We start from the raw sequence: 144,179 nt of genomic DNA on the forward strand, positions 1-144,179 counted from the left end.
CCAAGATTTATGTACGAGGACGTTCACTGCAGCATCATTTGTAATAAGAAAAACTATAAACAAATCACGGTATAGCCATATGATAGAATACTGCCAACAACTGCAAGTCTGTGTGCCTGACGCCCAGCGAGGCCAAACGGAAACATCAGAGTTTGGAGCAGAGAAAGGTTTATTGCAGGGCCACGCAAGGAGATGGGGGGCGTGACCCCAAACTACCTGAAAGCTTGCAGCAAAGCATTTTAAAAGGTGAGGGAGGGGTGTGGCTGGTTGTTACAAACTTCTTGGTGCAGGAATCCTTTGTCCCCATAGGTCAGGTCACCATGTTCCTGTAAACCTCCAACAAGCCAAGTATTATTCTCTGTTCTGCAACATTTTATCTCTGTATGAGCAGAAAAGTGTAATACTCTTAACAGGTATAGCCCTTGGGACATTGGGATTGACATATATACACCTGTTGATACTACGTATAAAATAGGTAACTAATGAGAACCTTCTGTGTAGCACAGGGAGCTCTACTCAATGCTCTGTGGTGACCTAAATGAGAAGGAAGTCCAAAAAAGAGGGGATATATGTATCTACACATAAAGCTGATTGTAAAGCAACTATACGCCAATTAAAAAAAAAAGGGGGGGGGCTTCCCTGGTGGCGCAGTGGTTGAGAGTCCGCCTGCTGATGCAGGGGACATGGGTTCGTGCTCCGGTCCGGGAAGATCCCACATGCCGCGGAGCGGCTGGGCCAGTGAGCCACGGCCGCTGAGCCTGGGTGTCCGGAGCCTGTGCTCCGCCGTGGGAGGGGCCACAACAGTGAGAGGTCCGCGGACCGCAAAAAAAAAAAAAAAGTATAGCCTTGAGAATAGGCTGTCCTGTATATTTCAGGCTATGGGCAACATTCTTAACTGGAAGCAAAGGCAACAGAACACAAAGATTAAAGTAAAAGAAACAGATCTAACATGGAGTCAGATTTGTTCTTCCCAATTACAATACCATCCACCATTAAAAACCATGTTTTAGTAGAATATTTAACAACATGAGAAAATGGTCATGTTAAATAAATCAAAAGGAGACTACAAAAACAGGACCTCTATTTAAAAAAAAAAAAAGGAAAAGGAAAATCATACATGTTTGCAGACAAATAGGGAAATGTTGAAAGAAAATTCACCAAAATACTAACAGTGGTTTTCTCTGGGCACTGGGATTAGATGACCCTATTTTTTTTTTCTGCATTTTTTACATATTCTTCTACATTTTGTAGTTGGAGGGGGAAAAAAGGCTGTTAAAAAAATGTCAACCCTCCATTGTGTGAGGCCAATGGTAGGCAATGGAGGAAAATGCCATAAATTGTGAAAACCAGAAAATTTCATCAGAACCCTTCCCAAAGCCAGCGGCTGTGCCTTTGGCGGATGTAAATGACATAAACCAGAGGAAAAGCAGGACATGGGCGTCAAATGGAGCCGAGGCAAACTCCTTGCACCCAAAGGTGGCAGGGAAAGCAGCCCACCTCATTGAAAACCCCCAGCCATTATCTGTCCCTAGCTGAGACTGACCTAAAGGCTCCCTCTTGTCCATCTCTATCCTTTCCCCATCCCCTTCCTCAGATCACAAAGACAGTTTCTGGATTTGCCAAGGGCCTGAGAACTTATCCAATTCCACCCAGGCGTCCTAAGGCCTGCTCTGTACCAGGCCCTATGTGGGGCGCTGCAGTCAAGAGAAATCGGATCAAGACCTGTCTGACCTCCCTCCCAGGGGAGGAACCCTTCCTGCAGGTCACCCAGCCTCTTCTTGTCCACCTCCAAGGACTGGGAGCTCACTACAATCCATGCAGCTGGGGCCACGCCCATCAGTCTTAGAATAAAAATCCTCCATCCCAGCCCACCTTACTCCTCAAGGCCTTTCCTCTACCATCCCAAGTCCTGCCTTGTGTTCCATCCAAGGGTGGGGCTCACAGGCGACCAAACCCATTCCCCTCACCCCCTCGGTCATTAGGCATTCAAAAAGCCCTTTCATCATCTCGGGCACAGGCAGCGCTCCCGGCCTTGCCTAGCAGGCAGGTGAGGTGGTGTTTATAGCCCAGGAATAACTGGATGCTAATTCCCTTCTGTTGAAAAGCGACTGAAGTTTCAATTCCCTCCTCTATGAACTCTGAACTGGGGCTAGCTGCAGCTGGGAGGCTGTGACTGACGCGGAGCAAGGGGCTATGTGTACGTGTGCGCGTAGCTCAAATCCAGCCCACGTCCCCACCCCCACCAAAGTTATTCTTATAAAGAAAGGCCTCAGAAGTAGAAGCCATCAGCCCCCAACTCCCTCCCCAGTTCTGTCAATGAGCCTTCACATAACACCCCTACCCTCACTTTCAGGTGAGCAAACCTCTTCCTGTCAGGCGTGGTGTTCCTCATTAGAAGCAACCCCAGTCCTGTCTGTCCAGTCCCTGTCACACCTAGAGCAGGAGGAGCTGCCGATCCGTTATCCTAGAAACTTCAAGGACAAGTGTCATTTCTTCACATGAACAACTGGTCAAGGCCTCACCTCTGTGACACACCAGCAAGCCCTGGGTCCCACCCACTCCTCGCCCCTCACACAGCTACACCCTCCCCTCCCCTCCCCAACCCCCATTCTCAGACAATCCATTAAGAGACCTTCACCTCCCTGTTGTCCTCAGGCGAGACTTCAGTCTGTCGAGGGGTCCACTCTCTGGGAGGGGGAGGAGTGGGAGCCCACGTTTTGAGAAGCCGGGGTGTGGACACCACCTGGACTCCAGGCCCACCTCCACCACTAGGGTAGCTGTCAGACCAAGTCCCCCACCGTCCCTGAACTTGAGAAACAGGGACCCTGCGTCTTCCCACTGTTATAAAGATGTTGTCGAGAAGAGGATGGGATGTAAGCTGGTCCTCCTCGGAGGGGCTCCCCCAGGGCACCGACACAGGCCTCACCCCTTGCTGCCCGGCACCCTGCCAGGACTCTCCCCTTCACCTGGATGCTGGCCCTTGAGGAAGTTTTGAGTGGAAAAGAAGCTCCCTAACCAGCGTTTATATAACAACAACATAAGCATTTTATTTTTTCATTAAGCTTCTTAGTTTCTTAGTATCACAATGGAATGATGAGAAAACAAGAACAACAAAAAAAAACCCCATGGGTCTGCAAATCTCTGAGACTTCAAGGCAATTGAGGGGGAGGGGGAGGGAGGGAGAGGCTCGACAGAAGTGCCGAAGTAGTTCCAACATCATGCCTCTCCTCAGCCGGCTGGGCCGGGAGGGGTGGGGAGGTGGAATGGTGAGAAGGTGGCACTGTCACAGCTGTCCTTGGCATTTCTGCCTCGTGACTGATACACGCATGATCTGCACGGACCACCCCACAGGGTTTCCCGTTGCCTCGCTGGTACCTGGCCGCATGATCCCTGCCTGCTCCAAACCCCTGGACACCCCGGAGCCAGTTCTGCTGGGTGGGTGGCAGGAGAGGAGCGTGGAGGGGGGCGAGGGCAGGCGACGCCGTTCCGGGCGTGAGAAGCCGAGGAGTGGCCCAGGCCCGTCCGGGAGACACCCGTGGCAGCAGGCGGAGGTGGTGCAGGTGGCGGCGGCAGGAGTCCACGTCCCTTGGGCGGTGAGCAGGCCACACCTAGAGCTTCACGGTGCCAGGGGGCAGGCTGTCATTGCAGAGTCTGTAGTAACGCAGGTCGTTGACCAGCCTGTGCACACTCTGGGTGAACGAGGGCAGGTCCTGGAAGGCAGGGGCACAGCTGCAGCCCAGCCCCACCCAACACCCAAAATCACCCCCACCCCACCAGCCACTCCTGTCCCACAGGGCGTCCGGAGCTCTGAGAACATTTGACAAAACGCGAATCTTCACTCACTCAGTCTTGCCCCACGTGTCAGCGAAGGCACGGTGGGAGAAAAAGAACAACAGCTGATACTCCCCTAGTGCCCACCACGTGCCAGGCCCTGTCCCAAGCAATTCAGAGACAGAAGTTGTTTAATCCTCACTGCCAGCCTGCGGTGCAGGTTGTTAGTACCGTCATTTGAAGGATGAAGAAAGCGAAGCGCAGACAGATTAAGAAACCTGCCCCAGGTTACACAGTCAGGACGGGAGGGGATCCAGACTGGATTCGCTCCCGAGCACGGATACGGCTCCCCTCCACCACGGCCGGCCGAGCCACATCTGCAGAACCCTTCTCCACCCAGGCCCTGCCAATCAAGAGTCACAGTGGCCCATATGTCTCATGACACCTAGCTTGCTAGGCTGCAGAATACAAACAGAGAAGGCCCCTCACAGCAGGAAGCCCAAATTCAACCATGGACCACTACAGGACCAGCCGAGGTCTGCTTCTTCATCTTTGGATTGGGATTACTGAAGGCTGGATTGCAGGTCCACAGGCAAAGTAACATCAACGGTGCCTGTCCACACCCCCTAGGCCACCTGGCTAACCTCTCCTCCTCTTCAAACTTTAGCTCAAAGCCTGCCTCTTCCAAAAAGGCCACTCGGATACGTCCTATCTCCTGGCTCCAGTGGGCTAGGTCGCTGCCTCTGCTCCAAGCTCTCTGAGGCCCTTGGCTCACCCCGCCTGTGGACAGTGAGGGCAGGCTCTGGAGCCAGAAGCCCCAGCTCCAGATCCCGCTTCCTGGCTCCACCAATCCCAAGTTCTGTAACTGCCAACCAACTGCTGCCCTTTCTGAGCCTGGGCTCCTCTGTGAAGTGGGGTTAAACAACAGGACCTACACTTCAGAAGGCTGTCGGAAGGCTATAAAAAAGCCGAGGCAAATACGGTGCTTGGCTCAGTGTGGTCCACAGAGGGCGCTGTTGCCCATCTTCCCAGCAGGACTCCTTAAAGGCAGGGAGGCAGGAGCTCCTGGACACCTGGCACAGGGCTGGAGAAGCAGCCAGCTTCAAATACACAGTGGATGGATGAATGAATGAATGAAGGCGCTGATTCCTTTACTTATTTCATCCTCAAGAAGACAAACCAAGGGATATTTTTAAAATCAGTGGTGCCCAAATGCCAAATTCGAAAGTCTTGAATGGAACATGGCAGTATACTTCTCCATTTTTAATAAGCACCCCAGGTGCTCTGATGCATACCTATCAATAGCTTTGAAAACCACTGCTTTAAATCAAGAAGTTGACTGAGAATGACATCATTAGAAACTGATCATTAAATATTAGGATTTGGCCTCCAGGATAAGGATGACAAAACACCCAACTGGCTGAAGTGAACTTAACGAAGCTCAGGAGAAAACAAGATCAACGCCAGGGAGAGAAAGTTTCCAAGACAAGGGAAAACAGGAGCTGAGTCTAAGAAAGAACGACCCCGACACGTATCACAGACGAGACAAGCAAGGAAGACGAACAGTCTGCTCCAGCAAGAGCAACACGCAACCCTGGACGCAACCCTGGACGCTGAAGTGGAACGTGGATGGGCTGTTCTCGCACGGCGGTCAGGTCAACACCACCAAGAGGATGTGGGAGAAAGAGAAGGTGTCACTGCATCAAGTGTGAGTGGCTGAAAGACGAAAATTACTTATTCGATAGGAAAAGTTCCAGGAAGAGCCTCTTGGCGGGCGAACAGCCAAGACTTACAGCAGCTGAAACTGGAAGAAGGAGGACAGGTGAGGGCCCAGCAACGAGGCCTCAGGACAGGAGAGGCTGGGCACCATGGGACCCGGACACACTAGCAACGATGGCTTCACGTGCATCCACAGACCTCACCACCCCAGTTCCCACTCAAGGGGATGCCCAGGCGCAACAGCCCACCTGACCGTCTCTGGGTGGGCACTGGGAGGCTCCTCCCAGGGCCTGGCAGCAGGTCAGCCCCACTGAGCCTGGCATCTGGAAGAGCCCAGGGCACCACCGCTAAACCCTGATGCTTGGGCTCCCAGGCATCAATCTTCATGGCCTGTCTGCAAGTCCTGGCTGTACTGGCTCACAACCCAGAGGAAACAAGAGCTGGGCCCCAGTCAGAGGTGGGCTCGACAGGGTGCAAAGAAGCTGAGACAAATCAGGCGGACGGCTGGGGCCAGAACCGGGCCCAGTAGCTGAGACGAAGAATATATGTGCTGCAGAGGCCACCACTGGGGGACAGCGTGTGCTCCTCAATCCAGCCACGGCACCGAGTCATCCAGGAGCCACACGAGCTACAGTGGAGCCGCCGGGGGCACAAAGCACGCGCGAGGCAGCCTGCCCCCTCCTCTCGGAACAGGTGCCAGGCTTGAGAGCCCACGCCTGCCCTCCCTTTAGCCTGGCCTCTCTCTCCTCACCCGATCCATCTTGAAATTCCGCCCCAGCACATTTTTCTGGTTGGCATCCACACCATCACAGCTGGTCAGGAACTCTGGGAGGAAGGCCGCGAAAAAGCCATCGAAGTCCACAGAGGCCATGTTGTAAATGGCGATGCCAATCTCCTCCTGCAGGAGGTCGTGGGACTTGTGAACCAGGACCTGGAGCAGCACGTTCACAAACTGAAAGAGCATGGTGGTCCGGAAGATCTTCTGCAGACAGAAAGCAGGGTGAGCGAAGGACGGGCGGGCTCCCTGCCTACTTCCTGTTGTGCTCCGCAGCCACTGACCCGAGGAGGGTGGCCTCGGCCTGGGCCCATGACACCTCTGAGGAAGAAACCTTCATCTGAGAGCTGGGGCACTTACCTTGTGGTACAGCTTCTGCTTCGTGTTGAGAGTCTCCAAGTAAAAGAGGTTTTGTTTAAATAGGTGGATGTCAGGCTGGAGAAAGGACTGTCCAAAAGCCTAGGAAATAAGACCACCATTTTATAAGCAGCCTTTCAACACCCTCAGATCCAGTCCTTCTAGGGCACCTCCCTACGCCCAAAGAACTGACACTTGGCGGCAGTTCCCCATGCTGACGCAGGGCGGGGGCACCTACCGCCTCATTCTCCCGGCCTGTCTGGTCAGATCTTTGGAACGCTCCTGTGTAGTCTGAGCTCCCAAGTCCTCCCCACTGGGCCTCACTTATTTGGTCTCATCTTGCACCTTTTGTAATAAACCTCCACACCTTCACAGGATCTGTCTTTGAAGGAAGCAGCTAACACCTCTAGGCAAGCACCTCAGCCATCTTAGCAGATACCAGAGGCTGCCCTCCCCGCCTCAAGCCAACCACTCGCCCATAAACCACCCTCTCCTTGGCATCCCAGATCTTAAAAACCACAAATCCTTGAAGGCTCCTTCACACCTGGCTGCCTCTGCCTTGGGGTTAAGCAATAGCAAATTTTTAAACTGCTTTGCAGTTTCTGGGCTGTGGAAGTTTCCAGTTCACCCCCCCACCCCAAACACAAAGAGCCCTGCTCCCACAGAAAGTGACTGAGGAGGAGTGGGGGAGGCCAATGAAATGCAAACCCAGTGGTGGGCAGGATACTCCCCAGAATAAGCCGGTGATGGCCTCATCATTCCGTCCCTGGGCTCCTAAGCTATGAGAAGGGGGTCTTATAGCCACAGTGGTGTGTGCTCAGCCCCCAGAGCTCACTCTCTAGGGTTTAACAGTTGCACTTGATCAGAAAGGGAGACAATCACAGGGCAGTGCTTCTCCCAACACAGTACAAGCCAGAATTCTCTCTCAAAAATGCAGATCAACTAACACACTGCTGCAGGTAAGGAGGGCCCCCGGTGGTCCTGACGTGGGCAGCCTCCTCACACGTGGAGCAACTCTGCTATAAGGCAGAGGGAACTGAGACGTATCCAGCATCCTGGGTGCCAGGAACGCTGTGTACACTCTCATTTAACCCCACAACAAACCCACGAAATAGGCACTATTATCCCTACTTTACAGATGGAGAGACTGAGGCTCCAAGAAGTTAACTAACTTCATAAGTACTAAGAGGTAGAGCTGAGCTTCAGACCCAAGACCACGAGCCTTCAAAGTGCCACCGTGTGGCGCCTGCTGCAGTGGCCACGTTAGAGGCAGTGGGACCATATGCCACAGAAGCAAAGCAAGGGACAATCGGCCAGTGGACCCAGTTGGTGTCCAGAATGATGCCTGTCTGTTCCTGGATCACAAGGCAGCCTCACCAGCTCTGCCACGTTACCTGCATGATGGCACTGAACTGAGGCTCATTCTCCATCTGCTCCTCAGCAATCCCCCTCTGGACACTGGCCAGGACAGTGGACTTGAAGAAGTACCTCCAGTTGTGATGGAGCGTCCGGAAAAGGAGCTCAAACAGCTCAGCCTTCACATCAGGGGAGGGGCGCTGTGGAGACACACACAGACCCTCAAACCTTCAGGGAGCCACTCACAGCCTGGGCCCAGAGCAGCAAAGAGGCCTGAGAGATGCCTCCTAACAGCCAGCAGCGTGTTGGCTTTCCACCCTCACTCTCGTCCTGTCAAGCCCCCTGTGGGCCAGCAGTTCAAACGAGGAGTTCTTCGGCAGAGACATGGCCGCAGTTGAGACACAGAATGCCTGGGTCGGTGCCAAGGGGCCCTTTTTCTGATGGAAGCACTCAGCTTTTTAAGCTAAGAAAAAAAGGCTACTAAATGGAAAACAATTAGGAATATGGATTTCCGGCTGAGCAAGCAGCTGATCTGATCTGTCACATCTTCTTGGTGCTGTTCCTTTGCCAGTATAAAAAAAAAAGCTGTCCCAGCTAACCTGTTGGCCTTATGCAACCTCTGAGGATAAAGACAAATAAGAAGGCTTAAAAGAGGTTCTGCCCTCTATAGAAAAGGAGTTTAAAGAGCACTTAGAAACCACCGACAGCAGCATCAGAGGGCCTCCAGGTGGAAGCAGCACCTCGGGGGAGGCACTGTGTGGCGCTAGGTGCTCTCCCAGCCTGTCTCCTTTCTCACTGGCAAGAGGAGAGGCTGAGGCAGGCAGGCTCAGCAATAATTTTCACATTTATCCAAAAATCTCCAAGTCGCTGAAGAGCATGACAGGTCACATTATTCCACAGGTCTCAGCAGAATTAAAAATGATAAGGCCCAGATCTATTTAATTCAGCTTTGATTAAAGTTAAATCAAGACCGGGGGCACCAACTTCCACGGCAGGAATCCTCAGAGGGCGCAGGCGTCGTTTAATGATGCAAAGCAGCTGGACTTACTTAAGCCTTAGTCTGGGCAGTTAGGAAGGTTAGTCCTTATTTACGTAACTATTAGAGAAAACTTAAATATATATTTATTCTGAATTTTGTCATGCTGAGTGGCTGTTTCCTAAGAAGGACAAAGAGCTTTCTAATGATGAAAGCTTTGAATGGTTCTAAGAACTTGTTTTGTACCCTTGAGATCATGAAATTTCTTAATACGAAAGTGTTATGAAGTGTTATTACTACAACATTTGTTATGTTTGCTGGAGAAAACCATATATTCACCTGAAGTTCTAAATTCTTTGCCATGGGACACTGATCTTACTTACCAACCAACCTTGTGACAATTAACCTGTTATGCTTACACCAGATTAGCTCTAATTAACTCAACCAATATAAAAAAACCATATCAAGCTAATGGCATTCTTTCTCAGAAAAAAAAGTATTTTATAAGAAAAATAAAATAACTAACAAATTAACTTTAAAACACAACACATTTTCCTCAATATTTCATTCCGTCCCCCATCTCAGGCAGGAGGCAGCACAGTGGACCACCCCAGCCCCTCATACCTCGGCGATGATGGGATACACCTGCTCCATGCACAGCGAGATGATGCTGGGGAGGAAGGGCTTGAACACCTGGCCAGGCTCCTGGACCACCACCTGCAGGATCTTCAGGAACTTCTCAACTACCCGGCAGCCAGTACTGCCTTCGTGGAGGATGCTCTCGGCCAACTGTTCTCTGCAGACAGAGAAAGCACACAGTAGCCAAGAAAATGTTTCTCTGGGGAGCAGTATGAAAACCAACACTTGTGGCAAGTGAAGGAAAGGAGCAAAAAGTCCCACACTTTGTAGCCAGGTCGCACCACTTCTCATGTGGAGTCTGAAAACCTTGGACACAGCGGGTCTGTGGTTACCTGGTAAACATATTGAGGAAAGTCTGTATGATCTGCTCAGTGAAAGGCACGCCCATCTGTACTCTAAGGCCTCGAAACAGAGTGAGGAAGAAACTCAGCATCTCATCAGTCACATCTAAATAAAGGGACAAAGCAAATGATCAGAGGCATGTACACAGGGATAAACAGAAGCCCTTGGCTTGATGCACCTCCTTCTGCAATCTGCACTACCCTTTCTCTTTAAGGCTTCCTGCTGGAAGAAATTTCCCCAACACCATCACAGCCAATACGGAAAGTGGGAAATGATTATGGATGTGCTGAGAAAACAGCTCTGGTACAGAGAACTCTGCCTGATGGCTCACGATAGGAAACGAAGGTCATCTCGAAGCCGCCCTCACTGCCCGGCACCCAGCGCCATGCAGAATTCTCACTGCAGGTGGGTTTATTCTGTACTCGCTGATGCAACTACTGAACTGGGTCAGCCCCTGAGGGCTTCAGCCACTTCTCTATGACTGGTAATCTGCAGTTGGGTCCAGGGTCAAGTGGCTGAAAGTGGACAGTGAGGGTGTACTCAGATTGCATGGCCCTGGGCTATTAAATAGATTAACTGCAGAAAATACTGGTTCCATTTAGTGTGGCTCCACTTCCAGATCTAAACAATCATCTCGTACAGTACGTTCTGGCTTGAACTGCACACACTCAGGGGCAATCGGTGAACATCTGCTGCCTGAAAAGCCCTGGATGTTTCTCTCGTAAGACTGACAAGACCACTGTAAGTGGTCACGAGAGCCAGGCGAGTACATCCAGAGACCCAGAGAGAGCCTCTCTGAGTGACAGTGACAGTGTGCGGAGGTGAAGCATCTCAGCAAAATCCACCTTGCCATGTAAGTAAATAAGTGGAACTATCAGAAGAGTTCTCTGTCCCGCTGCAATGTCCCTCTTACTCCAATCCATTCATGTTCCCAAGTGACTCAGCGACACACGACATCACCGCCCTCCGCCTTCACCATCTAGGCCAACCCCACCGACTGACTTGGCCTGCCCTGCAGAGCTAAGCAGTTACTCTGGTCCTTGTCAGCACCACCCAGCAGTGAGGCCTGCGGCCAGCTCCTACCTGACTGATGGATAAAAGCTGGAAAGAGGGCCAGGGAGACCTGAACGGATTCCTGCAGGGACTGGTAGCAGATCTGTCGGGACTTGGTGGATTCCCCAGAGATATTCTCCACGATATCTTCTAAGACACTAAGTGTCTGGTGGATAATCACTTTGGCTGCAAACCAAGATTAAGTTGTCTGTTATGACTTGTCTGAGGATAAAGCAGGGTAAGAGGGAACACAGGGAAGGGGAAGAAACCTGCAAAGTTATTCAGAGGACAATCACACAGAAGTCTCTCTTGACTGAGTTATCAATCTCTCTTTGTATCTCTCTTTCTACATCCTTTTCTTCCTTTTTTTGTTCCCTTTTTACTGTCGGAACTCCAGTTGCCTGCCAGCCAGCCTGCTCAGTTTTTTGCCTCTATTCTGCCTCTATCCACCTGAAACATGTCCACAGAGAAGATGAAAGGTCCCTCAGGTTAGGTGCCTTGGACTTAATCAAGACTGTAAGATGGTGAATAGACCAATGGGAATGTTAAGTGTCACAAGGTAATCACCACAGGCAAGAATGGACACATGCAGATCAAACACCCTCCTTGAACTGCAGACATGGCTCCAGCCCGGTAATCCACACAAGCACCGGCCATGCACATCTACTGCTGCTGTGTTAAGGAATAAACTGCCTGATCAATCCTTGGTCTATTGGGCCTGAGGGCCTGAAAAACTACATATAATTATTGTTATTATGTTGCATTATATTATATTGTAATATATGTTGTATTATATGTTACTGACAATAAATACTTCTAACAATCCCCTGATGTAAGAGCTCACTGATGACTCCATACAGCACACAGGGGAAACAGAGGCAGTGGCTAGCAAACAGGCAGGATCTCAGAGGACAGAGCAAGGGCCTGGGTCAGAGGGGCCTGGATGTGAATTGCATGTGGTCAACACAGCTACACATGGGGGCAGGATCCTCATCGGTACACCAGGGTTGGCCAATAGCCCCCACCTTTGCAGGGTTGCTGTGAGGATTAGAGACAAGGTTCAGAATGATACTCGCAAAGCACCTGACATATCAGGAGATCCAGCACAGGGAAGTTGTCACCATTCCCCAGCACCTGTGGGGTTTCTCTTCCCACCGGCTGCCTCAAGAAGCCCCACAGGGCTCAGCCTGAGCTTGACAGACTCGACCCTGGCGGAGCTCCAGAGGAGGAACTGGAGCTGGGCTGAGAGCCAGCCTCCACCTGCTAGGGCTCTCCGGGTGGCGCTGACCCCCAGAGCCCACCAGCCTCTGTGAGGGCTGCAGCAGCTTCCAGGGAAGGGGACAGCAGAAAGAATCCAGGCTTTAGAGGTGCTTGGGACCAGGTTTGACTCCTGACTCTGCTTATCCTGAATCTCGGTTTCCTCATCTGAAAACGTGGAGAGATGACACCACCTCACTCATAGGACGGGGCATGAAAGAAGACAATGGCTCACAACAGGCCTGGTCCACTCAAGGCTAGTTACAGGGATGCTAGACACTGAGCTCCTGAAGAAGCCATTCACTCACAACACTACCAGCACACGGACGCTCACTAAGCCAGAAAACTGCACCTGGCAGACGCTTCCCCAAGAACACACAAAGCACAGGAAAGGCAAACAGAGTCAAGAGACCAAAATCTGACCTCTGATGTGAGCATATTTAAACAAGAACCAAGATTTATTCACAAAAATGTGCAAGTGGAAAACTAAAGGCACAATTAAATACGTAATAATAGGAAAATGGATTAAATATGCAAAAATAGGAAATATGTAAATTGGTACTTCCACAGAATAGGATGTTATAAAACCATTAAAAACACTGCTTTCAAGAAGAAAGGCTAATTAATAATAATTTTTTAAAAGGTGGGCGGGGGTGCTTCCTTGGTGGTGCAGTGGATAAGAATCCACCCGCCAATGCAGGGGACAGGGGTTCGATCCCTGGTCTGGGAAGATCCCACATGCCGCGGAGCAACTAAGCCTGTGCGCCACAACTACTGAGCCTGCGTGCTACAGTCCGCGAGCCACAACCACTGAGCCCGCAAGCCACAACTACTGAAGCCCACGCACCTAGAGTCCGTGTTCCACAACAAGAGAAGCCACTGCAATGAGACCTGCGCACCACAATGAAGAGTAGCCTCCGTTCGCCACAACTAAAGAAAGCCTGCGCTCAGCAACCAAGACCCAACACAGCCAAAAATAAATAAATAAACAAACTAATTAATTAATTAATTTTAAAAAAAAGAAGAAGAAAGGGGCAATGTGGTGAAGAGCAACGGATCTGGAGCCAGTCAGACCTAAATCACACTCCTGACACCACCACTTTCCCTGTGATCCAGAGCAACGTACACCTGCCAGGCCTGGGGTGGGGGATAGGGGGTACGGGATACCTTTATTGTGGAGAGATTGGCAGACACTCCCTGAAGCTGGTGCTCACACTGAGCATCGCCAATAATGGGATAAACAGAAGCAATGCAGTGGAAGTACACGTCACTACCTGGGTGGTATTCCTGCCAAAAACTACTGGAAACAACCAGACAGAATAAGATTATGGGACTTTCTACAAGAAAACAGGTCCGGACGCTTTAAAAATGTCAATGTCATGACAAACAAAAACTAGGAATATTTTTCTTTATTAAGAAACTAAAGAGATGTGACAATCAAACGTAACTCATGATCCTTGAAGGTATCCTTTTTTAAAAAGCAAAAAAGGACAGTTTGATAACAGCTCGGGAAAATTTAAATGTGGTCTATATTATTAAACAACATTATTATAACAATGTTCCACAGCTTGGCTGGCTGTGTTAATGGTGTTCTGGTTATATAAGAGAATATCTTGTTCTCAAAGATAAAGGTTAAGTACTCAGGGATAAAGTGTTGATGTCACCAACTTCCTTTAAATAGCTCAGTTAAAAAGAAAAAGTGTGTGTGAGCTTGGGGAGAACACAAATGTGGCAAAATATTAACAACTGGTGAATCCTGGTGAAAGATACCAGCTTCTCATTTACTTAATCTTTCTTTTTAAAAAATTTTTTTACTGAAATATAGTTGATTTACAATATTGTTTTAGTTGGAATGGGGGTTTAACTCTGTTTTACTACCATGTTATTTCCTTGGCTGCTTTGGGTCTTCGTTGCTGTACATGGGCTTTTTCTCTAGTTGCGGCAAGCGGGAGCTACTCTTTGTTACAATGCGTGAGCTCCTCATTGTGGTGGCTTCTCTTGTTGAGGAGCACGGGCTCTAGGCACGTGGGCTTCAGTAGTTGCAGCACGCAAGCTCAGTAGTTGTGGCTCGCGGGGTCTAGAGCACAGGCTCAGTAGTTGTGGCGCACGGGCTTAGTTGCTCTGCAGCATGTGGGATCTTCCCGGACCAGGGCTCGAACCCCTGTCCCCTGCGTTGGCAGAAGGATTCTTAACCACTGCGCCACCAAGGAAGTCCCTCGTTTACTTAATCTTTTAATTGCTCTGTAGGTTTGGAAAGTTTTCAAAGTATAAAGTTAGGATAGGAAAAACTTTCCAGCCTTCATTTCACCACTTGTAGAATGAGGATAATAAGACATAGCTCAAAGGGCTGTAGGGAAAGCTAGATGAAATAACGTATATAAAGTTCCCAGCCCAGTGCCTGGGACAGAGTACACACTCAACAAATGTTAACTATGTTTTTCATCACGTTTACTGTGGAAATCATTATGCTATTCAGCAAATATTTCCTCACATGGTGGCAATCGCACTTCCCACTTCCTCTGAAGTTAAGCCCTGGACCTATAACCATTCACTGTCCAATGAAATGGGAGTGGAAATGACAAGCATCACTTCTAGGCAAGAGCTTTAAGAACCACTGCACAATTCGCCATGTTCCTTTCCCAACGTAAGCAAAGACTACAACCGAGCCATCATCAGCCTGGGTCCCTGAGTGACTTGAACAAGAACAACCTCCCCAAACCACTGACGCAAGCTGGACATATAGTAAGAGCAAGAAAATAGATGTTTTCCCTGCATTTAAGCCCCTAAGCTTTGGGGGTTGTTTGGTACCACATAGCATAACCTAGCTTATGCTACCTGATATAAGTACATGCAAGATAAAGTGAGAAAAGACCATTAAGCTTTATAAAACATGATTCCACAATAGCTGTATGGAACCCCTAGGCAGGTTACTTGATCTTCACATACCTTAGTTTCCTCATGGATAAAATCAGGATAATTAACAGTACCTAACTCATAAAGCTGATACTAGAATTAGATGAATTACTCAATGTAAAACACTTAGAACGAGGATCAGACAAATACCAGACTTTGAAGGTTGATGTTGGCACAGCCAGAGATTTGATGAGGATGTAAGATCGCCAAGGCAAGAGCCTGGCACACAGGATGCCCTCACTAAGCCAGCCATTCTTATGCAGCTATATAACTATAAAATATTCTTACAAGTAGAAAAGGGAAGACAATGAGGAATTAAACCTTAGCTAGACCAGGAGTCAGGACAGGTCTGCAGGGGGGAGCTATCATGCCCCACCACGTATTATTGTCAGTTACTACAAATAGGAAGGTGTTGCCTACTTATCCCGCAGGAAGAAAATTATTCTCCCACCTGAAGACAGTCCAGCCAATCACAGACTGTAGCAGCCTAACCAGTGAGAAGTCTTTATAACTTTGGACTCCCAGGTTCCTCCAATGGACTCTGGTTATCACAGCCCCTAGCAACTCCCCCTTTTACCCTATAAAAGCAAGTGCCCCTTCCTAGTTCTTTGGATTTGCCTGTGGTCTGCCGTAGTCCTCATATCCTGAGAACTGCAATTCCTCTGGCTATTCCTGAATAAACTCACTTTTGCTGGTAAAATAATTGGCTATTACGGTATATTATTATTAAGGTTGACAACAATAAGACGGTTAAAAAGGTTACTTTCTAAAACACTAAAAATGGTGAGATTTAAGAGTTTCTTTTTCCATCTGTATACCATTCTAGTATTTTTGTACAATTAGTATATGTTAATATTTCTAATTATAAAAGTAATGCTTTTTTTAAAGAATGTTGAGTACATATGACTAACATTTCACAAAGCATTTTTGTTGACATCAGCAATGTTCTATTATTTTCTTTCTGTGAAAATAGACTGTATTTTCAAAATATTTCTTTAATATTTGTTATTTCAGGAAGATTTTTCAGAGAAAGCTGATGCCTTCTTCTTGAACTATTGAGTTCTCTTGATTCTTTTTTTCCCTCCTCCTTTAATATAAACAATCAAACTTGAAGATACCAAGCTCTTTCAAAGCCTCTTAAATATATTTGGAGAAAGGTTAGAAACGGTTTCAAAAGATAGTTTCATGTTTCCCAGTGTGTAGAAGTGAACTGCTTTGATTGCTTATACAAGTATCTGAAATGGATCAAGAATCACTGTAGGATGTTTACCCACGAAAAGCATCATCAAATAATGCCTTTGAATGGATGTTTTCCTTATTTTGGACATTTTAAATAAGAGACGGGGCAACCTGCATTCAGGACACAGGTTCACCTGACGTGTTCACTGCATCCCACAGGTGAGCAGGATTCTACCCCCGAGTCCGACTCTGCTGCTTAGCAGCTGCGTGACTGTGGACAGATGAATTCACCCACGAGCCCCAGATGCAAATCCCACCTGCCACAAAGGAAGAATGATGCCTGCCCTACCCACCTCCCCAGGCGGTCCCTGCCTAGGGGCCACTTACTGTCATCCAGGGGCATCTTCCTCTGCGGGGCGACAGCATTGGGCTTCAGGTTGTGATAATCCCGGGAGAGTGCAGAAATGAGGCTGGCATGGTTGATGGAGCGCACAGGCCACTGCTGCTCGTTCTCTGGGAGGTTTGGCCATGGAAGCAGCAGGATATTAGAGAGGGCTCGGCACACCAACACCTGAGCCTGGAAGAGACCCCAAGGCGTCCATCAGAAGTTTACGAGCAACGTGGGCAGCAGAGGGGCTGTGCCTGACACAACCTTCAGTACCTACCGCACACAGTGAGCTCAGGCCTCAGGCTACTTTCTTAAAACCTGGGCCTGGGACTTTGGTCCAACTCAGATAATCCACGGAGAATAGAGAAGCTGAGGCAAAAACACCAAATCTGGGTCTAGCACATCTCAGGGCCAGCCTCAACAATCACTCTTAGTGCTGACACTTCCCCTCTAAGTCAATACTTGAAGCATTACAGAGGGAGAAATCACAGACACTGAATCCAACCTGTCCCTCAGCTGCCGGCTTCTGACACCCTCCGAGAAGCTACTCAGAACAGTGCTCGTAAGAGTCTCTTACAGTCAATGTGCCCTTGGCGTCAAGTCAGAAGCAATGCATTCACATCCCAGGTGCTTTTAACTAACTGCTTTGACACCCCTATGATCCCACCCCCGTTTTGTTGTTTTTAAACTTCTAGCCTGAGCCTCCCGGAGGATTTTAGGAGAATATACTTGTCTGGAGTGTCTCAACCCTAAGGAAACAAACATTTAACAACAAAAGCAGACTGTTTTAAACCAGAAAGAATGCAAAGAGGACTCTCCCAACACCAGCCAAACTGCCGGCTCTCAAAGCAGCATCATCTCCAGGCCTCTTGGGAGGAACATTGTATGTGTGAATCAGCACACTGACTGTGTTAGGAAGGTCATGCCAGAGAGCACTGAGGCTGCATCGGTGCCATGCATATAAGAAATCCATCGATGTTGGCACAGCCTGTAAGCTCTAAGTGCAAAAAGAAAGGCTAGACTCTTCTTCCTCAGCTTCCCTGAGCCTGAGCCACACGGCTCTGGGGACCCCAGGGTAGCCCTGAGGCCTCACCTTATCAACCAGCCGCTGGGCAGAGGCATCGGTGATTCTGTTGAATACTTTCTGTACTGCGGGGATGCTGATCAGAAAGACTGGTCGCACAGTGGTGGCCAGTGAGACCAGTAAATGGCATGCAGATAGCAGCAATTTGTCTTGGACCTGGAGAGGGAAGAGGACATGATATGTCAGCTCACGACATCTCCTGTGAGACTGGTTATTAGAAGAACTTAGTGAGGCAGCCACGAGCTAAATATGGTTCTTGGATGCGAAAGTATACCACCCAGGCTCTGGCTCAAAGAACTTTTCCTATAATGACGCCCAGCAACAAGGCATCCCCTTCCTTGCCACGTCCATAGCTCCTGCCCTCAAGCCAGGACCACCCCCCGACGCCGCCCCCCCAGTTCCTCCCATTCTCAGTCACCGGCATCTTTGAGCTCAGTCACTTCTCAGCTCAAGAATCTACAGTGGCTCCCGTCAGCTCTTAAATCACATGGCAAACTCCTTGGCATATCATCCAAACAGCTGGGGACTGTTCATCTCGCTCTTCTTGCTCCAATCAAGCCAAGATCTCTCCACGCGCCCCCCCGCCCCCGCTTTCTGCACTCCATCAATCGCACCAGGCTCGCCTACTTCCTTCACCTCAACATGCCAATCAAAACCTTGGTTCACGTACCATTCTATCCCTTTCAAATTAGCAAAAGAGAAGACTCTTTGAAAACAGGACCTAATGCTAGTAAGACTGTGGTGAAAACAACACACCAAAGAGTCAGTGGCACGTAGAATAATTTAGGAAAAAAAATTACATAACTTCCTAGAACCACAAAATATCCCTAACTTTTAACCCTATAATCCCACTTATTCTAAGAAAACTACCTAAAAGGACAAAGCTACATTCATGAGTACACACATTTCAGAGTTATTCATTACAGAGTGACTTTTTATCAAGCGGAGGCAACGTAAAATACCAGCAATGGGTAGGTAAGTTTTGAAACAACCCCTCACAGGGTATCATAACTCATTTACAAACACAACAAAAATTTACAGAAAACAATACATTGTTCTGTTAATTGTGGTACAGGATGCCATGTATGATTAAAACTACCCCACCCCCCCAAAAAAAAGAAAGAAAAGAAAAAAAGTATATGCTTTAGATATATAAATTGGTGGTCTTCTTGGAGGACGACTTAGAATCTATCAAATTTTACATGGATATAACCTTCGACCCAGCAATTACACTTCTAGGAATCTACCCTACAAGGATATATACACAAGGATCTAATTTCCATCAACAGAAAAATCATTATACACCCCCACTACAGAAAAGCATTGGTCAATTTGAAAAACTGAACTTGCTTGACACGTCTCTGAGGCATACTGTTAAGCAAAAGAAGATATCTGAAGATATCTCTCCAACTATCTACAAACTTTTACGTATGCAGTATGTGAAAACAGGAAAAAGTCTGAAAGATATACAACCAACTGTTGACAATGCTTCCTTTGGAAAGGAAAATGCTTTGAAGATAGGGATTAAAGAGTACCATAATTTTTTAGTCTGTATATTTGAACAGTATTTTACTTTTTGACAATGAGCATGTATTCATGTGGGACTTAGAGAACCGAAAAAAGTTATATTTGAATTTACATGGACTACAACTAATAAGGAACATGAAATGATACATAGTTCTATCACAGCGGTAAGAATTGGGTCTAATGCTCTGTGGTATTTTAATGTTATAATAAACGGGTATATGAACAGAAGGACAGACGTGGAGTTAGAGAAAAGGTGCAGCCTTTGCTGTTTCAAGACCTTGGTGCTGATCAGGGGTGTCACTGCATCCATGGTGGTGGAAATGAGCGTAACAAACTGCTGCGTATTCTGCCGATGAGCCTCGCTGCAGTACTGTGCTAGCCAGTGAGAGTAAGCCTGCAGAGCAGCCAGGGACTGAGCGTGCCTGCGAAAGGAGAGAAGACGCGATTTTAAAGGTTATGGTCAAAATACATTATCACTAAACCTTTTTCCACAGGAGGGAAGAATTTCATCCATCACATTTACTATTCTAGGACATGCGTGGAAGTGTGGAAACCATTTACTTGCTCACGTAGTACCTAAAAGTTAAAACCCATCGTCTAAATATTGCCACCATTGCCTGGAACACAGAAGGCAGTTAGTAAATGTCTACCAGATCTCATTCAATCTTTCTGTGACACATGTGAGCTCAGCCGAGAGAATGGTAAATAATAAAAACAGAATCAAAGAACTTAAGTGATAATGTGTTGACTTGGGAACTAGTAAAAATTTTATATCCATAACTACAAATCAGGATGTAGAAAACTACCAGGAATTATAGCTTTATAAATAAGCATTGATATGAGTCTCTCAAGTTTAAGCTTCCATCATACCATACATGGTATTTGGCTAGAGGCTTGAAGTAGCAAAGACTATGTTTGGTTTCTGCCAATTTTGTACTGCACATACACACAACAAAATATACATCATAAAAGCTCACAATTCATCAGATAATAATCAATCTTTTTACAAGTGAGGCAGTTGTCTCAGAGCTTACAAAACACCAGACCTTCTAATAAACCTAAATGGGTTATTTCTCCCTTTTCTGAAAAAATTAGTAAGTAATCTTGGGGTGATAGTAAGACTCTAAATAAATATACCATTCCCCAACAAACACCCATTGAGGAACGCTGCCTAAATCATTCTTACACTGGTGGTTGCAAACTAGTGGTTTTTCTTTCTTTTTCTGTTCATTAGCTGTATTCTTCTGTAAAAAACAGCTTCCCCTCCCTGATCTTTTTCTTTCTTTTAAATCATATGGATGCTTTATACTCAATATGTTGTAACTCATTATCATCCTCATTCTTTCTTGAGGATCACAATGTCAAGTCTGACCAGGAAAAACCCTTTCATGCTAGCCCCCACATCCTTTTCATATGTTCCTAACCTTCCTCACTGACTCAACAAGATTCTCCAGGGTCAACCTGCCCCAGACTTGGAGCATTTCTCCAAGGAACTCTGGTTCCTTTTGATGGAGAATGCATTTTAGAAACCAAGAGCCTGAGTACTAGAGGTAGCATTGCTACTGGAGTGTCACTGCTTCTAGGACCTTTCAGTGGATGTAGCTAGGTTATAGGCAGACACTATTTAAAAATCAAACTCAGTATCAACAATCCCAGGGCAAACTGACCTCAAGTGCCTCTAGATATGATGCAAGAAGGACATGTCATCTCCTATGCCGTATTCTTGCTAAAACGTTTAACCTCAATCGAATACAGAGAAAAACAACTACACAAATCCAGATTAAGATTTTCTTAAAAAAAAAAAACAAAAATCAGTAGGATCTGGATCTCCAGAAAGTCAGTCTCTCTCTCCAGCCCACCCCTCCCAAACATACACAATTTGGGGAACTGGTCTAGGCTACAGGAGACACACATAATGTGTGATTCATTGGTTAGAACTCAGATCCAAAAAATGTATGTCTACAGATATATATGTAAAAAGGACATTCTTGGGACAATTAGGGAAATTTGCATACGGAATATATATACATATACATTTAAAAACAGGAGACATACTTACATACTTACTGACATTACTGTATCTATGAAAGTTTTTGAGTGTTGATAATGGTATTATGGTTACACAGGAGAATGTTCCTAGGAGATACATGCTGAAGGATATACGTGTGAAGTGATGTGTTGTCTGCAATTTATTTTCAAACAGTTCACACACAAAAACTGTACGTGTGTGCACTTGTGTACACAGAGAGAAGCACAAGGAAAAAAAACAGCAGGGCTTCCCTGATGGCGCAGTGGTTAAGAATCCGCCTGCCAATGCAGGGGACACGGGTTCGAACCCTGGTCCGGGAAGATCCCACAGGCCGCGGAACAACTAAGCCTGTGCGCCACAGCTACTGAGCCTGTGCTCTAGAGCCCGCGAGCCACAACTACTGAGCCCACGTGCCACAGCTACTGAGCCAATGCACCTAGAGATCGTGCTCCACAACAAGAGAAGCCACCACAATGAGAAGCCCGGCAGTGCAACGAAGAGTAGCTCGCCACAACTAGAGAAAGCCTGCATGCAGCAATGAAGACCCAATGCAGCCAAAACTAAATAAATAAATAAAATAAATTTATATTTAAAAAAAAAACAGCAAATGTGGCAAAATATTTATCATTGATGAATCTAGCTTGAGAGTATAGTATATGGGTGTTCATTCTATTTTCCCCTTTTCTATAGATTTGAACTTTTTCAAAATAAGTTAGGTAAGAAAAGGTACTAAGTACCTTAAAGTAAGAAAATATTGGGAATTTGATATTCATAGTGACAAAGCAGTTATTTTGTATTTTGTCTTTAGAATCCATTGATCAAAAAGTAAGTACCAAAAGTAAGGAGGAAGACATCAAAGTGCGTCTTGGGGTGGGAGGGGGCGGGTTCCTAAGAATTTCAATCAATCTATCAAACTTACAGAGCTCCTTAAAGGCTGAAGGGAGGAGCTCTAAAACTTCCTGAAATTGTGTTCAAGGCGTGTTTATGAGCAAATTAGCATTTTTCTTGGGAGAAGCTTTCTCTAAATTCTCAAAAAGGAAAGCAATATTTAAAAAAAAAAATTTTTTTTAAACAACCACAGTAAATAAGACTCTTTCTATTATTTATTTAATTTGAAGCTCAAGAATGCTCTAGAACAGGGGTCAGAGACTTTTTCTGCAAAAACCAGAGTATAAATATTTCAGGTTTTATAGGCCATCCACTCTTGTTCAGAACTATTCAACTCTGCCACTGTAGTGCAAAAGCAGCTCATAGATAATACGTAAATGAATGGGCATGGCTGTGTTCCAATATAACTATTTACATAAGCTGGCAGTGGGCTGGATTTGGCACAGGCCATAGCTTACCACCTCCTGCTCTAGTCTAGAGCAAGCCTTCTGGGCAGTGTAATCTCTGGGATATGGCCCCATCTCCAGTCCCCATTCCTCTATCCCTCCCATATGTCACTTTCCTAATGGCTTTTCACTGTCTGTAAAGTTTCTCAAAGTGTGGTCCCTGGATGCCCCGCTTTCAAAATCACTTGAGGTTCTTGTTTAGTATGTAAATACCCGACGCTTATGCCATCCTGCTACAATCAGAATCTCTGAGGGAATATGTTTCCCAAGCATTCTCCTGTACCCTGCAGCTTCAGTCACTGGTCTACAGGGTAAGAGTCATGGCATTCAAGGTGAAACACTTAGCCCTAACATGTCTATCCAGCCCCGCCTCCCGCCACACCAACTGCTCACCGCGTCCCTAACTGTGTGACTCTGGAACACTTCTGTGGCTTGGCTTGTGCTGTTCTTTCCTCCTGAAATGCCTACTCCATATACCTTCTGCTGCCAGCTCTCATCTGCCTGATGAATTCCATTCACTCCAACCACCCCGGCCCCGAGATATCATCAAACAATCTTTCTCTTTCTAGGTTTGGAGGTGGGAGTTTTTCATCTTTTCATGGCAGCCACTACAGTCCCTTTTTATCTGTAAAGTCATTTGGGGCCAGACAACAAAGCCCTTCTGAGAATACACGGAACATCTAACTATACTTACACATCAATGAGATCAGGCTTCAATACTGATGGCACGGCAGTCTCAATGTTGTACAATTTTATCTGAGATCCATACAAAGTAACTTTGACCAGCCTGTTGGCAAAGAAGAATGTAAGAAAAAGCATTCAGTTTATGGACTAAAATAGACAAAATGGACTAGGTACCAAGGTCTCGAGGACAGACTTTTTTTCAATCAAAAATAATCCAGACCAGGTCTTCAATTTTATCCCAAAGACATAATCTGAGATGTGCATAAAGATTTATATACTGAGATACCAACTAAAGCATTACTTACATTGAAAACAATATAACACAACACAGAGAACATAATGCAATGTAACAATATATACAATAAAAATGATGAGGATGGAAATTTTTATGCTATGTGTATTTTACCACAATAACAAAAATTAGGAAAAAAGTGTATGTTTCAGGCAGATAGGTATATGATAAAGAAAATACAGCAAAATGTTCACTGTATAATCTATGGGTATTTCCTACACAATTTTTTAACTTTCTGAAGAGTTGAAATGGGGTGGGGGGGAGGGAGGCCACAAAAGTTTCTAAAATAGATCAAGGTATTTTCAACTTCAAGCACAATTCTTTGAGAAGCGAGTTACTGAGCCCACTGGTTGCCCAAGGGCTCACTATGTATCAGTACAAACGAACACTGAATACAATAACTAACAGCCAGCTCTAGTGGGAAATGAGAAATGCATCTTTCACTAGAGACAGACATTCCTTTCTGAGTAAACATAAACAAACAAACCAAAAATACTAGAGACCTGGCTAGGTTCTCTCTGTGCTTACTCTGTAAGGAAACCTGGGAGCAGGTCTGAGGGGGATGCCAGGGAAGACGGTGCATGTTTCTCTCCCCCAATCCAACAGTGAGGAGGGTCTCAAACTTCACTGAGCATAAGAATCAACTGGGGAACTAATTACAAATGCAGTTCGCTGGTGCTACCCCACAGACTGACTCTGTAGCATTGAGGGGGCTCTGGAAATATGCATCTTTGAAAAGCAGCCAGGGGACTCTGATGCATGTAGACCATACTCTGAAAAATGCTCCTCTCTGATGGTGGGGAGAAAGCAGGACTTTGTTACAAAACCACAAGCTTGAGCCACAAGTTATTCAGGGCTGGGGAGCAGTCAGAAAGACGAATTTCCAGTCAGTCAAGGAAATAAGGGTGAAAGAGCCAAGGGTTCTCAATCTGAAGTCCTAGGAAGCGGGGTGTGGTGGTGGCAATAACTAGGCATCAAATCATTCACCATCAATAAGTAAGACGCCAATGCGCAGCCAGTATTTAATTCTTTAAGCTGCCCCACACTTTTCACATTCATACAGTAAGTGTACAGTTCAGTGGTATTAAATATATTCACAACGTGCTACCACCCCCACCATCCATCTCCACTACGCTTTCATCTTGTAAAACTGCACCTCAGTACCCATGAAATAAGAACTCTCCACACCCCTCCCACCCCGGCAACCAGCCTTCTATTTTCTGTCGCTATGATTCTGACTACTCTAAGTACCTCATATAAATGAAATCATACCGCATGTGACTTTACATTCTGTTTCTTCATTCAACGGCATTCTTTAACGTTGTTCTACACTAAAAATGAACATCTTTTAATATTTCTATGTTTAGCAATCTTAATATTAGGTTTTTTTTATGTAACCTGTAAGTGAAAACACTGCTAATCACAGTGGCTATTAAGATCACATAGCCATAACAAGGAGGCTTCTCTCACACTTTATTCTAAATGAAGACAAAACAGCAAAGTATCTTTACGTACTGAGCCTGAAAACCTAAGCAGTGCAGAAAGATGTATATATTAAGGACCTACAAAATAGCAATCCAGGATCTCTGAACAGTCATTTCACTATGAAGTTGAAATGACTGATGGATATAATATATTGCTTAAGTTTAAATTAAATACAGATTTCAGACAGAAGGACATGTTCTATCCCTACTAACCATCAGCGGAAACAGGCCTAGTGCAGGAAAAAGAACTTGAAGTAGAAGCTCTGTGGTTTGGAAAGAGCACAGTATTTGGACTCAGGAAACTGGTTAAAGTACCTGTGCTCCCACTCATGAACTGTGTGACCTGAGGTAAGGCACTCACCCTCTCTGGGCCAGAATTTACTCAGATAAAATGACAATACTTGTCCCTCAAAGTATAGAACGAAAGAAAATGTACAAAATTACTTTTGAAAATTTCCTACTACTGTATGCTGCTTTTATTATTATTAATCTGGTTTTTCAAGATTTATTTAAAATTCTTCGTTATCGCTGCTTTTAAGCTAAGAGTAACAGTTAAAGAAAAATCTGGCATGCAAGTAATTAGGCTTGAGCCCCAGCTACCCCTCATGTGTTACCAACGATACAGCTACTGGGTAAATGAAAGCACCAGGTGTCTCTCAACTTTTGGCTGGACCCACACCCACCCAGTTTTGATCGAATCAACTCACTGGTTACCTTGAAATGATCTGAAAACCTCCTGTCACTTTTATTTTAAGCATATGCCTTTTTAAATGTATGAGTTCATGAGAAGGGAGGGGGCAGACTAGGTAGTAGGAAATGGTCTTCAACAAATGCAGCCGTAAACCCTGTGGGGGACCCTCGAGGAAGAAGTAGTAAAAGGAGCTTGGTGGTGGGAAGGCTGGGATCCACCCCTCAGGTCAGGCTTGGAGGCTGCCCGGCTTCAAATCCTCAGGACCCTAAGAGGACTGGAAAAACCAGTCCCATTCTAAAAGGACCAGAAAAGGTCCCACCTCTGGCCTCTGGCTGCCTACTCAGATAGTGCCTACTGCCTACGTGTTTGTCCTTTTATTAATATGGCTTTCTTCATGTCTCTTTATAACCTCACCTGGTTTCTTCTGAGGTTACTCCTGTCTTTAAATATAAGATCGTCTATGAAATAACAGCTTATATTTACTGTTTGCTACATACTAGGCCCTGTGCTCAGTGCCTTACCTCATGTAATTCTCACAATAAACCTTCAGGATACTACGTCCACTCCGTTTTACAGATGAGGGACCTGAAGTTCAGAGAGGGTCAGTGACTGCTCCACACTCCCCTGTATGTGGCAGAGCCTCAATTCACCTGGTGCCAGAGCAGAGCTGCCTGGCAACAGCTGTTCCTCACACAAGCAGGCAAGCTGAGCTCCATGCTGTAACTGCCCACCCACCTCTCCACCACCGTGAGGGCGTCGCTGAAGCGCACGACGAACACGTCCCCGATGAAGTACTCGGCTAGGCGGCCCACAGCCTGCAGGAGGGAGCTCAGGTCTCGCAGGGAACAGTGCAGCCGCCGGCAGTCGTTCTCTGCTGTGATGTTCAACCTGTGTCCTGGAACATAACACTTCAGATGGTTTTTCAACAGGAAGAACATGCTTTAATTACCGCTACAGATATCTGCTCATCCAGGCAAGCTACATTCAGCAAAACCAATTTTTGAAACATAGCAACCCACAGGCTGCTTCCCAGTACCAAGCAGGGAAACTGGGCAGGCTCCACCTACAGCCAGACCCACATGCACCCCAAGGCCAGAGGGAGAAACAGAGACAACAGACAGCCCGGGCCGTGCTCACATGGACCGATCTGATCCATGACTGGATTCCTCTGGACCCTGTGAGGAATGACACCGCCAGTTTCACAGACAAGAAAACACACCCAGGGGGTGCCCAGTAACTTGCCTAACATGGGTCGTATTTCCAGGGCAGAGCTAGACTCCTAAGCTAAGTCTATGCGACTCTGCGGGCTTTCTGCAAATGGCCCTGGTGCAGAATGGAGTCTCCATGGGCTGACAGGGTTCAAAGAACACAGTGCACTCAGCACTCCACCCCAGGTTCGCAGGTAGCACCGTATGGACCAAAGGCGTAGGACTTGGGATTCAGAAGACACAGGTTCCCTGCCACGTGCAAGCTCTGTGCCTCAGAGAGCCCTCTAAGTCTCAGTTTCTTCATCTTTAAAATGGAAACAAGCACTACTATCTAATTCACTATAGTAAGGGCTGAATTAGAATGTGTAAAAACCCTATAAACTATAAAACATTATTCAGTGTTTGTAATTAATAATGAGTAACAAAGAGCTAGTGATTTTCTAAGGCCTGAAACTTTCCTTCAATATTTCTTCAAGTTGAGCAAGGAGGAAACAAAGATGAAGGACAACAGCATCCTCAATGCAGCCACATCCTTGCCCTTTGGACCCCTCTCCCCACACAGGTCTACAAAATATATTAATTATTGCCAAGCCAGAGAAAGCGCTCTCTGTCTGACCAAGTCCTCCTCCAGCATCCAGGAGGAGGGAGGGAGGGGCAGTAACAGTAAGATCACTGCCACAGGGCACCTGCAATCCATCCACTCCCTAAATACTTTTCAAACCTTCTCCTGCCACTGCCACTTCAGGATTTTACTCTGCTGGAGGCAGGAACCTCCCCCCTCCATGGCGCTCCACAGCATCTTCCTAGAACCCAGATCTAAGCACAAAGCTCCCAGCAGGCAAGGAGCCAAACCCTTCTGGGGCTCCCTCTGGCCAAAAGGGAAAATCCCAACCTCCCCAGCTTCAGCTGAGGTCTCTGTGACTTCACCTCCTCCTCCGATCCCACTCTATCACCTGGACCCACTGATGGCCCCCTGGTGCCTCGTCTCTGCACCTCTGCACAAGCTGGGGTCTCTGCCTGGAGTCCCCACATCACTCTCTGGTCACGCACACCTCACGGCCCTCATATAGCCTGCATGCTCACCTAAGCATCGCCTCTCCTGGAAAGCCTTCCCTCCCCACTCCCCCAACAGAGGGAACTCACTTCCCCTCCTACATCCCCCCAGGGCACTCCCTGCATGTAAGGAGATAAACTACTGATTTATAAGTCTGTCTCCTCACTGACTGTGAACTCCTTCATGGTGAGGGGCTCTGCCCAGCAGCCAGCATGGCACCTGGTACAGCATGAGTGACCACAGATGTACGACTGAATGTGACCCACAGAACAGAGAGCTAACTAGAGCAGGAGAGAGAGTCCTGGGGGCCTGAATTTTCTCATACTGCCCTTGGGGGCATTCACTTTACTATGTAAACGTGAATACGGATAAGCGACACTGGTGGAGAAGAAAAAGGAAGGTGACACCTAAGAGACTGGGGGTGAAGCAGCAAGTTCGATGCCTCAGCTCCTACACTGACTTCCAAGTGCTGAGGCCGGAAGAGAGCCTGTGACAGCCCCGAAGGAAGGACAGGAGCCTGGAAAAGGGGACACTGTGACCAGGGTGTTGTTACAGTGGGTCACACCCCAAGGAGCAGAAGTACAAAAGGAAGGGGCAACTCAAGGAGAGAGCCAGTGACAAAGCCAGCCCTGACCTGCCCAATCACCTGTCCGCTTGCAACACTCCCCGTGGAGAGCAGAGCCTCAGTGCAGAAACACGGAGTGGGCTTCTCAGCCTCAGGCAGCCCTGCCAAGGCCGCTGGGTGGGCATCTAAGGAGGGTGGGCCAGCTCCCCTAGTCAGAGCAGGAGGGTGAGCGTCCCACACCTCCAGCCAGAGGAGCCCACAGAACACACAGAACCAAGAAGCGGTTCTGGTCGTGCTTGGTCACATGAGAGGGAAAAATGCCTCTCTCCTCTCCTCTCCCAGTTAACAAAAGTGCCACAGTTACACACCTTCTGAATGTCAAGGATGTTCAGGGTTACTGCTATGTAACTGAAGCCCAGAGTAAACAAAAACCTGTTGTTCCACCTGTATGCAGACCAACCAAGGCTTAGGGCTCTGCGGGAAATAAACCCTTAAGAAAAACACACCCTGGAACTGGATGTGGTGGTGGTACAGGCTTCAAAAGAGATGAGGCCAGCTCTTCTTTCAGAGAGCAACGTGGACAGGTTTCGAATCCGCATCAGTGGCCCCTCACGCTCCCTGCACGTACCCATCCTCATCTTCCACCCCATCTCCCACCGAGCTCTACCCTGACGAGTCGGTTTCAGCTTATTCACTGTACTCAATACCCAGAACTAGGCACCCTTAGGTACAACCTCAGAACTAGGTTCTTAAATATTTTAAGCATGAAGGAAAACATTGTGTTTCTCTTTTAAAAACCAAACCAAAACACCACCCCAAATCATGTTTCCCTGGTAGATGGTCATGAGACAGCTTAAAAGCCATGGTGACCAGGCCTGCCCCTCTTCCCCTTTGGCCCCTGCATCCACGCATACATCTGAAGCATGGCCGTCCCCCAGCCTTGCCCCTCCAGCCTCTTCCTGGACACCTCAACTGAATACTAGAGAGCCCAATGCCTCTTGAGGGAGTCTTCCATCTTTGGACAGCCTGGTCAAAAACACAGGGGTCTCCCTATAATTGCTCCTTATTACCGCTGGTCCCGCCCTTTGAGGGGAGGAAAACAAGCCTAAGCCTGCTGACACATGACAGTCTTGAGGAGATACGGAGAGAGGGGTCACACTCTTGCCAGTCTCCTCTTGGCTGAAATACACCCCAGGGCCCCTTCCATTCTCTGTGTCACCCTCCCTCGAGAATCCTTGCCATCCTGATCACTCCCCTCTAAACCTACCCTAATTTGTCTGACAAAAAGCAGTACCTAAAATGAAAAACAGCTCGCAAATGCTATGTGTGTCTTAAACTATTAGTTTGAACCATATGAGATTGCTGATATTTGACCGTTTCTGACCTAACAAAACTGCAATTCCATATAATTCAACTTAAAACATATGTGCCATTCAAGGTTCACATTAATCAAAATGGCAGCTGGCTCTTCGCTGCTCCGTCTGCAAGGCAGTAAGTACCCTAAATCAGTCTCCAGCCCCTGCCCCCCAGCCTGGAGACCACACACTACCACCACCACCAAAAAATCATGCAGGGTACCACACCTCAACCTGAGGGGGCAGGCTAGAGTTCCCACTGTGAAAAGCTGTTCAGATCAACCCACATTTTCTTCTTTTTGGCTAAGGCTTCGTTCCCTCCCTCCTCAAGTCAACAGCATAGAATATCCGCAAAGTGGAGCCTGCAGGGGAGAACACTGCTAGGTACAGGTTTCAGAGGTAGAAAATATGGCCACACTGAAGTCCTATCTTACAGAAAGCAAGTCACCCTGCAGCTGTCTAGATGTACCTAAGCCACATCCAAAGAACAGCTCACTGGCAAATCACTGCCCTGGAAAGAAACATCTTAATGTTAAATATAATTCGGTCTTTCTTTCTTTTCTTTTCTTTTTTTTTGGGGGGGGGGGTGGGGGGAGGCTGGGAGATAAAGGTATAAAAATTAGCATTTAAGGTATTCCACTCTGAGAGAACAAACAAGTCATAAACAAACCTAAGCAGAAGAATTTAAGTCCAAAAATCTATATATTGTAGCTGGAGCAATCTCTTAGGCAGGGAAGTTTGCACAGCTTAACAGAAAAATTAACAGGGCTGCTTAGAGCAGAAATATTGCCCCAATGAGGGAAGATCTCAGTGAGGGGTGGCAGAAGTCAGTCACCTACAAAATGGATACCTGAGGGCCACATAAGGACACAAATGCAGCACTAGGGGCACAACAGGGCTTTGAGGATTTCTCAGACCACAAAAGGGACAAACAGCGAGGGCAAAGGATGACTCCCAGGGGTAAGGGAGGAGGCACAGTGACTGATGTACCTACCACAGGGACAGCATTTTTGCCTTGGACTTTACTGAGGAAGTGGAAGCAGGAGGATCAGCAGAAGCAGAGTAAAGAGTAAGACTCCCATCTCACAGGCTCTGGAATTCAGGCCAGGAGAAGGTCAATGCAAATGAAAGGAACAGGCCATAACCCATCAGGGGAAAGAGAACATAGTTTCTGGTAAGAGGCTGACTAATATAGCATGGAGGTTATATGAGGGGTAAATGACCATGGGAACCAAGGAACAAAATGTACTCAGAGTTTCCATTTTTTAATAGCCTTTGCATTGGAAACTTGGCTTTTGCTTTGTCATGGATAAGAGAGCTCATTTTAAAACAGGAAATAAGGATTTCTCTGGCCTGAGAGGTTCTGCCACTGGGGTATATGCACCAGGGATCAGTGCTAGGGATGAGGTTTAGAAATTACCTGGAAGAGCCAAGGGCACTGTGAAATTGCCAGTAAATGGGCGGCAATGAGAGCAGGCACAGGATAGTCCATTTAGGGAAACATCATTCCGAGTATCCTTCTCAGATAAGAAGCTCTAAGTTATCAATTATGTCACAGAAAAAGGACTTAAGAATCACTGCAGATTTTCACCTGAAGACCGACTCAATGTAATGTAAAAAAAAGTCAGCTACTAACACTGACTCAAGGTCAATTTTGGGGGAAAGGAATACAAGCTCGACTTTTTTTTTTTTTAAGATCAAGAATGTCTTTAGGGTCCTGAGTATATTCTAGTTTGAATAGTGGCCCTGAGGGAGAGATCACCATAGTACGATTTTTCCCAAGAATGGTTTCTGGAAACATCTGTAGCATTTGTACACAGTCAAATGTCCATAAATGCTGACAGCATTTTACAGGCACATTTGCTTTGAAAAGTGGTCTTTTTAAAGTTCTGCATAAGCTGTTCTTACCCTATCTACACAATCAGGGCCTAAAGCTGGGGCATGCCAAGTCCCATCAACCTCCTGGGGCCCAGTGGATTATTTAGAAGCTAATATAGTCATGGAAACAAGCCGTCACAGGCCACCAAGAAGGGCAGCCTCAGAAGGAGCCTCTTGGGGAGGCTCTGCCACAAATAACAAGCTCATCCAGGGCCAGGCATAACTCCTGTAAGGAAAACTGGGAGGAAGAGCAGTGTGAAATGACGTGTGTGTGTGTGTGTGTGTGTGTGTGTGTGTGTGTGTGTGTGTGTGTTTTCAGCTGGCAGAATGAATGTCAGATTTTGGTTAATTCAACTTTCTATCATTCCCTATTATACCATCTTGGTACTAGCACCAACAAGCCACGTGACCTTGGGTAAACTAACATCTCTGAACATTAATTTCCTCTTCTGTAAAACAGGAGAACTATTATTAGTACTTACACCTCACAGGCCAGTTGAGAGAATTAAATAACATAAGCAAATAACATGGTGCCTGGCATGCAATGTGTGTTCTACAAATAGAAGGTATTATTTTATCATTATTATTAACAAAATAACCAAAAGATGTTAACCCTAAACCCCAAGCTGGTGAAACCTGCCAACAGCAGGCCAAAATCTTTCCAACTGACTACAGTCAGGGCTATTGACACAGGAGAGGTAACCATCCCCTAGGGTGAGCTCTACCAGTCCACCTGCCGCAGAGTTGCTCCCATGTCCTCCTGATTCTAAAAGCCAGAGAAGAACGAACCCGTCGCAGGAAAGTCCAAGACCATTTTTTTCTAGTGTACTAGCTGGCTTAAAGGACACAAGAGAAATATTCTAATCACTAGGGTTTTTCAAAAGTCCTACCTCTTTGCTCCAAACCAGCTTCCTTTCTCTCACTGAGATGCCTCTTTGGAATATGCGGTCACAGCCTCATCTCTTACCTCCCCCAAAGCTCCTTTTTAATCATGACTTTTTGTGTGTGTGTTTTTTTAAATTTTCCCTGTTTAGAAATGGAGAGAGAGGGAGCAGTAGGGAGGGTGCAGTGGAGAAAGCATGTTCTGACAACAGAGAAGGCAGTAATTAAATATCAGTCCAATTTTTTCTGAACATTAAATTAGAAAATAAAAGCCAGTTTACCTGATGCTGAAGTAACTATAAACTGCTGTAACCCCAGATAAACTTCTAAATTGTCCTGAAGAACTGGAAACTGAAAACAAAGAAACAAAGATTTAAAAACTAAAAAACCAAAAAAACACAGCATAAATGCAAATTGTAACAGCATTTCAACAATGAAAGAAGTACCTATGGTGGGGAGGAACAGGATAAAAACCTTTTCTCTGGGAAGCTTTATATGCAGCCAAGAAGAGGTGGCACCCTTCAGCACCTCCCACCCCTGGCAAATTCTACAAGTGAAACCACCAGTTAATATTTGGAATAAGAAAGAAAATAACACACCACTTTGATACTTTTTCTATTTTTTATTTTTTTTATTTTTTGCGGTATGCGGGCCCTCACTGTTGTGGCCTCTCCCGTTGCGGAGCACAGGCTCCGGACACGCAGGCCCAGCGGCCATGGCCCACGGGCCCAGCCGCTCCACGGCATGTGGGATCTTCCCGGACCGGGGCACGAACCCACGTCCCCTGCATCAGGAGGCGGACTCCCAACCACTGTGCCACCAGGGAGGCCCCAGTTTGATACTTTTTCTAAACAAAGCACTGGATGCTGGGTATGATTATTATGACTATTATGTTCTTAAAAGAGGACATCAAGCCCCCAAATGATCTACACCTTCTAGAGCTCTGAGATAGGGCCCACCTCCGTTCAAGTCCAAGGAAAACCCTGCCTTTGAAAGAAATAGCAGATATGCCTTATTAAAGTGCATGGCAGAATGAAAAGACAGCCAAATTATTTGGAGTCAGTTTGCCTTACTCATTTAGCAGACAGGACCTTTATAACCAGAGCTCTACCTTTTCTTTCTAAAGGTGCTAACTCACCATTAAGATAAAATTAAAACGTTAATACGACAGGTCCCAAAGAAAGGCAGATGGCAAAATAAAATGGCACTCTCCATAAGAGAATACAAGATATAGCTGGGCTATGCAATGCAAAGCTGACCCTAATAAATTATCTTGCCTCTAGAGGAGAGATGGACTTAATGAAATCTCCTCAAATAACAAACAGCACTTAGTAAATAAAATCAGTCCTTATGACTAAGGATTCTAGCACATAAACACAGGCAGAGAGTACCCAGCAAATCATTTGTCAAGAGTGAGCTTTACAAAGGCTAACTTTTCAACGATGTAATTTTTATAAATGTATCTTCCACTTGGCTTAGCCACTTCTGAGCTACTGATGAAAACATTAGTAAAATTCATATTACACCCAAGAGTTTAGGAAAGAAAAACAGAGCTTTCAAATGTTGATTTTAAAATATCTGGGGGAAATGTTAACATTTTTAAATTTGAGGGTCAGTTATGGTAATTATTATTGTTTAAAATATATACACTTTATAATACTGGTGAGCAAAAAAGCCTTACTACTCGTGCTATATGCAGGGAAATAATTAGGCTCTTCGTTCCCCTCCAAGTGGTGAGTTACCAGTGTTGAGAAGGCGTGTGTGGGAAGGAGCTCCATCACTTTGGCCACTACCTCCAAGCTCTGGCGTAAGTACCGCTGCCACTCTGTCTGCTGCTGTGGGGCAAACACAGAAGGATCAGCTCTCCCAGACAGGCAGAGTCTCGTCATCTTCCCTGCCAACCTGTCCTCAACCTCAAGTCCACTCTCAGACATAAATATGTGAAGAAATAGCAAATGATGGAACCAGGTTATTTGGTATTTTAAAAAAGCTAAGCTAAAAAAAATTTTTTTAATCCAATGAATTAATTTCACAAGAAGCTATTTCCTCAAAAAGCAAATGATCCACATAGAATGACCTACTTTTCTCCCTATTGTCATAGGAATAAGATATTTTTAAAAAGCCACCTGTGAAATGCTCAAGTCCCCTTTACGTCATCCCAGCTATAGGAATTGGTTCATTACCTTCTGAGACAGCCCGTTACTAAGCACATGTAAGTATAACCAACCACACCAGTGCCAGGCAAAGTATGGTCCTCAGACAGGCAGCATCAGCATCTCCTGGTGGTTTGTCAGAAATGCAAACTCTGTGCCCCCACCCCAGACCTCCTGAATCAAAGTCTATTTAACAAGCCATCCCAGTGATTCTTATCCAGGCTAAAATATGAGATGCACTGGCCTATATCAAACAGGTAACGGGAAGTGAAGCTAAAATTCACCAAGCCTCTACTATCCACCAGGCACGTGGTCAGTACATCCACATGTGCTACCCTCACATGTTAACTGTCAACACAGGTCAGTTCAGATATACCCTTCCACTTTTGGGAGATGAGGAAATTAAAGCTTAGAGAAATTCAGCGACCAGACCTCTACCCCTTTCCTACCCAGGGTTGCAGAGATTCAAATCCAGGCCATCTGATTCCAAGTACAAGGCTATTTTGAACCCAAATATGGCTTCCCTCAAGGTCTTGACCACACCACAGTGGCTGTTATTTTGAGAGTCATACCAGTGACGTGAAATTTTTTAAATGCATGGTGCTTAAGAAAAAGGAACACTGGAGTTGTGTCCTTAAAGACATTTTCCTTACAAACGTTGGGCACACCAGCATTATTAAATTCAAGATTGATTTTAAGAGATATCAGTTTACAAAATATATATAGTCAAAAGAGACATCCTTTCATTCTAGCCTTATCATTTAAGTATCTCTTTAACTATTTCCACCAGCATCCAGCTAGCTTTTATTTGTTGCCCAGAGTGTGGGTGCAAGGCAGGGGAAACAGGAGGTAGATACAGAGTTCTTACTAAACCACTTTTCACTGTACATATGGTTTTCTCTACTTACCTCTCTAGTCCATAGAGGTAAATGCCTGTAAAACTTTTTTTTACAGTTAATGAACCCAAAGAGACCAGTCGGATACAAATTTCAAATGCATAACTCAAACCATAAGACCACTCTGGCTTAAAAATAATCTCCAGAGCAAAACGCCACGGGTTCCAAGGCTCCATTTCGATTCATACCACAGCATGACAATGAATAAGGTCAATTAGGATGTGCTGCTTACATCGTCATCCAGTGTCTCGTCATCCAACTCCTCCAACTGGGCCTGGTTGTATCTGAACTGGATTCGATTCAACACCTCCGTGAGCAAGAGGACTAGGGCGTCTTCGTACCTATGTGGCAGGGAGAAATTCAACATCAGATGAAAGGAGGCTTTTAGCCTAGGATTTCAAAAAAGCCTCCTGTACTGTGAAGGGAATGGTGTCTGTGTTGGATCACCATACACAAGAAGCATCTAAACTAAACTTAGTTTATGGTTTTGCAAGTGCTATGTGAGAGTGGAACAGTAGCAGGGGTGTTTGTTTATTTATTTAACTATGTTCCAGGCACAGAACATACTGGATTGAACCTTCTTGATGGATTGAACCTTTTATCATTATGTAATGTCCTTCTCTGCCTCAGGTAGCAATTTTTGTCTTAAAGTCTGTTTTGTCTGATATTAGTATAGCTACCCTTGCTCTCTTTTGGTTATTGTTTGCATGGAATATCTTTTTCTATCTTTTTACTTTAAACCTATTTGTGTCTAAAATTCAAGTGAGTGTCTTGAACAACATGTAGTTGGATCATGTTTTTTAATCCATTTTGCCAATCTTTGCTTTTTAACTGGAGAAGTTAATCCTTTACATTTAATGTAATTACCAATAAAGAAGGACTTACTTCTGCCATTTGTTTTCTCTATATCTTTTCTTCCTCAATTCCTCCAGTACTGCCTCCTTTTGTGTTAAATAGATATTTTCTAGTGTGCTATTTTAATTCCCTTGCCATTTCTTTTACCAAATTTTTTAAAGTTTTTTTCTCAGTGGTTGCCCTGAGAATTGTAAGTACTATATATAAATATCTATTAATTCAATGATTCAGTCCTTTTAACAACTGTGACAGGTAGGTGGTATTATCGGTACTTTTCTGATGAGGAAACTACAATTAACAGAAGCTAAATAAACTGCCCAAGGTCACAAAGCTAGCTGGTTTGAACCCAGAGCTCCCTAACTCAACATGTCATGTTCTTCTCTCTACACATAAACCACCAACAGGCTTGGAGCCTGCTCCACCCACTCCAGAAAACCTCAATTCTAGTCAATTTGTAAGAACACTTAAAACCTAAAAGGAGAGATGGAAAAAGCCTAAGGGAACAATGACCCTTTGATCTGTGTCTAAGAATAATTTCTCAAAGAAACATGTGGAGCCCTAGGCTTGGATATTTCCCACATGTGATAATAACCTAACTCAGAAGACACCATAGTTCTATGTGACAGTTGCTACCACAAGGGCCAACAAACCACTAATTTTCAAGAACAAATCAAGTAGCCTGAATGCTTGCCTGTCCTGAAATGTTTCTACAAGAAGCTCAGACCTCATCTTACTCACAAGGCAAACCAGCCACGCTGGTTATTCAGCTCTCAGTGCCAGTCCACTCTCCACGTTTTGTGATGCTGGGACTCAGACTACACAACGCACATTTCTCCTCTGCCTGTTAGGCTCTGTCAACAGGGGCACTGGAGGAAAACTGGAAGGCAGAAGGAGGGGCAAAGGGACCCCATTCTTCCTGTGGGCTTGCTGTCCTGGCCAGTGTCACCCCAACAATGGTCACCTGGCAGTAATAATTGGTTCCAGCTTCCACATTCCCCAAACCAGCCCCATCACGAACTCTCAGAGGTGCTAGCAGCAGCCAGGTTACATCTTCTCCTCAAAGGATTAAGTCCCAGCTCCCTGGGGCCTCTCCTCTGAGCTCCTGTGGCAGTTGGGTGATACCCTCTCCTCGGAGATCTGAGCTCTAGCAGCATGGGGGCCGTCCCTCTGATATTTGACATTTTAATGACACCAACACCTCTTTCCTTTGTACCACTAGCCCTAGTGGTGGAGCTGCTTCCCACAGTTATCATCTGTGTTGTCTCAGTGGTCAAGGACATGGAAAGAAGTCATCTGGTGGGACCTCTGGGAAAGCTTCTTTTGTCTAACCTCTCCCTCTTATTCCTGCTGCCTGAATCATAGGTGTGATGTCTAGATTCAGCATCCATCTTTGACTATAAGGTGACTGTGGAGATGGAAGCCATGCCTAAGGCTGGTAGAACAACAGGTAAAGGGATCCAAATATTAACTGACAGGGACTTCCCTGGCAGTCCAGTGGTTAAGACTCCAAGCTCCCAGTGCAGGGGGCACGGATTCAATCCCTGGTCGGGGAACTAAGATCCTGCATGCCGCGCGGTGCGGCCTAAAAAAAACAAACAACAAAATATTAACTGACATACCAAAAAAAAGGAGACACTGAACATTTGTCAAGGGAAAGAAAATCAAGATTATCACAGATGACACAGATGTTGAATTATCGAAGATTTTTAAAGCAGCTATTATAACCATCCTCCATGAGGTCCTATCAGCTGGAAGGTGTTTTGGACTGAACTGTGTCCACTCAAAATTCCTATGTTGAGGGACTTCCCTGGTGGCACGGCAGTTAAGAATCCGCCTGCCAATGCAGAGGACATGGGTTCAGTCGCTGGTCCAGAAAGATCCCACATGCCCTGGAGCAACTAAAAGTCCGTGTGCCACAACTACTGAGCCTGTGTGCTGCAACTACTGAAGCGTGAGCACCTAGAGCCCACACTCCACAACAAGAGAAGCCACCGCAATGAGAAGCCCGCACACTGCAACGAAGAGTAGCCCCCGCTCGCCGCAACTAGAGAAAGCCTGTGTGCAGCAACGAAGACCCAATGCTGCGAAGACCCAACGAAGACCCAATTTATTTAAATAAATAAATTCATACGCTGAAGCCCTAACTCTCAGTGTGACTGTACTGGAGACAAGGCCTATAAAAGTTAATAAAAGTTAACTGAGGTCATAAGGGTGGGGCGGGCCTTAATCCACTTATATGAAGAGGAGGAGACATGAGGAAGTAGGAGCGAGTGTGCTCACTCTCCCCACTCCCTGTTCATGCACAGAAGAGAGGCCATGTGAGGTCACAGAGGGAAGGCAGCGTCTGCAAGCCAGGGAGAGCCCTCACCAGAAACCAAATCTGCCAGCACCCTGATCCATGACTTCCAGTCTCCAGAAGTATGAGAAAATTAATTTCTGTTGTTTAAGCCACCCAGTCAGTGGTATTTTGTTATGGCACCCCGAGCTGATTAAAATAGAAGATAAAGGATAATGAAAAAGAAACCTGGAACTTCAAGAATGAAGGGAAAGCAAGAGAACTGACAAATCTCTTGGTAAATACAACAGACTGTTTATTGTTTCTCTTAAGATCTTTAAAATATGGATGTTGGATGAAAGCAAAAACAGAACACTGTCTGATGGGGTTTTCAATGTACACAGATGTAAAATATATGGCAACCTCAATACAAAGAAGGGAGGACAAAAAGATCTATATGGTGATGAGGTTCCTATATCACACTTGAAGTGGTAGTATGTTAACTTGAAAATTTAAATATATATATATATATATTTTTTTTTTTTTTTTTTTTGCGGTACGCGGGCCTTTCACTGTTGTGGCCTCTCCCGTTGCGGAGCACAGGCTCCGGACGTGCAGGCTCAGCAGCCATGGCTCACGGGCCCAGCCACTCCACAGCATGTAGGATCTTCCCAGACCAGGGCACGAACCAGTGTCCCCTGCATCGGCAGGCGGACTCTCAACCACTGCGCCACCAGGGAAGCCCGTATATGTATTTTAATATACAGAGCAACCACTTAAAAAACTCACATAAAGAGCTATAGTCAAACACTCAATAGATACATTGAAAAGGAAAACTAAACTTGTGTGAAACAACAGTCTCAAAATAAATGAAGCAAAAACTGATAGAACTGAAAGGAGATGTAGACAAATCCACAATTATACCTGGGAGAATTCACCTCTCTCTCAGTAACTGATAGAACAAACCGGATAAAGACAACATATAGAACACCATCAACCAACCTGACCTAACTGACATATCTAGAACACTCCACCCAACAACAGCAGAATGCACACTCTTTTCAAGTGCACAATGAACAATCACCAAGAAGACTAGATCATAAAACAAACCTTAACAAATTGAAAAGAACTGAAATCACCCAAAATGTGTTTGCAGATCATAATCAACTAGAAAACAATAATGAGAAGACATATGGAAAATCCCCAAATATTTGGAAATTAAACAAACAACAAAGAGGAACTCAAGAGAAATTACAAAATATTTTAAATTGAATGGAAAGGAAAATGAAACATATTAAAATTTGATAAAGCTAAAGCAGTGCTCAGAGAGAAACTTATAGCATTACATGGTTAAATATACAATGTAAATACACCTATAGACCTGGGTAGCTCAAGCCACAAATGTGATTCCAAAAGCACCTCAACTTCTTCTGAGAGTTAAATAAAATTATACACGTTAAGGTGACTACATAGTAGGTGTTTGCAAACATATGATGAATGAAAGAACAAGAGAACAAACAAATGAATAAACACACAGGGAATAAATAAACAAAACTACAAGTCAGATAACTATGAAGCACTGAAGCATAGTCCTGGATAGCTTTTTCAACTCAATGAAATAACTAAGATTCTATTCCCTTGCTCTCTGGGGCAGTCAACAGCATGAATTTCTCGTAGCAAGAGCTAGAAAGCTACTGAAGCCCTGGTACAACCCTAGTTAATACCTTCTATTAACCGTATCAAAATGCCATGTGTCACGATGGCACTTCCTCTCTATTTAGCAGAAAAACCCACTCAGAAAAAAAGGGCAGCAATTTTTCTCACGCTTACCCACATTTGTTTATAGTCCAACTGAAAGTCACCCAGAATCCCTGGCAGGTCTACGGCCAGCACTTGCCAGTACTTTCATGACAAAGGGGTTCACAGGACATGACTCAATAACTTCAGGTTGCTTAACTCACTTCAGGTTTCCTCATCTTCCTGTAAAAATAAGTTTCTACACAGGTGTCTCCCTTCACCTTGACAAGCATAGAGAGAAGGGAGTGAGAGAGAGAGAAAAGGGACGAGAACCAATACTTATTTACTGAACACCTACAGTCAGCCAAGGTACTTTACACACACTGGTTCATTTAATTTGCTCAACAACTTGTAAAGTAGGAACAACCATTCCCACAGTACAAAGAGGAGAAAAGGAGACTGAATTTAGGTCTTCCCACACCACAGATTCAAAATGGCAAACCTGAACAGTAAACCCCATTAGCAATTTTGTTCAGCTGGGTATGTTACAGAACATTTATTCCATTAACACTGGGACTCAAGTTCTCTAAGTCCCCACCAGTTCTGACCAAGAAACTCTTGAGGATCCTCACTGAACAAGGAACATGCAGAGCTCCAATTTCCAAGCTCCTAGGACCAAAAATAAATCCATGTACATTTGTGCTTCTAAATTCATAGCCTACAATGCCTATCACTTTGTTGTGATGAATGATACAAAACCTTTAAACCACAAGGGACAGGAACTGAATGCTGTCTCTGTGACTTAACCACACCTACGTTTTACATTTAAGATACCAAGAAAACATTCTTGACTACTTCCTGCAAGATCAGTTGCTTCTGAAATTCTGGCTCAAGCCACAAAAGTCCCCCAACTTCTTTCAGATACATTTTCTCAGCTGAAAAACATCTGATTGCATTTACATGCTCTTCATTAAAATGAATGTGGTAATTATCTGTAGCCAGTGCTCTTTATCAGTTGCTTCTGCAAAACAGTGTATCTCTAATATATTGGGATCTCTAATATAACCTAGAGCAGTGGTTTAGCTTTCATTTAAAATTTTTTCAGGGCTTCCCTGGTGGCGCAGTGGTTAAGAATCCGCCTGCCAATGCAGGGGACACGGGTTGGAGCCCTGGGCCGGGAAGATCCCACATGCCGCGGAGCAACTGAGCCCGTGCGCCACAACTACTGAGCCTGTGCTCTAGAGCCCGCGAGCCACAACTACTGAGCCCACGTGCTGCAACTACTGAAGCCCACATGCCTAGAGCCCATGCTCCGCAACAAAGAGAAGCCACCGCAATGAGAAGCCCACGCACCACAACAAAGAGGAGCCCCAGCTCGCCGCAACTAGAGAAAGCCCACACGCAGCAACGAAGACCCAACGCAGCCAAAAATAAATAAATAAATTTATTTTAAAAATAAATAATTTTAGGGCTTCCCTGGTGGCGCAGTGGTTGAGAGTCCGCCTGCCGATGCAGGGGACACGGGTTCGTGCCCCGGTTCGGGAGGATCCCACATGCCGCGGAGCGGCTGGGCCCGTGAGCCATGGCTGCTGAGCCTGCGCGTCCGGAGCCTGTGCTCCGCAACGGGAGGGGCCACAGCAGTGAGAGGCCCGCGTATCACACACCAAAAAAAAAAAAAAATTAAAAAAAAAAAATAAATAAATAATTTTAATAAATAAATAAATTTTAAGAATAAAATTTTTTCAGTGCACAATTGTGTAAGCATAAGAGGTGAAAGGAAAAACATGTTAAGTTAAAGTTCAACTATTTTGTTTGCACACCTCAGCAGACTACACCCTTCTTTGTAGTCTACTACCTTAGACCACTAGAGGGTGTCTGACTGACAAGCAGTTCCCCAGAAGATGGTTACCATTTAACAGCATAAACCAGACAAGCTTTGAAGGTTTGGGGTTTTTTTTGTTTTTTAAAGGCATAAAAGTGTTATACATGTATGTTTAAAAAAAAAAAAGTCATGAAAAATTAGAAAGCCTTATTTAGGATAATAATCAAATGATCAATGAGAAAAATCCCTAGTGCTTTTTTTTAAAATTGGAGTACAGTTGCTTTACAATATTGTGTTAGTTTATACTGTACAGCAAAGTGAATCAGCTGTATATATGTATACATATACATGAGTGTATATACATATACATATAACCCCTCTTTTAAGGATTTCCTTCTCATTTAGGTCACCACAGAGCACTGAGTAGAGTTCCTTGTGCTACACAGTAGGTTCTCATTAGTTATCTATTTTATACACAGTATCAATAGTGTATATATGTCAATCCCAATTTCCCAAATCATCCCACCCCTAGTGTTTAAGGTGGTCAGCAAGAACCACTGACAACCGTGACAACAGATGACAGATGCCTAGGCAGGCAAGACAACATCTGCAAGTGGGCTGAAAGTCTTTGCTATCCAGGGACCCTGTCATTTAACGCCACAGTCACCACCTCAGTCAAGTAACAGCAACATCTTCTATTACTTATTATTACTGTGTAGTCATTACTATGTCCATTTATTGAGTGCCAAATACGTGATCGATAGTGTGCCAGGTATTTTATATACAATTTCCTTGAATCCTAGCCATTCTGCAAAAGAGGTATCAGTATTAGTATGCTCATTTTGCAAGAGGAAATGTGATTACCATATAACTTGACCAAAAGTAACACTGCTGCCATGAAGCAGAAAAGAAATTTAAACTGCACCACTGCTCCTTCTATTGGTGCAACAGTCTGCACAAGTATGTATTTTCTCAATGGAACCATATTCTCCACACCTAAAGCACATTTGTACTGTGCTTTAAAAAGCATTTTCATATTAATCATGTCCTCAGTTTATTCTTCCAACAAGCCTGAGATATGTGAAAGAATATCTACCACTTAAATATAGCAAAATCAGGCACAGTCCCAGAACCAAAGGATGCAACTGCTCAGCATACAAGAAAGAGAATTTGGCGGAAGTGTCTTTTCTTTGAACAATCTCATTCAACAACACAATTACTCACAGTGGGCAAATTCACCAAAAACAGGATCCACTGTTGTGTAAGAAGGTTTCTGACACACAAATAAACTACCCATAACCACATGTGACCTGACACCATAACAAGCTGGAAGCTATTTTGCAATCACAAAAATAGTTTTGGGAATGAAAGTGCAAATGCTAAACTTGGAATGCAAATACTGTTTCGAATTTTAAAAACGCATAAAACCTCAGCAATGGAAAGGGTTTTGGAGGCTCAGTCCAACTCTCCCCAGTTGGGGGGTCTCCTCACCACCTCCATTTGGCACATTTCTGGGGGAGGGGCGTTCACTATCTCCACCATCAACCACTAATACTATTTACTGAGCATCTGTAATGTGCTGAGCATTCTAGATATATTAGCTTCAAATAATTAGATATATAACGACCACAGTGTACAGGAACCATACTTTCTGCCTGCAAACAAGAAAAAATGGGCTTGAGAAACGTGGGGAAAAAAACATTTCCCCATTTTCTGTTTTTTAAAATAAAATTAGAAGTACAAAAATGACTATCTCTGGATTGCGGGATTATTGATTTTTTCTATCTTTGCTAGTTTTTAAAATAAATATTTTTTTCCTGACAAGTATTTATTACTTTATTTGGGAAATTTTCAAGCACATACAAAAGGAGTGAGGCTATAATGAACCCCAAGTTCCTATCAATTAAGTTCAACACCAATTATCAACACATGGCCAACCCACTTCCCCCTCTATCCCCAGGGATTTTTTTTTTTTTTTGCGGTACGTGGGCCTCTTACTGTTGTGGCCTCTGCCGTTGCGGAGCACAGGCTCCAGACGCACAGGCTCAGCGGCCATGGCTCATGGGCCCAGCTGCTCCACAGCATGTGGGATCTTCCCGGACCGGGGCACGAACCCGTGTCCCCTGCATCGGCAGGCAGACTCTCAACCACTGCGCCACCAGGGAAGCCCCCCAGGGAATTATTTTAAAGCAAATCCCATATATCATATCATTTTATCCAATAAATACTTCAGGTTGTATCTCTAAAATAAGGGCCATGGGGGAGGATGGGGACCACAAAAACATTATCATACCTAAAAAATTAACAATACATATTACTTTTTTAACCAGAAAAATGTATTTTTAAAAAATGAGATATTTAGGGGGAAGAAAGAAGAAAATGCTCAATGGCTTTACTACCTAAACAGCTTACATGACTCAGTTTCACTAAAGAGGTCTGACTGCATGGTTGCCTCTTTAGGCCACAAGAAAAACTGACAGTAATGTTTATTTCTACTTATAAATGTTTCTGCGGTTTACCTGTTGAGAACTGCTTCCTTGTCTCCCAGACGGCTTTTAATTTTACTTGTCAGATAGTCCAAAAAGAGCGTCCAGATATCCAAACAAGAGAAGTAACCTTCATGAGTAGGCTATGGTGCAAAAGAAATCCAGACAATGAAATTACTTAATGCAACTACTCCTTAGAAACACACCCACCAGTGTTTACATACACCAGAATGCTACAACCATAAGCCTAGGTTCCCTCGGCTTCTTGGTAACCACAACTGGTGTCTTTTATTCGGTCTTCACGATTGGGCCCTGTTGAACCTAACAAGACAAGGGTACCATGGAACACATCATTAAGGAGATACTGTACTATGCAGGGCAAACCAATTTACAAAATAAGCCGAGCGAACACCTGTTTTAAAGTCTGAGACTGTGATGCGGACAGCTCTTACAGATCATCCAATTCAAATCTGTTTTAGAGAAAAAGAAACTGAGATCCAGAGATATGTTCAAGGTCAGGGGTAGGAACAGGTCCATTTAACCCCAGCCAATGCTCTTTCCACTACATACTATTACAAAACCAAAACTAAGTTTCAGTGGCTCCAAAGTGACAAGTTTACACATTTGAACATTAGGAAAGTAACATCTGCAGTCTTCCTACATAACAGATTGAAAATGAGCTCGTTAAGACTGACCTACAGGCTTTAGCTCATCTGCAAAGTAGATGTGTCAAACAGGCTAATAGCAACCTCTTACCAGGTGTCGATAAAGACAAAGCAAGGAGAAAAGAGCTAGGGTCCTAGTGCCTGGACCACTGCACTGATCAACTTTCTCAAGAGCCTTGAGATTCTATTTCATGCAAAATCCAAGCACTATATTCTCCAACATCTAGTCCTTCTCACACATATTCAGTTTCATCTGTGGCCCCCCAATCCCTTATATATCCACTCAAATTCTTGCTACCTACAAGAACTCTTTGGCTTTACTTGTGATTACTTCATTGAACCACATATTTGATGGCAGGATCAGATATGGAAAGAAATAATACCATCATCTTCTTGAGTCAGTTTCCTTCCATCTCTGGGCCAAAGAAATCCAGAAGTTTACAAGGGCATGTATGGAATCTGTCCAAGAGATAACTACCAATGACGGTGGTGGTGTACCCAGGCTGAGTCTGAGACAGAAAAACTGTAAACTTAAAAAGTGTGGCAGACCCCACTCACAAGCCACAGGGCAGCTCTGGAACTGGACTGCTACAGCTCAATCAGGACCACTGGCAGGGCCATCCTCAGAACACGAAATGAACCAGAAGAATAAGCAGAAAAAACAATAAGCCGTGTGGAAATAATATGGGTAGCTTGTGGACAGGCACTTGACTTGCAGCCAGGAGATGTAGTCTTGTCCTGGCTTTGGCTTGCTGTGCTTCCAGTAAGGAGGTCACCCAGCCGCCCTTCCTTGCTTTGAAAATAAATACCTACCAGATCCCTCACCAAAAAATATAACTGATCGATGCACGTGGAGGTGCTTTTGAGAAAAGCCACCATATAAATCCAAGTGTTATGGCTATGTCAAAGTAGTTTACAATTATACATGTCTTTCTCATGCGTTTGAATTGAGGATTTACTGTGTGGCTCAAGGCTGGAAAAAAAGTTGGGCAAATACACCCTCTGCAGGACCTGAAACACTACCATTCACATCCATCTCTACAGGCCCCACTGTGAGGCCTTATGCACTGCCCACAGTCTTGCCTTTGACAATTGCTCTGGGCACAGATTGCTAAGGTCATAAAGGCAATACGCTGACTGCACTTTTGTTGGAGTCATACAACTTTGCAGAGCCCTCATGGACCCATTTTTAAAATGTACCCATACTCAGATTTTTTACTTTTCAGATTCCAGGGCTGGTTAGTCACTAAAGATCCTGGCAAGTTCCTTTAAAAAACTAATGATACTACTCTTCTCTCCAAGTGGTTTGTTTTGATTTGCATAGGTCTAGTTGATCTTCACAACAGTCCTGGAAAGCGGAGAGATGTCTTTCTTCCTCCCATTTCACAGATAAAGAAACCACAAGTCAAGTCATCTGCCCAAGGTGACAAGATAAAGAACAAAAACAGAACTAGACTGTGGATCGTAAGACTCCCCCAGTCCAGACCCTTCCCCCATGCCATACTATCTCAGGCATGTTTTAAGAAGAAGGGGCAAAATGGAAACTGCAAGACCAAGAAGGAATTGGTAATGATACAGCAAGAGAAGGAGCAGGAAGACAGAAACCATATGTTTATACAGACACCTCAGGGGCTCAGCAATGGTGGAGGCAAACACCTGGTGAGCACTAGTGGCTGTGGCAGGACACTTAGGTGAAAGAAAAAATGCAGGAAAATAAACAGAAGAGAGGAAATGGTTACAGGAAGATACTACCACCATCTACATCTTATTACTATTCTTTAAAAATATGTTGACCAGGGGCTTCCCTGGTGGTGCAGTGGTTAAGAATCCGCCTACCAATGCAGGGGACACGGGTTCGAGCCCTGGTCTGGGAAGATCCCACATGCTGCAGAGCAACTAAGCCTGTGCGCCACAACTACTGAGCCTGTGCTCTAGAGCCCGCGAGCCACAACTACTGAAGCCCACGTGCCTGGAGCCCATGGTCCTCAACAAGAAAAGCCACTGCAATGAGAAGCCTGTGCACCGCAATGAAGAGTAGCCCCCATTCACCACAACTAGAGAAAGCCCATGCACAGCAACAAAGACCTAACAGACCCAAAGATTAAATAAATAAATTAAAAAAAAAATGTTGACCAGGACTAATATTTCCATGAATTGTAGGAACAAAAGGCAAAGTACACTGAGAATAACCCTCTAAACAAGAGAAAAGACACATTTTCCCACTTTACAGAGAACTTAGCTATGATAAAGGAAGAACATGCTGTTAATGAACAGATGAGAACTTAAAGCTCTCTCTTGAGAGCAATTTAATTTCTTATTCTTAAACCTTATCCTAAAGAAATCTTTTACTACCAGCTCCTGGGCCTAGAGTGTGCCCTGCCAGCTTTCTCCCTCCCTGCCTCTCCAGCAAAGGGCAGCTTCCCCCAGAGCCCCTTCCAGGTTCCTGCCCCTCTGGCCAGTGCTCAGAATCGGCTTCTCCCTGCACCTCGAGGCCACCAACCCACACAGCCCAGAGTCTGCACCCAGAAATGCAAGTCCTCACACAGGAGGCCAGCAGAACACAGGGAGCTCAGCTGACAGTGACCCGCTGGGGAGGGAGGAAGACAGAAGCTTGCTGTTTGCCTCATGACCAATCTATCTCTTCTCCCAGTATGTAATTAAAACATATATAAATATATAAAACCACCACTCTCGGTTCAATGGAAAATGAACCCGTAGGATTCTAGTAAAGAATCATAGAAGATGAATATGGAAAGACCCGAAAGATGCCCACTGCAGTCTATCTCCCTAGGAAATTTAAAAGACTTATCCAAGGACAGAGACCTAACAGAAATAACCAGAGCTCAAACACAGAACTTTTGGGTCCACATCCAAAGAAGAAGCATCAGACATGCATACTTCAAAGCACTTTTTAGCTTTCTTCTACACCACGTATACTAAAAAGGTCCCATTTTACACAGGGAGCAAAATCGGAAGACGGTTCATTCCGTTTCCCAAACAAACCCTTCCTTTTGCCCCCAGCACTGGCTCCTTATCTCTCGTTCGTTTCTGCTGCACTTATTCAAAGGTATCTATCAAATCCTTCCTTTTTTCCTGGTCCCCTTTAAGATTTCTCCAGATCCATCTCAAATCTCTCCCACTTCTGATGCTTCTCTCCTACATCCTCACCCTCCTATATCTCATCACCTCTTCTATCCCTTCTTAGGCCTAGTGAGATCACCGTGCTTCCTTCTTGCTCTGCACTCACAGGCCCCTCTATCAGACATCGTGTCACTTCTTTAACCTTTGATCCTCCTCCTCCATCCGCACCCTTCCAAATCCCCTTTTACATACACACACCCCTCCCAGCCTCCACCCTTACCTCTCCTCTAGCCTCATTAAGTTACAACATCAGTGACTGAAACAACCAAAAAAGACTGCTTGTAAAATCAGATGCCCTCACTGACCCAGCAGTTTCATTCCTGGTAATATACCAACATACAAAGAAAGAGCTACGTATGTTCATCAAAAGGCAGGCACAAGAATATTCACTGCAACGTGATTCATGACCACCAAAAACTGGAAGTGGCCCAAATCAGCAGTGGAGTGGCTTTTCTAATGACTTCCTATAAAACAATGAGAACAAACTACTGCCACACACAACACCGATGAAGCTCACAAACATAATGTTGAATGAAAAAAGTCAGACAAATCTACATTGTATGCTTCCATTTAGAGAAGTTCTAAAACAGACACAACTCATCTGGGATATTAAAGTCAGGTCTGGGGTTACTTCTGGGGAGGATGTGGAGGGGAGTGATGAAGGACATGAGGGGATTTCTGGGGGTGCTGGTAATGTTCTACTTCTTGACTTTGGTGGTCACATGTCTTGTTCGTTTTGGGAAAACTCACGAAGCTATACATGTATGATTTATGTGCTTTTCCATACGTGTGTGATAGTTCAACAAAAAGCTTTTTTGGGGAGGGGGGGGGCTGCACTGCAATGCTTGCGGGATCTCAGTTCCTCGACCAGGGATTGAGCCCAGACCACACCAGTGAAAGCCCCGAATCCTAACTACTAGGCCACCAGGGAGCTCCCCAAAAAGCTTATTTTAAAAAGATACACAAATGGGCACAAGTGATAGGCCATGACAGAAATGTTTAAAACTGGACTCTGATGATGGCTGCACACGTCTATAAATCTACCAACATCACTGAATTGTACAATTACAATGGGTGAATTGCACAGTAAGTAAATGTTATCTCAATAAAGCTGCTAAAATACATATAGAAAGAAAAAATATTGAGTCATCAGAATGCAAATTCAGTGAACGCAAGGACTTTGTTTACAAGGGTTATAGGCCTCACTCCTGGAACACAACAGGAGCTCAAAAAACGTTTGCTGAATGGGGGAAACAACTGGATCCACCAAAACTGAACTCTTGAGAACGTCACTATTTACAATGTCCTTGTGGGTAGTCTTAGTGACAGTTACAGACTAGAACTAAAGGCCCTAACTTCAGACTTTTTCTGTATTTTGCTTCTTCAACATAACAGTGATTAAAAGCAGACTCTATGGGTTCAAATCCTGGCTCCACCGCTTACTGTATGACCCTCAGCAAGTTATCTTTATGCCTCAGTTTCTTTATCTGTAAAATGGGGATGATAATAATACCTACCTCATAGGGTTGTTATGAAGGATAAATGTGTTAATCTTCATATAGTAAGCACTATATAAATGTTTGACAAATAAAATAAAGAAGTTCTTTCTCCTGAAAATAACAAAGTAGACATTTTGAGTGGCAAGGGATAGACATGGGCAGTTCCAGTGCTTTACCTGATGAAATGTGTACTTGAACAAAAGTGTCAAAAACTCCACCACGGGGAACTGGGAGTAGGACTCGATTCTTCTTAGGTGAACACTCACAAAGAGCCGCAGAAAGTCAGTAAACTTCTCAATGTAGCTAAAGAAGACAAGAAGACAAAAGGTGACAATGAGAAACTCGGCCACCTCCCTAGAAGAGAACTCAAATTCAATCCAAATTTCTTTCAGTACAAAACTATACAGATTTATAACAAATATATTTTCAGTTAAAAATATAAAGGCCTGCAACAATTACCTACAGGTCAGGCAACCCTTCATTCCATTACCACCTGAAACATAGCAGAAAAGCAACTTTAATCCTCAGACACTATCTAGGTAAGGCATCTTATAAGCTAGCGTCCTCATATTTTCTAACTCAGTGTTATGACCCAATTAAAGTGAAAGGAAATGGTACTCAAAAGGTCCATGGGCAGATGATCTGTCATTTCAATGTGGCAAGTCTGCAGGGCTGGTTTTCTTTGCTAGGAGGCCAAAATATTAAAACAAATGTGCTAAAAACCCCAAAACAAAACAAGGCTATAGGAAAGGGATGGCATCCAGGTAAGATATATTCAGTCTTGCAACCTCATGTTCATGTTTTTTCCCCACCCTCTGGCTCCTGGTGCTAATTAAACATAGCACGTCCCAATCCATTCTAAAAGTGATTTCAAATCTAAGGGAGGAGGACTGTTAGAGCTGGACAAGACTCAAGGACAATTTACTGATGCATCATTTTAGAGATGAAGCCCAGAGAGATAAAGTGACTGGCCCAAGGTCACTCAGCCAGCTCACAGAAGAATGGGACTACCATCTACTCCCAATCCAGTGCTCTTTCTTTTCACATCACAGTGAATTCCCAATTCATTTGTATTCAAATATCATTTCACAGAAGAGTGTGGGTCACAGCTGCAAGGATAAGATATTTTTGTTATTGAATACACAGCACATCATCACTCTCACATTTCAGAAACTGTCATTTTAAGCTCCTAAATACCAAAAGGTGATTAGAAAATGAGATGGGCATACCTCCATAAACCACATTTCAGAGACAGATTAAAAAAGATAAAAGATACACTGGGCCTTAGCCAAATATTGAATGATGGTTAAAAGCAATTCTGAAACTCCTAACTGCAAAAAGCTGTGTTCGTTTTTTTTTTTTAAAGCAAAGATGTATGAGATAATAAAGGGGAATAAGACTACTCCTCAGAAGAGCAAAACTGGCCCATAAATAAAACGTCCCATATTGTCCCTGGGACCTAGCACCCTGAGGGTAGCCAATCTGTGTGGCCGCCACACACAGGTAAGCTTATTTGCAGCTTAAAAAAATAATAATAATTTGTTTGATAAGGATCATGGGGTCAAATACTTGAAAAACAGTAAGGCACTAATCAACTGTTTTTAGAGATAGGAAAGTACAAAAAAACTTCTCTGAGGCCTTCAATCACTAATACTCAAGAGCAGGAACTCCTCATTCCTCGCTCAGCCTATTACACATTTTTATGTGGTTATTCAAAGACATCAACCAGTTTGCTGCTCTTTAGGAAGATGCACTCAATTCCCTACCACCCATTAAAGAATAAGGAGAAGTCATGGGTCAAATACCACACAATCTCAATTTTATTTGAATCTCCAACCCAATTTTTTTAAAGAATACAAGCAAGACTGTTCAGTAGCTAAAACTCCAATTTTATTTCACCTCATTTTCTTTCCCTTGCCCACCTTCTGGTACAGGTGCTAATGAGCAGTAGAAAGTTAGAAAAAAAGGCAGTAGAGGAGAAGAGAGGAAGAAACCTGGTTAAGCAGCTCCTAAACAACTGAGAATGGACTTAGCTGTTTAGAATTAGTGGTAAGGGACCCAAGAGACAGGAAGCAAGCACACAGTGTTGTTCATGTCACCTTTCTGCTTCCAGGCACCTCTCAGCTTTCACAGGGCAATAGGAAGCATAGGATTAAAATATAAAACCAAGAGCACAAAAGTTACACGTAACAAAATCAGAACACAGATCATCCATGATGACATTTTTATACCACCCAAATGTAAGCCATAACAAACATTACACCACAAGTAAAAGTCAGAACAACTGATATCTGATGGTTGGTACAAGCAGTTGGGTTACTGTCGTGATTTTTTTAAACATATGAAAATACAGCCTTTCTTAACCAAAGCTAGAAAGGATATAAACATATAAGCTGTGTGTCTGAATGCTGATGTTTTTGAATTCAAATAGGAAGCTATTACCAAATAATGAAAAATAAAACCAACATATTACCATATCAGATTATGAGTTCTTTTGTGATTATACAAAGAAAATTTCACACAAAGCTTGTTTACAATGAACCAAACCAAAGTAATCTCATGTATCAATTTTTCCAACTTTAGAATAACTTATTAAAATTGCTAAATTTAGAAAGCACTAAAACTGTCTTAACTTTAGGCACCTGACTTTATATCCTGCTGCTTACTCTAAAGAAAAAGAAATGGCTTAACTCTGTATAGCTTAACAACAAAAACAAGCCAAGGAAAATTGATGAAAATACTAACAACTTTTGCTGCCAGGCAATCTATAAATATTTACTAATTCAATACAATTTATCTGTTTGAAAGTCTCTGAACAGTCAACATAATGTCCTTAATATAAGCTTCCAATTTTCCCTTTTGTTTTTACCCAGCAGTAGCACCATATTAATGAAAGCTGTAAGATACATAAATGACATCATCTGTAAGGGAAATATACATGAGACCATGCCTCAGCATACTGTGGAACCATCTGCTAAGAGTCCTTAATAAAGCGAGGCTAAGTGATTTTAGGCGCCATTCAAGAGGACAGTAACCAAGAAACTCAGGTGTGTGCCCCATTAACAACTCTCCTTTCTTGTCATCGGTGTAAAACTCACAATAGTGACAACATTCCTATACACTGCACGACGTTCACTTGAGAAAAGTCAAATAGGAAGAACCAACAAGCAACACCAAGCAAGGAAGGGCAAGTGTAACTCCTGTACCTCCACGGGCCTCCTCTCCTGTGCTCGGCTACGCATGAGCAGCGGTCCCAGTTCCTGCACCACCTCAGACCTGCAGGCAAAGAGTGAGGAGAGGGCGGACAAGGGTGGAAGGGAGGACAGGAGGTGGACGGGCAAAGAAGACAACCAACCTACACAATTCACACAATTCACAACTTTTCCAACTCGACTCGCTTCCCTTAACCACCCTAGCCCTTCCAGCTAAGCTTGGACTTACTGGTACACACCTACCTCTCCGTTCCTCACCAGAAGCCCCAGATTCTGAAACCAAAGAGGATTACAGACACTATGCAGCGCAACGTGATAAACAGTCAAGGCCCATTCTCAGGGCACAGCCGATGCCACACCTGTTTTCATTACCTCTCATCGAGTTCTTCTAGCCTGCTCTTCACCGTGTGGGCATTGTTATCCTTGGTGATTTTCTGCAGGAGGTAGAAAGTCTGCTGGAACATACGCAGTAAGTACTCCTCGAACTCCATAGGCACACAGTTCTTGGACATGAGTTCATTGATGCAGGACATGGCCAGGACCCCAAGCCGGCCGCGCTCCTGACCCAACACACAGTTCTGGCTGCTGCCGTTAACTGATGCCATCTTTCTGGCCCGGATGTCACAGCCAAAGCGTGCAAAGTGGAAGATGGTGGTAAGGAGGGACGGGGTGATGCTGGCAGACAGAGGAATCCAACTGAAGAGATGGGCCAGGCACTCCAAGGCCAGGGAACAGATATACTCACTCTCCACATCAAGGATGGGGATTGGCTGATTCAACAGTTTGGCTGAACTAGGACTCTGCAACAGGTTACTCAGTAAGTCACCTGAAACACAAAAGGCTTTTAAGATACACACTATCAAATCTCTTATAAACCAATTTAAGTAATTCTCCTTAAAAAAAACAAAAACAAAAAACCAAGCATTAGCATAAAGCAGAAGTTCTCAAAGTTTGGTCCAGGGACCCCTGAGAGCCCCCAGAACGCTTTTCGGGGTTCACAAATTCAAAACTATTTTGAAAAGAATGTTATTTTCCTTTTTCACTTTTATTATCTCACAAGTGTACAACGGAGCTTTCCAGAGGTTACATGCCAAGTTACAAGCAACAGAGAAAAAGCAAACGCTATCTATCATTAAGCTACATATTAAAGAGATTTACAAAAATGTAATGCCGCTCTTCTCAGTAAATGTTTTTGTTTGCTTTGGAAAAGTTATTTTTCATTAAGATATATTATTTGTTAATATGCACTGAGTTCATCACAGTTACTTTTAAAAGAATTAATTAATATTTCCAAATTTTCTCAGTTTGAATACCAACAGATAAAACCCACAGAGCTCTTTAAGGACCTCAATAATTCTTAAGAGTAAAGGGGTCCAGGGAATTCCCTGGTGGCACAGTGGTTAAGAATCCACCTGCCAATGGAGGAGACACGGGTTCAAGCCCTGGTCCAGGAAGATCCCACATGCCGCAGAGCAACTAAGCCCGTGTGCCACAACTACTGAGGCTGCGCTCTACAGTCAGCGAGCCACAACTACTGAGCCCGCATGCCACAACTACTGAAGCCCGGGCGCCTAGAGCCTGTGCTCCGCAACAAGAGAAGCCACCGCAATGAGAAGCCCGCACACTGCAACGAAGAGGAGTCCCCGCTCACCACAACTAGAGAGAAAGCCTGTGTGCAGCAACAAAGACCCAATAGAGCCAAAAAATAATAATAATAATTAATTAATTTAAAAAAAGAGTAAAGGGGTCCAGGGTGGGCGAAACAGGTGAAGGTGGTAAAAAGGTACAAACTTCCAGCTGTAAGACAAATAAGTCCTGGGGATGTAATGTACAATATGGTGACTATAGTTTACAATACTGTATTGTATATTTGAAAGTTGCTAATAGTGTAAAATAAATTCTCACAAGAAAAAAATTTGTAACTATGTGTGGTAATGGATCTACATTTACTGTGGTGATCATTTTGCAAATATACATAAATCACTATTTTGTACACCTGCAACTAACACTAACAGTGTTATATGTCAATTATACCTCAATTAAAAAAAAAAAAAAGAGTAAACAGGTCCAAAGACCAAAAATTTGAAACTACTGGGCTAGTCAAGGTGAGGTCTGTGGACCTGCATCACCAACATAACCTGGAAGTTTGTCGGAAATACAAATGATCAGGCAACACCCACACCCACTGAAGTAGAACCTGGCGGGCAGGGGCAGGAAGCTGTGCTTGTACCAGCTCTCCAGGTGATTCTTAGGCTTGCTTAATTTTTGAGAAGCACTAAAGGAAATCACACAAAATGAAATTGGGAGTGGGGGTGGCTATAAAATGATTTTAGAGAAGACAAAAGAAAAAAAACATTCATAACTATAACAAGAAGAAGCCTTTCCTGAAATAAAGGTGTCACTATACAAAATGAAAGGGCTTAGCCCCAAGAAAAAAAATAAGGAGTAATCAATACAAAAACTTCAGTAATAAGGGAATGTAGGCAGAAAAAGCACATATACAAAGGAGAAAGCCTTGAATTCAGACTTCACAGTAACAGTCAAAGCCAAAAAACAGTGGTGCAGTATCTACAAGTTCTGGGGCAAAGAATGACTTAACCCAAAGGTCCCCTTTGAGTATAAAGGAAGGTGACATTTTTTTAAAACATGCAAAAATTCAAATAATATATTGACCACAAATTCTTAGGGAGCAACTGAACGATGAAACCATGCAAATAAAGAGATAAATAAAAAAGAAGAATTACAGAATGGTGAAGCTGTGGCAAAGGGACTAATGCAAGCACTGAATTAAATACAGAATCAAGACTAAACAAATGGAGGAATTATAGAAGGGTGTGCTAACTAACTTTCTCATCTTTCACAAGCATGAAGTCTCAAAATATATGGTCTAAAATTAAAATATGTAGTAAGAAATTGGTTTTCATAATCTTTTTTTCTTATCCTTGGAGATATCTTTTACAAACTAATATTCCTTGTGGAAAAAGCATCTCAAGGTCAGCAATTCCTTCCATTTAATACTTCCTGTTAAATTCAAGTAAAACTAAAACTGAATAGTCTTTAGCAAAAATATATGATACCAAAAAAATATATATGATACGATACCATTTGGTCCTTTTATTCAGTTTAATCTACCTTTAAGTGCATTTATGTAGAGAGAGAGGTCTGGAATGATGTTATTTCTGTATGGTGGAATACTGGGTAAATTTTTACATTTTGTTTTTTACCTTATAGCAGCAGTTCTCAAATGTTTTAGTCTTAAAACCCCTTTACACTCTTAAAAATCACCGAGGACAGCAAAAAGCTTCTTTCTGTTTATGTAGGTTATTTCTATTGATATTTGTCATATTAGAAATTAAAACTAAGACTTTTTCAAATATTTAATTCATTTAATAATGATAAGCCCATTCCATGTTAGCATAAATAACATTTTTAAATTAAAAAATTATATTTTGCCCTCCAAAAAATTAGTGAGAAGAATAGCACTGTTTCTACATTTTTGGAAATCTCTTTATTGTGTGGCTTGAAAGAAGATAGCTAGATTCTCTCATCTGGTTCTGTACCCAATCTGTTGTACAATGTTGTTTTACTGAAGTATATGACGAGAACCCAGCTTCACACAGATATACAACTGAAAGAGAAGGAAGTGGCCTTTTCAGATAACGGCAGCTATTCTAATACTAAAATCTGATGAGTACTAATTTCTTAAAGGTTAACTGCAATGTGGAATCTGAATGAGCTTTTTTTACTCGGTATACTCATAAGAGTGAGAATAAAAATGACAAACAACGTCTTAGTATTTTTATGACCACATCGTTGACCTTTGGGACCCTGAAAGGGTTTGGGGGGACCTCCAGGGGTCCCCAGACCTATTGAGAACTGCTGCCTTATACTAATGTTGGATTAATATGAACAGAGTAGTTAACGTTTCTCAGCCTCAACCTCCTCAGCCATTAAAATGAGGATTTTGTGATTTATTAATACGAGTTTAATTTCCATTGTTAAAACTAGATTAAAAAGCTGTTCTCTGGCATCTATCTTGAAAGGCGTTTGCTGGTTTCTATTCTGAAAGAGCTGCATTTGATACCAGATGAGACTCATCATGATCTCAGCTACTCAAGCTGGTAATCAGAAGACCTGGTTTCAAAGAATAATGCAAGAAGGATGTTCAAGCAGAATCTGCAAACGTTTCAGTTTGTTTATTACTGGATTAATAATTTTGATTTTTGGAATTGCTGTGGTGGCTTTCCACTTGAGTCGTACAACTTTCTATCAATGGTTGTTTCTGGTATTGCTTTTTTCATCATTCATGGACTGACGGCCATTTATGAAAGATGCCAGTTAGAGGAAATCACCATTACCCAACTATTAGAATTATCAGGGCATTTATCAACCAGGATCAAATTGAGGCTTTAGCAATGGAGGAACCAGACACCACCTCAGTATGATCTTATACTAAACCCGGACACTGTTGGGCCCTTGGGCCTTTTTAAAGTCTCTTGAACATTCTTAAATAGAAATAAATTCTGGCTTTAAAAACAAAAACAAAACAAAAAAAGTTAACCCTATTCTTCAGCTCAGAAGAATTTTTCCAGAATGGGATTCTACAGTGGGGTGTGGGGAGAGCAACACATCAATGATAACACTGATGTTAAGAACAGCTACTAGGACTTCCCTGGTGGCGCAGTGGTTAAGAATCCGCCTGCCAACACAGGGGACAGGGGTTCGAGCCCTGGTCTGGTAAGATCCCACATGCCGCGGAGCAACTAAGCCTGTGTGCCACAACGACTCAGCCTGCGCTCTACCTGAGAGCCACAACTACTGAAGCCCGGGTGCCCAGAGCCCGTGCTCCGCAACAAGAGAAGCCACTGCAATGAGAAGCCCGCGCACCGCAACAAAGAGTAGCCCCCGCTCGCCACAACTAGAAAAAGCCCGCACGCAGCGAAGACCCAACACAGCCATAAATAAATAAATGTTAAAAAAAAAAAAAGAACAGCTACCATTTCATGTGCTATTATTATTTGCCTGGTGCTGCACCAAGCACTTTACATATTCTCATTTAATGCTCCCAGCTCTAAAGGAGGTATTATGATTACCTGCACTTACAGACAGTTAGAATAACTCAAACACAGATAGATGAGGCATTTCCCCCATGTTCCTCAGCTAGTCAGAGGCAGACCTGAAACTAAAACCCAGGTCTAGCCCCAAAGCCTATGCTCCTTCCCAGAAGCCAGGTCAGGAAAGATTATGCAGCCAAGAAAAATGATCAGTCAGAAAGCTAATATTCAAAAATAGAAAAATATGTAAGATCCAAAGTCACATGTAAAATAGCATGTGTACACCACGACAGAAACTATAGAAAGATACAAGCACAAGGACAAAGACTGAACGGGAGTATGCAAAGGTAAAAACCTGTTTATGTGGATAGGATGATCTCTATTTTTTCCCCTCAAAACAAGTATCTTTTAATGTTGTTTCTCGATAAAAATTATATTACTCAACTTGAAATGTTTCAGGGAATTTTAGTAAATCATAGAAGAATTTTTCCAAAATTATATATATTTTTTTCTTTCTTTCTTTCTTTTTTTTTTTTTTTTTTTTTTTGCAGTACGCAGGCCTCTCACTGTTGTGGCCTCTCCCGTTGCGGAGCACAGGCTCCAGACGCGCAAGCTCAGCGGCCATGGCTCACGGGCCCAGCTGCTCCGCGGCACGTGGGATCTTCCCAGACCGGGGCACAAATCTGTGTCCCCTGCATTGGCAGGCGGACTCTCAACCACCGTGCCGCCAGGGAAGCCCCCAAATTATATTTTAATCCAAGTGAAGGAATCGCCACAGAACAGAGACCCTGCTTCATGCTGCAGCACTTCCAAAGCTATGCTGAGACAGCTTTAACAAGTTCCTGATTATAAAGAGGGCTTGTAAGAGGGCTCCTCGATTTTAAAAGACCTGTGACCAACTTCATCGTCCCTGAATTGGGCCAGGCCCTGGCGGCAACAGACACCCACGCCCCAAGTAGTACGTAGGCTACTCTGGGGCATTTACTGACTTGGAAGTAACCCAGACATGGTTGAACACTTGTAATGGGCTTTCATACAAAGATCCCCTCAGCTTTCTTCTTTTCTTACTTATTGAAATTCCACATGTGTTCTATTCAGTTCTACATTTACTAAGAGTTTCTCAACCTCAGCACTATTCACATTTGGGGTTGGATAATTCTTTATTGTTCTGCGCACTGAAGGATATTTAGCAGCATCCTTGGCCTCCACTCACCAGATGCCAGTAGTATTCTTTCTTCAGTTATGTTAACCAAAAAGTTTCTCCACATTGCCAAATATCCCCTGCAGGGCTAAATCACCCCAACTAAGAACCTCCAACCTAACTGTAGCCTCAGTCCAGTAAAATGGGGAGAAACTCTTTTTAAGGAACCCTTGGGAGGAGGAAACAAGATCACAAGAGTTGTGATCCAAAGTCCCGTTTTTCTACAGGTGAACAGATCTGCAAGTACATGAACATGTGCATCTTATAAAGAGTTTGGGAAAAAACCAGAAGGTGTAAACTGGTCGCAATCAATTAGGGCTAAGACTCTTCACCCTAAAAAACTTTCCATTGCCAGTATATATACACATCTATATTTAAAACTAAATACCATGTGTGCAAGACCGATATGGCCCCTTAATTTTTATTACAGAACAAAGCTAGCTCAGAACTACAGTATTTATGTAATTTCGTTTTGTTCACATTTTTTCCCATTTTCCAAGCAAAAAGAAGCAAGGACAAGAGGAGAGTAACTAAGGAAGAGGGCTGAGGCTGCACGAGCACAGAAGGAAGCCGCACCACGGCATACAGACGGTACATCCACACCTCCCCTCACTCACTCCTCAGAGCAGAGTTGCTCTTCTACAGAGAGGACATCCAAGGTCAGAGAAGGTAAACCAAGTAAGCAGCAAGCCAGGACTCAACCAGGGGGAGGAGGCAGGCAGAAATGGTGAGAGTGACCGAGACAGCAAACTTAGAAGAAAGACAGTGCACCTCGACTGGGAATGATGGGTTCACGTCACTGTCCCACCCCTCACTGGTGATGTGACCTCTGGCAAGTTACCCGCCAAGAACCCCAGCTTCCTTTTTGTAAATAAGAGAGAAAACCATCATCAATTTCACAGGATTCTGGTCTAGTGAGGTGAGTTTAAGAGATGAGGCAATAATTTAGGGAACTATTCTGAGAAATGAACTACACACACCTGTCAAAATTTTTTCTATAACCAGACTGTTAGAGCAGTTGTCAGAGGGACTAGTCCCTGGGTTTTGTTCTTTGAAAGTGATCAGACAGAAAATGACATTACAAGAAAACATATGAGAAAAGAGACCAAAAGCCCACGGGGCCAAGTCTGATGGGTAGCTGGGCAGGGCAGTGAGAGTCTGGCAGGGACTGCTGATGGGGTATGTTTAGGAATTATCTGAGTTTATTCACTGGGCCCCATGGTTTCTCAGAATTTCCTCCATAAAACTGAACTCACAGTCAAGAGAGCTAAAGAATTTTCTAGACATTTTACCACTTAACTTGGTGTCTTAAGGGCACAAAGGCAGTTGAGCAAAAGCATCAAAATAAATGTTGCTTAAATCATTAGCATTTTTGCCCATATAGTGAAGCAAGATCTGATGACTTCACTCACAACTCTCATAAAGAGAGTTAACAAGTGAACACGCAATTTTTTTTAAAAGAGGAAGTGTACCAACTTAAAAGCTTATTTAACTCCCTAGTCCACCCCCCCACCAGTTTCAATTTATTCTGCTTTTTCTCAAACACTAAAATTCAAGACTTCAAAAATTTTAATAGTGTCTAAGAGGCAACTCTCAAAAAGCACTCATCATATTTTTAGGTTTTGTTTGTATGGAATGTCAACTGAGTTCTTATTTTATTTCCCCTAACCTCATAAACAAAACCTAGGCAAAACATGAAAGAGTCAAGCATTTATTTTTGATTTGTATTATCTAATATTCTCCAACCTGACCTCCAGGATATAAGTCTATCAAAGTATCAACTGAGTTAGCTCAGAACATGTACCTGAAAGAAGCCAACTAAAACTCACAACTTTTAGTACTGGAAAACGATGTCAGAGAAACAAGTTTTACTAAAGTAAACTGCTGCTGCTCACTTAACCTGGATACTAAGATAGTATTCAACTATCAAAAGAACCAATTTTTGCAAACTACTATTGAAATGAGATGACAAATTTTTTTTTTTTTTTTTGGCCACACCACACGGCTTGTGGGATTCTAGTTCCCCCACCAGGGATTGAACCCAGGCCCTCCGCAGTGAGAGCACGGAGTCCTAACCATTGGACCACCAGGGAATTCCTGAGATGACAAATTTTAAGGTCAGCCAAACTGCAAGAGATTCCAAGGTGTATACTCAAAAATCAAATCTCTGCATCTTTGCAATTTTTTCTTTAATCATTCAAATATTGCAAAATATAAATCTGCTAAGTCACCGCAAATATCCACTTTGAAAATGAAGGTTTGCCACCAAATACAAATAAAGTTCAATTTCCTGTAGGCTTTTAATATACTCTAGAACTCTGTAATAGTTTTTAACCTAAGAAGTATGACAAATGACTCTCTAACAGTTTTTAATCCAAGTATGATAAATAGAATTGAAATAAATTAGTAAACTGTAAGCAGTCCTCAAAACTTCATGATGTATTTTCAATTCTACAGCAACTCTGCAAGAATTTCAACTTCCACATATTAACAACAGGCTACATGAAATAGCTAGGGCTCAGAGATGTCTGATTTCAACAGCCTATTTCCTTGAGGTAAAGGAGAAAGATGAGGAAACACTTCTCATTAGCCACATCAACCTTTACAGTAGAGGAAGTAGTATGTATCACTTCACAGGATGTACTCTACTTGAAAAGAATTTGTGACCATTTAACGTAAACAGAAGCCATTTAGAAGTGAAAAGTTCCTGCTCAGACACAATTTCCTCTTTCCATCCATCCTTGAAAGTAGCCATTTTTAGGTGAACTGCACTCTGACTTTTGAAACAGTTATATTAATATAACTATGGACAATAACTAGCCACCAGTAAACTATTTAATGGCCACTGTAAATATGCCCACACTTGATCAAATAAATCCAAACTTTTGTAAAGTCAATGCTGATTACTGCACACTGGTTCCCAATCTGTCCAGGCCAAGATGACTTTTCCCTGAGCCCATGAGGAAGTAAGCACTCCACATGCCCACGTCCCCTCCTTCGGGCTGCCACCCACCTCCTATGACCTGACCCCTGCATGACTGCAAAGCAGACCCATCACGCCCACAGGCTCATACCAACCTCAGCATGAGCAATACAGCCATGAAATATGAGAAAAAGGGAAAAATAAGCCAGGAGGGACAGCAGTCATAAGCTGAAGGTGCCACCTTCCTGATGGGCAAGGAAGAAACAAGCTATGCTGTTCAAAATATTATATTAGAAAGTACATGTACTTACAAGGAACTAAGAAAGTCAGCTACTCAGAAGACAAGGGCAGAGAGGCCAAAAATAGATTAAGGAAGAATGTGCATCTGTGTCTGGCACAGATAAGCAATTGCTACCCTGCTGAGACCCCCAACTGAATTTAAAAAGAGGAACACAATGTGTGGTGCAGACCATACCACTTTCTCCTGAGGTTGGGGATGGTGGTGGGGTGGCAGCAGTCACGCTGTGTTTGTCCCAGACAGTCTCCAAGATACCTACCAAGAAAGGAGAAACTGAGTTTAAGAGAGAAATAAAACCTAACATATAAAAATCAGATTTAGAAAAACAATGTATTGATATATTTGATCAAGAATCAGTATTTAAACATCTGTCTCTATGTCTAACTGCTTTTTCTGGACACCACCACTTAGATATTCCAAACTCAATTTATCTTCCCCCACAAACCTGCCACTAATATTCTCATGCTCCTCACCAGTCAACAGTACCATGTGCACAATCTCAGCATCTGGCCTCTGCTCTCCCTGTCCGGCCTCACCCCCACCCCACACGCAGGCTTCATCACACTGCACTATTTACTAGCTGTTCATTTCTCATGTGTTCGCCTTCTTAACCTCTGAACTGCTCTCCCCCTTCCAATCCAACTTGACCTTTCACCAGACTAACTAACTGCTACCTGTCTGTCTCTCAGAATTCCACTCAGCTGTCACCTCCTCCAGGAAGTCTTCCCTGCTCAGTTTTGCCTGCACATAAAACATACCTCTACCATAACTCTTAACACATTGTCTTTCTCCCGTACTAGAGTATACATTACTAGAGGACAGGGATTATGTTTTATTCCTCTTTATATCTCCTTACAGAACCTGGTATATAAGATGATCATAAAAGCTTTTAAAAATATTTTGTTCTCAAAAAAAAAAATTTTGTTCTCAAAATATTTAATATTATCACATGGAAAACATTGAAAATATCATGTTAAGTAAAAGAAGCTAGACACAAAAGGTCACATATTCTATGATTCTATTTTTATGAAAAGTCCAAATAGGAAAAACCAGAGACAGATTATATACACTAATGGTTGCCAGAGGCTGGGGTGATGAAAATGTTCTGGAATTAGACAATGTGATAGTAGCACAACCTTGTGACTATATTAAAAACCACTGAGCTGCTACACTTTAAAATGGTAGATTTTATGATATGTGAATTATATCTCAATTCAAAAAATTTTAGTGTCCGCAAAAGTAGGACACAGAGATATCAGACATGGTCCCTAACTCCAGAAATTTAACATCTAGTTGTGGATGTCAATAAATATGCTTTGAATGGATAAATGCTCTGAGGTTTGGGTTTCCCCTAGGGATTTGGGGGAGGATGGGGGGATGGTAAATGACAAGTTTACTTTTAATCAAAACACTCTTATAACCAATTTTAAGTGCCCACCTCATGACGACTGCTTTTGTAACACATGCAGAAAAAAAAAAAAAAAGTCCCTAGATATCCAAGAAGCAGCCTGAGTAGAAGAGCTGGAGACAGAAACCCTTCTGGTCCCTACAACGTTCCAGCGCGCGGCTCAGCCTGGTGGCCCGACAACGCCCAGAGCCAGCAGCTCCACTGACAGCACAGCGGGCACGGCCCTCACCCTGTCTCCCTCGAGACACAGGGGCTCCGTTCTCTTCCTACCTTCCTGTCTCATTCTGCAGTTTGCTTTCTGTTCATTCTTACTCTTCACTCATAGTCACGAGGCTCTAACACAACAGACCAGATGACGAAGCAAACGCTATATACAACTACAACCTGGCGCACAGGGTGCTGACTCCACACCTGGTCTCACTTCCTTACTCAGAATTCGAAATGTTCACATCTTCCTCCTCCTCCTCCAACTTCTCCAGATTTAAATTCAAATCATCTTAAATAAAGTGCCTGCCACCCACCTTACTCAGAATGCAGTAATCAGCATTTCAATCACATTCCTATGACCCTGTCTATACCACATTAATCATGGCTATAGTGAGGACCAAATAATCAAAGACTTTAAAAGGAAAATAAATTACAAACATTTTTTGAGATCCTACCGTGCGCTAGATACTGGGCTAGGTGCTGGGAATATGGCACCACATTCTTTGTGTTTTTACGTTTGGTCTCAGTAACAGCTAAGGCAACTGCTCAAAAATTCTGAGTGCCAGGGCCTGCACTCCGGGCGTCTGCAGGCAGGACTCTGCCTTCTGGTGCCACCCAGCTGCTCACCTGTCAGTAGCCCAAGCACTGTCTGCACCTGTTCCAGCAGCAGCTTTCGCAACTCCTCCTTCCGAGCCACGCTGAGGTCCTCACGGGGACAAGCCAGCTCTTCTGAAGTTGTCTTCAACATGATCAGCCCAAGGGGAGTTGTCACAGGGGACTGGATCAACTGCCAGGAAAAAGTAAGTTTCTGAGCAGAGTGCCTGGCTAATTAAGGTACAAAGAAGACTGACAAATGGTGAACCTATGAAGTCGTCCCTCGGTATCTGTGGCGGGGGGGCGGGGGGGGGGGGTTCCCAGGACCCCCGTGGATACCAAAATCCAAGGATGCTCAAGTCCCTTATATTCAATGGTGTAGTGTGGTCAGCCCTCATACAGGAGGGTTCAAATCCTGTGAATACGGAATGTCAACTGTACCTCTGTGTGTTTAATCTTACATGAACAGGCTACATAAATCAAACCTTTAGAAAAATGACTGAGTACACTTATGTACCTTTTTAACCATTCAAAATATATTCTCATCTTAAAGACAGAATTCTAAATAACACCATGAACTTAAAAACAACAAGAAAGCAATGCTCTTTTACACCTAACATGACAATTTTTATACATGTCCATACTCCCAACAGAGCCTTGGTTACTCTGCCCAGGTTACTATATTAGTGATTAAGGATGTGTAAACCAATTCGTGACATCTTTCCAACATTCAGGTGTTAAATCAAGTTTACAGTTCCAAGCTTTGAATGCTTCGTAAGAGTTCAAGATTAAACACGTGGCAGAGCAGAAACACACATACACGTCATTAAACTATGATACTGATACGGTTAGGACTGTGCAAATACCTACGTAGCAAATTAAGGTACTTTTTCTATCACCTGCAATATCCACTATGCCATAGGAAAGTTTCCTTAAACAAGAGACAAAAAAAGGTACACTTTCAACAGCATAACACTACTTATACCTTTCTTATCAATTTCACAATATTCAAAGCATTTATTTTTTAGTTTCCAGAAACGGTAAAAGTAATCAAGGTACCATTAAAATCCTATTGGATTATATGCTACAATCTATGAAACAGCAAACAAATTGAAAAACTTGACCATTTTCTTTAATCATAGTTAACTTTAAGTGTAGTTCATTCCCTGATAAAAATAAGTTTTTTATTTACTCAATCTATAAAATATAAGCCTCAGGGAAGAGGAGGTCAGGAACTACATCCAGATAGAAAGGATATTCTCCACTTCAAAAAACACAGGGCACTTTCCTGTTCTTGAAAACACCTCTTCCCATTGCAGACCAAGGAAAAGCACATCCCCGAAGAGCAGGACTCAATATTGAGAACTTAAAGAGAAATTCAACTGCCCTCAGCAGCAAGCAATAGTGTGTGGAAAATGCTCTCTATTAAATCAGCTAACACTTCAAGTACATCCTCCACAAGTTTTCTCTTCATTTGCTACAAGTTCGGGCTGTTTCTAACACCGACTTAAAATTCAGATAATGCAGTAGGGGAGAAACAGGAAATCCCTCCTCTAACAATTTTTCTTTACATGATAATGTGAATAGAACTTTATAAGCATCCCTTTTCACTCAGACACCTTTGGATTATCAATCTGTATTTTAAAAGATTTCTATTACTTCTCCCCTTTCATTTCCTTCTTTCTCTTCCACCCCTTTTGTCTCTATTTTCCCCCAAGACCTCATTCTTACTCTCTCAGCTGGGAATGACTCATTACCAAATAGTCCACTGGGCAATACTTTCCTGTACGTATGAAATGCTTCTGTGCTCTCCAGAAATAAAAAATCCCTACAGTATGGAAAACGTATCTTAAAGGTCCTCCTTTCTCTCATCATTTGGGAGAAGGGAAGAGTCAGACAAGAAGCTGGCTGAAAATGAAAGTTATTCTTTACTTGAAAAAACAGCCTGATAAAATGTGTAATTTTCCTTCTCACTAGCTTTGTTTCCAGAAAGCTTTTTATTAAAAGAGTGTTTCCTTTCACCATCTTCACCTACATAACTAAAGCTCATGACATAGGTAACCTCTGCAATTTGTTTTAATACAGAATAAGCACCTTCAGGCTGCAAATCAAGTTCAGGTGCTTAGTGTTAGCTTCAGAAATTTTTATCATACCAGCCAATCAGAGAAGAAAAATCAAAATTCTTTCTATGCTTCTTTTCGATGCTTGCCCCTTAAGTATCTGGCCCCAGGCACAATGTGACCAGAAGTCCAGCTCAGCAGATTCCAGGACTCTGAAGAACAGACTCTAGAAAGGTGTGATGTATGTGCTAGTGCAGGCGGCTGGGGGAGGTGGGGAGAACAGGGGTCGGTTCTCACTTCAACGATTCCTTCTCCAGTGGCCTAGAAAGGCTATACCAACACACAGAATTGCAGGTATTTTTCTGGGGCCCCAAATCAACTCCTCTTTGCCTGGTATGACAGTCATCATAATTATGGCATAAACTGCACAGATGCCCCAGGCCAAATGTTACAGAATTAAAAAAAAAAAAAAAAAAAAAGGCTATGCACCCCAGACCGCAGGCCATAATGGAACTAAGCCAAAAAAAACCTTTCAGATCGTTTAATCAACAGATCATATAATTGTGAAGTTGATTCCAGAACCAGTTTGGTCTCGTTTACCAATGCCTAAAGAAAAGATTTTATTATCATTATCAGAAACGTCAGCAATTTAGCACCAATCATTCTTGACATGGCTTTCATGCCAATGACTGGTTCTCATGCATGAATAATACAACTGGAAAGAATTTTAAAGATCACTTAGTCCAATCCTCTCGTTGTACACAGAAGGAAACGGAGGCTCACACAGGAGTTACTAAAATCAAGGCGATCTGTGACAAAAATGGACACAGACCCCAAACCCACTGCCTCCCAGTCCAGTGCCCCTTCCACTACGGGTTGTTTCAAAGTCATGAAGGCTGCATGGGGTGAAAGGAGTCATTTCTGAAGGGTGGAAAGCGGGAGGTGGTGGGCAAGAGAGGAAGACAGCTACCCTTTTGAAATCTCCATGAGCACCTCACCTAAAAATGCTCTTCCAAATTCTCATTTATCATCATTAATCATACTTCATGGGCAGACAAGAAATGTCTGCTTTTCACCGAAGGAAATGATCCCAGCTGGGCGAAAACATGGCTTCTCCTCACTGTTGCCGACAAGACTCGGCTCTCTGTCTGGCTCACATTCCACTGCTGCTTCACACAAGACACACCACTGACCAACCCAGGATGGAATCCACTCAGACCCCCCCACCTTCCTGGTTCTTTCCATCTCCATGGACTTCCTGGCTCCCTCTCAGAGAGCCATGGAGACTTAGCACAACTGCTTTTCAACTTGGAGTGAAAGCAAGCGTGTCAGAGAGAGACAGCAAAGCCTCTGGCCTCCTAACCCACCACTGCAGGAGGCTCCCCGCCTCCTTGCCATTCCTCGGGTTCTTTCCACTGTTATTCCCTCTGCCTACAACACTGTTCCCCTGGAAGCCCACATGGCTCACTCCATCACTTCCACTCAGTTTCTGCTCAAGAGTCTGCTTCTCAGAAAAGGCTTCCATGATCGTCCCATCTAAATAACACCTCTGATATTCACTCCTCCTCACCCTAGATTTAGTTTTCTCACAATACTTACACCTACCTGAAAGAATTTATTTGCTTATTGTTTACTGGTGCCTCCCCCTTGGTATTAGAAGCTCCATGGGGCTTCCCTGGTGGCGCAGTGGTTGAGAGTCCGCCTGCCGATGCAGGGGACACGGGTTCGTGCCCCGGTCCGGGAAGATCCCACATGCCGCGGAGCGGCTGGGCCCGTGAGCCATGGCTGCTGAGCCTGCGCTCCACAACGGGAGAGGCCACAACAGTGAGAGGCCCGCGTACCGCAAAAAAAAAAAAAAAAAAAAAAAAAAGAAGCTCCATGAAGGCAGCTATTTGTTCATTACTATATCCCCCAACGTACCTAGTTATTAGTACATGGCTGGTATTCAACAAATAGTTTATGGAATAAATGCATGAATCTCCTTTACAATAACAATTCAATAAATCTCTAGATAAATGAACCACCATACAAAACAAAATAATATTGAAGGAAGAACTTCTGTGCCACCTTGAGAGGGTGATCCAAAAGAAGCAATATGGATGCTGAATTTTTTAAATTGCTGCATCATTCAAACGGTTTGCAGGGAGAGCAAGCAGAACATTAGAAAATGGTATTGTTCTGGAAGATTCTGCCGTCACTAAGACTATAACCAATTTTCAAAGAATTTTATTTCTATAATCTGTACATAATACCCATTTCCTACATACCCAGACTGCCTCGATAATATAAACATTTCCAACTTTATCACAGGAGTCAAATGAACAAAAGCATCGCCCTCTTGGCTTTTAGGTCCCCCCTATTCCCTGATGACTTCCAAATCCTGAACCCCAGATCCACATTTCCTAATGTCTCACCAGACGTGCACAGAAGGAACACGCAAATCTTAAATGCATTTTCTGCCAAACTGAATTCACCATCTTCTACCCAACCCCATTTCCTCAGATGGCCTAGAAAATCTGCCATCTGAGCCAGGAACTTGGAAGGCATTCTAGCTTCCTCCTTCCCTCCTCCCTACAGCCTAGTCCCTGCCCAAAGCCTCCTCCGTGCCTCGCTGCTGTCCAGCAGGTAAGCCCCGGCTTGGCTCAGGCCCCTGGGCTCACTCAGACTTCTCCAGCAGCAGCCTTCCAGGCCTCCTTCGCTCCGGCCTCACCCCTCTGCAATCCAGACTCCACACTGCTGCTGAAGTCGTCACTCCAACATAAACATGTGGCCACGTTGTCTCCCTTCTCCAAACTTTTCATTAGTTCTCGAGTAAGGACTATGAATTAAACACTGATGCCCCCTGCAAACGCAAAGCCCTCCCTGCTCTGGCCCTGTGCATCAGCCTAGCCTCTCACTCTACCACTCAAGCCACCACCTCGCATCTCATCACCAGCAGCACTGAAAACACCTCAGCTCCTTGAGTCTAAATGCCGTGTCCTCACTGCACTTGGCACAATACTTCGCTACAGTCATTAACATATTGTTGGGTAATTGTTATTTCCATCGCTTTCTCCCCACTAAACTATAACTGTCGAAGGCCTCATCCTGGCACCCAATACCTGGCACGGTACCTAACAGGCTTTCAAATACTTGCTGGACAAAATTTCACAAGAGGTTAACAAAGTGACTGGGGTTCCCATCCCCCACCTTCTCCACTGCACTGAGGTACAACATGTCTCAGGAACACAAGGTTAAGTGAATGAGATAATCCACCCCACAATGACCTCACCACTGCAGTTCCAAAATGCTCATCTTAAAAATCCTCTTCAAGACAAGAAAATAATCACTTCTTCAAACAAATTACTTACAAGATAAAGTTTCCATAGGTTATCTCCTTACCTGTAAAATATTAGTAAAAAAGTCATGGTAGAACATGGGCCAATCTTGACGGCCAATGTCAACAATCACTTTGCAGAGCTTGTTCCGGATGAAGTAAGGTAAGGTTTTGTGGTGAGCCAAGAGGAGTTTGGGCAGGCAGCTACGGATTTCCATCTTATCCTGAGATGGGACCCCAAGCCACATTTTATTGATCAGATTCTGAAAAACAAGTATACATCTTGTAAGTTAACAATCTATACACAAAACAAACTGGTTTTCATCCAACAGTAGCTATCTCCCTCAAACAAGAAACTCTGCTTTTAAACAAAGGTTTGGAGCAATTTGGCAATGAGAATAATAAAATATTCAAATTTTATGATACAATAATCCCATTCCTAGGAACATAATTTAACAGAAACAAAAAGGTGTAGGTGCAAAAACTTTCTATAACACCATTGTCTCCACCAAAAAATAATGACAGAAACAACTTTAATGTAAGAATAGGAGAATGGTTTGGTGAATAATGGTACAACCACTTATAGGAATATAATATAAAGGTTAAGTGGGGGGAAAAAAACAGAATGCAAAATGAAATGAGCAATATGATTATAATTAGGTTTTTTGAAAAAAAGTGTGCACAGGAAGGCAATGATTGGAAGAGAGTTGAAATAAATGAAGATTTTTAATGGGTATCATCCCTCCTCCCAACTGTTTTTCTTTAATCATCTTTCTCTTTTAAATGATAACATGGAAGGAAAAGTTATATGTTACCACAAACGACCTCCCGACCTCACCTATCTTACCTTTTGGTGCTGAAGATGGAAAGGTGCCCTGGAAAACCTGACATCTTGACAAAGGCAGTATGTGGGAAGAAGCCCCTGAGATGGGTTACCACTATTTCCCAGCCATGTACACATCAAAACTAAAGTCTAGTGCCAATAACAAGGCAACGTGACTAAGAAATACTCTTCAGAATAGTATAAAAGTATCTGACAACTTACCTCAAAAACCGTTAAACTGTACATCATTACATAGTCATTCCTAGTGCTGGAGAGAAAATACAGGCAGAATCTCCAGGCTCCTATTTGCTGAGCAAAGTTATTAAGAAGTTCCTCTGGAAAAGTTAAATAGTAACAAGAGAAGGCTATGAAAATATACAAAATTAATACAAGGCTGGCTGTTTTACTATTTTTTTTTTTAAACACACCTCTCCCACATAATGTAATGACATCAAAACCAACTACAAAATCCAGCTGATTCTTCAAGATAGAAAGGACAAAGCATACAATATTTTTCTGACTCTGAGGTGACCATGAACACTGACACCTAAATAACAATAACCTAGCTATGGACACCTTTTTTTTTATGGGCACTATTTTAGGTAGAGAAACTTTCACTGCTGAAATTCTTAATCTAATGTGTAGACAGACAGATAGAAGAGTATCATTTTTACCTTACAGATGATGGCCAACTGGTAACTTACTTCCTCTGGGGTACAGCTATATGTTATCTCCTCACCACTCACTCAACACTGTTCTTACACACTTATACACACACACACACACACACACACACACACACACAAAATGATGGCCAGAAAAGCAGGAAAAGAAAAAATTAAGACTAATCTTATAAATGCAGGATTGGAAAAAATGCAAGAGAATTCAAGATGGCTAACTCCCTTCATCTGAGTTGGTTTTATTTTAAAATATCACCCAGGAGTCGGCAAACAAGAGCAGCAGTCATGGGAGTTGCCAGGAACCACCCTGGGCACCTCAAATCAGTTAGAAGTGGTTTTCTTCCTCCTGAGGCTGCTGGACGAACAGCAAGCATTAAGAGTCTATCATCGTGTTTCTGGACATGCTGCCCCTTAGTCACCTTGACCTGCTGCGCTCGTCATAAAATATAACACAGAGTGGGTAAAAATACAAAGGCAACAACCCTGAGAGATTCTAGGAAGCCCTTGGAAAAGCAGCAAGCACTGCAGCCCGTTCTAACCCTGAAGTCACTGCTCTGCCAGTGCCCTACAACTCAGGCTAAGTGCACCAAGGCAGTCTCATTATAAATCCCATAAAGGAAGCTGATGGTGTGTTCTTATAATTAAGCAAAAGTTTCTATGACTCCCAGAGGTGAAGTCCAACCAGAGAGTGATCTCTGGCTGGAAATGAGGAACGTGGGACTCTGTCCTAGACTTTGCCACTAATTCACCGAGTCTGATCCCAAGCAAATCACTGCTCCTCTTTGATGCTTCAGCCTTCACCACTTTTAAAAATGACCAGACTGTCTCTTGAAGCTCCCTGCTAACAGCTCTATCTCTAGAGCACTTTTGGTGGAGGATGGGTGGAGCCCCTATAATAAAAGGTCTCCCTCCTTTCTCCCACCCAGCCAGGAAAGACTTTAGTTTATCCTAAGACATCAAAAAAGAAGCAAGAAGTGGTTCCAGCCCACACACTCAAATAAAGCTATGGAGACTAGGTACAAAAAGAACTAAGACACACCTACTACCAAACCCCCGGATTCTCCTTAGCCGGCATTTAAATTAGACTTTGTAGCATCTGGTTATTTAAAACTATTTAAAAATCAGATTAGAATAAAAATATGTTTAAAAGCTTCCACTTTTAATTCATGAACACTGAGGTGAACATTAGCTTTGCAATCCAAAACTTAAAGAGAAAAACAAAAAGCATATCAATTATAAGCTTAAAACAGGACTATGGAGAAATTAGATATAAGGGAAAGATCCTTCACCTCCTTTGGTAAAAATCACCACTGATACTTTTACTATGAGGTACTTTGGTAGCATAAAACTAACAAGAGGCTCACTCTGGGGGCAAGAGGTGGGTCAGCCCAATTGAGTAATAAGAGAGAACCTAGGGAAGCAAGCAGAGGGGATCTTCTAAGCCAGATGCCTGATCATCTACTGGGCTCAGCTTCCGTCAGTATCCCCTGTTTATAAACTCTCTGGTTCCCTACAGCACAGTCCCTCAGAAAAGAAGGCCTACAGGGCAGGCCCACAAGAGACCACCACATTTAAAATTAAGAGATAAGAAGCTACATCCACCGGGAGCTAATGTGATACTCAAAGGATGCAAGGGAAAATGGGCTGCAGCCAAAGGTCTACTAGCCACCTGAAAATCCAAACGCTAATCAAGCTTTGGCCCAAGGGCAGAAGTCAGCCATAACACTGAGCTGGCTAACATGACTTAGAGAAGCCACCTGCGACAGAGAAATGGCTCTGCAGAGACCCGGAGACACAGAAAAAAGCCTCCAAGGAAGTGAAAGCAATGAAGGTCAGTACAGAGCAGCCAGACACACAGGGGAAAGCCTCGAGGCCTGGATCAAGAAAAACATTTTTCATCGTCAAGTTCAGGGCTTAAGTGAGGACTCAGAGAGAGAAAAAGATTACTCCAGGACTTCAGTGCAGCATGTCCCTGAAGCAGAGATCTCACAACTTAAGTAAACCTTCTAGCTTACAGTATGCTTTAATGAATACTGTGCATGTCAGTGAGTATAAAACTCGAAAAGAGGTTCTAGAAGGTGCCAAGGTTCCCAGAAGACCTGAAATTACACCTACATCTCTCTGTTGTTTGAAGCCTTTATTCAACAAAACTTGCAGAATGAGAGCGATAACAGTGGCAATAAGGAAAAAGCAAGAAGGCCCCAAAGGATACACCCGTTAAAGGATCTCTGGGCACTAGATGAGGTTCAGGATAGACTTCTACACACCAAAAACATGTCTGTTTTAATGCTTTCATGAGTTTTTTCTTTAAATTAAGTCACAGATATCTTACAAAAGTTTAACATTGCTAAAATTAAGAGCAAAGCAGGGGTAGGGGTTTCCACACATGGCCAAAGGAAAGAAAATCCATCACTATGGATTATAGTGGGCTCTGCCGACTACAGCCCTTGTAGCTAGGTTTGTAGACCTCACCAGCCACCAACCAGCAGGACTGGAGCAAAAGGAGCCAGAATTCAAGGGGAAACATGCAGGCTTGACCAGGCTGCCACATCAAGGCTACCAACTCCTTCCTCCCCATTGGGGCCTTTTTGTTATATACGACTCTTTACTACTCAACATTTCACTTACCTATCTCACGTTTTCTTTCATTGGTTGTACAGTCGTGGAAAAACTCTGTCATCAGACTTTCCAGTGCCCTGAGAGAGGCTTCTTCAGATGCCTAACAAAGAAATTTGAAAAAAACAAACAAAAAAAATCAGTAGCTGTATTTTCAGTTCTACTGTTCCTCAGTTCCTTCCAGGTCACATTCAACAGCCATAGTAATTTACTTCCTCAAAACATCTTGGTTCAACATTCTTCAAATACATGATATAAGCCAGAAAAACTGCAAGGAACTTCCCAGCTGACTCAAAACCCAAAGTTTTAGTATACTCTATAAATTCATGCTACTGTGCTATCGATTTTCAATTATTTATGCTAAGGAAAAGAGAGCAAATAATTTAAAATTTAATTCTTGAAACATACTGAAAGCAAATTAACAGCCCCTGGCCCTGACTGAATAGACTGAATCTCTTCTGAAGAGATTCAGAAAGGCTAGGGTGCCTTATAGACTATCCGTCAACGTTATTTGCCCCATGTCTGAATAGTTAGCCATATTCTAATTCAGAGCAACTGTAGTCAAACTGCTGCATGGATTCCCGGGGCTTTCTGAAGGGACTTCAGGAGCCAAACATCCACTCAACTCTCAATCTCACATGAGCAGCCAACAAAAATTAAGGTGCAGCTAAGAGCCAAGCAGAGCAAGGACTCAAAATGAGACAGTACCTCCCACGCTCAGGCCCACAGAGAGCCAGACTCTCAGCAGAACCACTCAGGCGGAGAATAAGAGGAGAGGGACCCTAAGCCCCCTAAGGCTCATCCTCTCCCTTTTCCATATAGAGCCCCAAACCCACTTCCTCTTCTCTCACTGAAGGAGGGGACATCAGGTGCAGCAATGAACTTGAGTCAACACTCCTTCACATAACCAGTCTGCAACAAGGTGAGCATTCGCAGGCCCCTCTCGAATCCTCACTGGCCATAATTACCTAGAGATGATCAGGAACCAACAGCAGTTTTGATTTCTTAATCATCTCCTAATTTCCTTCTTCCCACCCACCTTCCCTATATCCTCTCCACTGCCCCTAGAGTGAGAGCTGACTATTAAAACTGCATTTTGAAACAAGCCCACAGGGACTTCGCTAGTGGTACAGTGGTTAAGAATCCGCCTGCCAATGCAGGGGACACGGGTTCAGTCCCTGGTCCGGGCAGATCTCACATGCCGTGGAGCAACTAAGCCCGTGCACCACACTTCTGAACCTACGCTCTAGAGCCCATGTGCCACAACTACTGAAGCTCACACGCCTAGAGCCCGTGCGCTGCAACAAAGACCCAATGCAGCCGAAAATAAATTTATTTTAAAAATAAATAAATAAAATAAGCCCACACTCAAATGTATCACGTATCAAGCTGTAATATTACCAGGGGCCTCCACTTGGTAATGGGCTTTTGAGGACGCTGAGGAACTTGGGCCATTTCTGTGGATCAACGAGCACTTCTTAGGACTGGCACTAATTACAGAGGCTGAATCAGGCTTGCACCAGCCCACCTACATCAACCAGCACATGTTAGCACACTAGACATTACACGGGAGGCCACGTTCAAGCAGTGCCAGGCACGGCTGTCGCTCCCATGCTGCAGTCATGGTGACAGCTGTGCAATGACAGCTGAACTCTGACATGTTGAGTGATGAATTATCGTTTAATAGTTCTAGCACTTGTGAGTTTGAGGGACTTTTTTTTTTATTTACTTTTATTTATTTATTTTTGGCTGTGTTGGGTCTTCACTGCTGTGCACGGGCTTTCTCTAGTTGCGGCGAGCGGGGTCTACTTTTTTTTTTAATTAATTAATTTATTTATTTTGGCTGCATTGGGGCTTTGTTGCTGCGCGTGGGCTTTCTCTAGTTGAGGCGAGCAGGGCTACTCTTCGTTGCAATGCACGGCCTTCTCATTGCAGTGGCTTCTCTTGTTGTGGAGCACGGGCTTCAGTAGTTGTGGCATGTGGTGCATGGGCTTCAGTAGTTGTGGCACGTGGGCTCAGTAGTTGTGGCTCATGGGCTCTGGAGCGCAGGCTCAGTAGTTGTGGTGCACAGGCTTAGTTACTCTGCGGCATGTGGGATCTTCTCGGACCAGGGCTCGAACCCATGTCCCCTGCATTGACGGGCAGATTCTTAACCACTGCACCAGGGAAGTCATGAGGAACTTTCTGGTCTGAATTTTATGATAAATATTAGCCCTCTGCTCTTTTTTCAAACCAATATATCAGTTCAACTAAAAAATACCCTCGGATTGCAAGTTAAGCTTTTTAATGCAGAAATAACCGGAATGTGGAACAAAAATAAGACTGCAATCCTCTTTAACCTGTTTCAAGTTTTTGTGTTGATCAAAACAGCCTCACTGTTCTCAGTGACAGATTTTCTAAGTGTTATAAATTCTTATTTCAAAATGAATTTGTATAAATAAAAAAATGCTTCGGTCTGCTTCATTAATCAACCTGGTGTACCATTTCATTTGAAAAAACAATTTTTAAAAATGTTTGAGGGAAGATTTAAAAGAATCAAAGGAAAATCTCCTATGTTAAAGTAACTTATTGGCAAAGAAATAAACATAACTCAAGACATATTTCTTGAACCAAAATCAGCTATTTAGTCAAAATAAATCTATAGTTTTTCTGGAGCTAAAATTGGTTCCTGAACACTAAAGATACATCTTCAAGTCACACCTGCTACATAACTTATTCTTTTTTTTTTTTTTTGGCCGTGACGCGCAGCATGTGGGATACATAGTTCCCTGACCAGGGACTGAACCTAGGTCCCCTGCAGTGGAAGCGTGGAGTCTTAATCACTGGACCGCCAGGGAAGTAAGTCTCTCCACAGCTTATTCTTGCAATGAATCATTTTAGAGTAGATCCCGGAAAAAACCGGAGCTTATCACATTCAAGCAATCAACTGTCAAGGTTTATTTCACATGGGTTCTTGAGGCAGAAGTTTGTGAACTTGACAATTACAGGCCATACATCAAAGCCTGCTGAAAGCAAGTCTCTGACTCCCCAGAGAATCCAACCCTATCTCCATTCCCGGTCCCATCAACCTCACCCCTCCCAGCTCCAACCCTAGCTAACATTCCCAAAGAAAGTGGAAAGACAAAAGTATCCACAAAAATCACAGGATGATAGTCTCACCTGATTTTGTAAATGATGGTTATACGAAAAAGGAAACTCTAAAACCTAATAATCCAGCGGCACACCAGGTGTTTCTCAGCAAGAAAAAATAACATGCTGTTTGCATTTTCAATCATTTCGATAACTGCAACAGGAATACCTACCCCATGGGGTGTTAGGAGGATCAAATGAAATGCTCCATGTAAAACTGATATGTAAACTCCACGAGGTTATCTAATTCACAGTTATGGCTGTTATCATTTTTATTTGGTCTCAGATACCAAATGAAAACAGACCAAAGCAAAACAACAAAAGTGGTCAGGCCTACTTTGAAACTGGAGATTCATGCCTTCAGGCTTAAGGGCTTTGTCCCAAACATTATCTAGTGGCGCTTTTTTCTAACTGGATTTCAAAACAAAACTATCTTGAGGAGAAGAAAAGAAGGGTGAGACTTTTCCAGGATCATACAATCAGAACAGAGCTATAAAGACATAAAGGAGGGCTTCCCTGGTGGAGCAGTGGTTGAGAATCCGCCTGCCGATGCAGGGGACAGGGGACACGGGTTCGTGCCCGGTCAGGGAAGATCCCACATGCCACGGAGCAGCTGGGCCCGTGAGCTACGGCTGCTGAGCCTGCGCGTCTGGAGCCTGTGCTCCGCAACGGGAGAGGCCACGGCAGTGAGAGGCCCGCGTACCACAAAAAAATAAAAATAAAATAAAAGACAGAAAGGATATGTTCAAGACCTGCAAATGGTTGAAAGATATTGGAGAATTAGCCCCATTTGGCAAGAAGGCCACTGGACCCTTTGCTAGCTGTTTTAAGCAGGTGGTGAAGCCAGAATCCAGACGGCAGTGGGTTAAGAAATTAGTGGCCTACTGAAGCCCGCGTGCCTAGAGCCCATGCTCCACAACAAGAGAAGCCACTGCCATGAGAAGCCCGTGCACCCCAACAAAGAGTAGCCCCCACTCGCCGCAGCTAGGGAAAGCCCACGCACAGCAAAGAAGACCAAAAATAAAAAATAAATTTATAAGTAAATTTATTTTAAAAATTAGTGGCAAGTAAGTATCAATACATGGGAATATTCCATACAGACTGCACTTTCAAGTTATAAAAGGACAAAGACATTTTTAAAAAAAAGTGTCATGGTGTGGTAGGAAGAGAGGTTTCAATTCAATTCCCAAAGGCTATTCAAGCAATGCTCTGATTAACTGATGAACAACATTCAGGATTCAGAGACACCTGACTGCTTCCCATCTTGGACTTGGGATTTAAGACCCAGATCTTGCAGAACTAAAAGACAAGGTTAGCTTAAAACCAAGCGAGGCGCATTCACACACACACAAAATTTCAGTTACGTGACAGACATAAGATGTAAGCAGTAAAACAATAAAACTTCTAGAAGATAATACAGATCATCCTCATGAGCCCGGGGTAGGGAAAAAATTCTTGGAAACACTAAACATAAAGGAAAAGATTGATAAATCGGAATATTCATCAGATGGCACAATGAAGAGAGTGTAAAAGAAAGCCATGAAATGGGAAAAGATATCACCAATATGGATAACAGAGAACTCATATCAGAGTATAAAATAACTTCTACAGATCAATAAGGAAAAGATAAATGACTCAATTTTTTCAACAGGCAAATAGTTATTAAAGAGGATATCCAAAAAGCCGATATATAAAACAAGTGCTCAACCTCATTAGTCATCACAGAAATGTAAATTAAAAACAAGACAGTGCTACAAATCTACCAGAATGGCTAATTTTTTTTTTTTTTTCCAGAATGGCTAAAATTTAAAAGACAGTAACAAGTATTGGTGAGTATGCTGAGCAACGGGGACATGCACACACTGCTGCTGGTGGGTCTATAAACTGGTATAACCATTTTGGAAAATGAACATATGCATACTTTATGACCCTGTAATTCTACTCCTTGACAATATACCCAACAGAAATTTGGATACCCCACAAAACGTACACAGATATTCACAGCACCATTATTCGTAATATCCAAAAAGTCTAAAGAACCCAAATGTACATCACCAGTGGAATGGACAAATAAGTTGTAGCTTATTCATCAGGAAGATATTATAAGACAACAAGAATGAATGAACAGGTACTTCCGTAGTAGCGCAGTGGTTAAGAATCTGCCTGCCAATGTACGGGACACGGGTTCGAGTCCTGGCCCGGGAAAATCCCACATGCTGCGAAGCAACTAAGCCCGTGCGCCACAACCACTGAGCCCACGTGCCGTGATTGCTGAAGCCTGTGCGCCTAGAGCCCGCGCTCTGCAACAAGAGAAGCCACAGCAATGAGAAGCCTGAGCACCACAACAAAGAGTAGACCCTGCTCGCCACCAACTAGAGAAAGCCCGCACGCAGCAACGAAGACCCAACACAGCCAAAAATAAATAAATTTTAAAAACAAAAAGAATGAATGAATATTGCTTCATACAACAACATGGATGAATTTCACAATGCTGAATTAAAGAGGCCAAAACACATCCTTCATTATTCGTCTTATATTAATTTTTTAAAAACAAGCAAAACAAATCCATGGTGTTATAATCAGAATAGTGGTTATTAACCTCTGCAGAGGAGGGATTCTGGGATGCTAGTAATATTCTGTTTTCTTGATCTGAAAGTTACACCAGGATGATTGTGCACTTTTCTGTAAGTACATATACACAATTTTTGAAACTTAATGTTATACTTATTTTTAACATTCAGGCTGGTATTTGCAGACTCTGATTTTAGAAATTGTGTTTTTCCTCTATTAGCACAATTATTAAGAGCAGTTGGGAGGCCTACAGGTGAAGTCTGAGCATGAGACTCCTGGATTCCTAGGAATCATCACCGATTTGTCTTCAAAGCTGCAAGGGTGACAACAAAAAGTATTATAATCCCATAAGTCTATGCTTCACCTGGGCTCACCTCAACAGCAAATTAAAATCCTTAGGATGATGAATGAGAAGTGGCTCAGAATATATACACTCTCGGAGACCTATGTATATATCTAAAAACTCTTTTGTGTTCCAAAAAGAGTTAAAATCTGCCAAGTGGAGCTTTCAACTATGCCTGCCTTGACTTTATCTGCATTTTTATTGCACTGCTCATGGTCCAGCAGTTCAGAGACTATGCTGTACGACTGACTCATTTATTAAGGAACTACTCAGTCAACCAAGACTCACAATCACCTAATTATAAGAAAAATTGGCAAGAAGGGCAAGGGCCACATAATTTGAAATCTTCTTTGACTTTTCCCTCAATACCACTTCTACCAGGCCCTAATCACCCCCTGCCTAGATTGCTATAACTTCTTTTACCTAGTCGTCCTGATGTCAGCTTTCCCAATTCCAATCCAGTCTGTACTTCACTACCAGATAAATACTCCTAAATATCCATTTTCTGCCCCAATTATTCTAAACCTAGCTTTAAAGAGGCTTTGAATCTGGGCCAACTGAGACACTCAGCTATCCACTCAACAAATAAACTCAATATTCACTAAGTAACTGATATTGCATTAGTTCCTTGAGATACCAGGATGAGTAAGACTGTCCTTGACTTCAAAGAACTGGAGATGGCATGGGGGGTGGGGGGGGCGGGGAAGAAGGGTAGAACCTATGAATAAAAACGTAGAATGTGATGGTCTACATCCTATAGTAATGACATATATATAAATGGCTTTAGGAGCCTAAACAGAACTAACTCCGTCTGAGGGAGACAAGAAAGCTTCACAGAGATGATAATATACATTGGGATTTGAAGAATGCAGAGTTTACTAAGAAGAAAGAAGGAAAGCATGCCTGATTCACCATTACTCACCACAGGAAGCCATCACTCCACTCTGAATACTCATGGTCTCAGAACAAATGTCTATCCCCATCCTGCATTTGCTCCTGGGTCTGCAGTTCATAGTTCAACCTTCATGAAATTTCTTACGAAGTTTACCGTGCAGATCCCTTCCTTGTTTTCACCGTTTGTCTTTTCTTGTAATCGGTATCACAGAATTTTGCCCATGGCACTGTTCTCTGCTCATTTCGGAATGGCACAATGAAAGAGCACAGGCTCTGGTGTCAGGTTCCTTGGGTTCGAATCAGAATGCACCTTGGCCTAGTTATGTAACCTATTACTCTTTCTCCTCTTGTGCAAAACTGGGGATAAGAGAAACTAACACACAGGGTTGTTCTGAGGATTACATAAAATAATCTATGTAAGGCATGTAGTAAACCTAATGCCAGGAATAAAGTAAGAATTGAAAGTCGTATCTGTAACTATTAATAATTCATAGATATTAGGCCTCTCTAACCAGAACATAAACTGTCTGGAAAGAGATTCTGCCTAATATGTTTGTACTTCCTGTAACGTCCAGTATGGACTGGTACTCAAATATTTTACAGACCAAATTCAGGAGAGTAAAAGGAACAAGTAGACTGTTAGTATCAGTTTTATTTTCTTAGGAATAATGGTAATTCCCTCCGAATTCAAGATACATATGACTCTGTTTAAATTTCCCCCTTTAAGAGCTCTGATCAGGGGTTCCCTGGTGGCACAATGGTTGAGAGTCCGCCTGCCGATGCAGGGGATGCGGGTTCGTGCCCGTCTGGGAGGATCCCACATGCCGCGGAGCGGCTGGGCCCGTGAGCCATGGCTGCTGAGCCTGCGCGTCCGGAACCTGTGCTTCGCAATGGGAGAGGCCACAACAGTGAGAGGCCCGCGAACCACACACACACAAAAGCTCTGATCATAATGACCTTTGCTCACAAGCACTCAATGAATACGTTTTGAAAACCAGGAGACTGCTAATAATTTATCTTAAAAACACTGAGACTGATGATGGGTAATATGGTGCTTTGTTTGTTAAGACACCTAGATGACAGTTTTCTCAAATCCTGATTAAATCTGTAATGCTTTACCTAATTGCCTCTATAACACCCCTAACACATAAACTTTTTATAAAATAGATACTGGGGAAAAAATGACTTTTTTTTTTGTGGTACGCGGGTCTCTCACTGCTGTGGCCTCTCTTGTGGAGCACAGACTCCGGACGCGCAGGCCCAGCAGCCATGGCTCACAGGCGCAGCCGCTCCGTAGCATGTGGGATCCTCCCAGACTGGGGCACGAACCCGTGTCCCCTGCATCAGCAGGCGGACTCTCAACCACTGTGCCACCTGGGAAGCCCAAAATGACTCTTTTTTTAAAGAAGGTTTTTATCAAGCTTTTTGCCAGGAGCCACATTTTGTCTATCCTTCAAGGAGGTGAATCACATGAGGCTTCTGTATTCAGGTTCATGCTTCCTTGATAGTAAACCTAAAAAAATGACGGCGAGCATAGCAGAGTTCCAAGTCAAATACTCCTGTGGCATATCTAGAACAGTTTTACTACTCTATTTACTTATACATAAAGAACGTTTCTGAGAAAAGTGATTCTATACTAACTGCTGACCAAGGTTAAAAATAAAAAGTATGCAAAACATACCTGGTGTGTTACAACAGACGCCATTAGCAAAGAAATTCAATCTCATATAAACTCTGGGAGCTAACAGGATTACCATGGATGCCTAAACTCTCAAAAGAACACTCTCATTCTTCCCTATACCCTTCACCACTGCAAAGAAAACAGACAAGGGAAAAAAATCTCTTTGGCCTTTAGGCCTGCATATAAGTAGAGATGAAATACTAAGCTTAAAATAACACACAATGGGAAACAGTGTGACATCTATCCATCCCCTCCTGCAGTCAACTCAAAATGCTAAGAAGCACACCAAGGAAGCCCCAGGCAGGAGAAGAATACGCAGAACAAGTCTTCTTCCCACCTTTCCCATCACTGCTCTTTGTGTCTCAACCTGCAGATACTGTCCTTTTAAAAAACAAACTAAACACACCATGATGAAGTAGAAATCTCACTTTATTTCTCTGAAAGCAAATTGGTAAAACCAGTTGAATCTTCAAAGTCTGACACTCAGAAGTGCAGTCACCCTGGGGGTGTTGAATGCTTCCACCAAAGACAGAGGGGAGACAAAGGGTACAGATACATAGTGAAGTAATTAACTCTACAAGTTATATACCGGGCTTCCCTGGTGGCGCAGTGGTTAAGAATCCGGCTGCCAGGAAGGTTAAGCTGGGACGAAGTAAGAGAGTGGCATGGATATATATACACTACCAAATGTAAAACAGATAGTTGTGGGAAGCAACCGCATAGCACAGGGAGATCAGCTCGGTGCTTTGTGTCCACCTAGAGGGGTGGGATAGGGAGGGTGGGAAGGAGACGCAAGAGGGAGGAGATATGGGGATATATGTATATGTATAGCTGATTCACTTTGTTATACAGCAGAAACTAACACACTATTGTAAAGCAATTATACTCCAATAAAGATGTTAAAAAAAAAAAAAAAGAATCCGCCTGCCAATGGAGAGGACACGGGTTCGAGCCCTGGTCCGGGAAGATCCCACGTGCCGCAGAGCAACTAAGCCCGTGCGCCGCAACTACTGAGCCTGCGCTCTAGAGCCTGAGAGCCACCACTACTGAGCCAGCGTGCTGCAACTACTGAAGCCCGCACTCCTACAGTCCATGCTCCGCGACAAGAGAAGCCCCCGCAATGAGAAGCCCAGGCACCGCAACAAAGAGTAGCCCCTGCTTGCCTCAATTACAGAAAGCCCGCGTGCAGCAACAAAGACACAACACAGCCAAAAATAAAAATAAATAACTTTTTTTAAATTTAAAAATAAAAAAAATAAAAGTTATATACAAAAGTTGCAAGGAAAAAAAATATTTTCTACTGGGCTTCCCTGGTGGCGTAGTGGTTGAGAGTCCGCCTGCCGATGCAGGGGACATGGGTTCGTGCCCCGGTCCGGGAAGATCCCACATGCCGTGAAGGGGCTGGGCCCGTGAGCCATGGCCGCTGAGCCTGTGCGTCCGGAGCCTGTGCTCCGCAACGGGAGAGGCCACAACAGCAAGAGGCCCGCGTACTGCAAAAAAAATATACATATATATTTTCTACTGAAGGAAAGACATGGAGAGCCACACCATGTTCCGGGAAAGCAAGGCCGGGGCAGATGCACTTACCACAACTCTACGAACACATGACTGAAACTAACTACTAAAGTTATACGTGTGCCTCGAAAGGCTCCTGGCTGTCTCACCTACAGCTTAAATCTGAACAATATTTGCCCTTTGAGAGTAACTACAGACGTAACTTTGAATGATATCATCATGCAGATACTTAATATTTGATTAAAACATATACTGTGGCTGTATCTAAACATAACTCTAATTATTAAAAAGCACCTATCTGCTTTAGTCTAAAACTACTATAAAGGTGATCAACTACAAGACATTCCCACCCCTCCCACCCTCAGTATTTCTTGGGTTTGCAGAAAGTGCCCAGTCAGATTCTCCATCCCTTCCATGAACAAAAGGATCTGTTTACTGCTGAGGACCAGGAGTCAGGAGCAGGATGACTGCCAGTCATCTGGGCCAGAAAGCCCAATGGGTCCCACTATGGTAGGGAGAAAGCCAAAGCAGTATATTCTGTCCCTATGGGGACCAATTAGAGGAAACATCTTGTACACAGAGGACAGTGTGTTTTATGCTGGGAAAAACCAATCCACCTACTACTAGACAAGCTATAATAACAAGAGGCACCAATTAGCTCCGAATGGACAGGTGCACTGCTTTCAAAATTTTCCAGCAAATCTAAAGAAAACTACAGAGTCATGACAAATAACTGTCATTCCTGATTCTAGACTAGATCCTGTACTGGAGGGAAAAAATGCTATAAAGGACATACTGGGCCAACTGACAAAACTGGAATACAGATGGTAGATCAGATAAAAGTACTGAATCAATGTTAAATTAATTAAAGTTGACAACTGCACTATGGTTATGTAAGAGAATATCCCTATTAGGAAATATACTATCTAGGGGCAATGGACCATGATGTAGGCAACTTACTCTCAAACGGTTCAGAAAATATCGTGTGTGTGTATATGTATGTATGTGCATAAATATACATAGAGAGGAAGTGCAAATAATAAAAGCAATCATGGCAAAATGTTAACAATAGGTGAGTTTGGGCTAAAAGTATAAGAGTGTTCTTGGTACTACTCCTTCTTTGCAAGATTTCTGTCCAATTGGAATTTTTCCAACTAAAAAGTTTTTAAAAATCTCATCTGTTGGATTGGTACCCTCCACCTTGCTCCTCACTGCTCCAAGCTAGCTGGTCAAAGAGGAAAGAAAAAGTGACAAAAGAGTACAATAAGAAGGAAAGGATTATTTTACTCTCTCAGATGCCAGATTTATTATCTCACACTGTTTCTGAAAAAGGATAATACATAGCCTAGACATTAAAAATTTTGCATCTGCTGGTTGGACAAGAACCACATCCCACTAAGAGCTAAAATACATATAACTTATACACTTACTTATTTATATTCTAGTCCGAAGGCTTTAATTAGACAGCCAAAGAAGCAAATGATAAAAATAGTTATTCTGCAAGAAACAGCCTGAAATAAATGTGTAATACAGCCAAGAACAGGCTCTCTTCACAATCCCATCTGCTTCTCTTTCCCAGGTACATATCCCAGGAGGATGAATGTTTATATCAGCATGCCTAGTCAATTAAACTCAAAAGATACTTAGTGAGCACATTTAACACAAGGCATGCTACCAAGAATTCCTAAAAGAGGACCACAGAATCTTAAGAGAGAAATAAACAAACCCCAGAGAACAGCAAGTCCAACCTCATTTTACAGATGAGGAAAATGAAGCTCAGAGTATCTTGCCCAAAGTCAGTCAGCTATTGGTCAAGTCACTGGGCAGGGCCACCAGAGTCCTTTCCCAACGATGGCTCCTCTACCCCTTAAAGAAGCCCAGAGAAGTTCTGCTCCAAGGGCTGTGGGAACGATGAATGAGCTGGCATTACCCTGCACTTGATGAAATCAGGAAATGAATGGGTGCAAGGTTGATGGACCACCATAAAAACACGCTGCAGGGTTTCCCTGGTGGTGCAGTGGTTAAGAATCTGCCTGTCAATGCAGGGGACAAGGGTTCAAGCCCTGGTCTGGGAAGATCCCACATGCCGCGGGGCAACTTAGCCTGTGTGCCACAACTACTGAGCCTGCGCTCTAGAGCCTGCGGGCCACAACTACTGAGCCAGCATGCTGCAACTACTGAAGCCCATGCTCCTAGAACCCGTGCTCTGCAGCAAGAGAAGCCACCGCAATGAGAAGCCCGTGCACCTCAAGGAAGAGTAGCCCCCACTCGCTGCAACTAAAGAAAGCCCGCGTGCAGCAACAAAGACCGAACACAGCCAAAAATAAATAAATTTAAAAAAAATACTGCAAATCTGAATCACAATTAACACTACAGCTCAAATGTAAATAATTTCATTTCACTGCTGTTACCACCTGCACCATTTAAGAGCAAGTCTCTTGTAAACCCATACCACCTTCCTCCTGAATTACTCCCAGAATGGCCTTTTAAGGAAGTTAAAATAACATGTTTGTAATTTTGGAAAAATCTCCAGACTATATTACAGACTGTTGGAATCTGGGGGAGCATAATCATTTCCCTTCTCTCACCCTCCCTGGTTCTATCCATTGATATACAGTCTCAGGAGATCAAGTACAGGTCAAAGTCTAATGTCCTCCTCAGGACGGGTAAAGCTGCAACCCCTTTCTCGTTCTAAACTGCCCTAGCCCGCCCATGCCTAGCCACGAGGGGAAGGCGGGACACAGAGGAAGACAAGCTTCTCCTGAGAGGAAGCAAGTGAGAGGGCACAGGCACAAAGCTGGGCAGTGCTCTGATGCAGTGAGTGACCTTGCACCTAGTAGATACGGGCCTTGGTGCTGGGCTCCCCCCAGTGCCACCATCAAGAGATCAATCACTCCTGTGGGAAGAAAGAAATGCGAAGAAATGCGAAGAGGGAGACAGGGCCCAGAAGACTGTGCTCCAGTACTGCTCCCACTTGGGTACAGATGACAGTCCCCTGAATGTGCACCAAAGCAGGAATGAGGGGACACAGAGAAGGTGCTTTTTACACGAGCAATGACAGAACTAACAGGCTGCATGGGAACCAATGCTACCACTGAGAGGTCCTCAGCCACAGCCTGGCAGGCAGAGAAAATACCAAGTGAGAGCCGGCCCCAGCTCCAGAATACAGCCTGCATAACTTTGGGCAAATCCTGCCAGCTCTGGGAGCATCCTTCGCACTAAATGCAATCAGGTGTGTGTACTGCATGTTGATTACAAAGCACTATGTAAATGCTGGCTAATACAGTAGCTCCTCTCTCACTACAAGTTTCTCTTAGCCCACCCTGTTTGGATTTGCTTTTATAAAGGCAAAGTCTCCTAAACTGTCATCAGCTTGTCCCTCTCAGTACACCCAGCACCACCTTAATGCTGTAATTCTTAATTTATGATCAGTCACATTACCCTAAGGCTCTCCAAGTATCACTGCCGACTGCCAAAGGGTGCTTATGTATCCCACACAACGTAAACAATGATGCCCACGAGAGCAGCTGCTGAAGGACCTTTGACGGTGCTACATTCTGCAGGAAGTGTGATGCTGCTACACAAGCAGAGATCTGCGTTCAGTAGGAAGTGACTCTTCCTGACTGGGGAGCTCTAAATGCTCCTCCCGTCACCATAGATGACTACTAGTCACCAAGAAAGAAGACACCACATGCTCTGGTGAGAGCAACTCTCTCCACCAGGGACTATCCTGGGTGCTGGGTTCTGCACAGCACTATTAGTCGATGCAATTTTCTTAAGTTTTACTTTCAATAGTATGCTTGGTAATCACAACTGTGATTTTTAAAAAGCTGTAACTTTTACAATATGGAAAGCTATCGTAATATTGAAACTATTCATGATTCTCTTCCTCCACCCCACTGAAGATTCACTGGGTTAGAAAGACAGAACAATGGCAGTTCTGGGGATTTTTTTTAGGAGAGGGGGAAGTGGAGGTGGGAGGTGCACAGGAGAAAGGAAATGGATACTTAGCTCCTGTCCAACTGTCTGATCCTGCCAGGAATCCTGGCCTTGCTCACATCCCTGGATAATGAAGGGATGACTCAAGAAGCAGCCTTCTATCAGCCTCCAAACCCCAAACAACAGGCATAATTAGCTTGAGACGGGAGCATGTAACCACCCTTCCTACAGTTCCCAACTGACCCTGCTAGGACATGGGGGAAAGGAGTGGAAACAGAGGTAAAGATAAAGTGCTGCTTTTGATTCCCACCTCCCAGCTCTGCTCCTTCACTCTGGGCAACAGCCCAAAGCCAAGGACTAGAAATTCCACACCATTCCACCTGAACGTGCCCTTCCACCATACATCTGGCTGGGTACTCCCTATCCTGGGAATGCCTTAAAATGAATTGTCACAGTGTAACTGTGAGGGATGTGGACTCTGGAGTCAGCCTCAGGTCTGTATCTGACCTCTAACTTTACCACTTAACTGTGCATGACCTGGCACAAAATACTTAACGTCTCTGAGCCTCAGTTCTTCACCTGCGAAGTGGATTTACAACAGCTCCCCACCAGGTAGCTGTGAGAAGTAAATGACATAACACACAAAAACCCCTTGGCACCTTTAACCATAAACGAGCAAACTCTTTCACTATATATTTCACTGATGAGTCAGTAAGCTTTAAAAAAAGGAAGAAACCAAATAAACAAAAATCCCACATAAGTCAACTAAATGCTCAAAAAAATTCCAAGAATGCCACCGTCTTCACTTTCATTTTTATAGTGATCAACCTACCAGTGCCGCACACAAAGAATAAAAGAACAGCACCATTGTCTTCCAGGCTTCTATTTGTGTTTGGGACAACATGGGTTGGAATTAGATTCATGATTCCAGCAGCAAAAGCTGTCTGGTCTTTTTTTTAAGAAAAAAATATTACATAGAATCCCAATACATAAAATAGACTCTATCAGAGACTGCTTAATTAATGGGGCTGAAGGAGGAGAACCCAAACGCCTATCCAGCATTTGGGATACCTCCAAGAAAGTACCACATTAAAATTCCTCAGAATTAAAGCCCTTCCAGCTTTGATTCAGGTTCTACCAAGTCTGGCAAGTTTTCTTCAGGTAATAAATGGTTTATAAAAGACTGGTTTGCAAATTCTCAAGTATCTTTCAACTGCAAGCCTCTCACCACCACCCAGGGTCTTTGCCACCTGACCATCAGGGGTGATCAAGTCACCCCATCACCTGGCCCTGACCTGCCCCTTGGACGTCACCATCCCCATGCTCCCTCTTCCAGTTTCCTCAACCACCCTGTGACCCAGCCAGACCCAGCTTCTCCACATAACAGCTCCATGTCTTCACAGATGCCATTCCTGCTACCTAGGATGCACTTCTCTACCCAGAAAACTCCTACCTATGCATTAAGACTCCTTGAAAATGGCACCACCTCTGTGAAGCCTACTGAAATTCCCCCGGCAGGGCCGGCCATTCTTTGTGGGCTTCCTAACATTACACTGAACACGGTGAACTGAAATGACCTCTTTCACTTTTCATACAACACTGGCGAGATCATAAACCAGTGCCACCACAATGGAAGACGATTTAGCAGTTATCTACAAATTTTAAATGCATAGACAACTTCACCCAGCGAATGTACTTACAGCAATTTTTGTTTTTCCTCCAAAAGTTTATGTGTGAAAGGACCTTCAAGTCAACACTGTTTGTAAAACAAAAGATTGGGAACAACCTAATTTTCCATCAAAGCAAGACTGGTTAAATAAGGTACATCCCTATCATGGAATACTACGCAATAGTGAGAACGCTCTATACACATAGGTATGTGGAACTACACCCAATACATTAAAATTTTTTAAAAGGCACGAAACAGTGTACCAGTATGTACAGTATGCTACCCATTAGTAGAGGTAGAGTAGGGAATATGAAAATACACACGCTTTTCTTTAAACTGGTAACGGTGGTTGCCTCTAGAGAAGAAAATGGGGTTCTGGGGACAGAAGGGAAAGAGGCTGACTTTTCTCTGTACACTCTACTGTATCATTTAAATTTTGTACAATGTTCACTTGTTTAAAAAAGAAAACAGAGAAAACAACTAGAGAAAAAAGAAATTTCCTGCTAATGTGTGGGTCTCTCCAGTAGCCTGGAGTGCATAGGCAGAGACTACTTCCTAGTCATCTCTGTTCCCAGGGTCTAACTAGCACACAGCAGGCACTTAATAAACACTTGTTACAGGAAGTATTTTAACTCTTTCTCTTATACTAAGTGAAGCTATAAAGTAGTTACTCAATGGTGATAACTTTAAAAACTAACATTTACTTAGCACTCAGTACATACCAGGCACTGTCCTAAGGACCTGACATCAACTCCTTTAATCCTCTTAACAATCCCATTGCACAGATGAGGGAAATGAGGCCCAGAGAGATGAAGTAACTTGTCCCAGGTCACATACTTGGTTAAGTAGCAGAGCCAGGATTCAAACCCAGGCCCCAAACCCATGCTCTTAAACATGAGGTTATACTGTTTTTCAGATACCTAGGAATGTATTAAAATTGCTAAACACTGAATGCATTCCTTACTTGAATACTTGCTGCAAAAATCCGTCCTTAACTGCTTAATCATAAGCAATGTTGAAATAAAATGAGTTAGGCCACTGCCTACTTGGAGACTGAGGTATCTCTAATCCAAGTTCTGATCACTGGCTTTGCTGATTCACAATGACCCCACCCCACTCTCATGGGTATCCGGCTCTGGGGAAATAACACACTGACTAATGAAAACAAGACATTGACTTGCCCACAGAATTTACCATGGAAGCTATACTTTGTTCCATAAATAAAATCCTCCATCTACACCAAGCATTCCACTTCAGGGGGTGCCTGATCAAACTCTGAAGGCCTTTGGAAAAACTACCTGAAAAATGAAAAACCACACAAACACACAAAACTTCCCCCACTACCAAGGACTTCCAATGAAGATGTCAAACATGAAACACACCCCGGACCCTCTCTGGTTGTCCTTGTTGTCCCCAACACCACTCTTACTCCTAAGCAAAAATTCGTACATTTCCTGAGGTATTATACATTAGATACTGTCACAAATGTATTCATTCATTTTTAGGCTGGCTATTTTGTTGCTATTGTTGTTATTTTTTGATGACACAGAGGGAAGCACCTTACCTAAAGTTCTCCAAATCATGCTGCTGTAGAGGTTAACTTCTAGACGAGTTTCCTATATAGTCCCAGCCATGGAATGTGCTGTCATTTCACTGGCTTTCACTCTCCAAGCCCATATTCTTCCTATCTTTGTCCCTATTTCAGGTGCCCTCCTCCCCCAAGGCCTGTAGCCCTCTGTTCACCAACAACAACCATAAACTAGGAATGGGACATCTTGACCAACTAAATATGCTGAATTCAAGACTGTTGCGGGGACTTCCTTGGAGCTCCAGTGGTTAAGACTTCGCCTTCCGATGCAAGGTTCGGGTTCGATCCCTGGTCGGGGAGCTAAGAACCCACATGCCTCGCAGCCAAAAAAAAAAAAAAAACACCAAAAAACATAAAATAGAAGCAATATTGTAACAAATTCAATAAAGACTTTAAAAACGGTCCACATCCAAAAAAAAAAATCTTTAAAAGAAAAAAAAAAGACTGTTGCCATAGATGGACTGTCAATTTTCAAACTTTAATATTAATACATAGACTCAATTCAAATTTTATTTAATCTAATTCATCTTTTTTTCTGCTTTAAAGGATATTGAGATGCCATGTATTATATGATTCCATTTATATGAAACATCCAGATTAAGCATACCTATAGAGACAGAAAGCAGATTTGTGGTTGTCAGGTGCTAGGAAGAGGCAGAAATGGGGAGTGACTGCTCCTGGGTACTGGGTTTCCTCTGGAGTGATGAATCACTCTAGAACTGAAGAGTGGGAGTAGTTGCATAACAGGGTGAATATACTTTAATGTCACTAAATTGTATACTTCAAAGTTGTCAACTTTCTGTTATGTGTATTTAAAGAAACAATAAAAATCAACTTAAGACTATGGAAAAAAAACTTAAAGGCACCATTTCTAATATATTACAGTAAGCGTAAAGGATACTTAAATAGTAACTAAAGTAAGCATAAGGGATCTGTCTCCTATAAACAAACAAAAATAAAATCTAACTTGGTAAAAACTTTTCCTACAAAAAAAGATATTAAGGAATAATGAAAAGCCATTTTTTTAATCTACTAATTTTGCAACAATTTTCTTAAGACTACCCAATGCTGATGAGTATTTATCCATAGCTAGTGGAAGAATAAACTGGTGTAACGTTTCTGGAAAATAGCTTACAACATACCTTAAAAATGTTTATACTAAATCTAAAACTATTTTAAAATAAAAGATTTATTAAAAAAAAAAAAAAATCTTCATACCCCCTTGGGCCCTTCTGGGAATCTAGCCTAAGGCAATTTTCTGAAATACAGAAAAAGCTTTTTGCAAAAACATTAATCACATATTATTTACAATGGCAAAAAATGGAACAATCTAACTGCCAAAGAATCCATGCAATGTGATATTATAGAGCCACTGTAAATATTTATGAAGTATTTAATGATTTGGAAAACTACTTATACTATGTTAAGTGGAAAAGGCAGAAGAAAAAAGTACATTTACAGTGTGATCTCAACCATATTTAAAAAGTAAATAGAAAAAAAGACTGGAAGGAAACAAAAACGTTATTAGAGGTTGAATCAGATGGGGGTAATTTCTTGTCTATTTTATACTATCAAATAGTCTACAGAGTTCAAAACACTTTTTACAATCAGGAAAAATAAGCAAAAATCAAAAAATGGCAGAGAAGACCTTGTGATCACATCAGTACCTACTTTAACAGCCAAGCAGTACTATAAGGAAGAAGGTGCAGAAACTGAGCTAAATTACTGGAAGACTTGGCTACTGTGGTTTTGTTTTTGTTTTTGTCTTTAATAAATCCCTATGGGAGAAGAGTATACAGGAACTCCCTGTACTATTTTTGCAACTCTTCTGCAAGTCTAAAATAACTCAAAATAAGATGTTTAAATTGAATAAATAGGGACTTCCCTGGTGGTGCAGTGGATAGGACTCCACGCTCCCAATGCAGGGGGCCCAGGTTCCATCCCTGGTTGGGGAACTAGATCCCTCATGCCACAACTAAGAGCTTGCGTACCACAACTAAAGATCCCGCACGCGGCAATGAAGATCCCACATGCCGCAACAAAGACCCGACAGCCAAATAAATAAATAAACAGTTTAAAAAAATAAAATAGATAAACAACAAGGACCTACTGTAGAGCACAGGGAGCTATATTCAATATCTCGTTAAAACCTATAATGGAAAAGAATCTGAAAAGAATATATAATGTATACACATATATTCTATATATATACACATATATTATATATATATATCTGGATCACTTTGCTGTACACTTGAAGCTAACACAACATTATAAATCAACTATACTTCAAAAAAAAATAAAAATTAGGGACTTCCCTGGTGGTCCAGTGGTTAAGACTCCATGCTTCCACCGCAGGGGACACACGTTTAACCCCTGGTTTCCAAGATCCCACATGCCACGCAATGTGGCCATAGAAGTTTTTAAAATAAAAATTAAATTTGTCTTTCTCTAAAAAGAGAATGCAGAATATAGAGGAATAATTTCCTAGGCAATAATAAAGCACATGGCTCCTTCCCTCAATAATTAAATAAAAACCTTTCCAGGAGTAGCTGCCTTCACAGACGTCACCTGCACTGCCTATTAGAACTCCTTATTCTTCAACATTTCAAAGCTTTCATCTTCACGACCTGACCTAAACACGCTGCGTTTTTTTACTCTTCTGTGTATACCTGTGGCTCCATCTGTCCAAAATGGCCCTTCTGCTTCCCCACCACCTCATGTCCCAAATTCTATGCCTAGGGACTTCCTACTTCTGCTTTGAAACCCAACTCATTTGCCACCTCCTTTGGGAAGCCTTCCCTGATACAACCCTCCCATCCCCAGTGTGGCCAGGCTTTTTTTTTTCTTTAAGTACAGTTATACCTCTTACAAAGTTATTTTTCTGTACTTATTCCCCAGCATTGTAATCATTTGCTGACATGCACATCTCTTCCAGAAGTTACAAACTTCTGTAACTTCTAGTCACCCTTTTCCATGCTTACATTCGATAGCTGTAGGCCAGCTTCCAGTTATCTTGCAACTCTGTTGCAAGTGAGCCCCCAAATTCACCAACAATGTTTCCTCCAGCTCCTGACTTTCCCTTTCAGTAAAGAATTACAAATTACACACATTCCAGTGAATAGAATAACACCACAAGTTAAGTGTCTTTTCAACTTTCTCTAAATAATCAGCAACGTTTGCAATGGCCCAGCATTCACCTAGTATGAGGAATTGTTTTCCTTTCCTTCCACACCTAGAGTATGGTGGATCCAAGGCACCAAGTTTTTAACATTGTTCTCTAATTTGTCCATAACTCCTTTTTGCTAACTAAGAACTTTAACTTCCTCAGATCATTTCATTTGCATCACCAGTTCTATTAGTTGAATTTCTTTGCAGGATTATCTTTCATAAAGTAACGAAGATTGTCATAACCCTGAACAGTAAAGAACCCCCAGGCTGTACTGAGCTAGGAGATCAGCCGGGCCCACTCATGTGCCAGCCAAGTGAATTGCTCCAGACACCTGAAGGCATTGCAAGTCATACTTTTTTTAAATAACAAATGATTTATCAAAGGCTTTAAAGGTTACTGACAATCAAAAACACAAGTGTTACGTACCAAGGGTCTATCTACTGAGTATGCCAATAAAAGCAGTCTACTCAAAGCTCTCTTTCAATCTGTTCCCTCTTGAGGTGTAAAGGGGTATTTTCTCAAAATGTTTCCTTATATTTCTTTGAGGTCTTTTCAAAAGCCTAAAGTTTTTTCTCTTCATAAGAAGTCTCCTTTACAGATACACCAGGATATTTTTCAACGCTCCTCATAAAAGTATGTCTGTCCACAGAGCTCAGGAGACGTGGACCAGTCACCCCCACAGTAAAATGTGATGATGGCTACACAGTGCTCCTCAAGATAATGGATGTGCCTGGATGGTTAATTTGCTTGTAAAGATTGGGGAGGGAGGGAAGGGAGGAACAAAAGAAGAGAGGGAGAGAGGAAGAAAGAAAAAATATATTGACTTTTAAACAACACAGGTTTAACATACAATTCAAGATTTTCAAGAAACTTCAGGTTTACAGAGAGCTGCTATGACCTAAAGCCCCAGGACAAGGGCCTTCTCTTAAGCAGGTGTAAGCTCTCTCTGCCATTAGAGGAATTTCAGTAGAAAATCAGAGAAACCCTAAGCATGATCAGTAAACTCTCCTATGAAGCTACTTCATATATCTTTTTTTTTAAACATCTTTATTGGAGTATAATTGCTTTACAATGGTGTGTTAGTTTCTGCTTTATAACAAAGTGAATCAGTTAACTTCATATACCTTTTAACATTCTAAATTCACGCACCCAATTAACAGGACCAGCAACAAATGATTACCAGAAAAATCACTTCATTCACCAGGGTGAGCACTGCAACTTTCTGGCAATAGAAGTTCTTTCCTATGATTAAACCTGTTCTTACATCATGTTATGACAAATACATATGAAACCAAGTGGGAAGGAATAGACAACTTAATTACATGGATCATCAGACAAAAGGTCTGATGGTTCAGAAAACTATTAGATTACAGCCCCCTCACCAAGACAATCTTTTTATTCAAGTCCACAATACTAGTACACAAGAAATGATAGTGTTCTTAACCTGACTAAAATTAGTGGCATAAGATTAATCAACCAAATGTGCAAGTTATTCCAAACCTAATTTTATCAACATTCTAAAACTATTCAGCCAAATTACATTAAAAAAAAAAAAAATGTTGGCTAACCCAACAGAAAAATGTATAGAGGTCAGGAATGGTCAAGTGACATAGGAAAAAATACACATGGAAATAAAACATCAAAAGATGTTCCACTTCACTCATAACTAAAGGACTGCACATGTTATTCCTGAAGTGCCATTTTCATCTATCACATTAAAAAGTTTTATTGGTGTCAGCCAGAAGGTGGGGAAGCAGGAACTATCCCACTAGTGAGAATATAAACTGATACAATCTTTTTGTAGAAAAAGCACTAAATACCAGAATTTTTAAATGTACTTTTTGCCCCACAATTCCACTTCTGGAAACTTATCCTACAATCGCACAAAATGGACAAAGAGAAATTTGATGCGTTTACTGTAGTACTGATGCAGCACACACTAGAAATCCAAAATATCCAACATTAGGGAACTAGGTAAAAACATTAAGGCAGGCATACCATGTTCTAGGGCAAAATGAGAAAAGAATGATCCACACTTAAAGATATCCTAATTGAGTTACTGAACTTCAGCAAGACAGAGTTCTCCTAGCAATCATGCAAAAAAGGCAAGTTCTCTCTCACTGAGGTAAAGGGAGAATGAATTAGGCTAACCAGGCTTTTCCACACAACAACCTTCAATGGAAGAAAACAATGGAGAAATATCCACAGAATTCTAAGGAAAAGAATGTATGACCCATTAGTATTATACCCAGCCAAGTTACCATTTATGGATAAGGATGACAGACATTTTCAAAACAAATAATTCAGGGAACAGAGCAACCATGAACTCTATTGGAAAAAAAGTATACACACACACACACACACACACACACACACACACACACACACGTATCAACTAATCAATGTTAAATGGCGAAGTGGTTGAGAATCCGCCTGCCAATCCAGGGGACAACGGTTTGATCCCTGGTCCAGGAAGATCCCACATGCAGCAGAGCAACTAAGCCCGTGCGTCACAACTACTGAGCCTGTGCTCTAGAGCCCGCAAGCCACAGCTACTGAGCCCACATGCTGCAACTACTAAAACCCGCGCACCTAGAGCCCGTGCTCTACAACAAGAGAAGCCACCTCAATGAGAAGCCCGTGCACCTCAACAAAGAGTAGCCCCCACTCACCGCAACTAGAGAAAGCCCGTGCACAGCAACAAAGACCCAACACCGCCAAAAATAAATAAAATAAATAAATGTTTAAAATAAATAAATAATAAAATAAAATTAATAAATTCAAGTAGACAGAGAGACCTCAAGAGCACTGTGCTCAGTGAAAAAAATCAATGTCTAAAGGTTACGGCCTGCAGATTACATTTACACCACTCTCAAAATGACAAAACTGTAGAGATGGAGAACAGATTAGTGGTTGCTAGGAGAGAGGGAGGAGGGCTACAAATACAGAGAGTATTAGGAAAAATATACTCAGGCATGAGTTAGATCTTCAGCGGTGATGGGACAGCTCTGTACCTTGACTGTGGTGGAAGTTACATGAATCAATACATGGAATAAACTGCAGAGAGCCATACACACACATGAATGCAGGTCAAAAAATGGTGAAAACCGAATAAGGTCTGTAGTCTAGTCAACAAATGCCATGTACTAATGTCAATTTCCTGGTTTTGATGTTGCACACAGCTATGTAAGGTGTCACCGTTGGGGGAATCTGGGTGAAGGGTACAACAGGAATCCTTGCACTCATTTTGCAACTTCCTGTAAGTATATAAATATTTCAGAAAGTATTTTTTTAATACAAAGAATAGTAAATTGATTTTTATTTTAAAACTAGCATGACCCAAAAAATCAGCATCACCACTTTTTTAATAAAAGTACTTATTTTAGATATCTAACCTCCTTATCTTATAGACAAATAGACAGAAACAAAGACATATATATGGATTGTTAATCATAGTTCAGGGTAGGAGGATTTAGGGGATTTCTTTTTTTGCCATGTTCTTTGTATTGATACCTTTTGATACTGCTTGATTTTTAATGAGCATACATAATTTTTATAAAAATTATCCAATTGTTAATCTAAAAAAACCCTGATCTATCCCAGGTCTGATTATTAGCCAATTTAAAAACTAATGACTTCCCCCACAACTGCATTTAACTCATAAAATACCTTTACCTTTTCAAGGAGTCTGAGATCAGAGATATTTTTCATTATAACCTTCATATAAAACAGCAGCAGAGGGCTTCCCTCGTGGCGCAGTGGTTGAGAGTCCGCCTGCCGATGCAGGGGACACGGGTTCGTGCCCCGGTCTGGGAGGATCCCACGTGCCGCGGAGCGGCTGGGCCCGTGAGCCATGGCCGCTGAGCCTGCGCGTCCGGAGCCTGTCCTCCGCAACGGGAGGGGCCACAACAGTGAGAGGCCCGCGTAACGCAAAAAAAAAAAAAAAAAAAAAAAAAAAAACAGCAGCAGACTGCTCTGATGTAAATTAACTACTGTGTATGCTAAGCCTAATGGGCTTAACTGAACTGAAATACATAAAGAAGCCAAGCAACCTTCCTCTCTGTTGTCCTGTAACGTGGTCCAGCTACCACTTTGCCCTCGAGTCACATTTTTTCTATTCTATCACATTAGAGCATATGCAGAAATATCTATTTTCTCATTTGTTATCAGTGAACTTTTACCATCTTGCCCTTTCCATTACCAGGTGTAAATTATGCAGCTTTTAAGGTTAGATGACTAAATGTACTGTTTTTCCTGGGACAATATACCCAGTTGGGCTACATTTCAAGTAACGTTTGTTATCAGCAAACTTTTACCATCTTGCCCTTTCTGTTATGAAAGGTAAATTATGCAAGTTTTAAGGCTAGATGGCTAGATGTACTGTTTTTCCTGGGACAATATACTCACTTGGGTTACATCTGAAGTAAATATACCTATGTAAATGTGCATAGGCTTAAAAAGAAATCTAGTGCTACAGAAAAAACATGGGCTGTGCATTTAGAATCTTGGGTCAGCATCCCATCTCCATCAACTTGCTATGTAACTTTAAACAAGCTACTTATATTACCCTCCCTGAGCCTCGGGGTCCTCATCTTCCTCAACTGTAAAATAGGAACAGACAGTAATACCTACCTTGCAGGGTGGCTGTAAGATGAAATGAGGTACTGTCTGTAGTATACACGAGGGCCCCTAAACAACGGCTAACACAGAGTGTTGAAACACTCACAGACCTTTTTTCTCCCTCTGAGCCCCAGCTTCCTTCCCTTCCCATTAGCCTCTTTCACCTCCCTCACTTCTCTCTGCCTTGTGGGTTTCCTCAGGTACATCCACAGCTCTCACCTCACCCCACCCCTACTCCCATTGTTCCCCAGCAGTCCTCCCAGAAGCAATCAGTTTTTGGAGCCTCACAGGAAGTGTACCATCTGCACAGCATTTGTTCTAACAATTCCTCTTGCTTACCTGCTCCCCACCTCCACCTGCCACGGCAAAAATGCTGCTATCTGAGCTTGCTGGCTGCATGGCTTTTGGAAAAACAGGGTTTTTCTATATTCATACTCTATTTCAAGCTTACTATACTCTCTAAATGCTGCTACTATCATTTACTAACCTCAAGGGCCTACCTTGACCTTCTTGGATTTGTTTTCACACCTCTTTTTTTTTGGGGCGGGGGGGGCGCATCACACAGCTTGTGGGATCTTAGTTCCCCGACCAGGGATCGAACCCAGGTCCTTGGCAGCAAACGCAGCGTCCTAACCACTGGACCACCAGGGAATTCCCATCACACCTGACCCTTTCAATTACCTAAATATCTGTTGAATGCTTACAGGGCACTGGAAATGTAAAGAAGACTGAGATTCATTCTGATATGGGCTCATAAAGAGAAAGAACTAATCCTCTCCACTCCCAGGCTTGGAGGGGGAGGAAAGGAGAGGAAGCCAAGGAAAGGATGGAGGAGGTTCACATTTTGCTCTTCAAACTTCTGAGTTATTTGACACTTACTACAAGAATGTAGCCTTGTAATTCTTATATAATAAAAACAAATAAATCAAAATAATAAAAGCAAAAAAAAAAAGAACACCTAACTATAATCAAAGATGAGAAATGTTAAACTAGTGGCTGGAAAGCCTCAAAGAGGTCACGTTCATGGTAGGTAAGGTCTCAAAAAGAAGAAAAGGACATTCAAGCAGAGGGAACAGCACTGAACAAAGGCAGAGACGTACGAAAGCGTACTCGGTGTTCTGGGAATGACAAGTGGCTTGCTGTGGCTAGAGAACAAGATATAATTTGAGAAGTCTTGAAATTATATATCGAATGAATCACTTTAAGCATTTAATAAATCATCTTCTCCTAACTGAGAGGAGTAAAAGAAAAATTGTGAAAATCCAGGACCCATGTGCTTTCCACTACTCTGCCGTGATAAAAACTTGGTCTCTGACAACACTGGAGACCCTCTGCTCAAAATAATTTGGGGTCAAGCGACATGACCACATCTGAGTTCCATGTGGTAGCTCTGGCAGGAATACAGAAAGAAGATGGACTGGTGTAGGAAGAACCTGGAAGCTGTCAAGACACCACCCATGAAAGCAAGAGATGACAATGGCCTGACCAAAATGGAGGGAATGGAGGGAAAGGCTGAGGTCAGGACACAAATAAGTTAGCTGCAGCATCAACAGGCCTACAAGTCGAGGACTGATGGCAAAAAGGACGTTAAATATGACTCAGGTTTATCACTTGAGTGTCCAGTGAATAAGATTATTAAGAGAACTAGGGCATGGGTGAGGAGGCGCTAACCTAAGGGGAAGATGACGGATTTGGTTTAGTCATGTTTAATTTGATGTCTACAGGACACTCCGGTGGATATCCAAGGCTGGAGAGGGTGGTTGAGTTCTCAGTGGTACACAGGCCATAGCTGAAGCCATAAGAAAGAAGATCAAGGGAGACTGAACCAAGAGTTATATCATGCAAGCCAAGGGAACCAAGAAAAAGTGTTTCGGGGGAGAGAAAAAGGGACCAGTGTTTGCCAACAGCCAAAAGATGGCATAAGGACTGAAAAGAGGCTATTTATGCATTCATTGTACTACGCCAACTTATGTAAGGAACTTGAGCATCCATAGATTTTGGTATATGCAGGGGCTCCTGGAACCAAGCCCCCGTGGATACCAACGGATGACTATATATACTGGAGTCAGCACACAGTGGTCATTGGTGATCTTGAAAAGTAGTGAAGACAATCAGTCTGCAGTGGGTTGCACAACAAACCACTGGTGGAGAGGAAAAGGGAGGATGAAAAAGAAGCAGAAAGTAACAGCTACACATTCAGGAATTCCCTCCCTCTTCACCCCAGCTGGTGCAGTCACGTCTCCCTTGACTTGGACACATATGTCAACAATCCAACTACCTAAAAGTTGTCAAGATCCTTGTCCTGCGCAATGCCAATTACCTTCATCTCAACACAGCAGCATCTGCCTCCCTACCTACAGAGCCAAATCCCTTATTTTATCGGCACATGGACTGTCTCCTGTCATCTCCCTGTCAGTTTCTTTACCTGTCATCGCTTCCATTCCTACCAAATCCAACCACCAATTAATTAAAATTTCCTACTATTCCCAATCACCAGTTCAGAGGCTTCCAAAATCAGCTTGAGCTCCTCCCTTTTCTTCATCCCTTGAATCTGGAATCAGTCAGTTTTAAGTGATGACTCTCTTGGTCAAGTCTTCCTCTCCACTCCTAACTCCAAATCCAAGAACAGGCCTTTATCACATCCACACAGGCATGGTGTCCTATCTGTCCTATCCCACACCAATCTAACCTACACACGGTAGATAGATTAATGTTCCTTTAAGGAAAAATCAGCCAAAAATCAAAGCCAAACTCCCTTGAGTAGTACTGGAGGCCCTTCATAACCCAGTCCTTAACTGCTTTTATAAGCTTTCTCCCCAACCACTTCTTTACAAAAATCTCCACCATTGCCAAACCAGTCTATTATAGATCCTTTCATAACACTACACATTTAGTTACACCCTTCTCTTCTGAAATACCCACTCTGTGCAAGTTCTATGTACTCCCTTTCTCTAAAGGTCTTGAACACCCAAGACCTCCACAGCATTCCTAACTACAATGTAACTGTCTACTATGCCAGCAATTGTTCTAGACTCTCGGGATACATCAGTGAACAGAGCAAAGCTTTAGGGAGTTAATATTTTAGCACAAAGAGATAACAAAAAATAGATTTCATAAATAACATTAACCGCGTAAAATGTTTAAAAGTGTAAATGCTACAAAAAGTAAAGCAGGATGTGAAGGACTGGGAGTTCTGAGATGGGGTTACAATTTTAAATAGGGTGGTAAGGACTGGCCTCACCGGGAAGATGCCTCTTGAGAAGGCCTCAAGGAGGTCACTCTAGTCATATAGACATCTAGAGGAAAGTGCAGTCCAAGCAGAGGCAACAGCCAGGCCAAAGCCCGGAGGCAGGCACACACCTGGAGCATCTGAAGGACAGCAAGGAGGCCAGAGTAGCTGAACAGAGTGAGCCAAGGGGAGAGTAGCAGGAGATGGGTTCAGAGTGTAACCATGGGCCAGAATATGGAGGGCACAGTAGGTCACGGAGGCGCACGTGGGCCACTGTGGCCTTCGCTCTAAGTGAGATGAGGAGCCATGGGAACAAAAAAAGACATGATCTGCCTTAGACTTTTCAAAGGATCACTGAGGCTACTGTGTTAAAACAGTCTATCATGGGACAAGGTCAGAAGCTAGGAGAACAGTTAGGAGGCAACTGCAGTAATTCAAGCAAGAGATGATGAAGGCCTAAACTAGAGAGACAGCAGTGGAGGGAACAAGAAGTGATAAAATTCTGGCTACATTTCGAAGGTAGAAAACAATCAGCCTTCCTGATACGGACCAGATGTGGGATATGAGAGAAAGAAAGGTCAAGGATGACTCCAAGTTTTTGCCACAAGCAACTAGAAGGATGGAGCTGCCCCCAACTGAGAAAGAGAAGACTGTGGGTAGAAAAGAATTAAGGGGGAAGTCGGGAGTTGGGCTTTAGACAGGTTACATTTGACATGCCTGACAAACAAGCTTGCATGGCAAGTAGGCATCTGGATACATGAGAACTGCGGCTCAGGAGGGAGGTCTGGCCTGGGAGCTAACTAGGTCTGTGGCCTAGAGCACTCCAGCTGTTCAAAGATCAGTGCGATGAGGAAGAAATATCCAGTAAGATGGCGGAAAACCAAAAGCACATTTTAGTGTCCTGGAGGCCAGGTGAAGAAAGACTTTAACAGAAGGGGGAGTATTCAACATGTCCAATGCTATGGGCAGACTGACTAAGATGAGAACTAACCCCTGCGTTCAACAGCAGCGGGGTGGGACCTTGACAAGTGAGCTTGGGAGAGAATGGAAGGTGAGGAATCAAAGACCACTCCTTCCTGGAGTTCTGTTGCACAGAGGAACAAGGAAATGGGGCAGCAGCTGGCCAGGAAAGTAGGAATAAAGGTATTCACGATGAGAAAAAATAGCATGTTTGTGTACTGTGCGTATAAATGCACATAAAGCCCTACAAAGTCCTAAGTACTCAACAAATGTTAATTCCTTCTTTCACTTCCACCCCTGACACCTATTACTTTCTATTATCTTTATTGATACATATCTAATCTTTGTAACTATCTGCAAACTTTCAATTAGAAGGCCCTTTTTTCCCCCCGTGTCCAGCTGTCAAACTCTTCCTAACCCTTCAAGACTCAAATATTCCTCCTGGGAAATCTTCCCTGTTCCCTGTCCTCAGGAATGCCACCTTTGTATCAATGCATTCTTCTACTATGGTCACCCTTAACACAGCCTCTCATAATTACCAGAATATATGTCCCATTTCCTCATTAAACTGACCTCTAGAGGGCAGGGACAATACTATCCCTCCTGGGGTGAAAGTGTAACAGTTGAGAGCACTGACTCTTGAGCCAGACTGCCTGGCTCTGAATGCCAGTTCTGCCACTTGGTTGTAGTGTGAGCTTGAGAAGCTGCCTAACCATTCTGGGCCTTGAATGTTCTCATCTATAAAATGGGAAATAAGAACTTCCCTGGTGGCGCAGTGGTTAAGAATCCGCCTGCCAATGCAGGGGACACGGGTTCGAGCCCTGGTTCGGGAAGATCCCACATGCCGCGGAGCAACTAAGCCTGTGCACCACAACTACGGAGCCTGAGCTCTAGAGCCCGAGTGCCACAACTACTGAAGCCCACGTACCTAGAGCCCGTGCTCTGCAACAAGAGAAGCCACCACAATGAGAAGCCCGAGCACAGCAAGGAAGAGTAGCCCCTGCTCGCCGCAACCAGAGGAAGACCGAGTGCAGCTATGATGACCCAATGCAGCCAAAGATAAAGAAAAAAAAAAAAAAAGAAAAGAAAAGAAAATGGAAAATAACAATAGCCTCTGCCTCCTGGAATTGTTTGAAAGAGTAAATGAGTTAACATACGTAAACTCGTTAGCCTGGCACATGCTAAGCCCTACAAATACAGACTCTTTAACATATTGTATTCACAGTACCTGGGATTTTAAACTTGATGAGGGAAGTCAATAAACAAATGAATAAACTGAGGTACTCAAAAGCTCTGGCCTACCATACAGAATTACTTCTCTGTACCACATTAATAGTGCTTTTGGGGTCTGCTTAGCAGGTAATTTTATCATTTGAACCATGTCATCTACTAATTTTTTCACAAGCTGTTCAAGTCATTTCTGGATATTTACTTGTCTCCCAGACAACCTCTAATGCCGTGACTGCCACAGAGCCCCTCTGAGAACCGCTGAACCTTTCCCTGCCATCTCCCTCCACCGCCACAGCTTCTTCACGCCTCCCGCCCCGGTGCACAATCCAACACAGTTGCTGAACTAACAGAAGACACACCAACTGAGTGGCCAAATTTAAGGTCTGATTTTCCCTCCATTACAGGGACCATTCATGGAACATGACAGTCAAAAATAAGAAGGTAGGGCTTCCCTGGTGGCTCCATGGTTAAGAATCTGCCTGCCAATGCAGGGAACACGGGTCTGAGCCCTGGTCCAGGAAGATCCCAACATATCGCGGAGCAACTAAGCCCATGCGCCACAACTACTGAGGCCCACGCACCTAGAGCCCGTGCTCCCCAACAAGAGAAGCCACGGCAATGAGAAGCCCGCACACTGCAAAGAAGAGTTGCCCCTGCTCACCGCAACTAGAGAAAGCCCACGCGCAGCAACGAAGACCCAACACAGCCAAAAATAAAATAACTAAAAAGAAAAATGAGAAGGCAGACTTCCCTGCTGGTCCAGTGGTTAAGACTCAGCACTTCCACTGCAGGGGGCACAGGTTCGATCCCTGGTGGGGAACTAAGAGCCCACGTGCCTCGCGGCACAGCCAAACATAATAAAAATACAGAGTTCAAAAATGAGAAGACTTTGTAAGCAAAGCAATCTTCTAAGCAACTAAAAAAGAAAAAAATGCTAATTTAAGTAAGGGTTCAATTTTGCACAAAATTTCCATAATAAGCAAAGCTCTTTTTTTTTTTTTTGCGGTACGCGGGCCTCTCACTATTGTGGCCTCTCCCGTTGCGGAGCACAGGCTCCGGACGCGCAGGCTCAGCGGCCATGGCTCACAGGCCCAGCCGCTCCGCGGCATGTGGGATCTTCCCGGACCGGGGCACGAACCCGTGTCCCCTGCATCGGCAGTCCCCTGCATCGGCAGGCGGACTTTCAACCACTGCGCCACCAGGGAAGCCCAGCAAAGCTCTTTTGATATTAAGTAACAACTTTTCAGAGAAGTAATGGGAACCTCTAAGATGTTACATCACTTGAGAACTCATGGGAACTCAACCCAAAATGATGATTTAATCCAATGTAGTTAGAGTTTTAACTGTTCTAGGAATTCTGTACTGCAACTACAAATTTTTTTTAACTAGCTCTAAACTTGCAGGTCAAAATCCCTCCTCCTAGAGGGACAGTTTAAAGGAAATTCCCATGCTCCCCAGCCCTCATCACTATCTCAGAACCAAATAAAATATAGTTGGATAACATTCCCAACCAACTTCCACATGAGGAAGCACCTGTACCTCAAGGAGCACAGGCTTTGGAGAAGAGCACCTTGGACCCAAATGCCAGCTCCACCACTTGTTAGACAGGTATCCTACACCAGGTCTGTTCATCTCCTCCTCTGGTAGTAATGGCAATAAGGTAACCAACCTACCAGTGTTGGTGTGCTTAACTGATACTGAGTGACTGAAAGAAAAACCAAATAAATGAAAAACAGCTAGCTTAGTACAGATACTTAATAAATGGTAGTTCTATCATATTACACCATTTTCATCTTAATAGAGAGTTGAAGTTTTAAAAAGAAGATATTACAAAGGCCCATACTTACTTGCCAACTCTTTAAACTCTTTTTAAAGTAAAAATGTTAAGTCAGTAAGAAATGGAAAAAAGTTCCTGGAATAAAGAACTGTGATCCCACGCAAAAGATCCTCCTCTGGGAAGACACAAACCAGGCAATGGCTTCCTTGCAACCAGGGACAAGGCCTGCCCCATCCACACCCCTGAACCTGGGATACCTATAGGAGATGAACCCCTGGTGTCAGTACTGCAAAAAGGATGTAATTTGACAGTCCTATTCACCTTAATCCGCTGTGGTCACCCACTGTATGCTAAAATAAGTGAGGGGTGGGTTATAGAAAACTTGACTCAAAACTTACCTCAGAAAAAACTGTAAATGGCAATCATGAAGTCAACTACTACTACTTTACAATTAACTGCTCAAAGGTGGTCATTTTCATAACACTCTCCTGACTGCCAATTAAAATGGAACCCGAATACAAGAGTGCTTGGCCAGCTTAAATCAATAAACAATAAAATTCTGTCCAAAGGTTCTAAGGCAATGTTGTCAGCTACCTGAGGGGAGGTACGTGTCTATCTTGCTTAGCTGACATTCGCTAGAGCCTCGAATATAGTGGCTACTTAAAATTCATTAAAAGATTTGTACATCCATGTTCACAGGAGCATTACTCACAACAGCCAAAAGGTGGAAGTAATCCAAGTGTCCATCAACAGATGATCGGATAAACAAAATATGGTCTACACACACAATGGAATATTATTCAGTCTTAAAAAGGAAGGAAATCCTGACAGATGCTACAACACGGATGAACCTCGCAGACATTATGCTAAGTGAAATAAGCCAGTCACAAAAAGACAAAAACTGTACAGTTCCATTTATATGAGGGACCTAGAGTAGTTAAATTCATAGAGACAGGAAGTAGAATAGTGGTCACCAGGGGACAGGGAAGGGAATGAGAGTTACTGTTGAATGGGTACAGTTTTCAGTTTTACAAGATGAAAACAGTTCTGGGGATGGACGCACACAATGTGAATGTACTTAATGCTACTGAACTATACACTTAAAAATGGTTAAAATGGTAAATATTATGTTACGTATATTTTACCACTATTAAAAAAAATTCATTGAAAGAATCAATGAAGGATTACTGAATACTACTTTCATCGTTCACTAAATATTAGACCTCATACCTTTAGATTATTCATTAGAAAATTCCTGTCTCCACATTTTATAGCTGAGGAAACTGGGACTCAGAGCGCTTAACTGATCTGCCACTATCCTACATACAGTATCTAATACACGGTGCTGCTTGGCATTAATGGTGCATTTTATGTGACTGGTTGTAAGCCCCACGAAGGCAAGGGCTGTGCCTTAGGTCTTCTTTCTCCGCCCAGAACCTAACACATAACCCACAGGCCCCTTGAAACTTCTGAAAACCCCACTGGCCTGAACAGTTATATTACAGATGTAATCCCCCCCTGCATCCCCTTCTCTACTAGACCACTAGTGTGGAAGATGTAAAATGGGCAACCTTAAGAACACTTCTGTAACTGGAAGTGGTCAAACACAGGCCAGGCAACCACCCCAGTGGGCTTACTATGTACCAAAAGCTGGGGCAGATAAAAGTTCAGACAATTTCATCTTTGAGAGAACTGAGTCTACTGCAATAGACAATTACAATAACAATAAGACAAATGCTTAAAAACAGATGTGACTGCACAAACCTAAGGAAGTACTGACAGTGCCTTTGGGTCTGGAAAATGTGGAATGTTCCGAAGTGGCTTCTGAACTAGATCTAGAAAGATGAAGAGTTCTCCAGGCACTACCAGGGAAAAGGCCAGAGCATGTAGCAGAAAGAAAGGCAGAACGGGTGTCAAAAGAATAGGCCAATTCCTGACTTTGATTCCTAGTTCCTATGATCTAGGTAAGTGACCTCTGAAAACCACAAACCCTCTCAGCTGCCCCGTATATAAACCTACAGCAAGACCCCCTCCAGCCTGTGAAGCGTGTTCTATCAAATAGGAGCTCTGAAATCAAGACTGCCTGGGTTCAAATCTTGCCACTGTTACTTAAGAGTGACCTTGAGCTGGGTAATTAGCTGCTCTGTGCCTCAGTGTCCCCACTTCAGAACACAGGGCTGGTGTGCTAATTAAATAACACATGTCAATCACTTTAGCACAGCGCCTGGCACATAGTAAGCACTCAATAAATAAATGATAGCTACCATCATGATGAGCTGCTACAATGCAAGAGAGGCAAACACCAGATGCAAGGGTTGTGTCCGCTCGGCGTCCAGGTCCCTCCCAGTTCTGAGCGATCCCGAGGGGGAGGGGGGATGGGAGCTCAGAGCCCGGCTGCAAACCCTGCACGCATGTGTCACTGTCGGGCTCGGCACGCGCCTCTCCCCGCCCCGGGGAGAAGCGATGGCTCAGCAGTCCCGGGCCCGCTCCCACCGCTCAGACCCGGCACCCGGGAGAGAAGGGGCTCCGACCCCACTTACCATGCTGGCTGGGGGAGAGGGCGGCTCAGGTGAGCTAGCTCTCGGGCTTCGGACACGTCCCGCTCGCACAGTTCAGGTCATGGTCCCGGCAGGCTCGGGAAGTCCCCCACCCATGCAAAGACAACCGCCTCCCCACCCGGGCCCCGCGGGGACCCTCTACAAAGAGCGCGGCCCCCTGGCCCGCCTCATCGGGGACCCCCGGAACAATTCATCCAGACCCACCCGCCCCTCCGCAAGGAAACTGAAAAAGCAGGAAATGGGGCTCGGAGGCCGGCGAGGAGAGCAGCGGCTCGGGGCCCCCCGCCCGGGCCCGACCCCCAGTGGGAGGCTCCGGGCCCAGGCAGGGGCTCCCCGGCCCCCGCGTTCAGAAGTGGCGGTGGGCCCGACCCCGAGGCTGAAGGGGCGGAGGCTGAATGGGCCTCGGCGGCGCAGCCCGAGCGGCCGGCTCAGGGGAAAGGCCCGAGGGCCCGAGCTATCCTTGCCGCCTCACCCCACACAGCCGCCGCCGCCGCCCCCCGGAGCATCCCTGCGCAAGCCCGCTCCAGTGCTGCCCGCTCGCGCCGCGCGGCCGCCCCCAACCAACAGCCCTAACGCGCCGGAAGTGGCGAGTGCCCGGCGCGGCCCCACGGCGCGGCAGCCGGGCTGCGGCGCTGGAACCGGACCAATCCGGAATCGAGCGGGCGGAGGCCGGGGGGGTGCGGGGCGGGGCCGCACCTGACGGCTCCCTCTGGCCCCGCCCCCATTCGGCCCCGCCCCGCGCCCGGCGCCCTCCGCCAGTCCACGCGGGCCGGCGGCCATGTTGGTAAAGGGTACCGGACCTGCCACCTTGGTAAAGTGGCGATTTCTCTTTCGTTTCCTGCGCTCATTCATTCCCCATATCTTCATGGAGCGCCTTCTGCGTGCCCAGTACCCGGCTAGAAGTCGGCGGCACACAGCCTCTGCCCTTGTGGAACTTACATCCATTCAGCCCACACATTTTAGCCCTGCCGTGGACCTGGCGCCGCTGTGGGTGCTAGGACTAGTGTAGTAAACAAGACTACTGTAGTCTCTGCCCTCAAGGAGGCAGATAAGCAGCAAGTAGAGAGCAAGTGAATAAATTAATTGTAAGAAACGAGGAGTGCTGTGAGTGAAATGAACGCAACAAACACGCAGGGTCCCGAGATAGAAAATGGAAGGGAGGGATGGAAATGTAAACTGAGGCCTGAAGGATAAAGTCAGTAGCGGGAAGTGTGATCAAAGTCGAAGGAACAGCAACTGCAGAGGATCTCAGAGGGCAAAGATGCGTTGGGTTCCTGTTCCTTTCCTCCAACCACTTTACTTGTGAAAGTGCTGAGTTTAAGAAATAGAAGCAAGAAACAATCCCAGGCAGCAGAGGTGCTGCTAGCGTGCATAGGCTGGATAGCAAATCTGTATAGTGGCTTTCAAACTCCAGCATGAACCAGAATCACCTGGAGGGACTGTTAAAACACTGGTTGCCGTTCCCCACTCCTAGAGCTTCTAATCAGTAGAAGCTCATGATTTACACTTCTAACAAGTTCCCAGGTGATGCTTGTACTGCAGGATCACCCTTGGAGAACTGCTGATATAACTCATGGCTACAGAAAGCAACCGCTTTCGTTTATTCTTTCATCAAATATTGTTGCCCACTAAGTGACAACCACTGTTCCAAGGATTCAGTGCTGAGCAAAACAGACACACTTGGGCCCTTATGGAATAGAGAAACAAATTATTTTAAAAGTATTACAAAATAAGTCGGGCTTCCCTGGTGGTGCAATGGTTAAGAATCCGCCTGCCAGTGCAGGGGACAAGGGTTCAAGCCCCCGTCCGGGAAGTTCCCATATGCCGCGGAGCAAAGAAGCCCCTGTGCCACAACTACTGAGCCTGCACTCTACAACCCGCGAGCCACAACTACGGAAGCCCACGTGCCTGGAGCGCATGCTCCGCAACAAGAGAGCCACCGCAATGAGAAGCCCAGGCACCGCAACGAAGAGCAGACCCTGCTCGCCGCAACTAGAGAAAGCCCGCACGCAGCAACAAAGACCCAACACAGCCAAAAATAAATAAATAAAATTAATTAATTAATTAAAAAAATAATGATAAGTCATCACTTACAATTGTAATAAGAGCATTAAAGTAAAATACAAACCACTTGAGAGTTAATAGCCAAGGGATATAAGCTAATCTTGGGGGTTGGGGTGGAGAGGCAGTCAGGAAGTGACTTTTATTTAGCTGTGGCCTGGATGACATGTTGTAGTTTGCTAGGCAAAGAGAGGGGACATAGAATTTCCTAGGCAGCATAAACTTCATGTACAAGAGAAGCCATCTCAGAAGATAAACAGGGACTTCCCTGGTGGCCCAGTGGTTAAGACTCTGGAGAGTGCCACAACTAAGAACGGGTGCAGCCAAATAAATTTTTTTTTTTTTTAAAGAAGATAAACAGATGAATCAGGATCCATGCCAAGTGACTTGGCCTTTCTCGGCTCAGTTTAGTGAGATGAGCAAAGGCTTTAGGATGAGACAGATTTGAAGCGGGAAGCCCCGCTCTTACTGCTAGCTGAGATACGTTGAGCAAGTCTTAATTTTCTCACCGTGTGATTGGATTAAATAACAGAAAGTCAAACCACCCTCAATAAGAGGTATGCCTTTGGCTCGCATAACTCCCATGACTGGACAACCAGAAATAAGTCAGCTTCAGGCAGGGAGTGATGGGAGCCCTGGATCCATTCCTCTAGGATTTTCTTGGCTCTGCAATCCTCCATGTATCAGCCTTGTCCTTAAGATGGCTGCCAGGGCCAGCCAGGGCCACAAAATTCCCTGTTCACATCCAGCAAGAGAGAGCACCTTTTCTCATGTCCTATCTCATGGCAGTAAGCTTTATCTTACCGGTCCTAATTGACCCAGGCCTGCCCATCCCTGAACTAGCCATGTGGAGGAAGATGGAATTGCTATAATTGACTTAAAGAATCCTCCCCTTGGGCTGATTTCAATTCCCCAGAATAAAGTGGATTTGTTGGAGTCACCACACGTCCATCATACCTCCATTGCCAGCCTAGAGTGAAGATTAAATTTAATGTACATAAAACATCTAGCACATAAGGCATGCAATAAATCACAGCTATTATTAATTTTACTCCAGGGATTTTGTCCAAGTCAACTAAATAACATTCTGTTATTAATATTAATCTCAGGCCTGTCTATTCCAAAAAAAGATTTAAGACTGCTATTACTTTTTGTTGGCACTGCAGGGATGGCCCCCATCCATCTCCTCCTGCCCATTCCTATTGCTGCTGCCTTGGTCTCATAAATTCAGTTATTTGTTCAACATTCAATGAGTTAGTATTAACTTTCTGCCAGACCTTTTGCAAAACCTAAGAGTTCCAAAATGAATAAGATTCAGGCAAATTGTTCACTGCCTCATGGTGGAAACAGCCACCCAAAATTACAGTATAGTGTGAGAGGTGCTATAACAGAGGTGTGTACAAGCCTTCTAGCTATGGCAGGGGGAGTAGTTGGGAGGCTAAACAGAAATTGTAACATTTTAGTTGGGTCTTGCTGGATAAATAGAAGTTCACCTGACTGCTGCAGTGTCCCCAACTCCTCTTCCCACTCCAAGCTGTCTTGTACTGTGCCAAGACTCTTTCCACTGCAAGTGACAAAATTGGGACTCTAGAGTTGGAATTCTAACTATCATATGGAAAAAAGGGACTATATTGTCTCAGGGAGAGATCCAAATGGTCGCTTGGATTTTAGACATGGCTGGATTCTGGATCTGAAGTGATGTCATAGAACTCAGTTTTTCTCCATTTCTTGGTTCTGCTTCCTTGGTTCTGGTGGTCCACATGGTGGGTCCTACATACCCAGGCTTTATCTTCTCCCAGGTTGAAGCCTGGTAGAGAAGAGAGTATACCTCTCCTACAAATGTTCCAGGAATATAATCCCATTGGCTTTCATTGGATCTCTCCTGAACCAATCACTGCAACCAGGGGGAATATGATGCTCTGATTGGCTGGACCTTGGTCACATGCTCCATCCCAAGCTCCACAATAGCTCTTTCAATGGCCAAGATCTCTCTGAGCCCCACCACAATTCTGCCAGGCTGTTAGAACCTGGAGAATTCTCCCATTTTGCAGATGAAGAAACATGTTAGTTTCTCAAAAGACATAGGTGTTAGCAGTAGCACTCAATATGGACTTGATGAAAGAAGGGAAAAAAGGGTGAGTGTCTGGCACCCTCTATAGGTGATGGGAACACACTCTCTTTAACCTGTCATTCAAGGCCTTTGACAGTCTTTGAAACTCTGTAACCAGAGTCTCTGGGTTGAGTCTTTACTCTGCCTCTTACTAGCTGTGTGGCCTTGAACAAGTCACTTAAACTCTCTGTACCTCAGTTTCCTCATCCATCAAATGGGAAAAACACCAGTACCTAACTGGCCAGGTAGGTCCCTGTGTCAGTCAGGTTCTATCAAGAAACTCTAATTCAGATTTGAAGAATTGACAAAGGGGTGTTTCAAAAGGGGTTTTTGTAGGGAAACCTTACAAAGGATAATGCAATACCCTAGGTCTAGTAACAGCAGGACTACTAGTACCCCTAGGCCTAAAGGGGCTAGAGGAGGAATGGTTGCCAGAATCTGGCAAGGGAGAATCATGTGAGAGCAGCTGAAGGAAGCATCCAGCCAAGGTGATCCTGCAGGGAGGAAGCCAGTGGAATAAATATACTGACCTCACTCTCTTCCCTCCCTCTCTCTCCTGCTGCGGCTCCCCTTTGCATAAATCCAACTAGAAGCCAGAGACCAAGGGAGGCTGGTGATACAGTTCATAGAGGTCAACCTCCTGAGCCCAGGGTTAGGTAGAGAAGGGGAAATGGAAGAGAACCAGCAGAGCACCATGAAGTATTTAGAACTATGTCTGGCATATTAAAAGATTTTCAATCATTTTAGTTATTAATTACTATCTCCATCCTAGTTCCAGTCCTCCTTTCAATCTCCTCTCTCTCACCTAGCTAGAATCCTCATGGCTCCTGGAAAACAGCAGCCTCTTTCATGTCTCTGAGCCTATGCTTAGGTTGTTCAACCATTTAGAATGACATTTTCCTAATCCCTTTTCCTTCCTTTCAAAATCCTACTCATCCCAAAGACCAAACTCACATGTCTCCTACCAAGTGTCCTCCTCCTGTGGAATGAAAGGCAGTTAATAAGCAGTCATTAATATGATATCGGAGAAATATTGTCTGAAGACTTAACTAGTTGTAACACCCACCAGAAATATCCAACAGGAATCATCCATGGGTACAGCATCATGGGGGACAGACCCCTAGTGTCCAGCAATATCTCCCCCTGTTCTCTTCCAAGTACAGGGGACGATTACATGTCCCTATTCCTTGCAGTTGGGTAGGACGATGCCAACTGAGTGGAAGTGACCCATGTCACTTCTGGGCCAGAGCATTTCCTTGCCTGGGCAATTCCCTTCCATACTGCTCACCCCTGCCATAGTAAACTCTGAGGCACCATGTTGAAATTGTGGTACCATGAAATGAGTGACTACATGGGACAGGACCCCTTCCAGACCCACACCAGACCAGCAGAACAAGCAATAAATACATTTTGTGTTTTGAGGCACTGAGATTTTGAGGTAGTTTGTTACTGCAGCATAACCTGGCCTTTCCTGACTGGTACACATGACCATGTGTGCAAAGATGAGCCCCCTCTGAATCATATCTGTCAGTATTCTTAGGCTTATGTAGTCCCCTGCCCTTGAACCTGGGCTGGCCCTGGGAATTCAATTCTGACCAATGAATTGGAGTGGAAGGGAGCATGACTTCCAAAGTTAGATCTTAGAAAGCTTATAGCTTTTACCCAGGTTTCACGGAATATTCCCTCTGGGGCAAGTCAGCCACCATGTAAGAAGTCCAATTATGTAAGAATGCCATGCTGTGAGGAAATTCTGGCTAGCCACATGGAAAGACGGCGGGAAGAAAGAGAGTGTTGCCTGACCAGCTTTCATCCATCACAGCTGGCCCAGTGGAGGCACCAGCCATGTAAGGGAAGAGGCCATCTTGGATGGTTGAGCCCAGTCATGACTTGGGAAGACTCCAGGCCCAGCACCTGTCTGACTACAACTGCATGCAAGACCCCAAATGAGAACCACCCAGCTAAGCCTGGTCAATCTGCAGAACTGTGACAGATAATAAATTGTTGTTTTAAATCATTAGGTTTTGGGAGACAACAATACATACCCAGAACCTGCAACTATCCATAACCAGAGCACTATAGTAAGATTCTGCCCTTTAAGGGAACCCATAAGGAGCCATCACAGCTCCTTTCTTGTAGGACTATGAAAAACCAGTTGTCCACAACCCCAATGAACCACTGGGCAATCCCTTGACAGGAGACCTGGTTAATTGTCTGTTGACTCTGTCCTTAAAAGACAGAAAGTGCCTGAGGCTCACATCATGCAAGATCAAGACCATCCAACCTCAAGACACACCCAGGCCTCCTACAGCTTCACTGAGCACCCCCACACACAACCTTCAGATCAGAGACCCTCCAGCTCAAGCCCAACCCCCGCCTCCACCTTCACCGTTAGGTAGTTGTTGAAATGGATTTCTGTTGACCTGGCAAACTTTGGAAAAATGAAGCAGGGCATATGTATTATTAATAGAAAAAAATCTGTGAAGTTGCAATACCTCAATTCTGAACATTGTGTGTAAGAGTTATTTTTACCTAAATTATTTCCCAAACAACATCTAAATTTAGGAAATCCATAAATAATTACTTTTTTAATGGCTAATGAAAATGGTGAGGGTAATAAAAGATCATAAATGATTCCAAAAATATGGTGCCGACAAAAGAGAAGATGAGCCCTGGTCTGTGGACAAATGAATACAAATTGAGCGCAAAATATCTCTATTTTATATGCAGATTAGACCTAATGGGAAAAAATGTAAAATGCAGAAAATTAAAAGGACACCTTATGGGAATTCCCTGGCGGTCCAGTGGTTAGGACTCCAGGCTTTCACTGCCGATGGCATGGGTTTGATTGCTGGTCAGGGAACTAAGATCCCACAGGCTGTGTGGTGCTCTGGCCAAAAAAAAAAAATTTTTTTTTTAATTTAAAAAAGAAAAGGGCAATTTATTATGAAGCGGACAACAAAGAGGAAATAAGTCTAGGGCTTTAATGAAGGAAGATATAAAAAGAGAAATTAAGTGATGTAGCTACAATATAATCAAAAGTCTATTTTTTAAAAAGTCTTTTTTTTATAAATTTATTTTTGGCTGCGTTAGGTCTTTGTTGCTGCGCGTGGGCTTTCTCTAGTTGCGGTGAGCGGGGGCTACTCTCTTGTGGTGCACGGGCTTCTCATAGCAGTGGCTTCTCTTGTTGCGGAGCATAGGCTCTAGGCACGCGGGCTTCAGTGGTTGTAGCACGTGGGCTTCAGTAGTAGTGGCACGCGGGCTCCGTAGTTGTGGCTTGCGGGCTCTAGAGTGCAGGATCAGTAGTTGTGGCGCACAGGCTTAGTTGCTCTGTGGCATGTGGGATCGTCCCAGACCAGGGCTTGAACCTGTGTCCCCTGCATTGGCAGGCGGATTCTTAACCACTGCACCACCAGGGAAGTCCCTGTAATCAAAAGTCTTATATGCAGGTGTAACCCAGGTGTCAGCTGTGTCTTTGTCCTCTGGCTCCTGTGTGCTCTGCTTTTTGCCTTACATCAACCTGGATGCAAAACCCAAAACATCTTCAAATTTCCCAAAACAATTGACTCACACCAAAGCAGTGTTTCCAATGGGGTGCGACTGGCCGTGTGTGAGAAACATCTCACCAGTTAGTATGATCCTGGCCACCGAGACAGTAATGACCATGCCCTCACCCCCAGCAGTCATTGTGGCCAGTAAAAACAGCCCACATGTTTCTAATGCTGCTGGGGCAGTGCCATCCTCAACAGAGTAACCGTGCACCAAAGCAACAAGGACCCATCTTTACTAAAGATTTCATAAGGATACAGAAGAGACTTACATCACACACCCCATTGCAAACAACCTAAAACCTTCATTCACACTCTGCTTTTTTCTACAATCCTTCATCAGCAAAACTGCTACTGGCTCATTTTTTCTTTAGCCCATCATCTCTCGTAGTGCCTGGCAGTCTAGTTCATTTCTCTCCCTGCAGAATTTCATTCCAAATCTCAAGTTTCTCTCCTCACTATTATACAGAGAGGAGACTTATCATTGCCCTGGATGCTACCCCATATTTGCATATGAACACTCATCATTTGTTCAGCAAAGCAAAGGGCCCTCATGTCAACAGAACCTGCCATCCTTAAAAGGTGGTTTAGCCACCATCTCCGGTTACCTGAACACATCTTGAAATCTTACCACAAGTGTCATATCATCTGTGTTTGCTCTGGAACATTCTGATGAAGGAAGTTGTCTCCATCTTGTTACACTGGAAGAACATAAATGACGCAGGGGACTCCTATTTTTTTCCTGTCCCTTCTTCTGATAACCTCAGTTTTGCTCAGAAGGTACCTCTCCTCCACTCTCAGTGTTTAAAGTTTGGGTGGACTGACTCCATGTCAGGGTTAAGCACGTGACCCAAGATAATACGTTTTCCATTCTTTTACTAACAAAATCAGTACTGTAAAAAATAATCTTGGGGACTTCCCTAGTGGTCCAGTGGTTAAGAATCTACCTTCCAACGCAGGGCACACGGGTTAGATCCCCGGTCTGGGAACTAAGATCCCACTTGCCACGGGGCAACTAAGTCCGTGCGCCGCAACTAGAGAGAAGCCCGCGAGCCAAAACCAAGAACCCACACGCACCGCAACAAAAGATCCTGTGTGCCACAACTAAGACCCGACACAGCCAAAATAAATAAATAAATAAATAATAAAAACCTTGTGCATCTACATACATAAGTGTGCCAGAGTGTCCATAGAATAAATTCACAACAGTAGAATTGCTGGGTCAAAAGATGTTTTTGATGGACTGTGCCAAATCACCCTCCAGAGGAGTTGTGTACTGCTCTAAGCTACACAGAGAGTATCTATTTCCACACAGACTGGCCAGCAGGATATATTGTCAAGCTTCTGAATTTTTTTGCCAAACTGAGAGGTGCCACCACAATTTTTTTGTGAACTGTCAGTTTATGTACTTTGCCCCTTTTTGCTATTGAATTGTTGGACTCTTGCCTACATTTCTAGGAGTTCTTTATGTAATTAGGAGATAAACTATTTGTGATACTGACTTGCAGGTATTTTCCCCAGATTGTCATTTGTCTTTTGATTTTGCTTATGGTTTTACTTTTCCAAGAAGTTTGAAACTTATTTTTTATACTTGAATTAATCAGTCTTTTATGATTTCTGGATTTTGAGCCATACTTCGCAAAGATGCTACCGTGCCAATGTTTGAAGGAATTTGTCCATGCTTTCTTTCTTTTTTTGTTTTTAATATTTATTTATTTATTTGGCTGCGCTGGGTCTTAGTTGCGGCACACAAGATCTCCGCTGCTGCGTGCGGGATCTTTAGTTGCGGCAGGCGAACCCTTAGCTGCGCCATGTGGGATCTAGTTCCCTGACCAGGGATTGAACTCCCCCCTCCCCCGCATTGGGAAGGCGGAATCTTAGCCACTGGACCACCAGGGAAGCCTCTGTCCATGCTTTCTTCGAGTACTTTTATAGCTTTAAAAAGAACACCCAACAACAACAGGTAAATCTCTGATCTGCTTAAGAGTTTACTTTGGTGTACAGTGTGAGGTATGAATCCAAACTGTTGTTTGAGACAGAAGACTCCAAACCCAAACCAGGCACAGACTAAGGTGACTTAGTTCCCAGAAAGAGGCCAGGCCAGTCGCTAGGACCTGATACACAGAATGAAAAAAAGTGCCCAGAACTGGCCAAGTTTAGACTCCAGGACAGCAGGAACGAACAACAGGTCCTAGTAGAATGATAGCAAGAAGCAGAATCAGATGGCAAGCCCAAGGTCCCAGCCAGCAGAGGGACAAGGAGACCAGGAGAGGGCCTGGGAAGCTGCTTCCAGCACTCCAGACGAAGGCTGCACGTGCCTGACCTCTGGTAAAGTCTGTGGCGCCAAGCCTGCCAAGCCTCATGGTCAACGTTACCTTGAACCCTACTAACATGATACATGGAGAGAAGTGGGAGAGAGTCCTTGCCCTCAAGTTCTCATTCTTAAGGGAGAGTCACAGGGTATTCCCTGGTGGTCCAGTGGTTAGGGCTCCATGGTTCCACTGCAGGGGGCCCAGGTTTAATCCCTGGTGGGGGAACTAAGGTCCCACAAGCTGCCTGGCTCGGCCAAAAAAAAAAAAAAACACACAAGGGAGAGTCACAGCTATCTGCCACCAATTCTAATGAAAGATTGAAAGCAGAATAAAGGTCAGGGAACACTGAGCAATACATTCTGACTGGGGGGCTTCATGTAGGAGGTGATGGCATTTGTGCTGAGCCTTAAAGAATTAGTGAGCTCTGAACAGATGGAGTTTTGTTTTCTTTTTAATTGTAATACCATATATTATACAGATCGTCTTGGGAAGAAGCGACATCTTTATGCTGTTGACTTTTCTTTCAAGGATAAGCCTGTCAGGGCTTCCCTGGTGGCACAGTGGTTGAGAGTCCGCCTGCCGATGCAGGGGACACGGGTTCGCGCCCCAGTCTGAGAAGATCCCACATGCCGCGGAGCGGCTAGGCCCGTGAGCCATGGCCGCTGAGCCTGTGCGTCCGGAGCTTGTGCTCTGCCACAGGAGAGGCCACAACAGTGAGAGGCCCGCGTACCGCGAAAAAAAAAAAAAAAAAGAAAGTCTGTCATTCCATGAGTTCAGTCTTCTTTTGCATCATTCAGCAGCACTTTAAAGTTTGCTTCATATACATTTTTCTTTTTATAAATTTATTTATTTATTTTTGCCTGCATTGGTCTTCATTGCTGCACGTGGCCTTTCTCTTGTTGCAGTGAGCAGGGGCTACTTTTTGTTGCGGAACATGGGCTCTAGGTGCGTGGGCTTCAGTAGTTGTAGCACGCAGGCTCAGTAGTTGTGGCTTGTGGGCTCTAGAGCGCAGCCACAGTAGTCGTGGCACAGGGGCTTAGTCGCTCCGCAGAATGTGGGATCTTCCTGGACCAGGGCTCGAACCCGTGTCCACTGCACTGGCAGGTGATTCTTAACCACTGCACCACCAGGGAAGCCCCAGACCTGGGTTTTCCAGATATAAAACTATATCACCTGCAAATCATTTTCATTTTACTTCCCTTTATCTATTTTCTAGAGATGACGGAAAATCAAGGAGGGCATTCCTCCTGATTTCAAACCCTACATGGGAGAAAAAGGAGAGAAATTTGCATCTAATATAGTACCTCATGGCCTTTACATATGTTATTTCCTTTGCCACTACCTCTCCCTTTACATATGAGATCCCCATTGAGACAGGAGGGAAGAGGGCAGGGCACAACCATTAAAAGAACGACATAGCTGTTGAGGATACAGACAAAAACTTGTTAGAACCAACTAGGTCCAAGATGGCGGAAGATTTGACTTCCAGTAGACTCTGAGCCTCATTATACACGCATAATAATGCATTATCATGCTAAATGACACACCCACAGGTGCCAGGACAGTTCTGAGGCTAACCATAAAAGGCCAAGAAGTGGGTGGTGACCCAATTCCTGGAAATCTCCGCCCCTTCCCAAAAATAGTTGGAATAATCCTCCCCCTTATTAGCCTGTGAAACTATCCAGCCCATAAAAACTAACCACCCCATGTTTCAGGGCTGCTGTCCCTTCTGAGATGGACTACATTCTGTCTGCGGAATGTGTATCTCTACATAAACTTGCTTTCACTTTACTGTGGCTCACTCTTAAATTCTTTCCTGCATGAAGCCAAGGACCCTCACTTGGCAGCCAGTCCTCACCTGAGACTCACCTGAGACCTGGGAAGTGACCATCCTCTTGCACCCCGTTTTTTCTTGCAGCACCATCACTCTTAAAGCCTGGGATCAAATGTTGCTTCCTCTGGGAAACTCTCCCTGACCACTTGGCCCAAGTCTGGTTGGCTTGTACTTCTCCATCATGGAGGTCACCCCAGTCCATTGTACTGCCTTGTGAGAGTATGTGAGTAGCCTCGGCCTCCTGCAGGCTGGAACTCTGAGAGACAAGGGAGTGTGCTCATTTGGGGAGCACTTGTTTTCAATCTGCCCAACATCCATCTCCCCCTCAGTTCCCTTTTGACGTTTTCTTCCTCTTATTAAATATGAAACCGAACCCCCCTACAACTGAGTTCCCCTGCTGAGTTTACGATTCATCTCTCTATCCAAACCTTTATTCCCTTTCTTGTCCCACCCCTATTCCCCTCAGGGTTGAGGAATAGCAAAGAAAAGGGGGGATTAAAACCGAGCAGGACCCTGCGGGGCCTTCCCAGGTACAAAAGTCCCCCATTTCTTGCTCGTAGAAAAAAAGGCTTTAGTCTCCAAGGGCTTCCCTGAGTTCCAAAGAGCAGGTTCAGACAATGATGATTAGGGCAAGAGCCACAGGACTCTAGTTCCTCCTAAAGGGAAATAGATAACAATCTGATGCATACCTTTAAGTTGTTCTGCAGAAACTAAGACCCCCACCCAGGTGGAGGACGGTGACTTCATGCTGCTTCGAAGCAGACCCCAGGCTGATTGGAACCAGAAGGTTGAGATTCCTGAAACATCACCCTGTTACCTCGCCACCAACCAATCAGAAGAAGGTCCACAAGCTGATCAAGCATCCTATGACCCTCTCCACTAACACTGTCTTTTAAAACCCTTGCCTGAAATCCATTGGGGAATTCAGGTCTTTTGAACATGAGCTGCCCCTTCTCCTTGCTTGGTACCCTGCAAATAAACCCTTACTTTGCTGCAAACACCCAGTGTCAGAATTTGGCTTTCTCTGTCGTGGGTACATGAGCCCTTGCTCAGTAACAAATACAATTAGCAGGGCTTGAAATCAAAGATTTTCTCTCTTCATGCAAAGGGGAATGTGTGAACCCCATTACTCATGTAGTCAACACTTGTTGGACGTGAGAGGATTGACATTGAATAAGAAAGCCTCAGTGTAATGAAGGAAGGAAATTATTCAGTGAGCCCTTAATCCTAGGTGACCAAGAAAGTTAGTTTAGCATACAGCCAAAACTAGGTCAGATGGAGCCCTCCTCCTAGGAATTTGAATACTGAGACAAAGAGATCGAAATGATTAGACTGTGATTCCAGATGCAGTGCCTGCTCCATGTGACTATTTCCCCTTCCTGACCTCTGGAACTGCCCATCATCTCCAAGCCTCCTGTTGACTCCATGAGCAGTCCATTTCCTTCCAAGAAATTCACTTTTGCTTAAGTTGGCCACAGGTGATGTCGGGGTAGGTTATGCTGCTGTAACAAACAATCTAAATTCTCAGTAGCTTATCACAGTAGAAGGTTATTTCTTGTTCATGTCACAGTCACAGTGCCTTGGCAGGAGGGCTTCGCTCCACACAGTCATTTGGGGTCCCACACCTTTTCCATCTTGGGACTCAACCCACCTTTAGGACCTTGGAGTCCTTCACTGGATCCTCTGCATCTGCTGGCAAAAAGAAAAAGAGAGAGTGTGGAGGATTCCACTGGAGTTGCTTTAGGAGAAAGGCCTGGGAGTGTCATATATCACTTCCGCCCCAAAATCCTTTGGCCGGAATTTAGCCATATGGCCCCACCCAAATGCAAGAGAAACTAAGAAATGTAGTCCAGCTGTGTGCCAGAATGAGCAAAGAAACAGTGTTTGCCACCCTTGCTTACTACCAACCGAATTATATCTTGACTGATATACTCGCCATTGTATTTTTAGCTTCTAGCCCCATACCTGACACAGAGTGTCACGCAGTAAGTATTTATTGGGATTTCCCTGATGATGCAGTGGTTAAGAATCCGCCTGCCAATGCAGGGGACACGGGTTCGAGCCCTGGTCTGGTAAGATCCCACATGCCACAGAGCAACTGAACCCGTGCACCACAACTACTGAGGCTGCGCTCTAGAGCCAGGGAGCCACAACTACTGAGCCCGCACACCTAGAGCCCGTGCTCTGCGGCAAGAGGAGCCACCACAAGGAGAAGCCGCGCACCACAATGAAGAGTAGCCCCCGCTCACTGCAACTAGAGAAAGCCTGCGTGCAGCAACAAAGACCCAACGCAGCCAAAAATAAATAAATTCTATAAAAAAGTATTTCTTGAATGAAGAAACAAACGAACGACATTTTATACTGTTTAGTGTTCACGATAACCCTGATGAGGCTCAGAACAGTTAAGTAACTTGCTGAAGGTCACCCAGATAGTAAGTGGCAGAGCTAGGATTCAAAGCCAGTGTATCTTCCATTGTCCCATGCTGCCACCCAAAAGTTCCATCTGTGCGCAGAGCCCTAAGCTGTGTAGAAAAATGAAATCAATAAGAACCAGCCCCTGGCCTGGAGGAGTTCACATAGAGTTCACAGAGAAAAGTTGAAAAGCAGCCCAAGTTTGCCAAGATTTAAAGACCAGCTAAGGACAACAGATGAAATGGCACATGATTTAGTGCCAAATGCACTGCACAGACAAATGCGGAGAGCAGAGAGATGCACTTTGGGCTGGAACCAATGGTCTGGGAAATCCTCAGGGACAAGGCAAAGCTGAAACATCAAGACAAGCTATATGCACCCAGATTCTCCCAGGGAAACTTTGGAATCAGGCTCTGGTCATCAGTGCATTGCAATGGATCTGACAACAGGCAATGTGGGCCTTAAGTCTCAGCCTAGCTGCCTAGAGGCCACACTGTTCTTCATGAGCTGAAATTCTCAAGACATTTTTACTTTGTATGAAAGAAAGCAATTCAAACTGGCTTTAAGAAAACAGTGATATATTCTGATTCACATATATCCTTTTATAATTCTTTTCTTCTTTTAATTTATTTATTTATTGGCTGCGTTTTTGGTCTTCGTTGCTGCACACGGGCTTTCTCTAGTTGCGGCGAGCAGGGACTACTCTTTGTTGCAGTGTGTGGGCTTCTCTTATTGCGGAGCACGGGCTCTAGGCACGGGCTTCAGTAGTTGTGGCACACGGGCTCAGTAGTTGTGGCTCGCGGGCTCTAGAGCGCAGGCTCAGTGGTTGTGGTGCACGGGTTCAGTTGCTCCGGGGCATGTGGGATCTTCCCGGACCAGGGCTCGAACCCATGTCCCCTGCATTGGCAGGCAGATTCTTAACCACTGCACCACCAGGGAAGCCCCACATATATTCTTAAAAGTTTCTGTGTAGGTGGTCTTCAGGCATAGCCTGATCCAGGAGCTCCTACCATGTCCTTGGGCTCTATCTCTGTGGTTTTGCTTTTCTCTTGGACAGGCTCTCCCCTAGTGGTGGACCCTGGTTCCTCCATACTATCATCCTCTCAGGAATGATTCTAAAGGAAAGAAAGGTTTTCTTCTTGGATTGCTCTGGGAAGAGTCCTACTGCTTATTCTAGGTTGGCTTGGCTTGGGCCATCACTTTTGAGCTGGATGGAGTCAGATTTGAAGTTCTGGATAGTACACATTCTCCAAACACCAACCATATCTGTACTCTGTCAACCCTCTATGTTCAGGCCTTGATGACTTCGGCTGAAGAAGGATGCAGAAGGAAGGGACTAGCAAAGGGATTTCCCCTTGCATAAAGGAAGACCTCAGCCTGGCACCTTCCTCTGGAGCAGTCACAAACCTGCCCAATGTATCATGACACACCTGTAGAAGCCCTCTAGTAGACAAGTCTGGATTTTCCTCAAACACCAAGTGAATGATGGCCTCTGCTGCCCAAAAAGGGGGCCAAGGAAGTGCGGTGGGTCCCAAAGTTGACAATAGTTGGTGGACTCTCTCCACCCTTCAGCCTGCTTGAAGAACCAAGATTTTCCACTCAGTACCCCTCAGCAGAATTTACTTACCTATGTGACTCACTTTGAAACATAGAGCCTGGCATGGGGACCACCAGGACAGAACTGCTGGCTGGGTCTGGGCTGAGCGTGATGGAGGGTAGTTAAGAATACTCTTGCATCCACATGGCCCAGAATCCAAGACACTGTCACTGCCTCGGCCCCAGTCATGACAATAAAGAGAAACCCATTTGTGCTAACTTAAATAAAGTTATAGTATATACATTAGGAATGGTTTCAGCAGCAAGAAACAAAGACATAAAAATGAGGACTTATTTTTCTTGCTTAATAGTAAATAAGTGATGCTGTGTAAACTCAGCTGCTCAACGGGTCGGTGGCATCTCTGATTCTCTAAGCTTTGCCTTCATGGTGGCAAGATGGCTGCTGCAGCTCCAGGCATTGTGTTCACATTCTAAGTAGGAAGCAGAGGGAAAGAGATGGTGGCAGCCACACCTGGCCCCTTTTTTTGGATAAAATAAAAGCCTTCCCGTAAACCTTGAGCAGTCTTCTGCTCCCATCTTCTGCTTCCCAGAACTGAGAAATACAGCTTCCCTAAGCTGCAAGAGAGGCTGGGAAAGAAAATCTTTAGCTTTTCCAGGCTGTACAGTGGCAACAGCAAGAGGGAAGGAGGTAAGGAATGCCAGATAGTGTCAACCACAGGGAAGTTTATTGAAAATATGGCAGGACAATATTTTGGGGATATTAACCTATGTTTTTTTAAAATTTCCTGATATTTTCTTTTTTCTTTCCTGCTGTCAAGCCAAAACCTGGGCTTGTCACCTCAAGAGAGGAATGTGATGGGTAAAAAGCCATGAGTCTGGCTTTCGTGTCCCAATAACTTAAGTCGTAACTGGAGAAACATAGAGGCTTGCCAACTTCAGATCAGAAATATTCCCCTGAGGTATGGGACAAAAGAGAGAGGCAGAGGAGAGGTAATGAAAAAAGAGAGTTTGGGAAGTCTCTCAGAGTGAGGCCCTGAACTCAACTTCTTGTGGGGAAAGGAACAATACCCCAGAAAGAGGTTTGAGAAGCCCAAGGGCAGATGGAAAGAATGCGGGCATGGGAACAGCAGAACGATCCCTGAGCCTTGAGGATGGTCCAGAAGAGGCCAAAGGAGCTGCAGAGACAGAAACGAGGGGGACTGTACAAGCTAAAGGTCAGTGGCAGACGGCTGAGGGCTGATGTTTTGGGCACACCTGCATGGATAGAGGACTTTAGGACAGACATCGCCCACCATAGCTGGGCATTTCAAAAGCCACCCAGGAATTAGACACATTCACACAGTGAGGTGGCAGTGCCATCCTGGCTTGCGGTAGAAATTATGCTAAGTTGCGGAAAACGCAAAGAAAGTTCTTCATGTACCCTTGAGTACCTGGTCTGAGGCCACGGTCTGTGGTTGCCACCCCCAGCATCCATTCTCCCCTTGCTCCTTAGGAATAAACCCTTGCTTTTAGCTGGGCACATTTCCCAGACTCCCTTGCAGCAAGGTTTGATCATGTGACTAAGCCATAGCCAATAAGATGTAAGCAAAACTGCTCCATGGGACTTGCAGGAAGTTGCCTTAAAAAGGAGGGATCCACTCTTTGTCCCTTCTTCCTTGATGCTGCCTGCACTAAGGCAACTCCGGCAGCCATCTTGGTCCAAGAGGTGACCTTGAAAATAAAAGGTGGGAGAGAAAGTGGAGCCTGAGTCTCTGTGACATGGCCATACCGTCTTGGACTGCCCACCTCCGGACTTATTTGACATGAATGGGAAATGATCTATATTAGTCTGCTCGGGCTGCCATAACAAAGTGCCATAGGCTGGGTGGCTTAAACAACAAAATGTATTTTCTTACAGTTCTGGAGGCTAGAAAGCCAAAGTTGTCGATAGGCTTCTCTCATTGGCTTATAAACGGCTGCCTTCTCCCTGTTTTTACGTGGTCTTCCCTCTGGGTGTCCCTGTGTCCTAATCTCCTCTTCTTATAAGGACACCAGTCATTGGATTAGTGCCCACTCTAATGACCTCATTTTACCTTAATTACCTCTTTAAAGACACCATCTCCAAATTCAGTTGTCATAGGGAAGAACAAATCTGACTCTGTATTAGATCTGTTTCTTTTACTTTAACCTTTGTGTTCTATTGCCTTTGCTTCCAATTAAGAATGTTGCCTATATCCTGAAATATACAGGGTAGCCCATTCTCAAGGTTCTGACCTTTAAGAGTATAACACTTTTCCATTTATATGGAGATAAAAAGTTGCTGAACAGAGAATAACATTTGACTCATTGGAGGTTTACAGGAACATTGTGACCTGACCTATGTGGACAGCTGCAAGAACAAAGGATCCCGACACCAAGAAGTTTGCAACAACCAACCACTCCCCTTCCTTGCTTTTAAAAATGCTTTGCTGAAAGCCTTCAGGAAATTCGGGTTTTGGAGGCTGAGCCACCCATTCTCCTTGCATGGCCCTGCAATAAACCTTTCTCTGCTCCAAACTCTGAAGTAACGTTCTAAGGGACTGGGGTGAGGACTTGAACATATGAGTTGGGGGAGGGGGACAACACTACAGAACAGGTACTTGCTAGCAGGGGCCAGGCCCACCTTGCTGTGCAGCTCTGGATAATTAGCCCCCCAGACCTTTCTGAGCCTCAGTTTCTCCTATTGTGAAGCAAGGGGTTTAACATGCTGATGGCAGCTGCTGTGCATTTTGCTTCTCAAGCTCACTCTGGGGCTGCTTTTCAGCTAAATTTAGGGCCAATCTGTCCCCGCTGTGGGCTTGTGGAGCTGGAGAAGGGTGTGGGTGGACTTGTGAAGTGATGGCTGCCAGCCTGCAGCCTCCCTGCCCCTCAGCCTCACTTGCGGTCTCCCTCCCTCGCATGCAGTGAGGCTCGGGACTGGCTCAGGCCCTCCACTGACCATTGACTATCCTCCCAGGATGCACTTAGAAGAGTTATGGACAAGGTCTTTTCCCGAAGCTGGCATCGGCACCCAGCCTACTCAGGGCCTCAGAGAAGGAGTGAGAGTTACATTTGATAAGTCAGTGCTAAGTGCTTTTCATGGTTAGCTCATTTTACAGATGGCAAAACTGAGGCAAATCCCGACACTTACACCTGGGCCTTGAATTCCAACACGCCTACCCTCTTGCGAACCTCTCTCTTCTATATTTTCAACCACTTTCTCTCAACTGGAATCCATCCCATTAATTTTTTTTTTTTTAGATATTCATTTATTTATTTATTTGGCTGCATTGGGTCTTAGTTGCGGTGCACGCAGACTTACTTGCCCTGCGGCATGTGGGATCTTATTTCCCCGACCAGGGATCGAACCCGCGTCCCCTGCATTGGAAGGTGGATTCTTAACCACTGGACCACCAGGGAAGTCCCCCATTAACTTTTTAAAGAGTAAATAATTTACCGGTTTAATAAAAAAACTAAGAATAAAAATAAAGTTATATTTGTCTTTTCTGTTCCCCATCCTCCCTATGTCCCAACCTTTTGTGATAACCATTTTTTACTTTTTCCCCCTCAGTGGTTTTTTTTATGTAAATAAAATATATTTTCATATTTCCCATTTCCCCCATGTCTTACACAAAAGATGGCATTCTAAATATACTCTTCCTTTTCTTGCTTTTTTTTGGCTTAACATTGTCCTAGCGATTTTTCCACTACAGCACATAGAAACTTTCATCTCTTTATAGCAGTGAATCAGTCTTTTTTTTCATTTATAGCAAGTATTCATTAAATGTTTATTACTTGAATGAATGACTAATAATTTCAATCCCACAATCTTTAAATTGCTTAAAACTATGACACTATTTACCTTTTCAAATTTCATATAATCTTATTCTTTCTCTGTTCTAGTTTCTAAAATCTTGATAATTCTTTCTATTTCTTATCAAAAATTCTTATGCAGCAAATTAGAGCCCTATTGATGGCTTCTTGGGCTATTTCCAGTCTTGTAAGAAAAAAAGTCGACAGAAACAATAACCAACACACACACACACACACACACACACACACATTTCCATCCATGTCAAGTTGCTCTATAGCATAAATTCCTGGAGGTAAGACTGCTGAGTCAAAGGATAAAGGCATTTGTAATTTTTAAAAATTTTATTGAACTATAGTTGATTTACAATGTGTTAATTTCTGCTGTACATCTAAGTGATTTGGTTATACATATATATATTCTCTTTCATATTCTTTTCCATTATGGTTTACCACAAGATATTGAATATAGTTCCCTGTGCTCTACAGTGGGTCCTTGTCTTTATCCATCCTATATATAATAATCTGCTAATCCCAAATTCCCAATCCTTCCCTTCCCCACCCAAGGCATTTGTAATTTTGATAGATAATGACAAATTGCCATTCACAAGAATTGTACAAATTTGCACAACCCATCAGAAATATACACAAGGGCCTATGTCTCTTTTGCCTCACAAGAGTCAAAAGAAAAATGACAGGCCTTCCCTGATGGTGCAGTGGTTAAGAATCCGCTTGCCAATGCAAGAGACATGGGTTCGAGCCCTGGTCCGGGAAGATCCCATATGCCGTGGAGCAACAAAGCCAGTGCGCCACAGCTACTGAGCCTGTGCTCTAGAGCCCACGAGCCACAACTACTGAGCCCGCGTGCCACAACTACTGAAGACTGCGCGCCTAGAGCATGTGCTCCGCAACAAAAGAAGCCACCGCAATGAGAAGCCTGCACACCACAACGAAGAGTAGCCTCCACTCGCCGCAACTAGAGGAAGCCTGCGCACAGCAAGGAAGACCCGATGCAGCCAATACATACATACATACATATATACATAAATAAATAAAATTTATTTAAAAAGAAAAGAAAAATGACAAGCTAGGGAAATATATTTGCAGCTCATATCACAAATGAAGGACTCTTTTGCCTAATATGTAGAATTCTTAAAGTCAACAAGAAAAAGACCAATGAACCAATAGGAAAAATGGGTAAAAACGTGAAAAAGATAGTCTCTAAAGAAAAATTTCCCCTAGACCTTCGAAAAGATGCCAAGTTCACTCACAATAAGAGAAATATATGGTGAAACCATACTGAGAGGCTATTTCTCACCTATCAAAGAGTGATAAAGAGAGCTTCCCTGGTGGCGCAGTGGTTGAGAATCCGCCTGCTAATGCAGGGGACACGGGTTCGAGCCCTGGTCCGGGAAGATCCCACATGCCGTGGAGCAACTAGGCCCGTGAGCCACAACTACTGAGCCTGCGCGTCTGGAGCCTGTGCTCCACAACAAGAGAGGCCGCGATAGTGAGAGGCCCGCGCACCGCGATGAAGACTGGCCCCCGCTTGCCACAACTAGAGAAGGCCCTCGCACAGAAATGAAGACGCACCACAGCAAAATTAATTCATTAATAAACTCCTACCCACAACATCTTTAAAAAAAAAAAAAAGAGTGGCAAAGAAAATTCAAAAGTTTTCACACTAATATATACAAAATAGATAATTAATAAGAACCTACTGTATAGAACTGGGAACTCTACTCAATATTCTGTAATGAGCTACACGAGAAAAGAATCTAAAAGAGTGGATATATGTATACGTATAACAGAAACTAATGCAGCATTGTAAATCAACTATACTCCGATAAAGATTAATTTAAAAAAATAAAAGAAAATTCAAAAGTTTGCCACTTCATCGTTATTCATACATTTTCCAAGTTGCCCTCTCCGGCACTATTTCTCTTCTCTACGAGCAATCTTCTAGAAACAACTACCTAATGTCACTGCCGCCATTTGCATGCCTACTCAAAACATGCTGCCAAGGCAGGGGTTCTCAACCAGGGTCAACTCTGCCTTCCAGGGGACATTAGGCAACATCTGGAAACAATTTTGGTTGCCACAGCTGGGGAGTGGGGTGCTACGAGCATCTAGTGGGTAAAGGCCCAGGCTGCTGCTAAACAATCCTGCAAGGCACAGGACAGCCCACAACACAGAATCATCCAGCCCAAATGTCCACAGTGCCCAGGCTGAGAAACCCGGCATTCAGGCTGCCTCTGCCATAAACGTTAAATCCAGTTGGCTTTTTCTAAGTCTTCATCTCTCTTGGCCCCTCGGCAGCGTTCAGCACTGCTCACCCTCCCTCCCTCTTAAAAAGCTACTTCTTTGACCCAGGTTTCCTTTCTTCATCCCCTTTCCTGGCTCATCTCCGTCTATGTGGCAATTAAATTTGGGGGTTCCTCAAGGCGGGGTCCTAGCCCCCCTCTTCCTCTCACTCCACACTAACCCTCCTTGTTGTCACTTACTCCCTTGAGTTTAATCACCATCTGCCCAAACCGACCCTGGAGGTTCAGTTCTGCATGTCTAACTTGCTACTCCTCAGTTCCACCCGGATGTTTCCTACGCCCGTGGGACCCATCGGGCTAAGCTTGCCCTCACAATGCTCCATACCAATTCTCTTTCATCGTTCCTTATTTCATTGACTGACAAAACTGTCGGTCTAGATATGTGAGCCAGGAGCCTAGAAGTCCCCCTCTTCCTACAACCTCACCAAGGCCTGAGATTTACCCTCTACATATCTTTCTAGTTCATCCGCTTCTTCCATTCCCACCTCCTCCAGTCTGCTCCAGGCCACTGTCACTTTTAGCCTGGACCACTGCACCATCTCCCGCATGGGTTCCCCACCCCGACCCTGCCCTCAGCAGCCAGAGGGGACTTTTCAAGTCACAAATCTGATCATGTCTTTTCCTCCTGATTAGCCTCTGTTTACTCTTAGGATCAACTCAAAACCCTTAACCTGCTGGCATGGCCTGGTCCCTGCTGGCCTTATCTCACACAGATGACCTTCCAGGGGCCTTCCCACCTTAGATATTGTGAAATTCAGGCCCCTGGTCATTTATAGCCCTTAGACTATACAGTGACACTTGAGTGACACAGACCTGAAGGAACCTGTGGCAAGTGATGTTGCTACCTGGGGGAGGAGTGTTCCAAACAAATGAACAGGAAATGCAAAGACACTTCAGGGATGAGAGGAGTTGAATATCTTCCCCATACACTTATTGGCTGTTTCTATTTCTTTGTTTTGGAACTGCCAGTTCACAGTCTCTGCTGTTTGTCCTATTGGGTTCATGGTCCTTTTCTTTCTGATTTGAAAGAGCTAATTTTGTATTAAGGACACTAGCTCTTATCTATCATTTGTACTACACACTTTAAAAATAGTTGGCCGGGCTTCCCTGGTGGCGCAGTGGTTGAGAGTCTGCCTGCCGATGCAGGGGACGCGGGTTCGTGCCCCGGTCCGGGAAGATCCCACATGCCGCGGAGCGGCTGGGCCCGTGAGCCATGGCCGCTGAGCCTGTGCGTCCGGAGCTGTGCTCCGCAACGGGAGAGGCAACAATGGTGAGAGGCCCGTGTACAAATAGTTGGCCATTTGTGTTTATTTGGTTTGTAGTAGTTTTTGCTGTGTAGAAACTTTTAAATTTTTTATAGTCAGATTTATAATTTCTGAACTTGGTTTCTCACCGGGAGAACACTTTCTCATTGAGAGTATTTTTATGTATGGCTTTTTTTTTGTTTGTTTGTTTTGAGGTACGCGGGCCTCTCACCGCCGTGGCCTCTCCCGCTGTGGAGCACAGGCTCCGGACGCGCAGGCTCAGCGGCCATGGCCCACGGGCCCAGCCGCTCCACGGCATGTGGGATCCTCCCGGACCGGGGCACGAACCCGCGTCCCCTGCATTGGCACGCGGACTCTCAACCACTGCGCCACCAAGGAAGCCCTATTTTTAAAATTTATTCATATTTTCTTCTAATTCTTTTATAGTTTTATTTTTAACTTTGAAATCTCTGATCCATCTGTTGTTTCCTATGCTTTAAACGAGTGCGGTATCTAGTGAGTGAGGATCCAGATATATATTTTTCAAAGACTATCAAGTAGCCCATCTTTTTCTCACTAATTTGAAATGCCCCGGTGCCAGGTATTAGGTGCAAACCTACTCCTTCTGTACTTGGCCTCGTAATGCAGGGGCCGGGGCTGTTCAAACCACCTCTCTGCTGGGTCAGAGCTCTGCGGTCGTCTCTGTCCATAGGGGGCGCTAGAGGTAGACTTCGAGGAGGGAGGACTGAGGACGCACATTGGCCCTGGGGCAATGGTGATGCTTAGGGGTGACTGAGCGGCTTAAGCCCGCCCACCACTTCATCAGTTCCCCCCACAAAGTCATCCCAAATAAGCATTCTAAAGTCAACAGCACCCTGGCTCTCCACTGCTGCCTCAAAACAAGCTCCTCTTCCTCTTCCAATCAGATTGCCTTCCCAAAGATGTCTACGGAGAAACTCTGGAACTGACCTTACTTGGGTTCAGAAGGAGAGATCATCAAGGTCCAAGGGGGCTGGTCTCCCAGGTCCAAGACCCGCCTTGCTGAGATCTGCACACAGGTCACCCAGCTCACGAAACTTCTCTTTGCAAAGCTGAGCCCACCCAGGTATATTGACCCAAAGACAGCATTCCCTGCGTCCCACTCTCTGGTTCCTCCTTCCCACCACATACCACTCTGGAAGGGGGATGCAGACCTGAAGGCGGAGTCCCCCAGTACCAGGGACTGACCCTGCTGGGCTGGGAATCCAGTCGCATCTCTGAGGCCACCAGGCTTCTTCAGCTGTGACCGGTGCCACCGTAGTTCTTTGGGCAGCTCCATCACAACACAGGGTCACGAGGCAGCCGCTCTCTAGCTGGCATCTGACGGAAGGGAGGGGCGGGATTCTACTTCCTTCACATGGGTCCCCAAGGGTAGACGTAAGGCTGGTGGGTGGAAGGCACAGGGGCCCTTCCTATTGCTTGTAGCCGTCTTGGAAGGCAGTGAGCTCCCCATCCGTGGTCCTTTGTCTGGAATGGTTTTCTCCCAAGTATTAACATTACTCACCACTCACCTCCTTCAGCTGTATCACTCAAGTGTCACTTTACCAGTGAGGCCATCTGCGACCACCTTATCTAAAATTGCAAACCTCCCTCTCCGTCCCTCTTCCTTGCTCCACTTCCCTAGAGCATATCATCATATATTTTCTTAACTGATCTTGTTTAGTATCTGTCTTCCACCACTTAGAATATAAGCTCCACAAAGGCAGGGGTTTTTATCTGTTTTGTTCATTACTGAATCTTTTGTGTCTAGAACAGTGTACATAGTAAGTGCTCAATAAATATCTGTGGACCAGATCCCTCCCAACCACCTTCAGAAGTAAGTAGTATTTTTATTTTTTGGCTATGCTGTGCAGCTTGTGGGATCTTTGTTCCCCGACCAGGGATACAACCCGGGTCCTTGGCAGTGAAAGCTCGGAGTCCTAACCACTGGTCCTCCAGGGGATTCCCAGTAAGTACTATTTTTATCCCCATTTCACAGCTACAGAAATGGAGGCATATAAAGATGAAATAACCAGACTTAGCAGCAGCCCTGGGTCTCCAATCCCAGGCATTCTACGTCCAGGGCATGTGCCCTTAACTCCACACTGCACTGCAGTTACAAAATGATTATATTCCAACATTGTCTGTAACAGAAGAAGGCTACAAACACAGTTAAATAAATGACAATACTAGACATCCTGTTATAGCCTATAAAAGCAACCTATAAACGAATTAAGCAGATCTATATGTGCTTATCTGGAGTGACCTCCAAGTTATTGTTGAGTGAAAATAGCAAGATGCAGAACAGTGCATTGCATGGGCTCTTATCTGTAAAAAAAAAAAAAAAACATAAACAGGATAATCAAACACAGATAGCTTGGATGTGCAGAGAAATGTTCTGAATGGATACTCTAGAAACTGTTGACAAGGTGAAGGTCTCTAGTGGGAGAAAGCCTTTGCATTCCATTTGGTATTTTGGGGATTTTATTTTATTTTATTTTTATTTTTATTTATTTATTTATGGCTGTGTTGGGTCTTCATGGCTGCGTGTGGGCTTTCTCTAGTTGCAGTGAGCGGGGGCTACTCTTCGTTCCAGTGCGCGGGCTTCTCATTGCGGTGGCTTCTCTTGTTGCAGAGCATGGGCTCTAGTGTGTGGGCTTCAGTAGTTGTGGCACGTGGACACAGTAGTTGTGGCTCGCGGGCTCTAGAGCACAGGCTCAGCAGCTGTGGCACACGGGCCCAGCTGCTCCGTGGCATGTGGCATCCTCCCGGACCAAGGCTCGAACCTGTGTCCCCTGCATCAGCAGGTGGACTCTTAACCACTGCGCCACCAGGGAAGCCCCCCTTTGGGGATTTTAAATCATGCACATGATTTACTTTTTTTCAGCAACATAAATCTTCCACGTGGTTTAAAACTCAAATAAAACTACAGGGCTTAGGGACTTCCCTGGTGGCACGGTGGTTAAGAATCCACCTGCCAAAGCAGGGGACGCAGGTTTGAGCCCTGGACAGGGAAGAGCCCACATGCCGCAGAACAGCTAAGCCCGTACACCTCAACTACTGAGCCTGCACTCTAGAGCCCGCAAGCCACAACTATTGAGCCCATGTGCCACGACTACTGAAGCCTGCGTGCCTAGGGCCTGTGGTCCACAACAAGAGAAGCCACTGCAATGAGAAGCCCATGCACTGCAATGAAGAGTAGCCCCCGCTCACCACAATTGGAGAAAGCCTGCATGCAGCAACGAAGACCCAAGGCAGCCAAAAATTTAAAAACAAAAAAACAAAAAAAAACAACCTACAGAGCTTATATCAAACATTAGCAGTCCCCTACCCCACCTCTCTTGTACTCCAGGTCTCTTCCTAAAGGCAATGAATTCAACTCTTTCAGCTGTTCCTTCTGTTTGCCATTCTCTTTCTTTTCTTCTTTTTTTTTTTCATTCTCTTTCTAAGTCAGGGTTTCTCAAACTTCAAGGAGCATGTGAATCACCTGGGATTTTGTTAAAATACAGGTTCTTATTCAGCAGGTCTGAGGCGGGTTCCAAGATTCTGCATTTCCTTATTATTTGTTTTAAAATATTTATTTATTTATCTGGCTGCACTGGGTCTTACTTGCGGCATGCGAACTCTTAGTTGTGGCAAGTGGGATCTGGTTCCCTGACCAGGGATCGAACCCGGGCCCCCTGCATTGGCAGCGTGGAGTCTTAGCCACTGGACCACCAGGGAAGTCCCTGGCATATGCTCTTAATTTGTCAGAAGATTTGTTTGAGCCACTGTAATTGAAGGCCTCTTTGTTACAGCAGTTTAGCTGCACCCTAATTAATAGAGAGTGAAGGGCCATCTCTCACCCATCCCCTACTGGGCAGGGAACCACCCCCCATTGGTGGGAGTGTTTCCTCTCTGGACCTGTCTGGGCCCCCACATGCACTGCGCAGCATGGGGGGCCTGGCCTAGAGTGTGCACCCGGTGACTACTGAATTTGAACTTGAAATGGGAGCTATTTGTGTCTGTATTTGCTTCCCCCTCAGATTATGAGCAATTTAGATTCTGTCACTCAGGTCTCCAATGAAGGACTTTGAAAAGCACCAGCCATGCTCAGGTGTGCCAAAGGGGAAGGTGCTTTGTCCAAGCTTCAGAGGCCCCTTGGCGAGAGAGCCCGTCCAGTTACTGTGTACCTGGCATTTCACATGCCCTGGTTCACATAATTCTCTCCACCATCCCCCGAGGTAGATATCTGGAGTAAACCTCAGTAGATTTTGCCTGCCCACCATCCACGGAGGTGAGAGGGAATGAGAAATGAATCAAAAGGAAAAAAAGGGTCCTGTGTGGACTAAGAATGACAATGTGCCATGAACTGGACGGAAAGATTAACCTCGCCTTCTGCACACCTGAGTCCAAAATGGAAAATAAGGGGCACGGGGGAGTGTTCGCTGGGGCCTGGGTGGACAGGACAGGTGAGGCCTGGCAGTCACTGTTCACATCCCGGTTCCTGGTTCACGAAGGCCAGGGTGCTAGGCTAGGAACCCGGCAGACAGCCCCTGCGGATGGCCTGAGTGTTTCCACCCAGCAAAGGCGTGGGTCCAGGGTCCACCAGGAAAGGCCTAGGCTCTCAGGTAAGGAGGTGGGTGGGCCTCTCCAAGGTCAACACATCTCAGGCCTCTTCCTTTTTTAGAGGCTCACTGTGCTCTGGAAACATTAAGAAGTGCCAAAAACAGCATTATGAATGCCACGGTGTATCTTAAATGTTTATACTTGCCTAATTCACATACATGCAAGTCCAGTGCAAGATAGCTGTTCCGTTCACAAGGTAATGACAGGATTCATAAAGGACAGTGACTCAGGGATACCCCATGGAGGGGTCAGGGGAGGATGTGGTCTGAGATGGGACAAGTTCTTAATGTCCCATAAATGTTCTCGGTTCTCAATCCCATCAGAGAAATTGTCATGCCTGAATGTATAACTGCATGTAGAAATCGTATCAGAAGCTTACATTTAAGTCTCTTCAGGAATGTGAGATTCCCCCGACGCCTGAGACAGGTCTGTGAGCCGAGCCTGAGCCCAGGAGGATGGCTGGGACTGACCCTGAGTGCCAAGGGCTGCAGGCCTGACTCCAGCCCCCCAGAGCCGGTGGGGCTGCCCCTGCTGACGTGTTTCTGGCCCATAAGTCTGGTGCGGGGGCCATCCCTCTTGGGGGGGGGGGGTCAAATGGCCGAGGTGTAGTGCTCAGACTCTCCCGAGATGCTTGGAGCCGCCTGGTGACTCTAATCTTCCCTCCCCAGGCGGGGGTCAGAAGCGGGTGGGGCCGAGAGAAGGAAAGGCAGAGTCTCAGGCTCCTGTGAACTGGGTGTGATCCTCCACCCCACCCACAGCCCAAGAGCAGACCCAGCCACCCAAACAGTAGACAGACAGAGCTTCACAGCCACTGAGAATTAAAACCTATTGATTTTCCCCATTAGCTAGAGAACACCATCAGAGTGCATTAAAACCAGGCAAAGCACCAGCGTCATGAATAATTAACATCCACAAATGACAAACCCAGGGGGCCCAGGGGAGGGGAAGGGGCGCCTGGAGGCACCTGACCCCTTATGACTCCCACCCCAGGGAGTCCTAACCTGGCCTGCCCTCCCCTCCCCTCCCCTCCCCCTCCTCCATGAATCTCTACTAGTCCTCCTATCCCCTCTCATTTCTTGTCCTCTCCTTAAAGAAACATCAAGTCTCCCAGGGAAGCAGCCTAGGAAGACAGAGCACTGAGACGAGAATCAGGCATGCCTGGCCCTGCCGTGTGTCACTGTGTGACCTCCAGGGAGTCTGCCCCTTTCTGGGCTCATCCCTCTGGCTAAGTCTATAGATCTATGGTTCCAGAGAGGGACGGTGACTGGCCCAAAGCACACAACAGGTCTGTAAGCAGAGACCATACTTGAACCTGGGACCCCTAGTCATGCCCCCCCAGTCCCGCCTATGGGGCACCTTTATGCAAATCAGAAAAGAGTCCCCCGCTTTGGATTGACCACTGGAAAATGACACCCCTCTGGGTGAACCAATTAGATGAAAGCATGCCCTCTGAACAGATCAATTCAAAAGCGACCCCCCCTCTAAGTGGACTAATTTTTAAAAAGGCACTCTTCAGGCTGACCAATAAGAAAAAGGAACTCTTTTGAGTGGACCAATTAGAAAAAGGTGCTCCCCAACCCCTGCATGCGGTCAGAGTTTTAAAGGTGCAAGACTGCAGAGCAGAGGTAGGGCTGCATGTCAGCCCCACTCACCACCCACCGGGCTGTGTGTGTGCAGCCTAAACAACTGTGTGTGGTGGGCTGTGTCCCCACCCCCACCTTTTCTTGGCCAAGGAGGCCCAGATCTGTCCTTCCAGCCGGTGGAATTCAGTTCACTGAATTGACGTTTCCTTCCAAGCCGCTCCACCTCCCACGTACTTCCTCAGCCCCTCAGCTGACCCAGGTCCCTACTTCCATCCTCCTCCCACCCATTCTTCCTCCTCAGAGCCCAGGGAGGGGCAGCGCTGGAATGAATACCTCCTACATCTCTGACCCGTGTTCCCTGCATCTTTTTCCTGTCCTGCAGGGCACCCTGCATCTTTCCATGCGTCTGAGCCTTTGCAGGTACACTGCTCTCTGCTGGTGATGCCCCACCTCTAGAGCCCCTGGGAAACATCTACTCACTCTAAAACTCAGCTTCGAGACCTTCTCCTCTGCTCCTCACTCTGTTCCTTAAACATGCCAGCTAGTTCTTGCCTCTGAGGCTTTGCACCTGCTGGTGCCTCTTCTTGGACCTGTTCTGCCTCCAGATATCCTCCAGCTATTCCAGCTGGGTCCTCCTCCTGCCGGTCACGGCTCAGGTGGCCCCTCCTTGTGAGGTCTTCCCCGAGCACCCTGTCAAACCACCTCCCATCAGCCTCCCTCCAGCTCCACGTCTTATTTTTTCATAACACTTTTCACAAGATGAATTTATTTTTCCTTTGTTTACTGGTGCTTCCAAAGCCACTATGAATGGCTGTGCATGTTGTAAGCTGCAGAGCGGGTGAGTGGGGCTGCAACCCAGCCTGCCATGCACTACAAGCTGGTTCTGGGGAGAGGGGAGGGGTGTGTGTGGGGGAGGGGCTGCACCTAATTCACACACTGCCACCAGTTATACAAGCTTCAGCCCCAACGGCCTCCAGCTGTGACAGGCAAGCCCACCAACTCAGGAAGTGTCTGCCCTCTCCGTTGCTGTGAGTCCAGTGTCCAGCACAGTGCCTGGCACGTAGCTGGTGCTCAATAAACATTTTTCAGTTCTTTTGGGCTGCACCTCTCGGCTTGCGGGATCTTAGTTCCCCGACCAGGGATTGAACCCGGGCCTCGGCAGTGAAAGCGTGGAGTCCTAACCACTGGACTGCCTCGGAATTCCCAAACATTTTTCAAGCAAACAAATTCTACTCGGATTCCCCCACCCCCACCCTCTCCCCACTCGTCAATAGAATACACCATGCATGTGGTCCATTTCTGGGTACCACAGGGGCTGCGTGTGGTTCATTGTGGCGGGGCGGGGGGGGGGGGTCCCACAGGAAGCCAGTGACAGAACTGGACCCAGACTTGGTGACGGTAATTGTTTGTTAAGGGAATTCAGAGGGGATCCAGGAGTGGATGTGTAAGTGAAGGAGTCCTGGGGATGCTCCCTGCAACTCAGTGCCCTGCTCGTGACAGGGACGATGCCCTGAGACCCCAGTCTCACCCGGCTCCCTGGAGAAGCACGTGGAGGGTTCAGGTGGCCCCGGGCACTCTGACCAAGATCCAGATGCCGAGCGCTGCACAGTCATTCTTGGGCAAGAGGTGGCATCTGAGTGTCCTGTGGGAGGCAGACCAGGCTCAGGCGGGGGTGGAACTCAGGCGCTGCCTTCCCTCTGCTCCCTGCGGCCACCCGCCTACCGGCCTCCCAGCTCTGGCAGGGAAGGAGTTAACCTCCCGGCTTCTCAGCGTGAATGTGGAGCTATTAATACCCACAGCCAAGCCGGTCTGCGGGAGCAGAGCAGCCACTAGAGTCGGAAGAGCCGGGGCAGAGGGAGCTCCAGTGGGAGCCAGCGCTGGAGCCCGGACTCCAGGGCCCAGAACTTTTCACGGGGATAGCGAGGGCACTGTGCCAGCCTCACCTGGCCCTTGCCCACCTTCCAGCTTCAGGTCCCGGCTGTCCTTCCCGGAGGCCACCCGTGCCGTGCCACCCACCCCAGCTGGGGAAAGCAAACTTTCTTAGGGAAACCACCGCCACTGCCGTGCTGGCTGGACGGCGGGGAGCAGACGGCCAGACAGACAGATGAACAGATGGACAGGACATCTGCGAACCTGTCCTCCTGGTCCTGCCTCTGACAGGCTGCAGCAGACTGGTCAGCTGAGGGGCCTCGGGCGCCACCAGGGGCAGCAAGGGGCCCTGCTGGACCTTTGTCCACCAGCCAGCTGCCTCTGAGTCCAGGCGGCTGGAAGCTGCTTCCCAGGGCCCAACCCAGTGGCTGGAAGGTCTGTGGGTCAGGACAGCAGATCCCACCAGACAGAGCCCCAGGCTCTCCCACCCACCGAGGCGACGGGTAACCTGAGTGAAAAGGCACAGGTGGCAGGTGGGCACGTGCAGGCGCGGGGTCCTGAAGCCAACAGGCTACTGACCCTGGAGCACGCTGGCTCGGGGACCCCTGCCCAGGCAAGGGACGATGCTGCCGAGGCTGCCACCAGCCACCCCTGCCCCGTCCTGGAGCTTCCTCCGGCCTGGCCCCTGGGCTGTGGAACAGAGGATGTGCCAGCCTTCTGCTTCGTCTGTTTCCACAGGGAGGAGGAGGAGGAACTGCTGGAAGAAGTCCCGCTGCAGAGGTCAGTGCCTGCGGTGGGCAGCGGGTGGGCAGGGTGAGGGCATAGGGCTCAGATGGGGCCCCTGGGGGCCTGGAAGTCCTGCTTCCGAGTTCCTCGTGTGTCCACTGCTTACCAGCCACCACCACCTCCCTGTGTCAGACTCTCAGATCTCTCACCTGGGTATCCCCGCAGCCTCCTCCCTGTCTCTCCTATCCTGCCCCCACAGTGACCCTCCTGTCCTTTCCCATTGTGGTCATGTCCTCCCTGCTCAGAGCCCTCCATGGCTCCCAGCTCCCACACGATGAAGTCAACACTCAGCTGGGCATTCAAGGCCTGCGAGATCAGGCAAGCCCCACCCACCTCATCTTGCTCTGCTCTCCTGTATTCACCCCCAGTGAAACCCTGCCCAGACTTCCCTTTCCCTGGCTCCCCTCCTTCCAGGCCCGGCTGCAATACCTCCTCCTCCAGGAAGCCCTCCAAGAAGCCCCTGCCCCAACCCAAGCTGAAAGCCACTTTTCCTCCCTACACTGACCCCTAATAGTGTTAGGTTTTCCTTGAATTAAAAAGTGGAAATGTCCGTGTGTGCGTATGCATGCGTGTATGTGAGTCTGTGTATAAAAGAAAGGGAGGGAATGAAGGGGAATGAAGGTTTGTGTGTGTATGTGATTGGGTATCTGGGTGTGAGTATGTGGGATTGTGAGTATGTGTACATGTCTGTGGCAGTGAGTGTGAGTTCTACGTACTTATTTGGGGGAGGGGGTGTGCACTGGGACTGGGTCGGGGGGTTCATGCCCTAGAGATCATTGTCTCTTTTGCCAGCTCTCCCTACCCCCACCTTCAGGAAAACCCAGGCTCCAGCCAAGTGCATTTCACAAGCTGTGACCGCAAGCTCTGGGAATAGATGGAACATCTGTAGGGGAGACAGGGGTCACCTCTCTCCAGCCCAGCCTGCCCACGCCTCCATCACTGCCTGAGTCAGCACTGCCCTGGGTGGCGAGAAGGGCAGGCTCAGGGCCAGCCCAGGTGTGCCCTCCGGGCCCCTAGTAGGAAGGCGGGGGTATGGGCTCCTGCAGCCTGGGACAGGTTCCTCCCTGAATCTCACTGGGTCGGTCATTTCCCTTCCGCGGGTCTCTGTCTCCTCATCTGGGAAACGGTGGGCTGCTCCTTGCATGGCTGTCAGTTCATCACTCAGCAGCGACTGAGAACTCATAGTGTGCCAGGGCCCAAGCCCTCATGGGGTCCAGCCTGCTAGGAGAGACCCGAAAGCAGACCCATCAGTTTGGCAGAGCGATGGGTGCCTTGATGGGCGTGAGTGCACTGCACGCAGGGAGTGAGGGGGAGGGACTGACCACCTCTGCCCGCAGGAACCCTAGGAGCCCCTGCGGGTCTGTCTTAAAGGACAGGTCCTCTGCCAGGTGGTGAGTGAAGTTAAGGAAAGGACGTCCCAGGCAAGGGGTACGGCGAGAGCAAAGACTTGGTGATATGAAAAAGGAATTGTGTGGGCAGGGTGGAGATGGGGCTGACAGGGTCTGCAGGGGCCAGATCACCAAGGGCCTTGACTGCTGAGCCAAGAACTTGATCTATAGGTGACGGAGCGAGCAGTGGGGAGGGCTTGGAGCAAAACGGGGCCAAGTTAGGCGACTCAATGAGGTCACGGGTGTGGAAGTGTTTCTCGAAATCCAAAGCAATGGATTCCTGAGAGCATCCCTATTTTCACAGTAAGAGCTCAAAATGCTTGTTGAATGATTGGACGAATGGACGAAGGAATGAATGAATGAATGAATGAATGAATATGATGTGGGGAGATGGGACATCAGAATCACTGAGCTGGTGGGCGCTGGCCCTTTAAGATCTGGAGAGGGGACACCGCCAGACTGGGCAGAGACAGTGACCACAGGTGCCAGGTGGTAAAGCTAAAAATACTGAGTGATGGTGGACACCCAGGCTGCAGGAGCCAGGCAGTGCTAGCGGGGAGGGTGGGGGGAAGGCTCTGGAGTGTTTCTTTCCTACTGGAGGAGGGGCAGTGGGTTGTGAGGTCTGGTAGGGTCACCTTGTGGGTATAGAGGAGCCTGTGCCCCTCCCCCACTACTCTCAGACTTTCTCCAGCCCCTGGAAGGTGCCAGGTTTCACTCCCAATAGCTGCCATGTTGAGTAGCCCCAGGGCGTGCTAATTCTGAGGCATCCTGCTTCTCTGTGACTCTGGGGAAGTCATTTCCTCTCTTTGGGCCTCTGTAAAATTAAAGCATTGCTGGGGCGCTTTTAGGGACAGAGAAGCAAGGAGGGATGCAGGCAACCTGTTCACTCATGTGTGGATTCAGCAAATGTTCCCCGAGGCCTCCTGGGGACTAGATGCTGAGGCCACAGAGATGAACACAAACCAGGCGCTTCCCTGGAGGAGCCCAGCAAGGACACACTGGAACAATTGCATGCAGCAGCAATGGGCTGTCGTTGAGGTGTGAACGCAGTGCCCTCCGTGGGCCGATGCAAGAAATGGCCATACTGAGAACTCATCTGCATTTGGTGAAAATCTGTCAACAAAAGCATCACC

At 44.7% G+C, this 144,179-nt stretch overlaps 1 protein-coding gene across 3 annotated transcripts; it reads right to left on the bottom strand.

The window, feature by feature from the left end:
* Nucleotides 1-3,021: 3,021 nt before the first annotated feature.
* XPO6 (exportin 6) lies at nucleotides 3,022-110,168 on the bottom strand. Of its 3 annotated transcripts, none has more exons than XM_032604540.1 (24): nucleotides 109,571-110,168; nucleotides 74,726-74,816; nucleotides 71,640-71,752; nucleotides 70,660-70,857; nucleotides 65,252-65,411; nucleotides 63,187-63,264; nucleotides 53,906-54,359; nucleotides 50,498-50,624; nucleotides 45,050-45,159; nucleotides 36,074-36,182; nucleotides 34,535-34,627; nucleotides 33,074-33,143; nucleotides 26,586-26,745; nucleotides 23,394-23,486; nucleotides 19,614-19,758; nucleotides 17,819-17,965; nucleotides 16,725-16,914; nucleotides 11,019-11,174; nucleotides 9,926-10,040; nucleotides 9,579-9,750; nucleotides 8,017-8,178; nucleotides 6,626-6,724; nucleotides 6,242-6,472; nucleotides 3,022-3,710 (listed from the first exon to the last, which is right to left on the bottom strand). In XM_032604540.1, exons 1-24 carry the CDS (start codon nucleotides 109,571-109,573, stop codon nucleotides 3,609-3,611), a joined length of 3,378 nt encoding a protein of 1,125 aa, XP_032460431.1. In that variant the 5' UTR covers nucleotides 109,574-110,168; the 3' UTR covers nucleotides 3,022-3,608. The 3 variants fall into 3 exon arrangements, with proteins under 3 accessions (XP_032460431.1, XP_032460432.1, XP_032460429.1); XM_032604541.1 differs by lacking the exon at nucleotides 109,571-110,168 and adding an exon at nucleotides 109,295-109,403 and having other exon boundaries at nucleotides 34,535-34,624; XM_032604538.1 differs by lacking the exon at nucleotides 109,571-110,168 and adding an exon at nucleotides 109,295-109,402.
* Between the last annotated feature and the right edge of the window lie 34,011 nt (nucleotides 110,169-144,179).

The sequence above is a fragment of the Phocoena sinus genome, chromosome 15, assembly GCF_008692025.1.
Source record: "Phocoena sinus isolate mPhoSin1 chromosome 15, mPhoSin1.pri, whole genome shotgun sequence".
Classification (NCBI taxonomy): Eukaryota; Metazoa; Chordata; class Mammalia; order Artiodactyla; family Phocoenidae; genus Phocoena; species Phocoena sinus.

What these genes read in the sequence shown, in the direction of transcription:
- XPO6 (XM_032604538.1), bottom strand. An exon ending in CACACGCCTTCTCAACACTG is followed by an intron (nt 33,144 to 34,534) that starts GTAACTCACCAC and finishes CTTTGTTTTCAG; the next exon opens with TTTCCAGTTCTTCAGGACAA. An exon ending in TGTATCCCATCATCGCCGAG is followed by an intron (nt 8,179 to 9,578) that starts GTATGAGGGGCT and finishes GTGTCTCCACAG; the next exon opens with CGCCCCTCCCCTGATGTGAA.